Below are 121896 nucleotides of genomic sequence, written 5' to 3' on the forward strand. Positions count from 1 at the left end.
GGCGTTGTAATTATATCTGCGACCAAATCGATCTCTTCTCCTCCTTCAGCCATTGTGGGTTGAAAAAAAACAGCTTGTAGAAATCTACACAAATTAGCTCATTGCCTCATTCAAGTTCAGTTTGCTAGCTCTACATAGCTCTGCCTCTCAATAGTGCGTATCCAATCAAAAGACGTGCACGTGCTGACGTCATCGCACGCCTGCTAGCTGGCCCGTTGTCGCCAACTCAAAATCTGATTGGTTAACGCCACAGTTTTGTTTCCGTTCACTTTAAGCTACAGGCGCCCGCTCTGTTGATTCTGAAGGCCTGAGGGCAGATCTCTTGGACCCTGGCAACACATTATGGCTGAAGTATGATTGGATAAAAGCTCTAACATAAAGGCCAGCCCTCCAAATCTTGTTCTGAGGCTGGAAGCAGCGCAACCAAGAGGAAAGCTATGAAATGAAAAGAATAGACTATGGGGAATAATTTAATACATATTTGTGGAAAAAATATATCAAAATTAAATGTATATTCTGATGATGTTTAGGCCAGCAGAGAAGGCCTTGCTGGCCCTGACGGCCCACCACTGTGTGTGTGTGTGTGTGTGTGTGTGTGTGTGTGTGTGTGTGTGTGTGTGTGTGTGTGTGTGTGTGTGTGTGTGTGTGTGTGTGTGTGTGTGTGTGTGTGTGTGTGTGTGTGGTTAAAACTAGGGCTGTCAAGTTAACGCGTTAATAACGCGTTAACGCAAAAAAAAATTAACGCCACTAATTATTTTAACGCGATTAACGCATGTGCATTTTTTTCCTCGGCCGCCCCGTAGTTTCAGAGCGCATCGAGTTTAAAATACCATCTACAAGCTGATGCTGCTGACAGCCCGCTCCTGCCGCCCGCTTGCAGCAGACCACACTTCCACGCTCACCGGCAGGCACCGACTGGCCATCGGGAGGGTGGGTGTGTGTGTGTGGGTGTGTGTGTGTGTGTGTGTGTGTGTGTGTGTGTGTGTGTGTGTGTGTGTGTGTGTGTGTGTGTGTGTGTGTGTGTGTGTGTGTGTGTGTGTGTGTGTGTGTGTGTGTGTGTGTGTGTGTGTGTGTGTGTGTGTGTGTGTGTGTGTGTGTGTGTGTGTGTGTGTGTGTGTGTGTGTGTGTGTGTGTGTGTGTGTGTGTGTGTGTGTGTGTGTGTGTGTGTGTGTGTGGCCCGAGCGAGCAAGAGAGAGACCTTACGTGCATTACCGTACCGCAGTGTGAACGCGGCTATTGTTGTTGTTAGCATCTGGTGCTAGCTAGCTGCGCTAACGGATATAAGGAACTGTTTAAATGAAAACAGAGGAGCGCTCTCTCCACACAACTGCGCCGAGCACTTGACTTTAAGCAGGAAGCCAGACAGCGGGACATTGTAGGAGGAGTCAGCACACTCATGATTGCAGCGTCCAGGCAGCTCCCGTTCGAGCATATGCCTTGAGTTGCACATAGCTCCAACGATCTCACACACACACACACACACACACACACACACACACACACACACACACACACACACACACACACACACACACACACACACACACACACACACACACACACACACACACACACACACACACACACACACACACACACACACACACACACACACACACACACACACACACACACACACACACACACACACACACACACACACACACACACACACACACACACACACACACACACACACACACACTGTATGAGAGACACACTTGAAAAATATTCCTCTAAGGTACATTTAGAACAGATAAAAAATGTGCGATTAATTTGCGATTAACTATGGACAATCATGCGATTAATCGCGATTAAATATTTTAATCGACTGACAGCCCTAGTTAAAACACATCAGCTACACCGCTCTTTACGGTACGTCCACACAGCAGCTTCAGAAGAATCTTCCACCGCTTCCAACGCTTCTCTGCCCATTGACTTTGAATGGGGATGACGTCACTTTGCCTCGCTTTTCGCCGAACTGCATTGTGGGGGAGCGAAGCGAAGATTTCCAGGATTTCCAGGATTCCAAAGTTGAGCAATGTTCAACTTTTGAAGCTGAGCTGGAAGCGCCAGCCAATCAAACACGTTTATGCAAATCTGACAGTAGAAGCGCTAGCCAATCAAACCGCCTGTAAGCAGGGAGACCCAGACCGCAGTTCATTTCCTCATATTCCAAACGAGAAATTACGGTAGCAAATCACCCGGTTCTTTACGACCAGAACTATTAACGGGATACAAACCGGAGGAACCAGGCATGGAGGGAGGTGGCAGAGACAGTGGGTGAAACTGGTAGGTTTTCGCCTGTTTGGGGAGTTTATATATATATATTGCTCGCATAAAATGTTTTGCTTTGTATGTCGGGGGCGGGAGATTCATGTGATTGGTTGTTGGTCGCATTGCTCGCAAAAAATCCCCAAGCTGTCCGACACGCTCAGCTCCAAGATTTTCAAAAAGCTGCTGTGTGGACATACCGTTAGCCTTTCTAATGATTCTGAAGGTAAACACAGTGAAGGCGGTGCGTGAAAGGCGGTGCGTGAAAGGCGGTGCGTGAAAGGCACTGCGCGCTCCTCTTCTCAGAGGCTGAGTTAACCCTCCCGCTGCCTCCTGGTGCTGCAGAGATTTCATGAAGTGAAGGAGGTTTTCCTTCTATAAAACAGCTGCGGGCAGCAGATACTGTGAGAGTCACAGACATGAATACATAGATCAAGGCAAACTGGTGCACACACACTCCTGTTTTGCCAATCCGGTGCTTAAACAAATATAGCTCTACACCCCTGGCCGAAATGTCTTTAAAATGAAGTCCGAGTTCGACATTTTAATTAATGTCCTGCCAACACTGGCAGGACGGAAGGCGACACGCCCTTTCTAAGCCATGTCCTCACATCCCAAGCTGCATCCCCAAAAAGTGTATTATGTTGTTACAACAGGGTTCAGGGGGAGTGGCTGTACGGCTGTACCCGTAGGATAGAAAAGGGGGAAGTGATGTCTGACTCAGAGGTCCCGCGGCTGTGGAGAAGAACGTGTTGCCCACATTCTGTTACTGAGTATAGGCTAGTTAGCTAGCAGGTTTATTGTTTTGGGTGCAGTCACTTTTGCCTCCACTTGCTCTCCAAGTAGAAGTCCACACTCCAAATAGGTCTGGTCGGGGACTTGAACCGGCGACCCTACGGCTCACAGTCCAAGCCCCTACTGACTGCCATAGATTTAGTCCCTAATTTTGCTCTCAAAGTGCACCAGATTGATGCATTTAACTTCAACATTTAAAAAAAGTTCTTCCCGGGGGAGCTTGCCCCCAGACCCCCCTAGAGGAGGTGAGGTCCACCACCTGCCCACACCCCCTGTTAAATTGTCTCACCCACATTGAGGATGCTTCCTACGCCCATGTTTTATTCCATGCGTCAAGTCAGGCAAATTGGGTCAAAATGTTATTGCATCAATGATCTGTTAACATTAAAATCACTAAATATATGCCGTAACTATTTTGCACTAGGCAACTCAAGGGCTCAATGTGATTACTATATGAATAATTGTCCAAAATAACATAAAATGCATAGGGTTTTTTGTTAAGTAACATACTTTCGTTGCCGGCCGGCCGATACATGCCGCGCATTAAGTGGGCCTGTCTGTCAATTAATCCCCGGGCCACTTTTTCTCCCCAGTCCGCCCCTGGTTGCATCCAAAGAACACCATACCTACTGTGAAACATGGGGGTGGAAACATCATGCTTTGGGGCTGTTTTTCTGCAAAGGGACCAGGACGACTGATCCGTGTAAAGGAAATAATGAATGGGGCCATGTATCGTGAGATTTTGAGTGACAACCTCCATCCATCAGCAAGGGCATTGAAGATGAAACGTGGCTGGGTCTTTCAGCATGACAATGATCCCAAACACACCGCCCGGGCAACAAAGGAGTGGCTTCGTAAGAAGCATTTCAAGGTCCTGGTCAAGTGGTCAAGTGGCCTAGCCAGTCTCCAGATCTCAACCCCATAGAAAATCTTTGGAGGGAGTTGAAAGTCCGTGTTGCCCAGCGACAGCCCCAAAACATCACTGCTCTAGAGGAGATCTGCATGGAGGAATGGGTCAAAATACCAGCAACAGTGTGTGAAAACCTTGTGAAGACTTACAGAAAACGTTTGACCTCTGTCATTGCCAACAAAGGGTATATAACAAAGTATTGAGATGAACTTTTGTTATTGACCAAATACTTATTTTCCACCATAATTTGCAAATAAATTCTTTAAAAATCAGACAATGTGATTTTCTGGATTTTTTTTTTTCTCATTTTGATGAAAATTACAGGCCTCATCTTTTTAAGTGGGAGAACTTTCACAATTGGTGGCTGACTAAATACTTTTTTGCCCCACTGTACTTTGTGGCCTCACCCAGTTGCATCGCGACACTTATTGTGTAGGTGCCTTTTAATAAGCAGGTAGTCATATCATTAGCTAGAAATAGCTAGATCTGATCGATATGGACATAAACGCGAGTGAAGTCTAATCTGACGGGAGAGAGAGATCAGCTGCTGCTGATGAGTCGACACGCAGCTCTGCATGAACACATGCAGCGGTGAGCGGACAAAACACACACTTCAGGTTAGAATATCACACGTAGCTATTTTAATTACCTCTCAAACTACCTAAACTAGTTATAGATATGTTTAGTTTTACTGTCGGGTCACTCATACTGGATCCGCGAGCTGCATGATACTGGCATAATAGATTGCCCGATCGGGCAACCAGCAGGTGAGGCTTCATTGCCCGAGCTAAATACTAGATGGCCCCGGGCCATCGGGCAGTCGTTAATGTCGAGCCCCGTGCAGGAACTCTGTACAATAAAAAGTCCTGCATTCAAAATGTTACAAGTAAAAGTACAAAAGTATTAGCATCAAAATATAGTTAAAGTACCACCTGCAGAGGGATCTAGATTCAGGTGTTCTTTTCCCCATAGAGACTGCCTCGCTGCACATTATCTCTTGCATAAAGATAGATTGTGGGTCCCTCATAACATGTTGTACACAGTGGAAATAAACATTCTGGTCACCTTAACATCATGGATCTTATCCATTAAACTCCTTCTGAATCAAACCGTCACAGTAGCCTTACCTTACTGATCCCTCTTAAATTAGAAAAAAACACGTTACTTTACAAGCAGAGAGAAAATGGATTATTAAATTATTAATGTGACTAATAAAGAGCAGTTTGATTATTAAGTATTATTCTTTTGATCGATGTCATTACATTTGGTGAAAAGCACATAATGACTTGTTTAAGACTCGTTTTGTCAAAGTTTAGGACTTGGACTTGACTTGAACTTGCCCATCCTGACTTGAGACTTGACTCGGACTTGAGCGCAAAGACTTGAGACTTGACTCGGACTTGCAAAACAATGACTTGGTCCCACCTCTGCTCTTTCTCATTGAAAATTAAGGATCTTTTCCAAACAAAGATTGTGTCTTAAGTTTGCATAATACGATTTGTAGGCTTTGACATTTCTGCATGACCACAATACTTAATTCAGAATGCTATTTTGACACATATTTTACAAATATGGATTTGGATATTGCACTAGTCCATATAGTGATGTCTATAAAATTGCTATGAATTGTTCAGCCCTAAAATGTGGGCTTCAACTACCCCTTTTATGAAAATAAATTAATAATCACATAGTCATCCCAGGTGTAGTAGTTGACATTTCCCATTTCCTTTAACTCTTACATTTTCTCCAGCCCCACATTTTTACCCATAAGATAACCTCTGAACTATTGAGCCTGTTCTGTCATCTTCATCCACACAAACTGTTTGTAACAAAGGCTTGATATAGGACAGGGTCAATTCAACTTGAGCAAAAACAAAAGTTGCTTCAAAGATAGAAAGGTTCAGACATCTTAGATGCTACTATTTGACCACCTCAGTGATACTGAAGCCCCAGACACTGACACAGCACAAACAGCTCGATACACAGCGAGTTGTCTTGGCTGGAAATGTGTCACAGGACAAAAAATGAAAACGAGACAGCGATCGATAGGAATCGGTGAAATTAGACATTCATACTGGGTTCATACAGACAATGTACAAATGAATAGCTGAAGACTACTTTAATGCGTTTAATACTTTCTTGTGACAAACTGCTACCCTTTTTAAATGTTAAGCGTGTGGGAGACATTGTTGTTACAATATAATAATTTGGTTCTTGTAAATGACTACTATCAAAATAAATATTGTTGGCAGTACTACAAGTGGAATAGATGGTAAATGGACTGTACTTATATAGCGCTTTATCAGGTCTTTTCAACCCCTCAAAGCGCTTACTACAAGTAATTCACCCTTTCACACCTCATTCAAGCAGTACCACTTGCTCTAGGGAAGCTAACATTCACACACACTGTTGGCCATGCCATCAGGAGCAACTCAGGGTTAAGTATATTTCCAGAGGATCGGCATGTTAACTGCAAGGGCTGGGATCAAACCCACAACCTTCTTGTTGAAAGAAGAACGCACACCCTCGCAGCCACATTCACTCTTAGATAGGTGCAGTATACATTCATAAAAAGTTAGATCTAAATTTGAATTGAGCTTATTTACCAAACTAGCTAATTGTTGATGCTTCTGACAGGCATTATTTTGACCACAGTATGTTGGCCATCTTTTAGTAACTTAACTCTAGATAGCTGGGCAGTTCGAACAGCTCATTATGCATTTCCACACCCGGCGATATGGCAAAATACTACGAAAGTGAAAGAGATAAGCTCTTCAAAACTTACACATTTCAATAACTTGCATAAGTGCTCCAGTTGCTGCGTAGTGCTGCTCCATGGCAGTTTATACTGTTTAGTTTGCAGGTATGTGTAGCTTAGGATGAATGTAATGTACATTGGGGTGTTGCAGAGAAACATGCATCCTCAGCCATTCCTCCTTGTACAAATATAGACTTTGAAAACATAAATGGAGACTTTGAGAAAGAGCAGCGGCATGTGCCAAGACACACAGATTCAAACCCGAAAGAGCCAAAGTTTAGGTTGTGTTGCAACACGTTTCAAATAAAGAGGCAAAAAGGAAGGAGAAGATTAAAAAAAGATTGGATACAAAGGAGAACAAACCTTTCTCTTTAAAAAAGCCTTTTATTAAACTTGTGTTTTTAAGTAAGCATTGTATGCCCATTGTAGCACTTTGGGATTGCTTTTAACAAGGAAAGGTGCTTTACAAATCAAATGTATTATTATCGTTATTATTTATTCATCTGAGACTCACCTACGACCCGGTCGCCAGTCTGGATCCCCATCTTCCTCATGGCTGCAGCAAACAACGCCACATCGCGCCTCATCTCCCCATACGTCACCTTCACAATCTCATCATTTGCCTCCGCTGGTAGAAACAAGGAGGAAGTGAGACAAATGCACAGGAACAGATACAAACATATACATTTCTAAAAATGATTGTGGAAGCCGAGGAGACTTTTATATATATTCTGATTGGTTTAGATGTATTAGGATCTGTGTAACATTTTATTTAAATTCTAATAATACAGTTAAAACTCAAATCCAAAACACTGACAAATAAAAACAGGTAGACCGAGATGGAGACAGTAATAGAGATTGATAGTGTGCCAGGACAGAGACAGGCGCAGTCCTCCTTGTCTCTCTAAGTAATAGTTTCCTGACATTCACCGAGGCTCCACAGCACTGATACAAATGAGCCATCCCATAATTACATTACGGCTCCTGCAGAAGGTTATGTGCATGTGTATATATACACACAGATAGGGCAATAAAGAAGAGCCTGTCCATTATAATATGTGACAGCCCTGAGCGATAGAGGGAGCAGTGGTTCATATATTGACAAAGTGACATATGCAGCCTTGTGCCATTTAGATTCTGTGCTCAAATGCTCAATATGTTCTTGACTTCTTAATGTTGATTTTATTTGCAAATACTAATTGTAAAGATGACAAAGTAGAAACCTCATCTCTCCCTGTATGATTTGAATGTGTGAATGTGTTTTTGCAGGAATATAACAAAAAATGAGCACTGTGTTGTGTGAAAAAAAATGTTTATGCATGGAATTAACACTGATCAATAAAGTCAGCATGCAGCACTGTGTAAGATTCATTTGAATCTGCATCAATTTCTTTCAATACTTACTTGCAGCATAGAGAGCTACTTTGTCCTGGTCTGCATGTTTGAGCAAGTTCTCAGCGTAGTTGAGCCGAGCTCCTTTAAACCACTCTGGCACATCTGAGACCCGTTTGGATACATCCACCACCTTGTACACACAAACAAACAAACACACACACACACACACACACACACACACACAGGAGAGAATCAGCACTGTAGTCAATCAAGGCCATGTATGTTAAGCGTTGGTGACCTTGCTATCACAGAATTTGAGTAAACAAATGGGATTGTGAGATAAAAGCACTCAAATCAGAAAGTCACTACTCTACACAAGTATCAAGTCATTGCAACAGCTGATCTTTTTACTGGACAAAATCAGTAAGCGATATGACAATTCATCATGGAATTGAATAGCCCCGCCCACTGTGCATTCATGTTAAAAACAAGCAGATAACTTATCTGCTGGGACAGCAAACCTAACAAAGAGTTAAGTGGCTGACAAAATGAATGCTTGAAAAAAAAGAATATGTGACGTGGAATTATCCATGTGTGCAAATGAGGTGTCAACCTTTATTACATAACACGCCCACCAGAGTGGCTTTATCCTGTTTCTAAACAGCATAAGGAGGCTAGACAGTAAATTAAATAATTTAAAGATAATATTTGATAAAGATAAGGTCATTTAAAAACAGTCAGTGAAACCTACTTTACCAAACAGACTTTTCATGTGGCCTTGATAAGGTAGGTGCAATGCTAATGGGAACAAATGCCATTATATTTCTATATATTTATTTTTCTAGCAGCCCTTGATTCAAAAATATATATTTTTTGAAAACTACTGGAAATTATGATAATTTATTTTAATTGTATTTTTAGATTTGAGTTCTTCATGTAATACTGAAAGTGGCTGTTGGATGTATGGCTGAGACCCCTCTCTCATCCAATGCTCCAGCAGAGGTTGGACTCACCTCTTCATAAGGTTTGGAGCTCACTACTCCACAGAAGCGCCACACTTCTGACCAGAAATCTGGGTAGCTGTCCACCGACCACTGGTACAGGTCATTGTAGTTGGCTAATGGACAGAGAAACAGCAATTACTACAGATTCATAACACAAATATATTAATACACAGGTATGACCATCCTCTCAAACGTGAAGTTTGTACAGTTTTCAAATCAGATATAAGAACAAGTTAGTATAAGGCCAAAAAGGCAGAGTACCAGATTGTAATTCACTGATTTAAAGGAAAAGTAGTTCCCTCTATCAGCTTCTATCGGCTTTGATTACTAACCCAAATACAAACTCTACTAATAGCGTTGATGCCTGGTAAAAAGAGAATCTCCAATAAGGAATACACACACACATCTGCCACAGCTGTCCACTGCTCCCATCTTTCCCTCATGACATCTCTCTCTCTCTTTCTTGTTCAGTACCCAGCAGAGCCCGGCTCTTCTGCATTCCTTCAAAATGTCCACCTATTTGACATGTACACGTTTCAAAGATGCAAATTAATTATGCCAATCTCTTTCATCAGGAACTGAGAGTGAGCGGCTGTGTGTATTGTAACAGCTATTTCATGAATAAGGGAGGGCTGACTCACATGCTATACATATTAATAATAGCATTAGTGTTTCCGCCTGCAGTTTACTATCTCTTGTTTCTGTTTCTTAAAGCTGTTTTACAAAATGTAGAGAGGTTTTTATCAAGCAGGTTTTTATTCTGGGTTTAAAATACACAAAAACACAAGTGACAGCTTTGTTTTAGGGCAGGCCAAGATGGTGGAAGAAAGTGTTGACTTTGAACCTGTCACTGTCAATATTAACATGATGAAGTTCAGATTGATGGTTGATTTTTATTTTTTTATAAAAGTACTGGAGATCTAGACACATTCCAGCAGGTCTGGGGTTTCGAGGAAGTGCTCTGCTCTGTATCAGAGAACAACACTAATAATGGGAAAGGTTCTTACGTAATTAATTTGGGGGAAGTGCTTTTGTATGTGACGTATTGTGTTTTTGTACACTGTGCAAAGACAGAGTGGCAAATAAGGTTGACTTCAAAACATTTATCTAAATATGTCTCTTCCTCTATATCCCTCTCTTTTCAGTACCCAGCAGAGCAGGTTATTTATAATTCCTTCAGAATTCCACCAAAATTAACACGCTTCAAAGATGCAAATAAAAAATGCTGATCTCTTTCATCAGGAACTTGGAGTGAGCAGCTGTGCGTATTTTAACAGCTGGTTTGATCAAAAAGGGAATGCTGAGTCACATAATTATTAATAATACCATTACACCTGCAGAGAGTGTGTATTCCGGTGCAATATCTCTACAACTGAGCAGCCCCTTTACATGGTTGCAAACCAAAGCTAGCTTGAAAAAGCACTGTAAATCCGCTTTAGACAGTGGCAATTTAGAGGTATTGTAAGCCAATTGTAGGTAAGGTTATTAGATAGCAGGAGGAGGACACTGTTTCTAATTTTATATTTGACTCAGATATCCAGCTTCAGACGCTCAATACTAGCCGACATGTATAACACACTGTGTCTCTCTGTCTGTCTGTCTGGGTCGTTGTCTGCCTCCTCCCCTCCTCTCTACTCACCCAGATTAAGCCCGTAGTCCTTGTTGACCTGTATCCTAAATGTGTCCATCCGTGTGTTCTTCTTGGAGTCCGGGTACCACAGCACCTTGCTCTCCATGTTCATAATCTCCTCGCTCTTCCCTTCCGTGTCTTTTGACATCTTTTACTTTGTCACGTCCCTTTGTCAGATGAGAACCACCGGTAAGTGCGAGCTCCTTGCTGAAGCTAAACTGTCACTGAGGAGAGCGCTCGTGTTAAATAAAATCACCGGCTAGCTGCTTAGTTTGAAATACTGGGGAATTACCGTGCGCGACAGCTAGCAGGGCTCTCTGTCAAAGGCAAGCGTGAGGTGGCCGAGGAAAACCGACAGACCACGCCCCGGCGTCATGACGTAGCAGAACGAGCTGCGTTCAAGAAAGCAGTGTTCAAAACGTTCATTATGTATATATGGGAAAAACAAATGTCTGGACAACAGTGTTCTGAAAAGCTCAGATTCTGAAACAGGGAAAAAAGTATTGTTTAATGGAGCTTTAAGAGGGTTCCGAGCACATTAATGTAAGTATGTTCCAGAAAGATATCCACCTTTACTATTAACCATTTTTAAATTCAAAACTGAAAAGATGAGTTTGGTCAATTAAAAGCTTGCGAAAACCAATTCATTATCATAATTTCCTTATATATTATATATATTTTTTATTTATATTTCAACATGTCGACTATTTCAAGAAGCCTATAAGATACCCAACATATGAACATAAATTACAGATATTACAGATAAAGTGTCACTTGAAAGCTAACTATACTATATATATATATGTATCCAGATGTTTAATGTAAAAAAATGTGTATCCAACCAAAGTATACTAATAAGTTGTTGAACTGTACGGCTTCACATTTCCACAGTATCAATCAAAATATGAAAAGATTTAGGGGGGCAATGTAGGTATTGTGAATTATTACAATTATGTGTGCCTACATTTCAGGGCAATTGTTATTTTTCTTCTAATTTGCTTAACTTTATTGTATGTGTATACATCTAAGACGGACGCTCTATCCAGTAGAAGTCTTGAACATATCCCACACGTGAACAAGCATTCAAGTTGAATAGACTTGTCTGTTGTGCACGCGGGAAGCTTGCCTGTCGAAACCAAGGTCTTTGATTGGTTCTCAGGACTCTGGTTCCACATCAGCCGACTGATCGGTCTATGCAGGAGGCGTACCAAAGCCGTTCGACTGGCGTGTTGTCTGATCAATGGCAAGCTGGCATTGGGTCTTCATGAGCCAATCAGAGAGTAGGAGGTATGGACGTTTTAGAGGTGTGCCCAATCAGTGAGCGTAAAGAACCACCGTCCTCACTATTTGATGTCACCATCTCAGCTTGGATGTAGGCCTCGATGTTCTTTTAAACCAGAGCCCATTGCCAATCACATTGCCCTTGAACTTTTAACAGTCATCAAGTACACATTGAAATCAACATTACAGATTTCCTTAAAACCACCTGCAAAAGTGTGGGGTTTCACAGAGAACAACTTAAAGAGAAAGTTATTACAGATTTCCTTAAAACCACCTGCAAAAGTGTGGGGTTTCACAGAGAACAACTTAAAGAGAAGGTTGCCAATACATCAGATTCCCTCCAAAATGAACTGCATTGGATGGGCATTTATTCGCTGTGAACAAAGCTTTGTCTTTAGTCTTAGGGCAGTGCTGACTTTGTGATGGCTCACAGGGAAGAGAATGACTAAGCTAACCTGAATGCTGTAACTTGTGTACAAAATGTTGTAATGTGGTATCTGTGTCCTTAAAAGTTTCCAATGACCTAGAGTTCAAATTGCCAATATGGAGGTCTTGTATCTCCCACCCAATGTCTACCCTAAATTCCAAGCATGAGGGTCATACAGCTACGTTCTGTGAAATCACAGTGTCAGCTCTGTCAAATTATTTCACAGTATGTCAGCAGCTTAACCACACATGGTTTGACTAGACTATGCCTTTCTCAAAGAGGCTGTGGTTGGACCTTGATAAAAGCATTAGTCTAAACATAAAGGGTGTAAGATATGATGATACCACAAATAAGTGTTTCCAATTATGTTGTTGCTTATCAAAGAGATGAATTTGAGAATCCGCAAAGATCTTCAGGAACACCAAACAAACTATCAGTGCAGACAAGGCAAGGCAAGTTTATTTATATAGCACTTTTCTGTACGCGACAGTGCTTTAGTGCTTTACAAAACAAATTAACAAATTAAAATGCTTTTTAGGAATAAATACATTAAAAACACATTATACAATTTTACAACAGACATTACAAAGCAAATATAATAAAATAATAAAAATAAACACCACAGGTAAACAATACATGTTTAAAAGGCATACTGTAGTTCGAATATGAGCATCTCAATTAAAAGCAGCAGCAAAGAGATATGTTTTTAGTCTCAATTTAAAAATAGTAAGCGTTTCTGCGGACGTGCATGATTTGGGTTTATTCCAGAGTGTCGGGGCATAACAGCTAAATGCTGCCTCTCCATGTTTTGTTTTTACTCTCGGAGCCGATAGCAGACCCGTCCCAGAAGACCTGAGGCACCTTGATGGCTCGTAATTATGCAGGAGTTCAACAATATACATTGGTCCTAAACCATGTAATGATTTAAAAACTAGCAATAGTACTTTAAAATCAATTATTTTGCCGACTGGAAGCCAATGTAGAGATTTCAGAACCGGACTGATATGATCCACTCTTTTAGTGTTAGTGAGGACACGTGCAGCAGCGTTCTGGATCAGCTGCAGTTTTCTGATGGATTTTTTTGTCAGCCCTGTGAATACACTATTGCAGTAGTCGAGTCTACTGAAAATAAAATCATGGACAAGCTTTTCTAAGTCCTGTTGTGATATTAGTTTTTTAATCCTCGATATATTCTTCAGGTGATAATAAGCAGACCTAATGACTGTTGTAATGTGGCTGTTGAAATTCAGGTCTGAGTCCATCACTACACCTAGATTTCTGGCTTTATTAGTGGTTTTGTAGTCTGCTGACTGAAGCTCTGCGATTACTTTTAATCGGTCCTTCTTTGCTCCAAAAACAATGATCTCAGTTTTTTGTTTGTTCAGTTGGAGAAAGTTCTGAGTCATCCAGTCAGTGATGTGCTCAATGCACTTGCTCAGTGTCCTAATCGGAGAACAGTCTCCTGGTGCGATTTTAAAATAAATCTGGGTGTCGTCTGCATAGATGTGATAACTTAGATCGCTCTTTTTAATAATTTTAGCCAGAGGTAGCATATAAATATTAAAAAGCAAAGGTCCTAAGATGGAGCCTTGAGGAACCCCGCATGACATATTTGTCAAAGTTGATGTGTAGTTGCCTATTGAGACAAAGTTTTTTATGTCCTTTAAGTAGGTACTAAACCAATTTAGAGCTGTTCCTGAAACTCCCACCCAGTTTTCTAGACGGTCTAGCAATATGTTGTGGTCCACAGTGTCAAAGGCAGCGCTGAGATCTAATAATACTAAAACTGATATTCTGCCACTGTCTGTGTTTAAATGAATGTCATTTCAGTGCTGTGGTTAGGTCTAAAGCCTGACTGAAACACATCAAAACCGTCATTTAAAAACATGAAACTCAACTGTTGAAAAACAACTTTTTCAATCAATTTGCTTAAAAAAGGAAGGTTTGATATTGGCCTGTAATTATTCATTACGGTTGTGTCCAAGTTATGCTTTTTTAGGAGTGGTTTAATTACTGCAGTTTTCAGGGCCTGTGAAAATACACCTGATTGAAGAGAGTTGTTTACTATGTGTAGTATATCTGAGGCCATACAGGGTGTTACGGATGCTGTTTGTCTGCTCATTAATCTGCCTGTGAGTGTTTTCAGCTGTGTGTGTGTTCATGTAAATGAGCTGTGTGGTTGCGCCAACATCATTGGCTGCCCATCTCCTGGTCCGCCTCTGAAGATGGGAATTGGATTGACGTCGTCCAATCGCAGCGCACAGCCGGCGCACACCTGCTGGGGAGGAGTACAAAGGCTGCGGACAATCATCACTCTGGAGGCTCTGCTGCGATCAGACGCCTCATACCTTTTGCTCTTGTGTCATGGACACTACAGACTGTGTTTGGTGCAACATATGTGTTTAGTGACGAGTGTCAACATATGTGTTCAGTATCGAGTGACAACTTATGTGCTTAATGTTGAGTGTCTAGAGTAGCTTAGTTAGAGGGTAGAGTAGTTTAGTTAGTGTTTAGAGTAGATTAGGATTTTGTGACTGTTGCCTTTTAGTTTAGCTGTGTGTTTTGTCTAGACTCCCTTTTGTTAGTTGTACCACTCTTGAAGTGAGGTTTTGTTTTGTTCTCTATTTAGTATATTGGTACGTATTTTCCCTGTATGCCTTTTGAGTCCTCCCTTAGTTTGGTTATCTGTCAACCTGTGCCCTTTTGACCCCTTTTGTTTGTTTCAGACGGCCTGCCTGCCATTTTGTTACACCTTGCTTTATAAATAAATCACCTATAATTATACTAATCTGGTCGTGTCGTTTCCCTTCCTTACCCCTAGCAAAGAGGGAACGTAACACAGGGAAAAACTGTTTTGAAAAATCCTGTCGGAATAATATCGAGGCAGGAGGAGGATTTCAGATGTTGAATAATGTCTTCGAGGTCTTTAGCATTTATCAGACGGAACAGACCACACTCAATTTTTATCCACTCCTTCAAAAAAAAAAAAAACCTAGGAAAATGGGGGAAGTTATTCTGTTAAACTGATAATGCTAAATATATTAAAGAAACTAGAAGTAAATTCATTCAGTATAAAATTCTCTACACCGGTACTAGAGCCTACTGGACACCATCTAGGCTTTTCAAAATAGGACTAATAAATACCAACACATGCTGGAAATGCAAGAAAGAGATCAAGGTTCAAGGTTCTTTATTTGGCATTCGATTATGTCGATGAAAATCTTAGGTCACAGGCTTCTCCAACAGTGCAACACAATAATACAGAAAAACAGAAAAATATAGTGCAAGTAAATACAAAAAGAAAAATAGTTTAAAAAAAAAGTGAAATAGTGCAATAAGAGTCTATATGCAAGCTATTGGAATGATATATTAGATAAATAGATAAATAATTACTAAGTAGCAGATGAATGTTATGGATGTTGTTACAACAGTTCAGGTGTTTAACAGTCTTATTGCCTGTGGGATGAAACTGTCTCTGAATCTGGTGGTTTTTGTCCGGATGCTGCGGTAGCGCCTGCCAGACGGCATCAGACTGAACAGTTTGTGGCTGGGGTGATGGGGGTCTTTTATAATCCGGAGGGATTTCTTCCTGAGCCGCTGGGAGTATAGGTCATCCATGGATGGCAGCTCCATCCTGGTGATGTTCTGTGTAGTTTTCACCACCCTCTGTAAAGCTTGAGGGCGGTGCAGCTGCCGTACCAGGCCGTGATGCAGCCAGTCAGGATCCTCTCTATGGTGCACCTGTAGAAGTTGCAGAGTATCCTGGAGTCCATGTTGAACATCCTCAACCTGCAGAGGAAGAAGAGCCGCTGTCAATCTTTTTTGGTGATGGTTGTGGTGTGAAAAGTCCATGTCTGGTCCTCAGTGATGTGGGCCCGGAGGAATCTGAGGCTGCTGACTCTCTCCACCGTAGTCCCATTGATGGCGATGGGGGTGTGTCCCTCTCCCTGCTGCTTCCTGTAATCCACAATCAGCTCCTTTGTTTTGCTGATGTTGAGATGGAGGTTGTTATCCTGGCACCAAGATGTCAGGTTTTCGACCTCCTCTCTGTACGCCGTCTCGTCGCCGTCTGTGATCTGGCTGATGACGGTTGTGTCGTCAGCAAACTTCACGATGGTGTTGGAGCTGTGTATGGCCACGCAGTCATGAGTGAACAGGGAGTAGAGGAGGGGGCTGAGCACGCAGCCTTGAGGGGCTCCGGTGTTGAGGATCAGGGTGGAGGATGTGATGTTTCCCACCCGCACTGCCTGGGGTCTGCCGTAAGGAAGTTCAGGATCCAGTCACAGAGGGTGCTGTTGAGCCCGAGGTCTCTGAGCTTGATGACCAGCTTGGAGGGCACAATGGTATTGAATGCTGAACTGTAATCAATGAACAGCATTCTCACATAGTGTTCCTCTGGTCCAGGTGTGAGAGGGCAGTGTGGATGGTGAGGGCTATGGCGTCGTCTGTGAACCTGTTTGCTCTGTAGGCAAACTGCAGGGGGTCCAGAGAGTCAGGGAGGGAGGAGGTGATGAATGATTTGACTAACCGCTCAAAGCACTTCATTATGATGGAGGTGAGTGCTACTGGGCGGTAGTCATTGAGGCTGGCGATTTTTGTCTTTTTGGGGACAGGAACGATGGTGGAGTGTTTAAAACATGTGGGGACTACAGACTGCAGCAGGGACCTGTTGAAGATGTCTTTGAACACCTTTGGCAGCTGAACTGCACACACCCTGAGAACATGGATGCCATCAGGTCCAGGAGCCTTGTGTGGGTTAACCCTTTATTTAGATGGGCACATTTGTACATCTCATAAGGGAATGTTCTATGGTCAACCCGTTTTGGCAAAGAGTGTTGGAATTCTTAGAGGCATGGGTAGGAATATCCTTGCCATTATCCCCGTTATGCCTATAGGGGGCGATAAAACTAAAATTCCAAAACTGACAAAAAGTGCTCATTCAGTTTTACTGGTTGGGATAACCTCAGCTGCCAGAAGTATATTGAGACACTGGAAAGCACCCACAATCCCAACCCGAACGAATGGAAGGCTCTGATGAGTGAAACAGCATCATATGAGGTTATGTTGGCAAGAATGAGGGGTAGAGGACCTGTGGTTCTAGGAAGTTGGGATCGCTTTGTGGAATACCTGACCTCTAACTATAGCCTGACAGTAGGACTCTCACAAAAGGGCCTTGGTACAATTATTCTAATCAAGCATCATTTGTTGTTATTATTTTTATTTTATGATCGCTGTAGTGTCTGATTGGTAATCTTACACCTTTGCATTTTTCTGTTTTTTTTTTAACCAGGAACACTTAACTAACATGTTTTGTAGCCTGACCTTCCTCTTTCTGTATGCTACACCATATGAGCTATGTACCATGTATGTTCATAAATAAAAACTTTAATAACAAAAAAACATAAAAAAGAGGTGAATCTGACATGGCTGAGGCACTTAAATTATTGTTCAAAAACTGAAGGAAATATTGCTGATGGGTTCCCTGCTTGCCACAAACGCTGGCTCAGCCACTAGTATTTTTTTCTTTTTGGACTTACTAAAAAAGGTTTATGCATGATGTTTATTTAAACAACCCTACCGCAGCTTTTTTACTTTATCTCTGTACATTGAGGTGATGGGTGTATTTAAAAGTGGCTGTACATGTTTGATTCAATGAGCTCAACGGTACATAGACATGATAGTTTTCAAAAAGCAAACATTGCTTTGGATGTTATCTTTTCATAAAATAAATTGATTGTAAATGTATGTGACTAGGGCTTTTAGATAACATATAGTTTATAATGACTGTATCCTCTATGACCCAGTCTCACTGATCCAATCCTTTTTGTATTTGAATGATTCTGAGATGAAATGGACCCTAAGTAGACCCTGGCTGATCTCCAAAATAAGTTTCTGTTTTATCTTTTTGGCTCCATCTCCACATTAGGCCATATTTCAAAAGGTCCAGCCAAATTTAAAATGTTGTAACATGCTATCAGTGATTTTGTTCATTTCCCAATGCTGCTCTTGTTCTGTGATGTAAAAGTGTAACTGACACATGTCTTTCCTGCATTAAAGTCATGAAGCATGATTTAGTATATTACAGCCGTACAACTACGTATGTCAATTGAACACTTTGTATTCTTTGGATTTGATTAGGTTGGGAACACTTTATAAATCATTAGTGAGCCCACATTTATCTGTACTGCTAAGCCTTATATTGGCTACTTAGCTTACTTCATCTTCTTCATCAGCCAGCATCCTTGGTATCTGTTGTTCACTGAGTTGATTCTCCCCCTTCCATCTTGATGTTTCTTGGCATCTCTTATGACCATTTATGAATGAGTTACTAACATTTATAACTGCCAAAAGGGAGCCTTATTGTAAAGTGTGAAACACATCACCATCTATTGATGATTCACTAACATGTATAACTACTGAAAGGGTGCGTTGTTTTTAATTTTAATACATATGTCCATTTATGAATGAGTTATAACATACACGCTGACCTAATACACATTTTTCACATGAAATGCAAAGTAAAAGGCAAAAGAACCAAGCAAAACATTTTATTCCCACATGAAGAAAATTAGGACTCAAAATAATGACTGTTTAGTATGACTGATACACATATTTAAACATAAAAGCTTTTCTCAGACATAAATGAAAGACTTGGTAAGACATACTCAGACTGGAAAGGCTTTGTGTATATCCTTGAACAAGCATCCAAGCAGTCCATCAGGGTGAGCAGAGCCAAGCCAAGATGTCCATTCAAGAACCTTGAGGTGTTCCTCCAACAAACTCTCTGTACGGTTTCCTCTCATACAGACATGTCCTTTGACGGTCGACCTAGCTCTTTCTATATGTTGGGTATGACTGCCAGTCTGGGGGTTCACAAACCACCTGATGTGGTTTATGGTGTAGTGGTTGTACCCCATGTTACTCAGCACTCTCCTCCTGTATGCCCTCCACGCATCACTAATAATGTTACTTCCTGACTTAACATGCCGTCTAATCAGAGGGACAAGGTGGCATCTTGATCGTTTCTCCACTAGTTTCAACACTAGTCTCCGCCTTTTGTCTTTAACTTGCATCATTCCGAACTAAGACCCATTTATTACTTCTCCAGGTATGTCCAAAGTGTCCACGTGCATACTAACAACAAATAAATCATAACATCATCTAAGTTAACAACAAAATGCACACAAATTACAGTAAAAATTGTTGTACATCATGTTTCAAAATGCCATACTTGTTTATTAGGTGCATTGTATAACATAATATAAGGATAATTATACAGTAATGATCCATATTGATTTAAAAAAATTATATGTATTCTCTTCGTTCAGATATGACTGTGACATTAACGTGTAAGCTCAATAATGAACCCCAGCTCAACCAACCATATTGTAATATCTAAGTAATCATCTTGAAATATGACATTAATATTTGTAATATACACACATCTTATTGTGAGGTTAATTTCACATAGGCCGCTCAACACTACTTTGACGTTAGCTTGTCTACATAATCGATCATAGCAAATTTAAATTAACCTTATCAATGCATAAAGTTACCTAATAAAATATCACTCTAACTTACAAGGATGACCTTATGACCCTAAGAAGCCGTTTGTTCTACAGTATTATCCCACTTAAAGGTGGGGTAGGTAAGTTTGAGAAACCGGCTCGAGATACACTTTTTGTTATATTCCATGGAATGCTCTTAACATCCCGATAGCAATGAATATCTTAAGTGCTTTGACAAAAAATCCATAAAAAAATGTCATCTGTAATACTGTAAAAAGTACAGCCGGGCTGGCTAAACGGATTGGATGGCCTACCTGCCTGTCAGCCTTCCATCGGGGCACAAACTTATCTCGTGCCCGCATTGGTCATGTGCGCGTTCGTGTGTGTTGGAGGAGGGGCTCTATAAGGAAGTGGCAGATTTTCTCCGGTTGTGTATTTTCAAATTCTAGCGATCTCGAGCCGGTTTCTCAAACTTACCTACCCCACCTTTAAGTGCTTTGACATAAAATCCATGAAAAAATGTCATCTGTGGAAGCCGTAGTACTGTAAAAAGTACGACCAATCATTTTAGCCGGCCCGGCTAAAATAACTGGATGGCCTACCTGCCTGTCAGCCTTCCATCTGTGCACAAACTTATCTCTTGCCCATGTGCGCGTTCGTGTGTGTTGGAGGAGGGGCTCTGTAAGGAAGTTGTAGATTTTTTCCTGCTGTGTATTTTCAAATTATAGCGCACTCGAGCTGGTTTCTCCAAAATTACATACCTACCCCACCTTTAATGCTTAACATTTCTCTATAACGTTTTAACTTGGAGGCTACGATTAGCATCGTTAGCACAGATGTAGCTACCACTTGCTTACATGCTAACCCAAGCCTTAACATTAATTAACGTTAGCTGACTAAAGACATAAGCAACACATAAATGAAGTACTCGAATTTCACTTAGGCCTACCGTAAAACTTCGTTCATGCACCGTCTGTTTTTAAACGCGGAGCGAGTCACAATAGTCTGATATAAGCATGAATAATTGTCCACAAGGCACCAGCACAACAAACATGGCCGAGTTCAAGTTATGTTCCCCAGATGAGCTGAACAGGCAGAGCCCCTGTAGCATCACGGAGCTGCTAGCAGAGCAGAAAGCTAACAGCAGCAGTCACTGGACAGACCTGTCACGCCCTAATTTATGCATAACTTTAAGGCTTAATATAACTTAAACTAATTAAAAATTCATAGTAACTCATTAATAAATGGTGATTTGTTTAACACTTTACAATAACAATTAGTACCAATTATAAATGCTTGTAATTCATTAATAAATGGGAATGTGTTTTACACTTTACAAGGCTCCCTTTTGGCAGTTACAAATGTTAGTAACTCATAAATAAATGGTCATAAAGAGATGCCAAAAAACATCAAGATGAATGAGGGTGGAATCAACTCAGTGAACAACAGATGCCAAGGATGTTGGCTGATGAAGAAGACGAAGTAAACTAAGTAGCCAACATAAGGCTTAGTCATCTTGCCAAATAGTGAGCCTGTGTTGATGTATGAAAACTATGTTAGAACTGGTTTATAAATGGTTCTTAATGATTAATAAAGTGTTTACAACCTAATTATAAACCATTTATGAATCCTTTATAAGGGTAGTCTTATTGTAAAGTGGTACCAAAAACTCTCTTTTTCAGTGGGGACATGATCTAAATAAGCCGAGAAGGCCTTGTATATAGTTATTATACGATCATGACAAATAATTAACTTAATTGAAAGATCAACAGTTCCATGAGAGCATAGTATTATACCCTAACTGTTACCACCGATTTAAACTGAACATGTCAGATCAAGGAAAGGTAGCCTACTTGTGAGAAATTACCAGGAGAAATCCAACAGAAAACAAGTTGTGTGATAACTTAATAATTACCATGATCTCAAGATAATGACATTACAAAAACATTATAATGGCATGCAAGGAAGTTATTCACTCCTGTATTAAAACTACATGTATGCTTTTTTACGTTGATATTTTTTACAAAATGGAAGGGAGTTTGATAAAACACATTGGATCAAGAAAGCTCCAATGCTTCATGATACACATTCTAACATGGTAATCCATTGAATTAAACTTGTTTGCACTGATGGACTACTTGAAAGTGTTTAGGACCCTAATACAAAACCCTACATACAGTTGACAGATGATGTCCAGTAGATGGCGTACACATACACGGTACACAACAAACGTGGGTATGGTATGGACCAGGGCCCTTTCTCATTTCATCAAATCCCCCTCCTCGACTCCTCGGTCCTCCGGCAGTGACCCGGAAATGAATTTCAGCGCGCCATGTTGAAGGACATCTCATTTCTCTAAATGCACTTCGAGGACCGAGGATCGAGCGTCGAGGAGGCTCTCTGGAGGAGCTATAACCGAGGATACACTGATGGGTCCTCCACAGTCCTCCACGGCTGCTTCGTGGATGCATTTCCGGCAACAGAGATGTTTCAAAGACTCGTGACGCACGGCCGGACTTATCTCAGCCAATGACAGCTCTGCATGCATCCCCTGGATATTATTTTATTAACTGCTTTCATCGCGACGCGATGTTTACAGTGAGAACAGCTGTGAGGTCCGTGCAGAAAGCAGAGCAGTGTGTATAATATATATCACTCAGTAGAACAGGCCTACTCTTTTTGCTTTAGTTTAGTAGATATCTACAAACAAAGAGTCGATATTTTTCTAAAACCATTTAGTGCTTCACAATAAAATACACCACGGCTGTAGCCTGTTTTAGGAGCTGTATATGCGTGTGTGTGGTGTAGGTGTGTGTGGTACAGTGTGTGGTCGATGCAGCAGACAGACAGGTGTCAGTTGGTTTGGTGTCCTCTGCTTACTTTTAATACTTGTAAATAAAACTTTTGTCCCGTAATTTATTTTCCACATTGTAGCGACCAGAGAGGGGGGGGGGATATATCCAGTCTCTGATAGTGTTACGTTATTATGAGAGTGCTCTGCTTGATTCTGAAATTGTATATATTTATATAAATATATACATATATATATGTGTGTGTGTGTCCGCATCTGTAGCCATTATTGTCTCATTATACCGCACTGTGAATGAATCAAAGTAAATATATAAGTCGTCATGAACACATCTGTGGGCGGGACTAAGTATCGAGGATAGGAGTCGAGGAGGGGAGTTCGAGAAATGAGAAAGGGCCCAGGCGTCAATTAGACGCCTGCAGTGCAGCTCGTGCAGAACGCAGCTGCGCGTCTTCTCACTGGCCATAAAAAGCGTGACCACATCACCCCAATTCTGGCCTCATTGTACTGGCTTCCAATTCGGTTCCGAATGGATTCTAAACTCCTTTCATGCATGAATTATGAAAGCCTCAGTCAGGATTTTTTTACCAAGTGTTATTATTGCTCTTGGTGCATGGAAAACAAGATTTGAACTTTTTTTTTTTAATCTAGTTTTTTCAAAGAGATTTGTATATGTCCACTCAGGTGGACAGTATGCATTCAGGGTTTGAACTGAAGAGATGTACATTTTGAAAAAATGATAAATAAAGATGTGCAAACTTAAAATTACATTATAATAACATAAGTATATTGATTTAGTGCTAGTGGAGCCTCGCAGCGGCGAAACCGTGCCGCGCCACCCTAATTGCGCCTCAGAAGAGGCCCTCCTCCGCAATGTGTGTCCCCCTCCACAAGGTGAGGCCCCACATAGTCTGCATGATCTGCCTGTAGGGAGGGACGGCCCTGGGAACAACAGCAGCAGTACCATTATGAATTGTAGTTGAAATATAGCCAGTGATGCATGACGTCCACTGTAGTGGACAGGTGGTTAATCATGATTTCCTGCAAATATAACATCAATACTTTGATAATTTATGAATTATATGATTCCTTAGTTGTTACTTGATGTCACCACCTTTTTTATACCTGCAGGGGACGCTTTCCATAAAAGGATTGGCAGGATATAGATGGGTGACTTGGTCCATGTGGCTTTCTGTCGTCCATCTTGGTTTAGACACATGTATCATGCACTTATACTGACATGGCACTGAGTGGCAGTGTATGGGATGATGCAATAGGGTCCTATGTAGTGGCTGATGGTGCAACTATGCAAAAAAAACAATGCATATACAAGAAAACACCTTTTGAATAGCTGTCCACTGTAGTGACTTCTATGCATGAAAGGGTTACAGCACTAAATGGGCTGGCTCCGCCCGGCTTATAGCTGAACTCCTCCATCGTTACACCCCAGCCAGAGCTGACCAACTGCTGAGCACTGATAGTGCCCAAGACCAGGCTCAAAACCCAGCAGCTGGCCCATACGCTCTAGAACACCCTAGTTTTTTTTTAATCTGCACTAAAGAAGACTCACTTCTTCTCCCTGGCCTTCTAGTCAGAGCGGAGTACGACTCCTGACATTTCCCTGTGTTTGATTTTTACATTTGCTGTTTAATTTATTGTCTTCTGTTTGCTATCGCAGTGAAGTGTTTTTATTGCATGTAGGCTACATCACTTTGGCTCGACTCAAAATCGTTTTTGTACGATATAAAACTTGATTTGATTTGAGTCTGTGGATAAGACTTGAAATTAAAACTTTTCTTCTGTGTTTAGAGGAATATTGTAAGTTTGACACCATAAGAAATACAAATAATAAAAACAATAGCCAATACAAAACAATATTGTCTAACAATGCAGACCTGCACAGGTGATACCATACCCACCTGCAACACCTAACACAACAAAACATTCTGCTAAAACATTTTTATAAATTGTTTACATTCGAGACTCCCCAAAATGTCTTTCAAACTTTTTGTATTGGACGTTTTTCTCTATGGTACATCCATGGGTACATCACATGATTTAATCGTGTCCTGACGTCATCATCCTTCACGGAAGTCAGCGCTTGCGACGGTGGCGGCCTCTTCAGCCTAGCAGCAGGAAGAGGATGTTCGCTTCCAGTGAAAGAATAATATCACCTGATTATAAGCCTTAATAACAGAACAAACAGCCGTGGAGTTTTCTGCTGAGTCTGCCGGGATCTACACAGCTGATTTCCCCCCCCCCCTTGAGCCGGCCTCTGTGAGTCTGAAGCAGGGCGCTGGATAAAATGTCCCTGTTCCAGTCAGCACTGGATTTCCTAGCCGGGCCCGGAGCGTCCGGACTGGCAGGCCGGGACCACAATGACTTCGTGGGACAGGTCGTTGAGCTCGGTGACATGAAGCTGAGGATCAAGAGGGTGATCGCTGAAGGTGAGACGGTGTGAGACAACGAGAAATATTGATAACGTCGGTCGCTGCTAGGCATGCTAAGTAGCTGAACGAGCTAACAGGCTAGCAGTGACATTATTTCTACTGGTAGTCAATGACAATAGCGTTTGCATCTGCAGAGCTATGAGTCACCATGTAAACACCAGTTGATAATGTGGCTTCGATCGTTCTAAAAGTATTACTACATTTCAAGATTGTGATACATAGAAAACCTGAAGTTTCAGGTTGCTTGGTGCGTAAACGTAGCTGTATCTCCGCTGGGCTTCAAATCATGATCTGCAGCAACAGCATAGCTGCATTTTACTTGTCCACCAACTCCCAACCCACAGATTGCTACAGAGCCCAAACCGTATCATCTTCCTTGGCTAAAATACATTTTAACCCACAAGAAAGAACATAGTATAGGAGAAAGATATGAGGTAAAAATAGAAATGATGGCAATGTTATTACCAAATCTCTTGAAACAGTGCAAAGACTTCTGCAGAGCTCTGCTGGATTCCTCTAAGGGAGATAATGGCTGAGTGCATGTACTTTTTAATAAAATGTGTTCTTTAACCGTGTCCCATCATCCTATTCTGCACAATTATATGGGTCCACTATTACTGCGACATTAGATCACAATTAGGTGTCTGAGTTTGAATCTTTAGAATCAACCTGTATTTGTTTGTCTGCAACAACTCTGGTTACAAGGCACGTGTAACCCAGAGATCAGGTTCCTTACCTTCTGGCAGGGAACAGGGATTATTGCTCTCATTGTGAAGTTGCACGACATTCTTACTACACTATCTTGAGTTCCTTGCATAGAGGTAGAGCCGACTGTCATTGTGGAATGTTGACCTCTATGTTGGGTGTCTCGATGTAAAAACAAACTTGTTTAATCATGTCAATGCAAACTGTAAATGATCTATCCAGGAATGCATTTCACAGAAAATCTGTTTAACATGCAGTGAGATGAGTTGGTTCCATAAATAAGTAAGTCATTGTCCAGTGTCAACAGTTTTCAGCATGGTCAAACCATTTGGTCAGAGTTGAAGCAATCCATGTTGTTAAGTGTATTAATTATTATGTAATTCAACACAAACCTGCCAAAAAACATAACCCAAATTAGCCATCTCTAATTTAAATGTGCCTTTAACAACTCTTAAAAAGTCTAAATGATTCCCTTATACTAACTGTTGACTAGTCGCACTCGCATCATGTAGTCGGTGGAAGAACTGCAACAACAACGTTTCCATAGAAAATAACGGCAAGTCTCTTTGTTGTGTCATTTGAAAAAGTGCAAGCTCTGTTCACTTTAACTGCTGACTAATTCTGACAGATTGCTTCAGGACTCTAAGTGTAAGGAAACCAGTGTTTCTCCGGCAGACAAAGTACACACTTCCATGTCCTCTTTGTGCAACCCTCTGACTCACTCATAGGTATTCAGTCCCTACAGCATTTTAAATAGACATACTGTATGTAGAAAACAATGTTTTCTTTAATATATAGTTATGCATATGCTAATAAAAACATAAAGATATATCTGGAGAAAAATAAAACTAACTGGGCTGCAAAAACAAAAACAATCAAGTTGATTTTTAAAAGTCTTTAAATTGTCAGTAACTTGTGTGAATTGCCGATCCCTAAACTCAACTTACAAGGATATTAAACTGAAATATATTCACAATTAAGAAGCCACAATTAATGCTTTCCATTTTTGCTTGATAAAATAATGACTTAAAATGGTTGCCTGTTTCAGCATTATTTGATCAAAAGTATATTCAAGGTGTTGTGATCAGCCATGACAGTTGAACAGAGGTTAGACGATTCACATCTGCCTGGCTCTGCCCTTTTCAAACTCCCTTTCTGCTCTTTGAAAGGTGTCTCAGTTGCGTTTCCTCAACCAGATCTTTGGGGAGAGAATACAATGGATGCCTATAACAAGCTCATCCTATTTTCTTAGTGCCGTCACTAGTTTGTCTGTCAATTGATGTGTTGCTTGTTGCAAAAAGTCATCACACAAGTGGTGGTTGTCATCTTGTTTGAGCTCATTTTGAATTCTCTCAATGAATATATCCACCTGAATGAACAGTGTGTTTGGGAGCAGTGGCCCTTAGCCTTCCATTTGGCCTTCATGCCCTCATCTGAGCAGGTGGAACTGTAGACACGTCTCTTTATTAAGAACCAGAGTGAAAATACTCTGCTTCATTCCTTACTATCTATTCCTCTAATAATTTTCCCACACCACAAAGGTATTGTCATAGCAAGATTTAATCAATTCTGGTGTGATGGAGTAGGATTTTTACCCTCATTCGTAATTAGAGCAAAGAAAATGGTGCATTTCAGATGTCAGCCCTTTTGGCAGAGAAAGACAGAGGAAGCCATGTGATCCCCAAAAGGGGCGTCTGTGAATCCTCACTGCAAAGCATGGCACATTAATGTTGCAGTAATGGACAGTAAATTGTGTTTTTTGATAGCCAATTGTTGCTTTGTGTACAAAGGTAAAGTGTGTGTTTTAAGCGTAGGGCATGGACTCAAAAATGCAATAACTCCAGTGTTTTCCTTTCATGCTTAAGTCATACGTGTCAGTGACCATAGGGTGGCTGGTCTGAATCCCTGGTGAGGTTAAAACAATTAGGACTACTTCTCCCGAGCAGAAAATGTTTAAAGATTAGGATCCTGAGTGTGATCATTCAAGATTTTACGGAGCAAAGCAAGGCTGGTTGTTGATTTACTCATCACTATGGTAACCTACCCCTTGCGGCAGTGGCTCAGTCTGTAGGGACTTGGTCTTGGAACCGAAGGGTCGCCGGTTCACGTCCCAATCGGACCAAAAACAAAGATGGAGTGAGCTGGCAGCTGGAGAGGTGCCAGTTCACCTCCAAGGCCACTGCCAAGGCACCTAACCTCGAAACTGCTCCCTTGGCGCCGGGTACCTGGCAGCCTCTCTGCTCTGCCACCTCTCCTATCTGCATGTGGTTGTGTGTGTGACAGTATATCCTCTGTGTTTGTGCATGTTTATCCTCCCCTGTGTGTGTAATATGTGTAAACACAACAGAGTGGGGAAATACATTTCCCTGTAAGGGATTAATAAAGTATGTCTTCTTCTTCTTTGTTTGGACTGCTTAATACAAGGACATATAAAGATGGACCCACTTGAAGTTAGGAAACGAAAGGTTCTTGTCCGCTTGCCACAGTGGCTTTTAAATTAATATAACATTTTGAGTTATCACGAAAAATAAATTGAAACTACACTGGCAATGGCCCATTTTAATTAACTTGGCTTTCAGAGGAACTGATTGTTCATCAATTATGTTGTAATTAGAGCAATGTGCTGCTGTTCTATTAAAAACTCGGTCTCTTACCTCCCATATACTGTTGCAAGAAAAAGTATGTGAACCCTTTTGATTCTCCACACATAGCGTTGTGTGTTCCTTCCAAACAACTCAACTTTGGTGTCATCTGTCCACAGAATGTGTTGCCAGTAGTGCTGTGGAACATCCAGGTGCTCTGTTGCAAACTTCAAACGTGAAGCAATGTTTTTTCTTGACAGCAGTGGCTTCCTCCGTGGTGTCCTCCCATGAACTCCATTCTTGTTCAGTGTTTTACGTATCGTAGATTCGTCAACAGAGATGTTAGCATGTGCCAGAGATTTATAATATATAAGTCTCTCGCTGACACTCTAGGATTCTTCTTCACCTCATTGAGCATTCTGCGCTGTGCTCTTGCAGTCATCTTTACAGGACAGCCACTCCTAGGGAGAGTAGCAACAGTGCTGAACTTTCTCCATGTATAGACAACTTGTCTTACCGTGGACTGATGAACATCAAGGCTTTCAGAGATACTTTTGTAACCCTTTCCAGCTTTATGCAAGTCAACTATTCCTAATGGTAGGTCTTCTGAGAGCTCTTCTGAGCGAGGCATGGTTCACATCTGGCAATGCTTCTTAAGAATAGCAAATTCAAAACTGGTGTGTATTTTTTATAGGGCAGGGCAGCTTTAACCAACACCTCCAATCTCGTCTCATTGATTGGACTCCAGGTTGGCTGACTCCTGACTCCAATGAGCTCTTGAAGAAGTCTTTAGCCTAGGGGTTCACATACTTGTTCCACCCCGCACTGTGAATGTTTACATGGTGTGTTCAATACAAACATGAAAACATATAATTGTTTGTGTGGTATTAGTTTAAGCAGACTGTGTTTGTCTGTTGTTGTGACTTAGATGAAGATCAGAACACATTTTATGACCAACTTATGCAGAAATCCAGGTCATTCCAAAGGGTTCACATACTTTTTCTTGCAACGGTATTTTATTATTACTGCAGTGTTTCCCACAATGACACCAGTTCAGGTGTTTCAGCTACGCCCTCAGTTAATGGGCGTATATTCAGCAAGAGATTAGCAGTGGCACAACGCTTTGAGGAGTGAGATTGTGTGTCCTATTGCAGCTCTTCCTGCGCTGAACAATTGACGATTATGCATAATTTCGGAGCTCAAGAGTGCATGTGCTATTCACATAAATGTAATTACAATTAAACAAAATAACAACCTGGGTGCTCTCTGTTTTCTCTCAGGTGGATTTGCCTTTGTGTATGAAGCCCAGGACATGAGCAGTGGGAAAGACTATGCCCTCAAGGTAAGACACAAGTGGACTCACTGAGGACATTCTACCTGCTGCTTGATACATGTGGAGCCACTCTCCGTTTGTGCGTGTTCTTTCTTTCATTCATTCGCCCACTTGTACAAGGCATGGCATGGCAAATAATGATATATTGGACTCTGTCCACATAAACATTCTTATTCTCAAATACATTGTATGCAGTGAATTGTACCTACTTGTAGTAAATATCAATCAGTGCTAAGACTGCTTATGTGTATGTTCTGTGTTACCTTTATGACTGGACTTAAACATCCAACTGGACATTACCCTTTACAGTAAAACAGTACAAATACATTAAGACACTATGATATGCTAACTATACATTAAGATACTACTTCTCTATGTATGTTGTTGATAATATTGCTCAATAGACATACCCTTAACTAAGTTGTCCTAGTCCTGTGACGGAACGAACAAAAGAAAGAAAGAATGAATGAATTATGGAACAGTTTGGATTTTGTTGGGACCATCTGCTTCATGTTTTAATATTCTGTCCATGTTGATTGTGTACTCGTGCATTTATCAACTGCGTATACTCTCTTCTGTGTAGTGCTGCTGAAAGGTCAAGATGCTGTTTGTTTTGTGTTTACGTTCAGCAATTGCCTGTCAACATTTTTAATGCAGGACCAGAAAATGATAACTACATGATTGAGGAAAGCAATGTGATGCTTGCTGACTTCCTTTTTAGGTTTCTTTCTACTGGGTCTAAACCCAGACTGAATTGTGTAAGTGGCCATTGAACTCCACACTCCACATAATCAGCAGGGGCAGTCGATCGGTTATCCTGTTTGACTTGGCAAACACCAGTCTTCTCTCATGTTCAAAGCAAATACTTTATAGGCGGTTTATTGATTGTATATGTAGGGACAGTCATGTTTGCCGTCTCTCTTTAAAAGATTATGTCTCAAAACAAACAACAATAACAACAAACCACTGTTCTCTGTTTGTGTGCTTTTGTTACAGAGGCTGCTGTCCAACGAGGAAGAGAAGAACAAGGAAATCATACAGGAAGTCTGCTTCATGGTATCCTTAATCATTTCCACACCATGATGAAAATACTTGTTCTTTTCTTCTAATCAGTGTTCTGTAAAGTGCGTGACGAAGGCAACTCTAACCCATTCATTCAGAAGATTGTGGAATGTTTGTCCAGCGTAGTAAACTGTCATTATTGGATTATTTGTAGTTTACAGGCAACACCACACATTGTCAGAATGCTCAATGCTAGCACTAATACATATTTAAAGTGTTTAGTTTCATAATAGCATTGTGGTTTGACAAAGAAGACTGTTAAGTTACTTTTGTGAATCCTTCCTGAAGCACTCCAGTCTGTTTCTTGTGTTGGATGGTGTGACGAGCAGGACGGAAACTAAATACATTTGAAGGCTTTTATTTACAAATGTGGTTGTCGAGATCATTTAAAGATACGTTTCTGCATCTAAATGTCAAATCACTGAAGCATCCACGGTATTGTAATGTTTCAGGAGAAGTTTTATTTCGTAGAGGTTTTCTTTTTTTAAATGACATAACTGTAACTGTTTTGTCGAGCAGCTAAAAATGCTCGGACATCACTTTTACTGCGGTGTGGTTTCAAGATGTATAGCACATTGGGGATTGGGTTCCTCTTACCATTATCACATTGTGTATTCAGATCCTGACTATTTGCATAATGTTTAATGCCTCATGCTGATGAGGCAGAATAAGAGTCTGAAGCCAACAGTACATTCTTCCTATCACCCAACCATAATCTCTTCCTGCCGTCACTGTGTTAACAGCCAGCTACAGAACTGTTGTACTGTCTGCTTGGCTCTCTATCCGTGGGTGGCAGACTTGGAATAATTAAGTTAGTGATCACAATAATGATTCATCTCACCAAGTCACTTTTATCATATTAAAAACACCCTCCAAAGTATTTGTTGGATTCAACAAGCCACAGGTGAACGCTGCTCCCATCTTCAGAAGATGTTTTGCGTTTGAGAATCCAAAGTAATGTTTAAACTGTACGCTCCTTGACCTGCTGGCTCTGTAGAAAAAGCTGTCGGGTCATCCCAACATGGTTCAGTTCTGCTCCGCTGCCTCCATCAGTAAGGAGGAGTCGGACACCGGACAGGCGGAGTTCTTGATCCTCACTGAGCTGTGTAAAGGTAACTGCACACGTTATCTCACTGTTTTCTACTTCTATCTTTGTTTACTTCTTTACAACTGCAACAGTACGTATTCATTCATCAAACCAAATGAGATATCCCGATCGCTCAGCTATTTCAAGAAAAATACAACTGAGAATACAGATAAGATAAGATAAGTTAGCTAAAGGAAATACATTTGGAAGCGGAATGTAAACTGAAATTGTAACTAGACAAGAAATTTGCAACCAGTGCATCTCCACTGATTAGTCAGAAGTCGCTCTAACCGAAAGGCAGTCGTGATGAAACAATTTCCTGTCAGCGATATTTCAACTTCCTGCTCTACTCTGTGAGCAGAGGGGCCTGTTAAGAGTCCGAGGGAGATTAAAGGGCTAACCCCAGCCTCAGCCTGTCCCCCTACTGCCATCTGGCACGGGATACAGAAGATATGCTGAAGTACGTCCAGACTACAGAGCAGCTCTTTCCCTCAGGCTGTGAGCCTTCTTAACTCATCCTCCACTGGAACACAAACACTTATTTTTTAACTGTTTTTATTATGTAGCAGAATGGAACTAACTGCATTTTGTTACCAGCATGGTGTTGTCCAATAGGATACTGTACTTGTACTTCCTTTGTGTTTACCCTGGCTCTTCAGATTTAGTTTTCATTCAGTAATTTATTCTCCAGCTTTGTAAGAAACCTCCCTTACTTTTCAAACATTTGTTTGAACACTTTTGCGTCATTAATCATTGCATTTGGTGCATTTCTTCATTATTTGATCATATTTTATAACATAATTCAATACTTTTATCTGTGTCATATTTCCCAAATTATTTAAAACATTTAAAATCCACAGAGATAAAGAGGCATCTGTGGAGTGACGGGTCTTACTGTATGGCTCTTCATTCATGTATCTGTGTTATATCTCCCCCCTCAGGTCAGCTGGTGGACTTTATCAAGCGGGTGGAGCAGAGGGCTCCCATGTCATGTGACACTGTGCTGAAGATCTTCTACCAGTCGTGCCGCGCCGTGCAGCACATGCACAAACAGAAGCCTCCCATCACACACAGAGACCTCAAGGTTTGTACTGAGTGAATGATGATGTTTCCATAACATGCAGCAGCAGCAGCAGCAGCAGCAGCAGCAGCAGCAGCAGCAGCAGCAGCAGGATTGAGTGAAATTAATGGAACACTGCATTTTGTCATATGACTGAGATTGAACCATATCCCACTGCAATCTAAAGCACAACAAATACTTGTACTATAAATAAGTGGCTACTAGGGATGGTATCGTTTGAAATTTATCGATTCCGGTTCTTATCGATTCCCCGTTTCGATTCCAAAATTGTAAAAGAAAGAGGTCAAATGTTTAGATAACAAAAATATCTTTATTCTTTTAAGCTTTAACTGAAATTTTTAAAAATTAAAAAAAGACATGCAATACAAATGTATTGTACAATAGCTATGCTTTATTTGAACTGAGCTATGCCTGTGGCAAGCTATTAACAGGCATTACACTGTGCCTTGTCTTTTTTAGTGTAGTGGAGCCTCACTTTAGAGCGTTTACCGTGACCCATCTTTGGTGTTATGAAGTGACTGAGCTCGTGAACTGTCTACGGGGGGGCGGGGGGAGCCTCGCTGCGGGCAATTGTAGACCTCTGTCGCCGTAACTTACATGATGCCGTTTAAAAAAATGAAGGGCGGTGCCGGCCGCAGCGTACCGAGCCGGCCGTCAACGTCAGGCTGACGACCGGCCGTTCTGTGATTCTCCAGAACACACAGATGGCCAGTCCGTCGCTGAACTCCACCAGGTCCGTCTGCGCCGCGGGGGCCCGGTGGAATTCAGCAGGGTCTACCACGTTTAGGAACCGTTAAGCAGAACCGAAATTGTGTATTTTGTATGGGTACCCGGCATTTTCTTATCGGTTCTCATCTGGAACAGAGTTTTGGTTCCCAACCCTAGTGGCTACCACATTACTAATTGTTTATTACATGTGTACTAATGGACATTCCAACCCTCTGCTGATTTGATTTGTTGCAGATTGAGAACCTCTTGATTAGTAACCAGGGCACCATCAAGCTGTGTGACTTTGGCAGCGCCACCACAGTGTCTCATTACCCCGACTACAGCTGGTCGGCCCAGAAGAGGTCCATGGTGGAGGACGAGGTACATACACACACAAGCACACACACTCTCTCAATAATCTATATAATACAGTGTTTACATACAGTACATCCTCTCACATAATAGGTCATTTCATATCTCTTTAAACATATCGCAAGACATAGCAGAAGTTGTTGTCACAAAGGTCAGGATTTGTTGCTGTATCAATTTGCTCAAACTCTGATACTTCTAGTATATTTGTTTTTAATAAAAAAAGAAAATGTGATCAATTTAAAATAAAATGTGTTTTGTAATTCATGTTTCCAGAATGAAGTCTCACACTACATAAGCAGTCTATTTGAGGCACTAGTTTTAATTTGTAATTTTTTTAAGACAAAAGGAACTGCCAGTTTTCTTAGACTGCATAATAAATACTCTAAATTTCCCTAAAAAGAGTTATTTCAATCAATCAATGTTTATTTATATAGCCCAATATCACAAATGTTACATTTGTCTCATTGGACTTCACAGTGTGTACAGAATATCAGTATGACAATACGACACCCTCTGTCCTTAGACCCTCACATCGTACAAGGAAAAACTTCCAAAGAAAACCCAGTTTAAAGGGAAAAATGGGAGAAACCTCAGGGAGAGCAACAGAGGAGGGATCCCTCTCCCAGGACGGACAGACGTGCAATAGATGCCGTGTGTAAATCGAAGAGATAATACATTTACAACATAGGTAGACCAAATGTTTGGCAATGCATGTGTGTATAATAGGAAGATGAATCCACGAGGATGTCAGCAATCCTGTGGGAGCCATCAGCCATTCAATTATTTCTTTAACTGAATGGGGAAAAACACATACAGACGTTTCAAGATTCAAGGCTTTATTGTCATATGCTACAGTAGCTACAGTGTAGATATGGCAATGAAAAGCTGAATTCCCAGGCGCCTCCAACAATGCAACATGAATATATAAAGGACATAACACAGATAAAACCAATACAAATAGTGCAAAAAAGGATCAGTGACAATACTGACGTCATGGTGTCGAACTAAAACCAGAAACGTTTGATTTAATTAACAGCTCGAGGTCCAGGAAGCACAGATCAACCATGATTATATTTATACCGTAATCACACGACACACGGGAGCTTTGACACAGATGACCTCAGTATGCAGGACCCCAGGGATCCTGGTTTCTAAATGTAATAAGCTGCACGTCAATCTGGCACCAGTTTTCAGGCTCCATTTTAGGATGGACTATCTGAGGCATGTGTTTATTTGAGTTCAAATAATGTCCTTCTCAAAAGCATGCCCAGCGTGTGGGAACAAATAACTGTCGTTTTAATTTTTCAAAAAAGAATAAGAATTAAGTCCCAAGGTTCTCTAAAAAAGTTGCATACATGAACATCATTTAAAGATTCACCAAACAAGCCTGATACTTGGATCTATTACAAGACCCATGGTTGTGGAAAAGATGTTTGTTTATTTTATTTTTCTATTTGTTTGTAGATCACAAGGAACACCACTCCAGCGTACCGAACGCCAGAGATGATCGATCTCTACTCCAACTTCCCCATCAATGACAAGCAGGACATCTGGGTCAGAGCTTTTTCCTTTTCTTTCCCCCGATGTCACAGCTAATCCAAGACCATTTGTAGTTAATGTTACCCTTGCTACAGCAGAGCTTTAGAGGAGAGATTTTGCGTGAAGGCAAGATGAGCTAAGATCAGAACATCACATTTTCTAATTGGTAGTTATTAGGTGAAAGTGTAAAAAAAAGAAAAACCTTGCTATTTTAGTCACACAACAGAAAGAGTTCTACAGAGCCTGTTGAATCTTTTTATGTAAGGTCAACAGACATCCTTCCTACTAAAGTGAATTAGTCTTCTGACATTGATTTGTGTAAATGACTTTCTCGTGACAGTTTTATGACTTTGTTTTTTCTGTGCAATAAAAACGTTGGCTTGAGAGTTTATTGTTGTTTTCTCATTCCCACTCTCCTCTACAGGCCCTAGGGTGCATCCTCTACCTGTTGTGTTTTAAGCAGCACCCGTTCGAGGAGGGGGCCAAGCTGCAAATCGTCAACGGGAAATACTCCATCCCTCAGAACGACGTCAAGTACACTGTGTATCACAACCTCATACGTATGTACTTCTTTGTGTTTGCTAGTTTCTGCCTGTCAGTTATTCTTCCATCCAGCTATTTCCCTCTACACTATTTGCCTTCAAATCAAAGTTGCCGCATGTCAAAATGACTGTCACCTTTTACCAAAGAAATGCGTTTAGAATAGCACCTTTTTAAACAACGTTCATTTGACTCGGCATAAAGAGATATGCCATGACATGTAAAATAATGGCAGTATCATTAGCTAATCTAATCAAGTTAAACAGCGCCACCTGCTGGGAAATGTAAACCTGCACATAGTGGCACAAACAAATGCACAACATATAACCTCTATATTTAAATAGTACATTTTTATCATTTTGATTATTCATGTTGATTGCTGTGCATATGATACATGTTTTTTTAATTAATCATACAATTAAAATTGTCATTTGGGCTGTTACAATATCAGACTTTCATCACACAATCATAATAATAATAATAATAATAATAATAACAGTATTTTTTAAGAAATAAAAAAATAAGTCTATCAGTCAAATTACATTTTGTTGAATTTATTTCTTTACACAAAAAAATAAGTGAAGTCTGTGACCATTTACTAGTATCTGGATTATTTACACAATTATTAAATCTGTTATATTGACTGGATGTCAGTATTACATGTTTTCATCAACAATGTAAAGGATATAACTGTTCAGGGCCTTGCTTTCTTTATGCCTCTGTATCTTTTTGTCATCCTCATTGTGGGATCTCTTCAGATATTTAACTGAAATGTATGTTTCACTCTTCCGCTCAGAGGTTGCGCTAGACTTTTTCGCTGCCCGTCGTTTTGACGGACAAAACTTCCGTCAAAATCCAGAATTACCCGTCGGCCTTTACACAACTCTGACGGGGGAGGGGGGAGCATGCTCGTGAACTGTCAACGGGGGGGGAGGGACAGTTCACATGCGCCGTGTTATGCATGGCTGCTGCACCTCACGGGAGCGTGCACAGCGTAAAGCCAAAACTCACAGACATTTCAATGATTTGTACGGCACAGTTGGGTTTGGAAACGGTATAATTTCCTTTTTGGAGGGCATGCATAACACGGCATAACACCGGAGCCTCGCTGCAGGAAACTTAGGCGCTGTTCCGAGTTTGTTCTAATCTGTCAAAATAACGGACTGCTTTCAGATTTGTCCGTCATTGTTAAAAAAAATCCGTCATAGGCGGAAAATATTCGGTTAACTCGACCTCTGCTCCCGCTCCCCCCCTTCTCCCCCTCTCCTCCTCCTCCAGGTTCCATGTTGAAGGTGAACCCAGAGGAGCGCCTGTCCATCACAGAGCTGGTCAACCAGCTCCAGGAGATAGCTGCAGCACGAAACGTCAACCCCAAGTCCCCCATTACAGAGGTAGGGGTGCGCATGGTTGTGTTCTGTGCCGTTTTAATAATACAAAAATAATACTGCAGCACTCGGCTCCATAAGTGATGCAACAGCAAAACTCTGTCTCTCGTAGTCAGGTTATCTCTAGTTTATACTCTGTCACTGTTGGTGGTACTTTTCCAACGCCTTCTTTGATGTTATGGTCTTTAGGTCTAACATTTACAATTCATTTCAAGTATCCAGGCAGTTTCCAATGATGCCTAAAATGCATTTGTTTTCCTTGTCTCAGACTGTCTACAGTGACTTCTGCTTCAGTTTTCAGTAGGTGACAACCAAGTGCATTTTAGAGTAAACAAGTTTATTGGCCGAGAAATGGGGGCATATCCTCTCTGTCCGCCAGCCTGAGAAGAGGCTATTGATGGGCCAACCCAACGCACGATTGTCAGCGTTCAAGTTGGTGTTGTAGTTACACTTACTCAGTCTCACATGCAACCAATACACACACACACACACACACACACACACACACACACACACACACACACACACACACACACACACACACACACACACACACCCCGCACACGCACAACACACAGGCAGGCTCAAAGGAGTCTGTATTCTCTTTCCCAGGCTCCTCTCTTCCCAGCTGGCATGGCCCAAAGAGACAGAGAGGTGGAAAATGGGTCAAACTGAAATAAAAACATTCCAACACTTTAGTAGTAAAGCACATTTCAAGTTGGAAGCTTAACTGTTCAGGCAGAAATCTGTTTTTATATTTTATTGTATCTATCACCCAAACTAGCTGATTCATTATCATCAGATTTAAAATTTTAATCAAGGCTTGGGAACAGCAAAACATTTTACTTTGCATAGTCGCTGGTCATCAGAAACTAAGAAGCCTCTAATGCTTCTTAACAAATCCTGGTACTTATCACCAAATCTGCATCCACGGCGATTTAAGTGTATGACAAGCTCATTTCAATGTCAAATGTCATAAGGTTTACAGGAATTCCTCTTTATTCCTACAACCTCCTAATGTGCACTTGACCGATTCTACAGCTGAGCCAGTGAATGTATCCTATGATAAGTATAAATAAAAAAACAAATGTTCCTGTCTTTCTTTAAATTATTTTGTATTGCAACCAATTTCATACCAAACTGAATCCTAATATGTCTGAATATATATATCCTATATGAATGTGGCAGAGTGAAGGCAGATCTTGTGTTTGCTGATCTGATCAGGGTTTAAAGGGGGTTTCCCTGTTGGAGATAAGAAGATTATAATCCTCCACCTTCTCCTCCTCCTCCTCCTCCTCCTCCTCCTCCTCCTCCTCCTCCTCCTCCTCCTCCTCCTCCTCCTCCTCTTCTTCTTCCTCTCTCTGCTGCTTCTCGGCACACACATAAAAAGAGGCAGACTGAGATGGAGCAGAGAGGAAGGAGAGCAGAACACTTTTGACGGAAGCAGCACAGATGGAAGTGAAATAGTGAGAGGGAAAGACAGAGAGACGCAGAGGCTGTCTGACTGTCTCAACGCAGTCTTAAACCCTCCAGTTCTCATCCAAAAAATATTTCACTTTGCACGTCTGATACAAACTATGTGTTTAGGATTGTGTTGTGATTCTTTTGAAACCGGGATTTTTTTTATTTAGCTGTTGCTTTACACTGTATTGAGTCTCTTTTTCTGTTCCTCTATTTGAGGTCACCTGACTCTGTTTTTCTATCAAGGACTATTTTTACCTTTGCTAAAATGTATTTTTGCCATTTGGTGTTGTATCCATTTTTAAGGATGACATGTTTTTGCATCAGTTTGGAACATCTTATGCAAAATTGTAGGTTGCCAGTTTTTTGCACCTCATTTTGTTTGACTAACTTGTGACAATGATGAGTGCGTACTATTGTTGGCGTCCGGTGTTTGACGGCTATGAATGTCTGCAGCTGCTGGAGCAGAACGGAGGCTTTGGAAACAACGGAGCCCAGCCGCCCATGCAGATCCAGAACGTCCACAACAATGCAGGTGAGGGTTTGTTTTGATGACTATAATATACTGTACTCAGGGTTATGTTTGTTTAAAGTTGTAACAGTTGAAGTAATGAGGGCGAATTTGAAAACTATCTGAAAACAAAGCGATAGTGTTACGGTCATGTTTCTAAAAAGCATAATGTAACAACTCATCCAAACATATGATATGATGCACTTTAACAATCTGGCAAAAATAACAACTTTTTCAATTCAAATAATCATTCATAGAGCTGTCCTTTTTTTTATGCCTCTCAGGTAAATTAACTAAACCTCTTGTTTATAATTAGCCAGGTACACTATTCTTACAAACACAGATAACAAACCTATATCGCTAAGAGTTATACAAGGTTATAAGTAATGTTGTAGTTCTCATTCATAACACTCCGTTCGATGTCTCACTATGGGATGCGCCTCAACGCGTATGCAAACAGAAGCATCAATCTCATTACGCCAATCCTGATTGGCTGGTGATCTTGGCGTCAGGGAATCCACCCACCCTTTAAGTAGCTTGCGCTACGACGCAGCGTCATTCAAACACCTCTTCTCGCTTCAGAGCACATCTCGATTTATCATTAACCGGGCTAGCTTAACGGTCCACAGACTGAACCCAAAGCTAACATTCGGTCGACGGGCGCTTGCCGGTTACTTTTTTGCTTTGCAAGAAGACTGAGCAATATTAACACACCAGTTAATATTGTAATCTGACTCGCCGTTTCTTTCTGTCGAAATAACGGTACGGTTTGATTTTTTTCTTCAAGCTAGTAACATACCTGTTGCTAGTTTGTTCTTCCCTCCACACCGACACCACGGTAAAGAGGACGTTCTCTTTTCTCTCTCACACCAGAGGAGACAGAGATAAAAAAAGTATTAACACACCAGTTAATATTCTTCAAAGAATAAAATCTACACCGTCGCCTTTTTTCCTTTCGGACTAACGGCAAGGTTGGATTTTTTCTCAGTAACGTACCTGTTACTAGCGTGTCCACTCCACGCCGACACCCCGGCGATCGAAGATGGACCCTTCTCTCCCTCACACCAGAGGAGTCAGGGACTCAGAGGCTCGGCTATGCGGCTGCGGGTTTAAGATTTCAGGCACAGACTCACACCAGGTCTGCTTGTCCTGCCTCGGGCTGGAACACGCCCGGGAGGCTATCGATAACCCCGGCTCGTGCGGGCATTGTACCCGCTTCACCATTAAGAGCCTCCGCCGACGGTTAGCACGCCAAGCTAGCTTGTCGGGACAGGACCCCCTCATGTCCGCTGATTCGCCGGCCGGCAATCAAGACATGGTGGCGTCCGCCGCAGAGATTGAGCCCCGCGCTGTGTCAGACTGGGGCTCAACAACAGCGACAGCCGCTGAACCGGAGCCCCACGCCGTTTCAGGCTGGGACCCGGTGGCGGCAAGAGCGGAGCCCCGTGCTGTGTCAAGCTGGGGCTCCCAATTGGACCTCACCATGGTTCCACCCAGGGAGGATGTCCTGGAGTTGGACTACATGGAGGACGAAGAGGATACCTCTGAGTTCCTCCTGTCTGACTTGGATGAGGATGACATCTTCGTTTCATCGGCTCAGGCTGCAAAGCCGGGAGCGATGTCCGCTCCCCCGGGCGAGAGCACACCAGCTTCGCCCGTCCTAAGCATGGACTTGCAGGCCGTGTGTCAACGCGCTGCGTCCAGGCTGGACATCCCATGGCCTGAAGTGGCCAAGGAGACCTCCAGATCTCGCTACGAGGGGAAGAACTTGCCCCAAGCAGCGAGGACGAAGAGGCAGCTCCTTCCAGCCTTTCCGGAGATGCTGGACGAGGTGTCGGTCTCGTGGAGAGACCGTCCCTTTAGCAACAAGGCCCCAATCCAGGGTGCCTCCTCCCTGGATTGTGACGGTATGGAGAGACTCGGCCTGCTCCGCATGCCGCCCATGGAACCGCTGGTGACAGCCCACCTCCAACCGAGGCTGGCTTCGACACCGAGCAGGAACCCCATGCTGCCGGCAAAGGCAGACCGGTTCCAGTCAGCGATGACCGAACGGGCCTATAAAGCCGCAGCTTTGTCCGCCAGGGCACTCAACGTCTCCTCGCTTCTGACCGCCTACCAGGCGGAGCTCTGCGAAGACATTTCGAGCAGACCTGAGCCTGCCGTGTGGGACGAGATCGCAGCGATCACGGACATTGCCTCTGTGTGCAGCGCTGTGCAGTCCAAGCCACGGGCAAGGCACTGGGAATGATGGTGGTACAGGAGAGAGCCAGTTGGCTCAACCTGACCAACCTTCCAGACCGGGAAAAAGAGGATGTTCTGGACATGCCTATTGTTCCCGAGGGCATATTTGGCTCCGCTCTAGCTTCAATGCAGCTGAGGTGCGAGTCAAAAAGGAAGGGAGACGAGGCTCTCCAGCTCTGTCTCCCCCGAAGGGTCCAGCCGCCACCTTCAATGGTCCCGCGGCAGGCCTTCACCCAAGCTGTCTCACGTCCTGCCCGGTTCAAAATACCGAAGCAGCAGAGACCGCAGCCCGTCCCGGGTCCCCAGCCCAGGCACGAGGCAAGAGGGAGCTGGCCAAGAAAATCTCCGGTTCCGGCAGCTGCCGCTCAGGTGCAGCCGACCCAGGTTTTCAGAGCGGGTCTTGAAAATCAGACCCGTGCAGGACTCTGCCACGCACATGCGCAGTGTCGGCCGGGGTTGTCAACCTGGGGTACCACCGTGTTCAGACACTAGAGGGCCCCATACCACAACAAATAGACACTGAGGGCAGACGACAGAGCTGTGACATCTCCGCTCGCTTTGAGAAGCGAAAAGTGGAGGATGCTCACAGATTCTGCTTGGGTTTTCAAGACGGTAATACGGGGCTACAGGCTCCAATTCGCTGTCACCCCCCCTCACTTCTCGGGCATTCTGTATTCACAGGCCCGGGGAGAGTCAGCCCATATTCTAGAGCAAGATATTTTCTCGCTACTAGAAAAGAAGGCTATATCGATAATGCCCGCCGAACAGAGTCAGAGCGGCTTTTATTCCAAGTATTTCCTCGTTCCCAAACGGGGAGGGAACGGAATTCGGCCTATACTAGATTTGAGAGCTCTGAACAAATATCTCAGAAGATACAAATTCAGAATGCTCACTCACACATCTCTGTTGTGTCTCGTGCGCCAAAACGACTGGTTCACATCAGTCGACCTGAAAGATGGGTATTTCCACATCCCAGTATATTACCCACACAGGAAATATGAGGTTCGCCTTTCAGGGTGTCTGTTACGAGTACAGAGTACTTCCCTTCGGTCTGTCTCTCAGCAGGTGAGTGTTTGTACGGTGTACGGATGCCGCGATAGCCCCGTTAAGACAACAGGGTATTCGCCTGGCAACTTATCTGGACGATTGTCTCCTTCTCGCACAGTCGGAGCAAGAGGCTATTACACAGGTGAATGTCCTCGTAAAACACCTGCTCGACCTGGGTTTTGTAATAAACACAGAAAAGAGCATGTTGTCCCCAGCCCAGACTGTACTCTTCCTGGGCCTACGCCTGAATTCGGTGCCCTTTACAGCCCGCTTGTCAGCAGAGAGAGTGAAAGCCTTCAGGGCTTGCCTCGCTCATTTCCAGCCACGCAAATATGTTCTCTTCAGGTCATGTCTGCGGTTGCTGGGGCTCATGGCGTCAGCCATTCTGGTGGTACGACTGGGACGCTTACACATGAGGGAGTTTCAGCGCTGGGTAGCTGCCCTCAGACTGGACCCTGTGCGTCATGGCGCGCGGAGAGTGATGGTCACTATGAAATGCGTAATGGCTCTGCGCCACTGGCTACACCCGACTTTTCTAGTACGGGGCGTACCTATGGGTGCTGTCCTATCGTGGAAGGTGGTCACCACAGACTCATGTCTGACGGGCTGGGGGGGTATATATACACGAAGGTCGACCTGTGAGGGGTCTCTGGAGCAGAGACCTCCAACGGTCACACATAAATTATCTGGAGCTTTTAGCGGTGTTCCTCACCCTGAAACGCTTTCTGCCTTTTCTCAGAGGACATCATGTACTCGTGGACTGGCTACATCCTGGGCTTTGTTCAAGGGTGTTTCCATCCAAGACATTTGTGCAGCAGCGAGCTGGTCCTCGCCGCTCACTTTTTTGTCCGCTTTTACAGGCTAGATGTCTCTGCTCCAAGTGTGGCCAGTGCTGGGTCCCGTGTTGAGACAGAGTTCTACCTGTTAAGTTCTGGTTGTTTTTGGTGATTTTCGAGATGAGCATGTCTAGCAATACGGGAGTTTCAATATCCCATAGTGAGACATCGAACGGAGTGTTATGAATGAGAACTATAGGTTACTTACGTAACCCCAGTACTCGGAGTAACATGAAGTGAGATGTCTCACCAGACGGCCCTTCATGCTAAGGCGAAGCGAGAAGAGGTGCTTATTTTGAATGACGCTGCGTCGTAGCGCAAGCTACTTAAAGGGTAGGTGGATTCCCTGACGTAGTCGTCAAGATCACCAGCCAATCGGGATTGTCGTAATGAGATTGATGCTTCTGTTTGCATACGCGTTGAGGCGCATCCCATAGTGAGACATCTCACTTCGTGTTACTCTGAGCACTGTGGTTACGTAAGTAACCTATAGTTCCCCTATGACCAGCCAACAATAACAATATCCTCCTCCTTTGGTTAATTTATTTATAGAATCATTTTTGCCTTATGACTGCGATTTCACATCTTACAGTATGTCCGAAGAAAAAAGCTGAAAGTATGCACGCGCTAGGAATGGAACACTCTTATTTTATGGCTATTTGAAATCAGGATCATCAAACAAAAGTACTTAACCAGAACGTGATATTTCTGTTATTTATCTGTATATTTTCTATAAATGAGCATAATGGGTGTTTCCAAACACTCAGCCTCACCTGTGCAGGCTGCTATTAAGAGGATTTCTGCACGCAGAGTCACCCATCTTGTCAATATGTTGCTCTTCCTCCTGAGGTGCGGCTTCAGTCCTCCTGTACTTCATACTGTCAGACCTGGGCTATAGATGACTCAATCTGAGTCATTTGCCTGTTGTTGTACATCAGGGGTGCCCACACCTTTTCAGCTTGGGAGCTACTTTTAAAATGACCAAGCCCACATTTTTTCTTTTGCAACGCCATGCAATCTACCTTTGCGATCGACTGGTCAATCGTGATCGACGTATTGGGCACCCCTGTTGTACATCAACATCCCACAGCTTCACCCCAGCTGACGGCAACCGATTTCATCCAATGCATTTGCAAGTAAAACAAACAATCCTTTTGACCCTCTTCTAAAAAAGACGTGTATCATGAGCGTGGGAATTGATACATTGTACCCACATATAAATTTATAGAATATGTATTTTACGTTATTTATAGCTTGGCTTTGCTAAAATATTTAAGTCCATTTAAAGATTTTAAACTTCCAATTATACACAATGTTTTTGTCATTGTTGGTTAAACTGCGACCTCGATGAACCCACTGTCAATGCTTTGACACATCTGCAAATCTATTGTATTCAGAATTCTCTGTTTCCCCCCCCATGATGCCTTTAGGCATATACGATCCTGACCAGGCGGGGAGCGGCCTCTTTGACATCTTAAAGGGAGGAACCGAGCGCTTCCTGACCAACATCAAGGACACCTCCTCTAAGGTCATCCAGTCAGTAGCAAGGTAAGGTGCACCCACCTGTATACCCTTTTCTAAAAATCAATGTTTTATTTATTCATATTTCATTTTCAGTTGTACGCTTTTAACCAAATCTTTACAAAAGATTAAAAGTGGGAGTAATGCAGCAAATATTGAGAATAAGCAAAGTGTTCCTTTTAATAGCCTCTCTCTCTCCATATCCATCAAAGTTTGAGGTTTCATTTGGTTATTCCACCATCGGTTTGTTCCATTTGTTTGGTCGTTTTGTTTATTTTTTTGTTGTTTCTTTTCTCTGTCCCAATCCCTCATGGTCCCACTATGTGTCCATCACCTAGCAACCCAAGGTAAATATGGGTCGGTGACGTGCGTCAACTCATGCGTTGCTCTGTGTGCTCCCGTAGTGTGTGTTTTGATTTAGAGGAAAGAATAAATCCTTACTAAGCCATTTTGCTGTGCCGTGTCCGCCATCGCAGCTTGCTGATCCTAACATAACACATTCAATAATAGATAATTGAATGAATGCAACGCCTGATGTGAATGGACAGGTGAGAATCATTTGGAGTGAATGGAATGATCATATGATTAGAAAATGATATCAGCGAATGAGAAAACAAGCAAACCATATTCCCTGTGCATGGTACAGGGAAAGAATGGGCCAGTCAATCACAAGAAACTAATCAAAGAGCTGGTGCTGTAGCGAGGGAGGCATCATGACCTAAAATAAGCAGCCTTGGTATACTAATCATAGCCTAGCCCTTTTAGCTACATTTAAGTAACATTCCCTGAATCCTCCATTTATTTCAAATAAACTATTACATTAGTCAACTATGGGCACCAGTTATCTTTCATTTTAGTTAACACTTTTCAATTGTTTTCCATTAGCTTGATCTCTCTATTCAAACCATTAATCAGTTACTTTGGCTAACTTGGCTAACTCTAGCTTACTTTTGAACCATTACTTCCCATTTCATCAATAATCTATTACTTCAAAAACTGTTGCTACGGTGTATTGATTACTTTGAGCTTTATATCTTAACCATTTTGAAATGACTGTCAGCTGAAATGTGTATCCATAAATGTACACTATTTTAAACATGTATTTATTACTTTTAAGCTACCTGCTTGTATGTCTCTGATCAATTGCTACCTTTTCATGCACTCGCCACACATGGCTTTTGAGTGCTTGAGTCGACTGTGAAAATGTGGATCGTTTTTTGTTTTGTATTTAGTTGATCTATGTGCTCGAAAGCACCTTAGGATGTTTAAATATTTGCGTATATGAATGGTTGTTTGAAAGAACGAGAGTATGGTAGTTTAGATGTTTTAATATAACTCACTGCTTACTAAATCACCATGTTTCAGCTATAGGTGTGTCCTAACCAGCGTCTCATGTCTGTCCTGATACCATATCATTGAGTGTCATCAGCTCATATCGATTAATTTATTTTGCTTATGCTCAATTTTAATATTTGGTGGGAATCATGTTGCATTTTGTTTTTGCTTTTGTCGTACAATATGATTTAATTTGCTGTAAAACCAACTGTAGCCTAATTTATTCGTCAATGAACTACTAATAATACTAAAATAAAAGGAGCTATTGGCAGTATTGGTCCTCTTCAGCATATTCACATGCAACTGCCAGATGCGTATAATCTACATAAAGGACAGATAAACTGGGTTATTTTTAATTTATTTATTGTGTGGATGCTCTTTAAGGCATCATATAGGACCATCTCAACCCTGCAACATTCTGGCTTTTGTTATTTATCAATTGTATATAAGTGTATTTTAATACAGCACTTCCTTTCTGCAGTGTGGTGGATATTAGTCCACTTTATTTCTTATAGATAGTTTTCCTCCCGACCATGTGTACATGTACTCTTTTCATTAGTGCACTTGTAATTTCTCTTCCAGCTATGCCAAAGGGGACCTTGATATTTCCTACATCACCTCCAGAATAGCAGGTATGCATTTGACCCTCTATAAAACCTACGTGTACCTTCTTTAATCCCCTGTTATGTCATCTAGACATTATTCTATATTACATGATGTACATGATTTTAGAGGTTTCATTCAGACATGGCTTGAATAAAAGCCATGTCAGGTAATATCTTAGCTTCTCTTTTACATTTTGATGAAGGGGGTAAACCTTTGATGTATTGGTTACACATATTTCTCTTTGTAGTCATGTCCTTCCCAGCAGAGGGGGTAGAGTCGGCGATAAAGAACAACATCGAGGACGTCCGTCTGTTCCTGGATTCCCGTCATGCTGGCCACTATGCTGTCTACAACCTCTCCAAACGATCATACCGGCCTTCTCGGTTCCACAACAGGGTACGTTTGTGTATGCATGCCAATAGATGCTTACTAGCGGTGGGAATCAGGCTCGATACGATAGTATTGCGATTCTACGATATACTAAGTATTGCGATACGATATATTGCGTATATTTATATCTTTGTTTTGACTAACTTCCTGCCAATCCCACTGACTTCACCCATGGCCATGACCACACAAGAAAAGGCTCAGCACCAGCTAGTGGATTGAAAAAGCAATTGTTGCCAAAAACTTTCATTTTGATTTGCAATGTGAATAGTTTATATAATAAAATATCGATACTTGGCGTCCGTGTATTGATACAATATCGCCAGGCAAAGTATCGCAATACTATGCTATATTGATTATTTCCCCCACCCCTAATGCTTACTTGTTTGTTTACTCTTAACAGTCACAGTGTCAGCAGTGGTGTTGTCTTTTTGGCACTCTAATATAGAGGTTTTTATTAGCAGTATTTGCCCTTGTTTACGTTTTGTGCAGCTTTACAATATCCCTGTTGTATTCAGGTGTGTGTCTTTATCTGTGTGTGTAGGTTTCAGAGTGTAACTGGCAGGTGCGCCGTGCCCCCAACCTGCGCAGTCTCTACAGTGTGTGTAAGAACATGCATCTATGGCTCAAACAAGACCAGAGGAACATCTGTATAGTACACTGCCTGGTAAGTTGAGATGAGTTAAGATGTCCAACATGCATGCTCAGATGTAAATACATGGTAAGGGCAGCTTGAATACATTTAAATGTCATCCCCCGTCTTTGTTTCTGTAGGACGGCAGGGCAGCATCAGCAGTGGCAGTCTGCTCCTTCCTGTGTTTCTGTCGCCTTTTCACCACAGCTGAGGCGGCCGTCTACATGTTCTCGATGAAGCGCTGCCCCCCCGGCATAGCACCCTCACACAAGAGGTAGAGTCATGGCAGATATCCCCACCAGAACCCAAGTTAATCCTTTTTAAGCTTAAAGCACAGGATCCTGATTTTGCCTTTGATCGTTGCAGGTATATTGAGTATATGTGTGACATGATGGCAGAGGAGCCCATTGTCCCTCACAGCAAGCCCATAACCATTCACTCCATCGTCATGACACCAATGCCGCTGTTCAACAAGCAGCGAAACGGCTGCAGGCCCTTCTGCGAAGTCTATGTTGGAGACGAGAGAGTCCTCACCACATCGCAGGAGTACGACAAGATGAAGTAAGTCCATTCACTAACAGAATAATACTTTCTTAGAGGAGTAAATCATTTCCATTATTTATGACATCTGTGATATTTTTGCTCTTTCCAGGGATTTCAGGATGGAGGATGGGAAAGCGGAGATTCCCCTCAATGTGACAGTCCAAGGAGACGTACTGGTGGTGATCTACCATGCTAGATCTACGCTAGGAGGACGTCTACAGGCCAAGGTAGACGCACAATGACAAGCGTAAATGCACATGGAGTATGATTTGTAAGTTGCACTTTGTAAACACAACTTTCAAAGTTGCCCCTTCCTCCCTGGGAGGATGAACAGGGTGCTCACCAGCAGGTCATCTAGTAACAACTTTGGTCCACTTGTCATTTCCTCTTGCTAAATGTGTATTTGTCAGCGCCCACTGTGTCCAGCATTTGCCTAGCTTCCACCTGGATGCGTACTTAGGTTCTGGCACCCTGCCACATTATATACAGTATGTTGATGCCTATAAACTTCCCTAACCCAGGGTGAAGAGGGATTATACTTTGGTTTTTAGAAAAATCATTTTGCCTTTTTTAAAATGCATCACTGTACATTCTTCACAAAAAACTAAGTTTATTCTCTAATGTTTGTGTTTCAGTTGGCATCCATGAAGATGTTTCAGATCCAGTTCCACACAGGCTTTGTCCCCAGAAACGCAACCACTGTCAAATTTAACAAGTATGTACAACAGTTTGAGAGATGCAATACTTTTTGACTAAACACGATCCTTGTAGTTCAAGCTTCACATGTCTTGTTTCTTGAACAATAATATCAAGTCTTTCATTTTTTATTTACCTCTTGACATGTTCTTTTTCTAATAACTTCCTGTTTCCAAACTACCTTTTCACCTGGCAGGTATGACCTGGATGCCTGTGATATCCAGGAAAAGTACCCAGACTTGTTCCAGGTCAATTTGGACGTCGAGGTGGAACCCAGAGACAGACCCAGCGCCAAGACCCCTCCCTGGGAGGACTTTCAGACCAAGGGTCTGAACCCCAAAATCCTGTTTTCCTCTCGAGATGAGCAGCAGGAGATCCTCAGCAAATTTGGTAAGTGGCATTGCTTTACAAGAAAAGGGCTTTTGGATTAGGATTGTTAGTTTTTTTTTTACATTTCTTTTATCCATCGGCTTCTCAGTTCACTTTGATATCAGACATCCTTCTGTTTTTCTCCAAAGTATGTTCTTTTTGTAATTCACATGTAACCTAACCATTACATTGTAATCCTCACAGGTAAGCCTGAGCTGCCTCGTCAGCCCGGCTCTTCTGCTTTTTATGACTCTGAGTCGCCACAGCCGGCTCAGACTCCAGAAGGCATAAACCCAACAGAAGTAGAATCTCCTGCCAGCACCGATAGCAATGCCAACAACTTCTTCCAGACACTGGATTGGGAAGGTCATGTGCTTTTGTTCTCGTCATAACTGCATATATATATATTATTTTGTGAACTTTGACAAAATGACCTACATTTTCCCCTTTTGCCCTGGTGTAACTATTATCATCTATTCTGAATAAGGAGACAGTGCTATTTTTTGTGTCCTGCCTTAATTTTCTCATACTGGACTTAAAATATAAAACATTCCCTGACCTTTTAACCTCTCAATGACTGTCACACCTAATATTTGACACTCTTCTTGTATTTGTAGATGTGGGTGGCCATCAAGATGCCTCAGACATTCAGGGGGGGGGGGTACATGAATGAGGAGGAGGACCTGAGTGATCAATCAGAAGGAGAGTCCTACTCTTACTCTGCCCCTGGGGTGGAGCCTCTGTCACGGGACCCCAGTGAACCTCTGTTTGATGCTGACTTCCAGGTACAGTGTGACTGCTATGAAGTACAGCCCAAATGTGTAATTTCTACAAACATCTCATTCATTTCTGTCTTTGTGTCCTTTCCTCCCCCCAGAGCTCCCCTCCTGCAGCCCAAGAATCTACCATTGATGACACAGCTGACCTCTTGGGTTTGAACTCTGGCCCCTCCATGTCCTCCACCTCCTCCACCTCCTCCTCTGCTCCTCCTCCAGGAGTCCAGGGGGGAATGAAAGCAGCATCCAGTAACAGTGACCTCCTCAACGACCTGTTTGCGCCCCCTGCTGGTCAGACAGCAGCAGTGCAGGAAGACTTGTTCTTCAGCGGGCCAGCCAGTGGGAACACATCAGACTCTAAATGTAAGGGTGGAGGTGTTAGAAAAATACTTGTCACCGGCTTGAGCTTCAATATCAGGATACATGTATTTATTACCCCTGCAAGAATGGAAGTAGTCATCACATACAGAGCATATGATACAACTAGTTCCCAGAACAGTGTCCTTCACATGCTTATATACAAGAGAGGGTGTTTCACTGTCACAAGATGCAGAATACCGGTTCAAAGCCGTATTCAATGTTTAGTTTAGATTAGCTAAGGCCCACGTAAGCAATAAACATGACAGTCATATGCCTATCTCCCTAGGGGCTGAATCATCATGTTTAATCATTGGAACATAGCTATCGTATTTTCAACACTAGGGATAAGTACCGAGCCCCGGTATTAAACGAGCCCCGGGCCTGAATTATTAAAGACCGTGGTACCGTTAAGCTCCGACGTTAGCGGTCTTTTGCATCGGTACTGGAGACATCTAAAAAATATGTCATATGTATTATTGCTACACAAACAGTATATTGCAGTTTTTGTGTCGCCAACTAATATGCAATAACACTACAAAATGCGTCTATGATTATTTTTAGTATTTTCGATCTTTCCAATCCAGATGAGAGATCTCTCCCCCGCCTGCTTGCGAGGGGGCGGGGCAGTTTACACACACACACACGCAGCTGCTACATGCAGCAACACACACACACACGGAGGAGATGGCGGAGAGAACGGGCTCCGCGGTGTGGTTAAACTTTACCCGTCTCGATGCTCGTTACCAAAAGTGCAATAAGAGTTTAGCATGTAAGGGCAATTTGTCTAAACATTTAGCAAAAGTGCTCCACATTCAGACGGAGGAATGCACCGGGTTCCACTGTCTTTCTAGTAGCTCTGTAGCTCCATCCACGAGTAACGTTTCCATGGCAGGTGTTATGTATGCTAGCAGCATCACACAGTTAACTAAATTATACAAACATGGGTTACTCATTAGAGGTAACAGAGTTATTTATTTTGTTAAAGTTTCAGCTATTCTGTTCACAATTCTGTCATCAGATTATTTAATACGATATGTTAAAACATTGTTGTTTCTTTTGATGTGAAATATTATGTATTTAATTTAAATTAAAAGCAATGTTAGTTTTGCTCACAATTTGTTTAGTTGGTTTACCTTATTTCTTTCTCCAAAAGAACCGATAAAAGTACCGTTAAAAGACCGGACCAATAAGTGGTATCGATAAAAGTAGTAGTAGTACCGTTAAAACCTTAACGATACCCATCCCTATTCAACACAGTGTCTCATGAGCTTCTTCTATGTAATCATACATCTGGTTACGTACACAGCTACAGTTGGGCCTTTTATATCATGTGCTACTCGGATATTGAAGGAGTACATTCAGTATTTTCCCAACAGGAGGCTTTATATTTTCTTGCTGCATTGTTTAAAAAAACTTCACGGCCATCTTTAATGCATCATTATTTCCTCCTACCTCGCTGCAGCATTGGGCGACCTGTTTGATCCGTTTGGGATGGGCTCTGGCTCTGGGGTGGGCCCCACTGTGGGCTCCTCTCGGCAGGCCTCTGGGCCGGACCTGTTTGGAGACCTGTTGGGCTCTGATGGTTCAGCTCACAGTAACCCCACTCCTGCTTCTAACACAAGCCTCTTCAACCTCAGTGAGTACTACTGGGACATCACTCAGTGTTATGTCTGCTTGGAGGAGATATGATTTACACACACTTTGCACACAGGCTAATATGCCTATATGAGTGGCTTGTGTGCAGTGGCTTGTTATTTTCAGATGATGTCACAGACATGGAATTAAGTAAATATTTATTTTCTACTCAACCCTTAATGTTTCTGTTTCAAAGCAAAAGCTCTATCTGTGGACGGAGCTGCATAGCTCCAAATACTTAAAGGGAAAAAACAAACTAGTTTCGATTATTATTTGCAAATGAACATATGCTTCTCTTTCCTAAATATAAATGGCATTACTTTTTAAATTCTCCAGGAACAAACCTATGGTTTTTTTTCTTAGTTTTCCTGGACAAAAATGTCCCTAGTTTCCACAACATCTAATGTTGCCGTCTCATTGTTCCTCATTTGGCAACAGGAAATAGAAACATGCAACAGAATCTCAATTGGTGATACTTTTGATCTTTTTATTTACAGATAAGCTAGTGAAGGATGTCCCTAAGATGACATCATCGGCCAGTCAACCAGACCTGCTGGGTGGGTGGGACAGCTGGGCGGCGGGCTCCACCGCTAACATGAGCGCCACCGCTAGCAAACCCAGCTACACCAACAATGGTGTGTGGAGGAGCCTTTTGAAGGGACTCAACATTAACTGAGCACTTTGAGTTTGGTGTATTCTGTGTAGACCATATGGAACATTTTAAAACAAAACAATTATTAGTAATTGAAAACCTTTATTGACACTATAGAAAAAGGCAGTGTGCATTTTCATAATGCACCCCGCCCCCCCCCCCTTAGAACATACAAATACAATGTTTATTGAGACGAGGCTGTTCAAATTTAAAGATTTAATTGATCCACAGACTTCTTTACTTATGCATAAAGCAAAAAAAAGAATACTGCCAGAAAACATACAAAAATAAATTGTTTTAACTTCAGTGGATGAGCATCAGTTTAAAGCAGATGTGTATCTCTGTAGCTGGTGTTAAATTGTGGAATTCATTACCAAACTATTTAAATGGCTGTAAGAACATCTTTAGGTTTAAGAAAAATGTATAAAGAAATACAAACATGAAAGTATGAAGATGTCAGGCAACCGTTGTTGCTGAAGGTACACAAGATTGTTGTGTTGACATTTGATAGTGTTTTTGGTAATGAAACTATTAGTCTTTGACAACAGCTGTGACTGACATACCATTGATTTACATTTAATTAGATTTTTTGAACAAGGGGCAGGTAAAATAAGCTAATAAATAATACCTCCCATGTTGTTGTGTCTGTAGCTTCTGGTGGGCTACCCATGTCGAAGGCCAAGTCCCAGACCTTTGATCCTTTTGCTGACCTAGGAAACCTTGGCACCAGTTTACCAGGTGAGAGACTCGGTCAGATATCTAATCGCCTGTAATGATGATACCGCTCAGTATTGCTAACAGTGGAAAACATGACCTTGTTTACCTTTTTTAATCATTTACTATCATCCTTCTGTGTTACTTGCAGGTTCATTCAGCAGTAATATTCCGGGGCCTTCATTTAACTCAAAGGCTCCTCCCCCCTCTGCTAAATCTCAAGCCCAGCCCTGGCAGGCTGGCAGACCCCCCACAGCCCAGAGCAAATCCTGGATGGCTGGATCTGGACCTGGTTCTGCCCCCTCTGCCTCTCAGCCCGTAGGACCACAGTCCACCAAACCCAACTACAACCTCAACTTCTCCAGTGTCATTGGTGGGAGGGAGGACAGAGGAGTTCGTGGGCTTGGATTTGGTAAGAAAGGCTATTGATAATTTGAATTGAGTTCTTTCTACAATTATCACGGAAATATTGTTTTTCTCAGCAAACTGAAATAAATAAATGTGATTAGTTGTGAGCACTGGAATTCACTATCTACTGAAAAAGGAAGTGAATTCAAGAGATAAGAAGATAAGATAAGAAGTACTTTATTGATCCCAATTTGGGTTATGTTTGTGTTGCAGCAGCATAAAAAGACACAGCATTGTACATTTGAGAAATTAAAAGACTAGAAATAAACAATCCAAAATGTAAACATCTCAAATAGCAATACAAATTAAAATGTGGAGAATATACATGTGGAAATACAAATGTACAGTAACAAAATATAAAGCAGGATATACATTAATTGGGCAAGGAATGGATTATTAAACATTAACTTGAATATAAATGTTAAATGTACAGTGCAAGTTTAAATCCAGTTATCCAAGAGAAGCTATGGAGTAGAGAGGAACCTGTCATTTGTAATTATTTAGGTCAAATATTGCATTAATTCTATGGTCTGAATTGTTTTTGGGAATTGAGATAACATTCTCAAAAAAAATGTAAAACCTATGTTCTGTGTTTTAACGCAGGCGCCAAGCCCAAGGTAAAGGAGGACGATTTTGAAGACCTGCTGTCCACTCAGGGTTTTGCCTCTAGGCCTGATAGGAAGGGACCAAGGACAATCGCTGAAATGAGAAGGCAGGAGCTCACTAAAGACATCGATCCACTCAAATTACAGGTGACAATTTAAACACACATGTGAAAGACATACAAACTCCTGAAAACACACATTATTCCAACTAAATTCTAAAATATTTGTGTTTTCCTGGTAAAGTGGTAACGGTTTGTTTTTGTTGTCGTGCTGCAGATCTTGGACTGGATCGAGGGGAAGGAGCGGAACATCCGTGCGCTGCTGTCCACTCTTCACACGGTGCTGTGGGAGGGGGAGACCCGCTGGAAGCCGGTGGGCATGGCTGACCTGGTGACCCCTGACCAGGTGAAGAAGTTCTACAGGAAGGCTGTGCTGATTGTCCATCCAGATAAGGTACAGTAAAGAAATGCTGCTTATGCATGTATTGGCATTTAAACTAACCCCCTTCCAATCAATCAATCAATCAATGTTTATTTATATAGCCCAATATCACAAATGTTACATTTGTCTCAGTGGTCTTCACAGTGTGTACAGAATATCAGTATGACAATACGACACCCTCTGTCCTTAGACCCTCACATCGCACAAGGAAAAACTTCCAAAGAAAACCCAGTTTAAAGGGAAAAATGGGAGAAATCTCAGGGAGAGCAACAGAGGAGGGATCCCTCTCCCAGGACGGACAGACGTGCAATAGATGCCGTGTGTAAATTGAAAAGATAATACATTTGCAACATAGGTAGTCCAAATGTTTGGAAATGCATGTGTGTATAATAGGAAGATGAATCCACGAGGATATCCATCCAGGACCTATGATCCAGGACCACAGCCACGACTCAAGATCCAGCGCTCGCGATCCAGGACACAGGACCGCAGGATCATCCATGACTCCGGATCCCAGCGTATATAGACACCAAAAAGAAAGACATTTGGGGAAGCTGGGTTAATTCCAGACACTGACAAGGCAACATTGGATACTGTTTTTTATCATTGGGAAAATATTTCACAATAACTTTTACCCCCAGGGTAGGCCGTTTTTAGAAAATACCAAAAGGTTGTAAAAATATGAAAATACATCCTCATCCTGCACCACTCCTCTCCGTCTTAACCCCTTTTCAACATCTGTGGGTTTAGTGGCCGATTATGCATAATAGAATGTTCAAAGGCCACTTAGTCTACGAGGCGAATTCGAGTATTGACTCGCGTAAATTGAAGAAATCCAAATACCTTGCATCGTTCCAAGTGCTTTATACAAAAGTTCAATTGATCAGTAGGCGGCCCACTACCGACTTGCAACATTTGGCCGTTAAATAACGGGCGTGCGGATGTGTGTGGTCAAACACTTTTTCCGACCTGCTGTGTCACGCCGGCAGCGTAATTTAAACTCGAGAATGCGCACTAAGTTCTGCTTTCTATAAATAATAACAAAACATAAAACTAGAGCAGTCCATTAAAAAAAAAAAAACAGTATAATTATAATTCATAATTCATATTCAGCTAGTTAGAGTTAACTTAAAAGAATATACAATTAGCTCACCAAAACATAAATATTTACCATAAATAATGTGCCTAAATGGCTCTTACAGTGGGCTTGTAAAGCCCCTTGAGATGAGATACTGTGATTGGCTCTGGCTGTCTACAATGTCAGCAAAGTGTTTAAATTCATAGATGAGAAAATAAAAAAAGTTGCAGAGTGAGTTATAGAGAGCTACCTCGAGCCTTTGGCTACTGGCAGCAGAAGGCTAAAATATCCTCTCTTAAATCTTGGAAATTTTAAGTAAGTCAGTCTTCCTTTTTGGGATGCTTTGCAATGTATTCAGTTGTTGCCAATTCTGGATTTGCATATTTTCCTGCAAGATATTCCTCCGTTGACATGCACACTGCATTTGTACAAGAGTGTATTCTTTCTCTGAAATTGGCTAAAGTCTCCCTTCATGTGCTGAAATGATTAAAACCAGAAAAGAGACCCAAGAGGAGTTACAGAAGTGTAGTTTTCTCTCACACCACGTCTTACCGTATGCCAAAAGTTAATAAAATAATATTAAAGTGCCTAGCCCAGCTTTAACTGTTCTTTATTGATTGGCGAATGTATTCTCTCTCTCTGCAGGCGACAGACAAGCCTTACGAACATTACGCTAAGATGATCTTCATGGAATTGAACGACGCCTGGTCAGAGTTTGAGAACCAGGGATTCAAGTCACTCTTCTAAAACCCTGGTCTGGTTTCCAGCTAGACCAGATCAGACTGGCTGGATTTTGCCTAACCAGACGGGTTGGACTGGGCCACATTGGACAGGACTGAGCCCACATTGGGCCTTAGGGGGCCGGAGCCTCTGAGAGGTGTCCTCTCTACCATTCCCTTCACTCCCTTCTTCCTTCCTTACTTTCTTCTGTTTCTACAGTCAAGGAAAAAGACCGTTGGCCTCATGTCCGGCTGTAGAAAAGAAATGTCCTCACTGGTTCATAAAGAGCCAGTAAAATAAACATTGTGATACAGTAGTACTTAAACTCACTGCCTACCTGTACGACTGCCTGAGTGGTGCTGCACACATCTGGAGTGGAAGAACGAGTGTCAATCACACGAAGAAGACAACATCTAAAAAATATATCAGATAATACAAATACTTAAAAAAAGACCCAGCTGGTTATCCTGTCATAGGTTTAAATACAAAGATTTAATGACCCCCCACACTTGTAAAAATGCTGGTCTAATCATCTGCAGCTGGCAGGTTTGTCATTAGTGCCTGACACTTTAGCAAACAACCGGTCATTTCACTGACTGGTAAAAAAAAAAAAAAATGAACATGGCTGTACAGTGTTTTTAAGCTTTGTTGCCTCAAAAAATATTGAATGTTGCTGATGAATCTTGGTAACAACCAAACACAGCATCCAACGGACAACGAAAATATATCCTGCCTCGGATGAAGAAGCAGGATTAAAAATATCTGGAGGATTTTCAAACAAAAATACATCTAATGATAATATTAAAACTAGAAGTGCTACCTTTTGGGCTCAACAGTTAGTTGGGTTTGATGTTGAGCAATTTCTTCTCCAGAAGTACTTTGCCTGCTGAACACTACTCGTGCTGCTTCTACCATTACAGTGACTGCTACACACACTCCTCAGATTGATGTTAAAATCTGCATCCCAAACTTCTGACAGGAGCTGAACTTGTTTTGGAGCCCCATATAAACCTAAGTGGGCAGTCTGTTGTTTTTTGAAGTGTTCTTTTAATTCCTACCCACTCAGGCTATACTATGTAGCTAACTGCATGCTCTCACACACCAAACCTCTCATCAACAGGGGGTCGGTGTGTTTGATTTCAAACCAGGGTAGTCCGAACGGACGGGGGCTCTTTTATTGAAGTGCTCTTTTTCTTGTAGCAGATTCAGAGAAGAGTGTACCTGCCTGATACAGTTGTGTGACTTCATGCCTTTTCCAGCATCACTGTCATTATTAACCCCTCTCTGTATCCCCCCCCCACCACCATCTTCAGCGCTCAGTTCATTGGACAATTATTTTTCAGTGCATAGAAGGAGATAAAAAAGTGAAGGAATATAAAGAGAATTTAGTGATTTATTCTGGTTGCTAAAGTTTTCTGTGTAGGTTTGTTTTGCCCTTTTTGTCAATTAATCACCAATTCAATGTAAATATGAAAATAATATCATCCATCAAGTGGCTTTATTAAGATTCCAACCTGGGGAGCTGATTTATTATAGAGCTTTACTGTGTGAATGGTTGAGTGAGTATGTGTGAAAGTCAGTGTGTGTGAGTGTTTCTTTTTGGCAAAAGATAATGAAACCTTATTGGACATCATGCTTTCTTGTCTGCAATCACAATCTTTTTTTTCTTAATTTAATTTCTTCCAGCCTCACACACTTCAAACAAGTATTTCGAACTTTTTTCCCCCCCTTTTTCTATTTTTTTAATTTTACATTTTACCTCATGGACCAATCAAATCACCTGTTTTTCATATTTATTATATTTTTTGGGAAGGTTGTGGGTTATAATGACATGTATTCTTGCATATTGATGGCACAAGTGAAATTGTTCAGATAATATATAAGTGGAATATGCTGAAAGTGGGACAGTCGGTGGTTGATCAGTGAGCCTCTTTGTTGCTGTTTCCATTCCAAAGCATCTAATACGAATGTGCTTTTATGAAATATATATATTTATCCTCTCTGTTGTTAAACTGTATATGTTTATCATTTGTCTGTTCCGTTTTATGTTGTTACCTTTTTTTTTCTTTACTCTTGCTTGTTTCGCATTTCGAACTTCCAACATGAGGGGCCAGTAAACCTAAGTTAGAAAAAAATGAATAAGCTGATGCTTGAATTCAGTTCTTTGAAAGTATCACAGCACAAAGAGGGAGGTTTGCAAACCACACATCTGCAGTGTTAACTGTACCAAATTACATCATACTAATATGAATGTAGATTTCAATGCAAAAACAAATAAAAACCTTTTGATTTGATTTCATGGTTTGTTTTGAAGTTTCTTGCTTGCTACGCATCACATAAATCAGACAGATGAGAATGTATTTAACATCGTAAGAAATAGCCGATTGATATGCCGCATAGCATACACTGGTAGAAACCTGGCCATCAGCGTGCTAAAGGTACTGACCATTGCACTTCAGAATCCTCACTAATCCTCATGTGACTATATGCTTGATCCATACAATTAACTTTGAAACTGGGCCTGCTAAATGGATGCCATCAATGTGAGGTGTAACCAAGTTTATCAATGGTGCATACACTTCAAAATTATAAAAAAAAAATAATGGCTTGTGAGTTTTGTAATTCTAAGGCCCAATCCCAAACCACGCCCTAGACCTCCGTTTGCGCATTCGCGCGGAGGGTCCGCCACATTAATATGGGCTCAGAACAGTCTCATAATATACACACATGCACACAGAAGGATTCACACTTGTATTTCATGATCCGCAAAAGGATTCTCACTTGTATTTCCGAATCCACACTTGTGTTTGTCAATGCACACACAAATGTGTTCCGTTTCATATACATGTAAATAAAATCCAAATACAGAAAAAAGTTTTACATAGGCCTATGTATTTTTGATCCTCACATATTTGTTTTCCGTTTAAAACCTCTGCACCTGCAAACACAAATCGCTTTCTCTGCACGGATCACTGTGCATTCGTGTGTGGGTTTTTTGAGACTCCCCTGACGGTCAGCCGATTCGTACTTGTAATTTGTTCTATCTATAGCCAATCAGATGTCTCCTAATTTCTAAGCCAATCACATGAGTGCGCCCCCAAGAGGGTAGATTTATTGCGTTCATGACGTACTGACGCACTCAGCCTTACCTGGGTGGTAAGGCTGAGTGCGTCTCGGTGGACCGGGTGAAGGCTGCCCACTTGGATTTGGACCAGCCGGTGGTGCTAGCACGGCCTCCTGCGACGGGGCCGCCCCCTGGCCTTGATCCCTGTCACCGATTTGGGACCCATTGTTCAAGTTCGGCCTCTTCCGGCGACCGCCCCTGCGGGGGTTGCTTTCCCGGCTTCCATGCTCAGGAGTCGTGGTGCCCGGCCAATCGTTCTTCCTCACCGCACAGACTTTGTTTATGGGTGAATTCTGGGGGGGCTTGTGTGGGGCAGGCCCGGTTCCAGAACAAAATGACTAACGTAACAACGGCAGGAACGGCTTCTATAGTGTTTTTGAGGAGCTTTTTGATTACAGATTTGAAAACATCGTTGCTTGATTAAAAAGTAGCACAATTCATTATGTCAAACCTTGAAAGATATCCCTGCCCTAATGCCAAAAGTAACTGGCAACTGAATATATGTCGCCGTAGCGATGATGTCTATGTCTGGACCGCTGAGTTGATCTCAAAGCACGCTCCCCTCTCCTGCAGGGAGAAAAACTATATTTATATACTTTATATAGGTTGATACAGTAGCCCCTTTTTTTAAATAGTTTTTATAGGTGTTGCCATCTGTTTTGTGTAGCGTGGTTCTACAAGCAAGTCAATGCATTAATTGGGTGGTATCAGAGAGTTACACGGGTCTGTAAATGCAATGAAAACAATTGGCCACAGAAAATAATTTATATTAAACATATAATTTTTACTTTTGAATACTTTAGTACAAAGGATGTCTTGAATAATTTAAGTGATATATGTGTACACATATAAATCATTAGTCAAAACAGCGCTACATTTGATTTAATTAAAAGGTATAATATGTGGTAAACTGAAGAGCCCTTTGGGAGCCGGAAGAGCCGGCTCTTCTTGGTGAGCCAAATGATCCGGCTCAGCAAGAAGAGCCGGAATTCCCATCACTAGAACAATGACTTCTTCTGCAAGGATTTATAAAAGCAGCTGGATAAAAAAAGTTAGGAAACGCCCCTATAGGAAACGCCCCTATAGGAAACGCCTCCTTGCTGCGGTCTGCAGACAGACCCATCTCGTAATGTCCCCATGATCTGAACTGTTATTACCTGCAGTAGATGCAGTGTTACTGCTGGCGATAAGGGCTGGTTGTTTTAACCATTTTCTGATGTCCATCATTGACTGCTGTGTAAGCACCTTGCAGATGATGAATGTGCAGCGGCACAGGTCACGCACACCTGACATAATAACGTTACTTACCGTTTAAATTGACCAAATAAATGCAGCAGACAATGTTATTCAACCACAATTACAATTTATTTTATTTCAACTATATTCTTCTTCTTATTATTATTATTATTATTATTATTATTATTATTATTATTACTACTATTGTTAGTAATAGTAGGCAAAATGTAATATTTTTCACTTTTCATTTTTTTTACTTTTCATTTTTCAAATGAGGGTGCATAACGACTCAACTGAGGGTGCAATGCACCCTTATGCACCCCCGTAGAACCGGGCCTGGTGTGGGGGCACATTATGGGACATAATTCACCGTGGTATTATTGTGTGTTGCAACACGGACCAGTTAGGGAAGGTACCGTGTTATGTAGTAACTTGACATGTAGTAGCAAGCAGATACTTACCTTGTCTTCATGCTAATGGGAATAAAGTGTGGAGTTCCATACTGAACACACCGCCTCTGACTCCCTTTCATCGGCTCTACACGATCATAAATCTATCGATTAGATTTATGATTCGAAAATGATAAAAGTAGGGTAGACATGTGGATATTATCCGGCTGAACCAAAACGTGTATTTATCTAACAGGTTCGTTCCACAGACCTTATTTCGAGCTATTTTCCAAAATCCTATGGAGAAATTCCATGGCTTTTTTGTCGAGGGAACCCGAGCGCAGCTTACTTCCGGGTTTTAGGACGCGTCACTGTACGTATAAACCTCACAGCGGGCTGAACTTGTCATAAAGTCCGCGAAAATAAAGCCCACCCAGAGCCCTAGAGAGATTTTTTTCTTTTGTTGTACTTCAAGTTAGTAGCTATTAAAGGCATAACAAGACAGAAATGTATAATTCTTTTTTTAATAGAAATGTTTCTTCTGCGCGTAAAGTGTCCAAACCGGGCTTTTCTGGATAAGCGCATTTTTAAAACATAGTCATTGTCCATGCCGGTTTCAGTTGGATTATTTGTCACAGTTGCTCCGACCAGATCGGTCTCCTCCATTTTGTAGATTATTTACGACTTTTGAATCCACATAAACACATCGGCAAAATCCGGCTTCGGTTTATGGGATGCTACAATGCATGATCTGTTCGGTATTTCCAGCCAAACACTTTACATTACATGTTACTTGTTAGACGCTTTTATCCAAAGCGACTTACATACTCAATACTGTGGACAATCCCCACAGGAGCAATTTGGGGTGAAGTGTCTTGCCCAGGGACACAACGACATGCTGACTGCAATGGGGTTTGAACCTGTGCTCCCTTGATCCGAACACCAACGCACTATCCACTGCACCACACGCTTCTCCTTCAGAGACATGTTTTGAATATAACTGAGACCTATAATATATTGATTAACAACAGAGGGACCTTTAATGTTAGTCGAGTTTATAAAGCTGCATTTCTCATTAACAATAATTCAAATGGCCACATCACAAGGCAAATTGAAATTCTATGACAGGATATTTAAAACAGACTTTCTAAAGTAGCCGACTACCGGAGGGGGATGTCGAGAAATTAAATGAGTCCCTACAATATTAAGCAAAGACTTGTATCACCCAAGTAAATTGTTACCGATTAAAAATGACAATTTTTATCTCCAAAGAAAAAACAGCCACACTATTCTTTAGGTGCATTTCTAAGAATTTGATATTGCCAGTACAGAATTGATAGAAAATTGAGAGAATATACTGTATTTCACATTTACTAGTCATGTCCCTTATGCAATTAAATACAAACCATTTCTCCTGATGTGTGATTGATAGTGTATAGAAAGAACAACAAGTATTCCTGCTTCACAATGAGTTACAGCTTTATTTCAAACGTGGACCAACATCATCCCATCAATCAAATAACCAGATCACATTACGTTTCCTTTCCAGAGCACAGACTTTGAACAAAACTGTAGCACATCATAGGGTCTATACAAAATGGATTTAAAAAAGTGAAGGAAAGGGGGAAAGGGCATGGCCTCTCAGCTCACCCCTGCCCCCCAAACTGTCTTTTTCCATTGGCCATGCAACCAAAAACTCCCACTCCAGGATAGCACTTAGTTTCGGCAGAGAGAACTGGAGGACAGAAATGAAGGCTGGGGAAAGTTTGATGGTAATAAAAAGACCTCTCGAAAATGTGAAGTTTTCCATTCCATATGAACAGGCCCCAGTACAACTATAGCCACATTCATCATCGTTACAGGTTTCACATGCATTGGTTATGCTGCATGGACGCAGACGTGCTGGAGAGAGGAACATGCCCAGATATCAGGCACTGCCAGTTATATCGATTTAGGAATCGTCATCTCTCAAGCACGCCTGCTTCCACTGCTAATGCAAATTCAGGGTGGTTGGGGAATACTACAGATAAGGAGTCACAATATGCTGGTTTCCATTTCTGCACATTTATGACAAGTCTGTTGTGCTGCCTTGAATGCAGCTGGTTTTGGCTCAGTGACATCTGGTTTGGTGTTTTGATAAAAACCAGGGCCGGAAAGGCACTTCAAAGTGTGGATGTCCCTTCAAATGCGTGGAGTAAATCCCTAAAAAAAATCGACACGTCAGCTGTAAAGCTTTGAGTACTCCGAATGGCCAAAGGGGAATCTGTAAAAGGCAAAGGATAGGAGTCAGTTTGTTGCTGCTGCTTGAAACAGTTATTCAAGTGAGATGTTCAATGTGTTAGATACTTACAAAGACAGAAAAGGTCTTCCAAGCTGTGTAATGTGGACCTAGCCCTCGATGGAGAGCTCTGGAACAATGTGTCCGTTCAACGTTGGCTCCACTGACATCTCCTGAAAATAAAACGAGACATTAGATCAGGCGAGTGCACAGTGAATCTCCAATATTATATATTTGGTAATTACTGTAGACATTTTTCATGCTTTGCTTCTTACCATTGAGTTGATCTGCACAGACTGCATCTGGCAGGGCATGTCGCAAATTTCAGTTTTGAGTTCTGACAGCACATCCACACAAGTCTGCTCAGGAACGGCTTCCTGGAAAGACAAGGGTGAGGCCGGTTAATAAAAACCAAACAGTCTGACATTCTTTTTATAATATTAGCAATAATGGTGCTGTTTTACATTATAGTCATACAAGTTTGTACAATTTCCAAGCTTTATATTAACTCACAATGATCATCTCCTCTGCGGGGGATGCAGCAGGCTCAGCGGGTGTTACCTCTGGTTCTGAGGGGGTGTCGATAATTTCCACAACTTTCTAAATAAAAGCAAATAGAGAGATGGTCGTTAAAGCAGAGCATACAAGTAGCACATGTGTTGTGCAAAAAACGCTTTTAACAGCAGGTTTGCATTGCTGGGAAGACAGTCTAATTTCAATGTCAAAGAACATTTTAGATGCTCTCACCGCATGGACAGCAGCAGACTCAGCGATGGCGACCTCCACGGCAGCGACAGATTCTGTGACAACAAAGTCATCGACCAGGCACTCAGCAAGGACCTGGATAAACATAAGGGAACAAGGTGAGAACATTTAAAAATATTCCACAGGCAAGGTCAAAGAATGTAAATGAGGAGAACTAATAAGCACACATCCCAGGAGAAAATGGCAACTGGCTATGAACTAGGTTTGTTTTAAATGTCTTGAAAGCAGAGTGCATTAGCATCAATAGAAATGTCCCAATACTGACATAAACCACATTTGTATTTCAGGGGGTTTTAAAGGTAGAATGCAGCAAATCCTAAATGATCACATGACCTTGAACCTTGACATGCAGTTCCCAATTGTTTAAAAGTTCAGGGTTTACCTCCTTGACTTCAGTTACAGGGGCTTCAGCCTCTTCTACTGGAGCCTCAGGGACGATTTCTGGCTCCTGGTGAAACAACAGATACTGCCATGTCAATATTCAGAACACCATAAGCATGTGTGGCCCAGATAAAATTGCTACTTTTGGAAATATTGCCAAAAGAAAACATTGATTAGGTCCAAAGGGAGAACACTCACCACTGGGATTTCCTCAGATGGGGCAGCAACATCCTGAAAGATAACAGGACACAGCAAATCAGTCTTTGCTGTTAAGTTGCATTATAAAAGTAAAAGGAACATGCCAGCAAACAAAGTTAGATGAAGTTCTACTTAATCAAGGTTTAGTATTTATGAAAGGAAAGTCTAGTGAAATAATGAAAATGATTGGATCTTCCACAAGAAGCACAACTGTTCAAACCACATGCAACATACAATCACAAATACAAACTACATAAAATTAAAGGACATTGTTTTTTGTTCTTGGAAGGGAAATAAGAAAAAGTTCAAGAAAAGGGAAAAAATATCGTTTTTTAATCGAACTGGCACCTCTGTGATAGCAACAGACTCGGCAGAGACTTCAGGTGATTCTTCAGCCAACACTTCGATTTCAGCTTCATCCTCCTGTTCTGGTACCTCTGCGGCAACCTTTTCAACCACTGCTTCTGCGACAACCTCCACCACAGTTTCCGCAACGGCCTCCTCTACAGCGGGTTCAGCAGCAACCGGCTCACTGACAAGTTCTACCAATGGTTCTTCAGAAGCTTCAGTAATGGCGACCGCTTCTTCCTCTGCCTTCACTTCAGTCACTGTCTCACAGACATCAAGTGTCTGGACATGCAAAGTCAACACGGCACACATTATGAAACACCATGCAACATGCACACAGATTAACTAATGGTAACACTTAGTTCATATGAGTCACTGACAATCTATCGGGGCAATGATATGTGATGGAATGAACAAGACTACGGAGTTGGTAATGATGTAACTATAGTGACAAGACTTGCTGTCAAAGTGCTTACCAGTTCAGTTGCTGTGGTTACAGTTGTAGCCTCCTCTGTCAGAATCTGGAGAACAATAAATAAAAACACTTTAATAAGACAAGGGCCGGTTATCTGCTAAACAGACTTGATAGAAAATATTTCACAATTATCTTCACTACAAACTAAAATAAAACTGTTTGAGCAACCTGCCCACCAATTGCAGCACAATAAATGCCCATTACCTACATCAAAAGTAGTATGAGGTGTTGAGGATAAAATAAAAGTGTAATCCTTTCTTTCTGAACAAAAAAAGTACAAGAGAATGTGACCTGAGGCAAGTGTGGGGGCCTTTTGTAAGTTGTGAAGTTAGAAATACTGTGTTACTGTGGTGTAACAACAACAACAAAACTTGGATTAAGGCAGGTGCCCTTTCTGAACGGCATTATGCTTTTTATAGGGTCTGCATGCCTAACCTGATTGACCCATTAGTTTTACCTTATAACATGACTCAATGTGGCATTTTCAGATGTCGTAAAAAACACCAACTCATCAAAAACTAAAGCAGGTCTTACTTGAAATTAGTCATGTTGAGCTATGATCAACATACTCGTTCACACCGGCAAATACCAACATTTTGCAAATGCAAATTTGTTCTTACCTCGGTCTCAACAGGGGCTGCTACTGGAGCCTCAGCTGGGTGTACAACCTACGAAAGAAAAAGGAGAATGTTTACTTACAAGTCAGCTACACCATCATAAAGATATGCATTGTTATCCAATGAAAACATGTTGAGGGGCAGAAGTGTAAATAAATACAAAATAAAATCACATCAACCAGAATTAAGAGGTAATTAAATACATTTGCCTGTTAAACTGCTTCCATTACTCCTTTTCCCCCCACAACAGTTAAGGGCACACTGAGAGAGGCATACGAGTTCTAAAAATGTGCCTCAAGCAAAAGGATTCACAAAACTGTTTGTAAGCCAAACTGTAGCTGTATTCGCCGCGAGGATTAACAGTAAACCCAATGACATTCTTAGAAGGTTCACAGTTTACAAAAAGTTGTACAGTTTACTGAAATAAGATACAATGCGCACTTTAACAAATAAAATGCTGTGTGTTGGCTGTATGTCAGGAGAGGAACACTAAACATAGGTTTTAAAAATTACATAATGGTGAGCTAGTAAACCCATTTGCCAACCCCTTTTTGTAACCCAGCCCAGATTCATAAAATGTAAGTCTTCAAACTTAAAAAAGGGCATTTCAAGCATATGCTCTGATTTGGTCATGGAGCAAGACATTGGATCTGTATCACAAAAAAGCAGCAATGCTCTGTAGTCTGCACCACGTTTTAACATTCTTGCATTAAAATGTAATCGATTGTATTAGCATTACTCAATTAAATATGTTCTAGATACATATGCCACATGCCAAGTCATTTTACTTTGCAGGGGCAACCCGACACATTTACAGAAAACAGTTGACAGTAACCTAAATGGCCACTGGTGGCCCCCACTGTGTAGCCAATAGGGAGAGCTATAGTGGCAGTAAAAGTGAGCAGCACATAAATAATGTAAAACTTCGTAGTCAACAGTAAATTATTTAAAAGTCTTGTATCAGCCACTCTACAATGTGGGGCAAGTCTGGTGCATGCAGTCTGGTGCTAGGCAAAATAAGACCAATCATGCAAATGCATCTAAAGTTTATGCTACAGTGCAAACGGAGTGAAAAGTCACAGGAGACTTAAAATGCTTGTGGTTACGGTGAGTTAGTTAACCATCTCCACCTCTTTGCATTGTGCTACTGAAAGGTGATTAATCCTGTTTGCCAAGATTTACACAACCTACTGAACAAAAGCCAAGTGGACAGAAATGCATGTATGGTTTAGGGTAAATATATACTCCAGCTAAAGCCTCTGAGGGATGGTATAGGGGAGAGAAAGGAGGAGGGAAGGGCAAGAGGGAGGGGGGTGGACTATAGGCCTTCCTTTGCTTAACAGGAAAACAGGCGTACACCCCCTCCAGACTGTCCAAGCACAAGAACACTTTGTACAAACTGGTCTGAACGCAGATCCTGCCTCACCAGTCCTACTGAAAAGCAATTCCAGCCAACAACAAAGCTTATCTAGAAACTGACCATTTTTATACGGATGGTAAACTTTATCTGGAATGCAATGAGCTAAATGCAATAAGAAAACCGTTTGGCCTTTTCAGGAATCAAGAGTTTAGGGAAACAATTTTACAAAGCTCAACATAAAGCAAGCACAATTTAAAATAAAAACAGGGACGCATTTGGATTTCTGCATTAAACGAAGACCTATCGAGCCCCCAAAAACACTCCTAAAAAGTTGCCAGGTAATGTGGGCCAGGCCCAATGTGTGCTGTGTAAGGAAAGAGGGTGGACACTAGGTGGAGGGGGGACAGCGGCCCATGTGCGTTGCCACAAGGGGATATTTTTTCCAACCAAGTCTGAGAACACCACAAACATCACGTCACCAACCTTTATAAATATGCTCATCGTTTTAAAGCATGCCCCTTATAGGATGTTATGAGCAAATGTACCCCAAATCACCATCATCGACGTTTGTTACATAAATCTTATAACAATAAATAAAGTTGACAGCCGTCTTGCAAGACTACACACATCTCAACAGGTATCGCTCGCCGCTCGCCCCCCACCCCCGACAAAAACCCAATGATAAGAGGGGGACACATGGCAGAACAAGCACATGTGCTAAGAAGATAAGCTAGTAAATGCCCATCGGCCCCATAGGGGTTGGCCGAAGACAGGAGTGAAAGGGGGAGGCCAGAGTAGGGTGAAAGGAGAGACAGAGAAACAAGTGGTGGGAGGGAAGAAGAGTGATGAGGGAGAATGAATATACAAGGGAGGGAAATGGGTGAGTGACTGAAGGGGGGAGGGGTCGAGGTCTGCAGGAGCACCGAGGGAGAGCAAACGGGTACAAAATGTTCAGTCTCAACATGAGCCGCACCCGCTGCCTCAGGACACGGAAAATTGTATACAATGTAACACTAAGCAGGACTTTATATTGGGTGGGGGGGACTCACCTGAGTCTCTGTGGTGACAACCAGAAGTGGTGGAGACTCCTCTCTCTTGTCCCAAAGCCAGCTGAATACAAGCCCCATTTTTGCCTGCTCTGATTCTATTGTCTATTGACCCAAGTGGAGTGCAACTCTAGTCGAACAGTGTCAGAGTAACCACTCGTGTCAAGATTATTGATTAAAGTTCATAAAACACTATACACCATATAAAGGACTACTGTATGAGTTGCATTTAAAGCCAGCACTGAATAAATGCCAACTTTGCCAAAGTGCAATAGAGCCTGTACGTGTATATGTGAGCGTCTAAATTGTATCTGGCACATCTACAGGCAGTGAAGGAGCAGAGAAGCAGCAAGGCAAGAGGGGAGCTAAGGAGTGATGGATGATGTGGTGGGAGGGAGAGAAGGAGGGATGTAGGAACAAAGAAGGAGGAGGTGGGCCAAACAGCTATACAATGACGGGGAGCAAGAAACATCCATTGGTCCTGTATAGCTCAGAGGGTAGGGCATAACACGCAAGCTTGAGTGACATTCTATAGCAAAGTAAACGCTGTACTATGTAAAGGTACGATATGGCCCAAGAGAACAGTGCAGCCTTTATTCTATAGCAAAGTAAACACTGTACCCTAGGTAAACTAACTAATTTCTAGCAAAAGGCTACGTCACTGACGTACACCTCCTGTCTAACTGGTCGTTCAAGCCAACACATGTCAGCACATGCATCTGCTCCATATGTGGACATGGCTCAGTTACCAAGAGAAAAGTGCACAAATTCTGTGCGTGTGTGCCTACATGCGCAACTGTGTGTGGGTAGACACATGCATGTGCAGTATGGCGCCTGTGTGTGCCACGACACATAGCCTGCAGTGTACTGGCTGAAACAGAACATTATGTTCCCAAAATGTGCACATGTTAGTCATGTGAAGAAACAAAGGTAATGTGTTGAAATTGCAACGCAAACATTAATGTAAAGAGTTGGAGGGTAAAAAAAATAAATGTTGGGAAACATGTTTAGTTATAAGCTACAACTGTGCAAGCTAGCCAAACAGCAATTATTTGAATACAGTAGAAAGCAAGCTTCAGTTCTTCTACCAACTTTTACTTTAAAACTCAACCAACTCTCTTGATCGCCTATATTCAAAAAAAGCCATCTCGTTGATTCCAGCAAATTAACATTTCAAACACTTCTCGCAGCAAAATTAAATAATCCAATATTTTAGAGAACAAACTCCATTAAAGTCCTCCCAGCCTATTCAAAAAGCAATTGCATTTTAATCAAAGCCATGTGCTTCATGACACAGGCATGTTTTAATGTAGGAGATACTGTATAATGACTGCTGAAATGGCTCTGCCCACTCTCCAGTGATGTAGCCTACAATCCCTCCCATACTTCCCACCTCTTTGCTAAATGGAACATGTTGTTCCCTTTGCCTCTAAACCCCCCCCCCCCCCCCACCAGCCCCACCCCCTTCTCCTATAAGAGCTACAGCATATACACCGTTTAACGGTCTTCCACAAAACCAAAATAGCAGACTTTAAGATCCACAATGTGTGGAAATTACGTGAAGACCATGCGACATTCAGAGTTTGTAGCCATGTATACATTGGTTGGACAAAGTACATTTCTAGAGAAGCACATGGATTTCATCACAACATAAGTGTCAGAAGTTACTATGGTTACAGCTTGCTGGCGGTTTTTGTTGATAGCCAAAAAGTATGGCACTACACAGAAAGCCTATCAAAAGATAACCAAGGCTGCCATTAAAATGTACAGGATGTATTATAAGGCCTTTGAAGAGTCGCCACATCTCTACTTAATCTATTACCATATTACAAGTGCCTCAGGTACTCATTTGTCAACTATGGAGGATTAACCACTATAAAAATCCACTGGTACACCCCTTATCAAATGATACAGTCAAGTGTCTGCATATGAACCAAAGCAGTTATTACCTCTGTTATTGCTTCTGTTTCAGGAATGATAGGTTCAGCTTCTTGTTCTATCGCAGCCTCAACTTCAGCAGGTTGCTCTGCTGGGGTCTCAACAACTGGAGCTTCTTCAACGACCGGGGCAGGGGCTTCAACCTCAAATTCTGCTGGAGCTTCTTCCACCACAGGCTCTGGTTCTGGCACGGCCTCAGGCTCAGCTACATCAATGGGCTCTGGCTCAGGCTCCACCACTGCAACGGGCTCTGGTTCAGGCTCCACCACTGCAACGGGCTCTGGTTCAGGCTCCACCACTGCAACGGGCTCTGGTTCAGGCTCCACCACTGCAACAGGCTCTGGTTCAGGCTCTTTCACAACTGGTTCTACTATGGGGACTTCCACAATAGGGACTGCAATTGGAACAACCTTTGGGATCTTCACTGGAGCTCTAGCCAGTTCTCTAACTGGTGCTTTAGCCCCCTTCTTTGGGACGGCTGTAGGGGGAGCACCAACTGCAATCCCAGGAGTCCCTTTGGCTGGTGGGTTGGCCGCATGCTGCTCTTCAAGGATTATCCTCTGGGCCTGCTGTAAGAGGGAAAGCACAAAAATGTGGGATTAATGATTGTTGTCTTTTCAATACAGTGGAAACCACCATATAATTGTCATACATTAAAGTAGCATTTTACAAGGTAGTTAATATAAATAAAGTACTTCAAGGTAACGTAATTCAATTACGCAATATCTATCTCAAACAACTCAAGTTTAAATTCTTACATCTTCTTTAAAAAAAAAAAAAAGGTGAATTGAGGCAAATGGGATGGAATTCTTTGAGGCTCTTGCTGCATTTAAATACTGTTGTTGTCGTTTTGCAAAGCATTTCAGCACATTTTGGACTGCAGGAATACCAGGAATCCAACATGTTTTTTCAGCTTGGGACAAAACCCCCCCCAGGGTTTAAAGAAGATTTTAGGAGCCCAACCACTAGAGGGAGGGGCTGGATTTCAGGGAGAGGGACCATCAAAGCTACTTGGATAATGGGAGTTCATTAGTTGAATCAAAGCCATCCTGACAGGTCTGGTGAAGCGGGAACAGAAACAGTGAGAGTCAGCAGCACTGATGTGTGCCCCGCACGCCAGACAGTGGGCCTAATCACTTCATAATAAGGTTATAATCAGGTTACAATCACTCCCTGAAAAGGCTTTTGTTAGATAGACAGCCAGCCAGTCAGTTCATACGTCTATACCCGTCAAGCTATGCACCATCAAAACAACCCCTCTCTTACCTCCAACAAATGGCTGGCAACATTTTCACTACTACATCACCACATTACGTTATTGAAAATGCTTAGGAATGTGTGAGACAAATGTAGCTTTACATCTTCAAGCAACACTTTTTAGCTTTCAAGAGGGAATTGCTTATAACATCCAGCTGTAATGGGCTTTAGGGGCCCGTTGTTATCCTAGTGTCACTCGGAGAACTAGAGATTGTGCAGGCGCTGGCAAAACAAATGCAAGACATTCCTCCAGTCAACACACTACCAAATACAGTTGTGTGGGGCCTAGAGTCAGCAAGAGAGTTTGAGGGGGAGGCGCTGAGAAACTCCATACCTACAACCCTTTAGTGGTGAAGCAAGTTATGATTTTAAAGTTGTAAATTAGGTTAAAGAGCACAGGTTAAAACAATTAATCATTGTGATTGGGAAAAAGATGACAGTGTTCAGTGACTGAGTAACCTTTGCCCTCTGAGAATTGTAAGCATCTGTTACTTTCTTGCTAGTTATCCAACACTCCCACAGACCCCTTTGCCACACCCACTCCTCTTTGGGCACTGAATGTTCAGAAGTAAAATGTCTGGCAGTTACGAAAGAGTGGGGAGGGGGTTAGGAGTCCGATTTTTAAATAAGCATACTATTGGCCAACTGCTTCGTAATAATGCATTGTGATGATGATTCATACATTATGCATAGTTTGATGTACGAAGACAGTGAGTGATGCATGTACCTGTTTGTGCATTAGGGGGGGGGGGGGGGGGGGGGGGCTACTTTATGCTTTGCTGGCGGATAGAAACAAATATATTTTTCTATATTTGTAATAATGTGGGCTTATACAGCTTTGATAACCATAAAGGTGTAAAGATGGGAAATATAAATCCCAGCACTTTATAAATTGTGTCCATAGAGCGCGCTGATACCGCACGTGGCGCTCGGGAATCCACATGAACCATTTTCTTTGACTCTTGCACAAATGCCAGATGTAATTAATCTAACTAAAAATCAATTACGTTTTGAAAGTATTACATTTGAGTGCATTTGTGGAAAAGTTTTCGATCTAAGCGGAATTGAACGCACTAAGCCTAATTGGAGTTACTCAAGAAAAAAACAAAATAAAGTCAAAAAGAAAAACATAGTGTCCATTTTTGTCACTTAAATTGAGATTTTGATTTGTTTCAAATCATAAGGCTCATTTAAAAGGTTTTGCATTGGTAGTGGACACGTGCATTTTTTCTTCACTTTTTTAAATCAGGTTTTGCATTTTAGGGTAAAGACGCACATCGTTTCACCCATCACTCCAATCACACACTGAACACAAGTACAGTGATTGCAGCAGCAGTGCACGTGCGCGCGTCAAATATGTTTTCACGTAGAGAAGGGCCACACTAATAGAAGTTCTAAATAAACAAAATGTAATTGGTCGTGATGAGAACAACATTGATGTGGAAATAAAGGTCGTCTAGCATCACTTACTGTCCGCCTCATGCGACGCTTATTCTTCTTCCTCTTGCTGGGCATTTTGGCGATGAGTGGTGATGGAAACAAGAAAGACCGGAGAAATAAAACAGGAGCAGAGAGATCCAAGGAACAAAGCGGGTCTTTATAGAGCCCCCGTCTATCGGGTACCTTTGCATGTAACCTATGGGATAACTGGGATGAAAGATCGGGGGCGTGTAGAGACACACCCCCCACCTAAAACACACGCACGTGCACGGCTGCTCAGAGATGATTGAATCAGAGTGGAGCTAGGCTGGCTGGATGTTATGAAACCACTCCATCAGCGCGAGGGACAGAAGGAGCAAGAGAGTGGTCCGTGCAGTTTTCTGAGTGCCACACCCCCTTCTCTTTATCGGTTTCTTACTCGAGCACATGGCAACAGCCCCACATGCTCCAAAATGTCTGTTACCCTCCTTTCTCTACTTTTAGAGTCAGTTTGGTAACATACAAACCATAAACCCAGCCAGCAGCCAATTGCAATTGCCTTTTTAAGATAAACCAAACCAAATGAAAAAAAAACTGCCACTCTTCCATCCTTCAACTTTCCTGAATTCATTAAAATCATGAAGCTAGAGAATAGTTTTCATTGTATGTCTCCCCCAGGGGAAAAGGAGAAAGAGAGCCTGTACATGTGTCAACGCCCCCCCCCCCCCTCCCTGCCAGCCTGCACTGCATGAGTTGTGAGCACACATTGTGTCGAACTCTTGGGTAAGCCATATGCATAATCAGAAGAACACATATGCTTTGTTGTGTCATGTGTTCTTTTATACATGTAGGAAACACAAATGACAATAACATGCTTCTGAACTTCATTTTGCTTGTTCAGTTGAGTGAAAGGTGTGTTTTTTGGCAGGTTTTATTGTAAATGCTTTTGTACACAAATTGAGTTTGAGTTGAGTTCGCTTGAAGGCCTGCAACGTGATTTACTGTATGAGTGCAGATGGATTACATATCCACATAGAGTGCTTCTACATGTCACCAACACTTCCATGTTGAGCTGCTGAACTTTCCATTATAGTCACGGTAGCTCCCGAAAACTTTAGTTGAGCATACAGCTGCTGCAGGAACTGTATCAGTGTGACATTTGACCTGCTGTAGTTACTGTCAATTAGGGCTGTGCAATTAATCGTATTTAATCGCGATTACGATTATGGCTTGCGACGATTATGAAAACAGCATAATTGACAAAATACGATTATTTTGCTGGGTGCGCTTTCGCCCCTCCCTAAAAGCCCACTCGGCCACGTGGGAGTGACATGTGTTGTGAGTGTTCAGCGCGAGCGAAGATGTCAGAACAAGAGCAGCAACTCGTTAAAAAGAAGGGTAAAACTATGTCCACTAATTGCCATTACATTTCACATCGCTAAAGATATGTGCCCAGTTAGCACTGTTAGCAACCAGGGCTTTAAGCAACTTGTCAACACGTTGGACAAGCGTTACGCGATGCCGTCTCTGTATTATTTCAGCAGGTCTGCGCTGCCTGCACTATATGACAAATGCCGTGGGGAAGTTGAGAGAGATGTGGCTTCAGCTGACTACTTTGCTACCACAACAGACCTATACCACAACAGACCTATGGTCTAGGCTAGACCATAGGTCTGTTGTGGTAGCAAAGTAGTAGTCTAGCCCAGGGGTGCCCAACCAGTCGATCGCGAGATGTGTCTAAAAATAGAACAACAATATTCTGTTTTATCGTTAATGTCCTGTAACATAATCTTCCTGTGCCAGAATAATGCACTTGAACGCATCAAAGCTTTGTGATTGGCCGGCGTCACCCCACGTGTCGGGGCGTGGCTGAGGGTCTTCAGTCCAGGTGGCAATATTGTCACCTGCCTGCGCTCATCTCTGAAACCAGACCGTGTAAACAGGCTGGTGTTTCTTGCAAAACATCTTTAAAAGATGACATGAGCAGCCCTACCAGCATTTGTCATGGTGGCCTAAACATTTTTATTTGGTCTTAAATTGTAGTTCAACATTTATTTCCTGTTACTTCTGGACCATGACGGTTGGCCAGCCTTCAACGTTTAACTGAGTGGAATATGTTGAATATGTTTTACCAACATGTTGGCTATATGTTAAGGAGTTTTCAGTAGGTTGTGACAGTGCACTGCAACATATTTGATTTAATTTATTTTGGTCTAATTTATTTTTATTTATTAATAATATATGTTTAGTATGGTTTTGGAAGTGCGCTCCAACATATTTTTTGATCTTGTTTATTGGTAAAATATTATTTGTTTTAAAGTTCAATAAATGGTCAATGAATAATCGTCAAAATAATCGTGATATCAATTATTGACCCAAATAATCGTGATTATGATTTTTGCCATAATCGCACAGCCCTACTGTCAATACCCCACCATACAACAACTCTTCAAATATAGTTGAATTAATACAGTAAGTGTTGCTATGGGTGACTACAGTCAGACCCATAAAGATGTCAATTGTGATTTATGGAAGTCTTATGGCGCGTTTCCACTGCAGCGGGTATCTCGCTTTAAGCGTGCCGAGCCGTGCGGGGCCCGTTTTTGGTTGCGTTTCCACTTAGCCTAGTTTTGGCCCGGGCTACTTTTTCACCTTTTTTCTGGCCCGACTAAATCGTGGTTCTAGGGCCAGGAACAACCAGGCTGTGTCGGGCTGAGTATGCTAAACTAGAGAGAGAATCGCTGGCAAGGGAGCTACAACTACAACAAGATGAACATATTTGACCGTGATTTAATTGTAATACACGTTTCAAAATGATGCCGAAGTAACAACATACTGATACCGGTTAGTAAAAACCATGAATTAATGCTTTGACAAGTCTGCAGACAGACGGCAGGCGGAAAACCCTTTTAAAATACGTGTTTTCTAAATGGAGCTTGGCTAAGCTAACGTTATATATGCTCCGACCGTCCACACTCACAACAACGGCCTACAGACATAAATAAACCAGCGACTGTATTCGCCATGACACAGGCAGTCTGTGGTTTGTACTTGAGAGCTGTGAGCTCTAAGTGCTAAGAGCTAACGGCTGTGTTGTTTTTCTGGGGCTCTCATTGAAGAACGTCACGGCTCCGCCTACACTGCGTTACTATAGTAACTACCCCAGTTCCTAAACTGTAATGGAAGCGCAGCATTAAAGTGAGCCGGGCCTAATAAGGCCTAATAACGCGAGCGAGGCCGAGCGTGGAAACGCGCCATTAGACCCCGTCCACACGGAGAAGAAACGGGTTGTATCCGCTACAGTTCGTATAGACGGTTCGTCCACACGAGGCCGACACGGAAACAAGGATAACGATAACGATAACGGCTCCCAAGGTGTGTAGATTTGCGGACGAAACGCTCTCGGGGGCCAAACGGCTCCGTATGTACGGCGCCCTATACGATCATTTCCTGATAACGATGAAGCCATAGCCCCGCCTCTCCCCACCTCTGCTGCTCACTCCCGCGTCACCCGCGTCATTACTGATGTGTTTCGCCAACAACAACAATGGCGGATCACAGGATTGCTTTCGTGCTCCAGACACTACTGACCATGCTACAGATGTTAGTGCACAATCTACAGCTCCTCTACCACAACCATCAGCAACAAGTGGAAATGGAGAACTACATGAACTACATATTTCTAAATCCACCGCGGATAATAAACAGAAGGGCAACCATGGCAAACATGCTTGGTCTTATTCACTGCTTTTCGTGTATTTTGTGGTGAAAGACAGCGCCACTTACAGGCCCGGCATATGTACAACAACGTTTCCAGCAGATCGAGCGGTCTCGTGTGGACGGACACGTTTCTTGAGCCGATTCCGTGTGGACAGAATACTTTATTTGTATCGACATCGGTTCGTTTTAATTTCCGTTTCCGTGTGGATGGGGCCTTACTGTGGTAGTTTGAGGGACTTCACAGTTTTTGGGATCCATCTTTTTATCACAGTTGTTGATGGCAAGATTTATAGTCTTCGGCAGAATTGAAAATCAGAGACAAAATGGGCAAAGAAACAAAATGTGGCCTAATGAGTTTTGTTCTCACTAACATGTTTGGGGTTTATAGGTTGGGTCTCTTAGGCCATGGTTCATACATTCATCAGCCTTGCACTACTTTGTGAAGTCAATGCTAACAATATATTTTCACATGCTATTTTCATCATGCTAATAGGAAATCAGTCATCATATTAATGTAAGTGTTGGACAACTGGGACATTGTGGCCTCTGTTTGACTGGGCTGCATATGCAGCACAAACAGTAACGTGTTTTTATGCATTTATTCTGTGTTTTAATTTTGCTTTTATCAGGACATGTTAAACCACCATGCTGCAATTAATTGTTTTGGTCCTGAGAGAAAATGATCAAAACATTTAAGACAATTGGAAATATTCTTTGCTTGATGAAAACTCAAATTATTAACTTAAGCCTGTAATTGAATCATTAGAATTCATTATTAGCTTGTGTCCATGTATGTTAGTCCCTAATCCATGTAAAGACATTTAACCAAAGCAAGGGACAGAAGTCAGTTTTTCTGTGTAAGTGTTAATGTGTGTGCCCAGTCTAGTTAGGGCAGGCTTCACTTACAGAATAACAGTCAGTCTGTATCACTGATACACACAGTCAGATGCCACATATTCTAAATGTCCCAGCCTTTTTAATTTACATTCTGAATGTTGCAGTCCCATGCAGATTTACAACATGCTGGACAAACTGCTGCTGAGCAAAAGGGAGGTTTTTTTTTTAATGCAAAACACTGATCTTGTTCACTTTTGTTATATTAATTTGCCCCGGTGTAAACTATCAAGAGGGCATTGTGTCTTCTTTGGAATATCCTTCATTGAAATGACATGCTTTGGTCTTTATCTACATTCAAATGTTAATTGTAATCTCATCAGGTTAACCCAATCAATCAAAAACACACAATGCAGTTATTTAGCCACTTTGAGAGGTTATCATTCTAACATCCTCATCACACGTTTTTTTCTTATCAGTGAACACAATGTCTAAAAACTAGCATTTCAAGAGTTTTTCCAACCTGTGTGAACTGTGAACTTGTGTCACGTAACAATTTGCTGCTGCTGGGTGGAGTCAGTTAAGCAGGTTTGTCAGGTACAGCCAAGGTTAACTGCTGCTTTTCCAAACACATATAGCTAAAGAATAGTTTACTGAACTTTGGGGCACGCTGAGGGTTTAAGTGTTAATGCACAAGTGAGGGTTAACCACATCACAATAGTCTGTGACCCTGACTACAAAGCAGTGTTGTAACTGAGGGGTGAAGTGAAACTAACCTAATTCTGTTTAGAAACATACTCAACTGGTGCAGGAATGAAATACTTAACAATTTGATCTTATCTTTCGAGCAATGGTGGAATCCTCCCACCCTCTTCAGTTTCTTGGTTTGAATACAACAAGGCAGACCCAGCACATGCATTTCTTCCATCAAGGGTGGGGTAAGTAATTTTGGAGAAACCAGCTCGAGTGCGCTAGAATTTGAAAATACACAGCCGGAAAAAATCTGCCACTTCCTTACAGAGCCCCTCCTCCAACACACACGAACGCGCACATGACCAATGAGGGCACGAGATAAATGTGTGCACAGAGGAAGGCTGACAGGCAGGTAGGCCATCCAGTTACTTTAGCTTAAATGATTGGTCGTGCTTTTTACAGTACTACGGCTTCCACAATGACGTTTTTTAATGGATTTTTTGTCAAAGCACATAAGATATTCATTGCTATCGGGATGTTAAGAGTTAAGTGTATGTCGAGCCGGTTTCTCAAACCTTTAATTCAATATTTATTTACTATTTCTCAGGAAAACCTTGAATTTCAATTGAAATTTCATTTCAATAATAAGATAAGATGAGATGTACTTTAATGATCTCAATTTGGGAAATGGTTTGCATTGCAGCAGCATAAAAAGACAAGGCATTGTACATTAGAGAAATTAAAAGACTAGAAATAAACAATTCAAAATGTAAACAGCTCAAATAGAAATAAAATAGCATTAAAAAAGTAGAAATATATACATGTTGAAATATCAATTTACAGTAAACAAAATATAAAGCAGGATATTATATATACATTAAGGAAAATAATAATAATAATAATAATAATAATATTAAAAATAATAATAATATAATAATATTAAATTGAATATATTTGTAAAATGTAAAGTGTGAATGTAAGTGATGGATAAGGCAACAAAGAAAAACAAAAATATTTATATATATGTTAACAATGCCTCTCACAAGTCTGATCTGATCTTTTCTTTTTAACACAATGAATGGTGTTGAAAGTCAGGTCCTGGGGAATGTATTAGACTAGAGGAACAAATGGGATTTGCATGTCTCCCTAAAGATAATAAGGAGGTAGCTGGTTGATGTGAACTTTTGCTCAACATGCATGCTGCTCACTTGTAAGTGTGAAAAATGCTCTCAATGAACAATTAAAACAATAAAACAACAGCTGATTTGAAAAATATATATTTTTTAATAAACAACAGGGAATCTTTATAACATTGCAGGAAAAGAAGAAGCCTATTTTTAACATAATGTCCCCTATTTTGTGTATGCAGGCAGAATAATAGTCTCTGAGTTTCTCCTGAAAACTGCAGGCAACACAGCCAGTGCTCAAGAATGTTGTCTATCAGCTGTTCAGGGTAGAACCATCCTCCTTAAATAGATGCATGGTGTTTACCTGTGCTGAGCTTATCACACACACACATCATGCGCACACTGGAATGTTGTTCGTCAACAAACACCCCTCCTCTGTCGGCTCCATGGCTACCAACCCTGTCCCGTCAGAGCAAACACTCACACTCACAAAAAGGCTTTCAGTAAGAGTTACACAAATAGGAAGACAATACATCGATACAGGAATACTAACACATAAGATACTCGGCTGTGATGCAGATACTCACTTTTATTGTTATATTATAATATAAAATGTGTTGTTTTATTGCTTAAACTTGTAATTTTCTCAATCTTAAACAGTGTATTTCTAAAAAGTTATTTTTGGATGATGCCAGAAAGCATTACATATTGTAAGAAAATAACACTCCAGCAAACAACAACAAACTAAATTGTAAAAACTCAAACTTACTTCAGCAAAGAAGAGACATTACCTCAGTTCTTCAAGTTTGCGCTATTTGCAAAATGTCAATAGGTGACGCCAAACATGTGTATTCTGTAAGCTGGGGGCTATATAAGGAAAACCCTTTGTAAGCAATGGAATGAAATCCTTTAATCAGGGGTCTATTTTTGAAGCAACGTTTCTGGACTATAAAGTTGGTTTCACTTGATAAAGTTATCCATCAACCACAATAATAGTGCAGGAGGAAAGCCCCTGCCCCTGTGTAAGATGATATCTGTTTACCTCCACCATGTCCTCCTCTCTGGTCACCACTCCTGTTTTCTATTGACCTTTGACATTCCTGAATGCCCTCCCCAGCAGCCCCCCCCCCCCCAGAAAAGCTTACAACTTTTGTGATCCCATTACAAATGGAGATGGCAATATATTCATCATCATGTCAAAACATGGCGTGATCGGATAGGTTCCACTCTTTTCACATGAAGGAAAACAACATCAGATCATATCATCATGATAGTAAAAAAGTGAAAGCCTTTCCCTGCCGCAGGTTTAATAATGAGCTTTTAAATTGCTTTGTTGTTGTATTCTAAACACTTTTATCCCTTAATTCACCATACAAATCTAATTCTTTAGACACCTCTAGGAATCCCACAGCAATGATTTTGCCTTGTGTGTTGCTCTTTAAGGTTGTAGTTTTGAAGATATTGCCTGAGACATGCAGTGTTGCCAAACAGATGCAGACAAAGGCAGTTAAGAGTCTTCGAATGAAGAGTCAAGGCCCCAGTGGTGATGAAGGCCAGACAAAGATTGGAGCACAGGGACAGCCTGTAATGCTAGGGGCTCTGCAGTGTGTATTCATATCCCAGAGCTGTGGGGGAGGGAGGATAGAGAGAATGGGAGGAAGGAGAGGAGAGGGATGGGTCATCCTGGTAATAAAAGCAACTGTGCTCAGCCATCATTCAGCAGAGCGGCCTAAAGTACACAAACACATACCTTCAGCAGCGTTCCCGCTCGGACAATGGTTTCTTTGGCCGACATGCTCACATGCACAGAGACAAATACATCCCATCCATTCCTTTTCATATTATCTGTGCCTCTCTCTGCTTCTGCAGCCCTCGGGGGGTTTTCTTCCTCTAAATCTATTCCAGGATCCCACATGTCTCCTCCAGAGCAGCAGTTTAAAACTCAAACTTAGCAGAACTCACTCAGGAAACCTTTTCTCAAAACAGTCACAACCGAAATTAACTTTTGATAATGTATTTTTTCATCAATGATGGCCAGATTTCTTTGTTGGTTTCTTTCTTTCTTTCTGAAACTGCCCACATGTGAAGCTGCCCGAATATGGGTTATAAATACAAATGCACATAGAAAGTTCATGTATTATTAAAACCCACAAAACAATGTTTTAAATTGTAATCCGGGTCACAAAGACCATATCAAATCTTGCCAATGGACAGAGAATCATCAAATAAATGTTGAATAGAACTTGAACTTTTCCCCTTTGATTTAAGCGTACATGTATGAATGGTAATTTAACAACAAAAAAAGATATAGAGTAGAGAAATTAATGCATGAGATGAGATTATATACAAAAAAACTCACAGATATGTACAAAAACACAAGTACATAAACACAAACAATATACTGTATGCACACACACATGGAGAATAGGATTTTAAATTAGTGTAAGATATTTGTATCACTTAAAGCTATACAGAGTATATCATCTCACCCAATAGTTCAGAGCCAGGTAAGCTAAGTGAAATACTATTGCAGGGAGGAAATGCTTTGTGTTGCTTCAGTCTCAGGGGCCCCCATCAAGGGGGCCGGGGGGGAGAGAGGAAGGATGAGAGGGGTAAGACTGGTTACAACTGGAAAAAGCCATAACATGTGTAACACATAACAGTAAACTACAAGAGTTTTAACATTCAAGAATTTACCAATAGAAGCTTTACACATTTTTGTTGTAAAATAAATGCATGCTTATTGGAATATTGTTTGTTTTTTAACACATAAAACAGCATTTCACACAAATTATTAGCAGACGTGAATCCTACACATGGCTTCTCTTGAGCAAGGCACTTACATACCAGCCACAGTGTGGTTTAGCTGTAGGCTGAATACATGTAAGAATGACCTACAGTGAAAAAACTGAAACGTTCACTTTAGTTAAGTGTATTATGTCAACACATTTCACACAACTGTATTAGGTTAGTTGAGAGCAATAATATATAGTTTAACCAAATATAATTTATTTAAACTTAATATTATTGCTTCAAACTAACATGATGCAGCTATGTGAAATCTGTTGACATAATACATTAAAGTCAACGTTTCAGTTTTTACAGTTTAGACATAATGAAAAGAAGAATTTACTGTAAACAGAGCATGAGTCGCCACACCTGCACTGCCCTCTAGTGTATAATGTGCACTTTTTCTACAATCATAGAAGCCTTTCCTCGTCACAAACACAACTATGTGTGTTGATCTATGTGTAAGTGTGAACATCACACTCTGAATCCAAAACGAGTTCAGGAAGAAAAATATTCTGGGATTCAAGCCAATGCGTATGCGTACACACACACACACACACACACACACACACACACACACACACACACACACACACACACACACACACACACACACACACACACACACACACACACACACACACACACACACACACACACACACACACACACACACACACACACACACACACACACACACACACACACACACACACACACACACACACACACACACACACACACACACACACACACACACACACACACCCCCTGCACAGTGTAAGTGATGCGTAGTAAAGATATGTGTAAGAGCATTTTCCCTTATAGAGGCTGAAAGACGACACCACATCCAGTTGCTGTTAAACAGAGAAAGGGATATTCAAGTCCACCCCCGTACTACTGTATATAGGATTACAGATCAGGAGGGGCTGTCTAGGATACGTCGGACCATGTGTGGCTGTATGTCAGCCTGACCACCAGTGGCGTAGCCAGGAATTATTGTGTGGGTGGGCCTGGAGAAATGTAGGTGGGCCAGGGGGAGACATATTAAGCGTGGGGTCTGAACTGAAACTTCATTAATGATTTTTTAATGCACTAATAGAACATAAGCATAAATTAGCAGTGAAAAGAAAAAACATAGGCACGGCGGCCTCAGAATGTGTGTAAAACTGACATCCACATAGGGATGGGTATCGTTAAGGCTTTAACGGTACTACTACTTTTATGGATAGCGCTTATGCTTATGCTCCAGTACCAACCACATCATAAAGTACGCGGACGATACAACAGTGATGGGACTCATCAGGGACAACAACGAACAGGCCTACAGGGAGGAGGTGAAACATCTGACAGACATGGTGTAACACCAACAACCTGATCCTGAATGTCGATAAAACAAAAGAGATTATTGTCGACTTCAGGAACAAAAAGCACTGTCACCCACCACTCCACATCAACGGCACAGCAGTGAAGACTACAGACAGCACCAAGTTCCTGGGGTGCATATCACAAGCAGTCTGACCTGGTCCATTCACACGACATCACTATTTAAGAAGGCACAGCAGCGTCTACACTTCCTGCACAGCTCCCCCCTCCCATCCTCACCACGTTCTACAGAGGAACCATAGAGAGCGTGCTAACCAGCGGCATCTCCATCTGGTCGAGAGACTGCAACGCCAAAGACTGGAAGTCTCTGCAGAGAGTGGTCAGGAAAGCAGAGAAGATCATCGGAGTTTCTCTCCCTCCCATCAGAGACACCGCGCAGAAACGCTGCCTGACAATAGCCCAGAACATTTTTAAAGACCCCACTCATCCTCACATGCTCTGTTCTCCCTGCTGCACTCCGGCAAGAGGTTCCGCAGCATTAAGAGCAAAACAGCCAGATTCTGCAATAGCTTTTTCCCCATGCCATCAGACTGCTGAACAGCAAGTAGACCAGTAACATAAAGATTACATTACGCTGTGTAAAGGGCACATATTTGTTATATAGTATGTCTATTTTATTTATATGTATAAGTCTTTATATTTTAAATGCACACTTTATCTTTAATTTGATCAGCACCACGTCACTATTATTTATTTATATGTATAATTTTAGCAAGTTTTTATATTGTCCTGTTCCTGTAAGCTAGTACAACGAAATTTCGTTTTAATAGTACACTCTGTGTCTTGTTGAAATGACAATAAAGTATGTCTATGTCTATGTCTTATCGATCCGGTCCTTTAATATTACTTTTATCGGTTATTTTGGAGAAAAAGATAAGGTAAACTAACTAAACAAATTGTGAACAAAACTAACATTGCTTTTTATTTAAATTAAATACATAATATTTCACATCAAAAGAAACAACAATGTTTTAACAAATCGTATTAAATAATCTGATGACAGAACTGTAAACAGAATAGCTGAAACTTTAACAAAATAAATAACTCAGTTACCTCTAATCATTAACCCATGTTTGTATAATGTAGTTAACTCCGTGTGTTGCTGCTAGCATACAGAACACCTGACGTGGAAACGTTACTCGTGGATGGAGGTACAGAGCTGCTCGACAGTCCAACCCGGTGCATTCCTCCGTCTGGATGTGGAGCCCTTTTGATAAATGTTTAGACACATAGCTCGTGTTACCGCCCTTAAATGCTAAACTCTTATTCCACTTTTGGTAACGAGTATTGTCCCCATCGACACGGCTATAGTTTAACCACACCTCGGAGCGCGTTCTCTCCGCCATCTCCTCCGTGTGTGTGTGTTGCTGCATGTAGCAGCTGCGTGTGTGTAAACTGCCCCGCCCCCTCGCACACAGACATCTCTTAAACAGAGTTGGCGACACTTAAACTGCAATGTAATGTTTGTGTAGCAATAATACATACAACATTTATCGGGGCACAGGTTGTTTATCATTGACAGTCGCACAGTGGGCACACACTGAGTGTTTTCATATTCAGCAAATGTGTACACGCTAAACTGCAGACCTCAAGAAGAAATAATACTTTCATTCACTCACGGCAAAAGTTACTTTACTTACTATAAAAACTCACGGTAAAAAAATGCACTCCCTATTCCATTGTCATGAAGGTGGAATCTAACTATATCCAGAATACGTTTTATTGGAACCAGGCTAGAAACATGTTTATTTCTGCTGTAAAGTTGGGCATTTTAACATGGGGGTCTATGGGAATTGCTCCTTTTTGCATCCATCCCCTGTCGGCCACTAGATGAACTGCAGTTTGTGGCACTTCCTTCTGGGCTTCCCGGTTCTGCTCTATGAAGCGCTGATTGGCTGTGGGTGGGCCAGACGTGCATATGGGTGGGCACGCAAGTGACTTTCTAGACATCCTGCCATTCTATGAACTCTGGCTTTCACTTGGCTCTGTCAGAGAAATGTACATGAACATAAAGATTATGAAGGAATAACTAGAATAAGATGCAGAATAATTTGTAGCCATACCTTTTCAATTAAATGAAATTAAGAGGTGTGTTTGCAAGAAAGAAAATGTGTATTTTTGACTCTACCCCAATCATTCCTTGTAAGCTTTAGTAGTTTAAGGTCAGGGCATAATGAAGAAACAGTAAAAGAGGCACAGATGTTAAGATCTTATAAATAAACTTAAACGTATCTGAGGTCATAGTTTTGGTTAAAGAGTGGACTCTGGTGGATTGAAGACAAATGATAATAACAAGTCAAACTGGATGGCTCATGACTGGCAATCTGACCAGGATGTACACTGCCTCCAACCCAATCTCCTCGGTCATCCCTAAATGTTAAAGGGGCCCAAATATGATCCTTTTCAGGGCCATATGTATTTTGTGCCTCTACTGTGACATGTTTCCATGCTTTAATGTTCCAAAAGCTCTTTATTTTTCTCATACTGCCTGTGCTGCAGCTTCTCTTTTCACCCTCTGTCTGAAACCAGAGCCCAGTCTGCTCTGATTGATTAGCTGGACGGATCTGTTGTGATTCGTCAACCGCTAAGAAATGTTCCGCCCCTTAGCGGGTCACGTACATGTACAATGTGTTAGAGCGCCAGCCAATAGAAGCATGAGTGTTACATTGTGATGTCCTTATGTTATGGAAGTAAACAAAGGAGTCCAATGATATACAACATATTTAATTACAGTGCTGTGTTTATTGAAAAAATAATAATAATATGCACACATGAAGTCATAATGAATATCTTATATTTACACATGGTATAAAATTAAATATGTATACATAAATGTAGATTTCTATTTAGCCATATTCTCTTGATATCACAGACATATCTTTGGAGTGACACAATGCTTTGTCATTCAGGGTTCTGTTTGTAAACCAGCTTCTATATATATAACTCACATTTTGTCCTGAGATTTAAACAATTGATTCAGTCATTTTCATATTTCATTTACAGTATTGTCATTGTTTAATTAAAGCCTCTGATCAAAGTCTCTCGAGTTCTCACAAAAAAGCAGCTCTCTTGGTTTCAGAGCTGGTTGTTTAAACAATACTTCTCACATGATTGTTAAAGACTGTAGACATACAGAGGCAGAGGATTTGTGGATTTGTCCAAAAAGAACACAGAGAAAGAAAAGAACATGGTCCCATTTCAGCACATGACTCTTAACATACAAAGACAATACCAAATCATATTAAAATATACAGGAAACCTCAGCTCCACCAGGTCTATCTGAACATTGTTCCTTTTTTTAAATGCAACATAAATACATCATTCAGTCACTAAAAACAAATAGAGGACTTTCATACATGTGTCTCTCTTTTTGTCCCAAGGCTGCCCCTCAGATCCGTCTTACATAAATGATACATAAAACACAAAAAAGATACAAAGATCTTAACAGCATCTTTTTCCTATCTTCTTAACTTGTTTTTTGTATACAAAAAATGTGAATCAGCATCTGGATCATCATCTGCATTTCTGAACCCTATCTATAAATATTTGTTTTCTTACGAGGATAAATTGTGCACAATAAGAATCAAAGACTTGTGAGCATTGAGCTATGATCATTTCAATTAATTGTGTTGTTGTGCCACCTATCAGCAGAATGTGATTACATCTTTTAGGATTGCACAGAAGGAATATCAGTTTGCACAATACCTTTTAAGAGTTATACCACTTTTTGGAGGACACAACTACGAGACTCAGGCAATCAGGAATCAAATAGCCTATCCAAATATATGGAGAAAATGTTTGATCCAAATTCTCTGCATGCACTAATACATAGGGTAAAGGAGACATGAACAAAAACAAAGTGCTTTATAAATGGCCACATAGTGGCATAATTGGTTTCACATCCACATCTGAACTCACACGTATTAATTACATACCTGTAAAGTGGCTATTGAGACCCTGCTAATGCAACATAAGACAAACAGACAGGATCAAAAGCATAATTTCCATGGTGGAGAGAATAACAAGTGGGGGCATAGAATAAAATATTGGGTTAAAAATGGAATTGGCCTTGAGAGATTGCAGCATTCTCATGGCATTGTTGTCTGAAATCTGGTGCCATTTACAGTATACAGATGTTATCCCCTCTCTACCATCATTACATTAATTATAACAATAATAAAAAAGGTCACATCAATAATCTTTGAAACATTATCGACTCCAGAGCGATAAACACAGGCACAGGAGGGTGGTCCTGTCTTATTGTGGTGTTTGTGGTTGAACCATGTGATGTGGAGATGGGAGGGGATACACAGGAACGCTATAATCTGTGTAAGCAGGGGGAAGATCATCCGGCTTCAATTCCAGCTGAAATACACAAAAAGAAACAAAAAGTTCAAATCCAGATTGCACAGTAAATCTGGGGATTCAGGGACAGGAAATGCCACAGACAAACACTTTGCTTGTTTAAAATCACCTCATTATAGGAAGGTGGGGGCCCACAGAAGGCAGCGTTGTTGTATTGCGGGGGCAGGTAAAGCTCCTGGCTGTATCGGGGCATGCCTGGGACGTCTTCGCTGTCGTGCTGTGACAGGCTCCCATGGAAAGGGATGAAATATATCGGAGGGCGCAGCTCCTGGTTACTCCGTCTCGCCGCCTCCCGATCGATCTGCTCCTCCCTGAAGCGACTGCACACCCTGCAGAAGGTCGTGCAGAACATGATGGAGAGGCCGAAGCCCAGGATGCCCAGGAAGATCCTTGAAGAGGAGGAGAAAGGGGAGAGGGGGATGAGAAAGATGGAGATGGTTGCAAGACAGAGGAAGATGGAGAGAAAAGCCAATAAAGGTAGACATGAAAAGGAAAGAGCAACAAAAACCAAAATTATACTCACAGCTACTTCATTAGGAACACCTGTTCAGCTGCTCGTTAAAGCACAAATCTGATCAGCCTATCACGTTACAGCAATTAAACTCACCTACACATGACCTGAACATAAAACCAAGCAACAGAATGGTGAAGATAGGTGATTTACCTGATTTTGAAGGTGGCATGGTTGTTGCTTTGAGTAATTCAAAAACTATAATCTATAGGGTTAATTGCTTTTAAACGAAAGAAAGAACTCCTTTGCGTTAACCAAGGTGTCCATAATCGCATTTCTGAGTGCGCAACACATTAATGTAGATCGTCTACCGCAGCAGAACTCCGCACTAAGTGTCACTTCCCTCAGCAAAGGAAAGGAAACGGAGTCGACAATTGGCACAGGATCTCCAAAAGTGGACAATTGAGGATTTTCTGATGCATCTCAATATCTGCTCTGCATTCAGATGGAAGTGTTAGATTTGAAATAAACAACATGAATGCTTTGGATACATCCTGGATTGTATTACTGGTTCGGCTGCTGGTAGTGGTGTAAAGTCTGCGGGAAAGTCTCTTGTCACACTTAAGGCCCCATTGAGTATGGTTGCTAATCGTGTTAACTCTCTTTATGATCACAGGGTACTCACCCTCAAAGGCTACTTCCATCAGTATAACACGCCATGTCATAACGCTTTTATCATCTCTGTTTTTGTCTACCCATTGGTCTACACAGCCGGATTTCAATCCAAGAAAGCACCTTTAGTTTGGGAGTAACGGGGTATTAAAGATTGCAGCAACTGCGTGATGCTATCATCAATATGGCACAAAAAACTCACAAATAATGAAGGCAGTTCTGAGCGCTGTCTTAAATGGCACTAGCAAGGTGTTCCTAATAGGATGGCCGGCGAGGATTTATAAACATATAAGACTTTTTTCTTTCAACAAAAAATTATGTTAAATCTGAAACACATAGACCAACATAAAACATCAGGTGGTAATTAGAAGAGTTAGCACTGCGGTATTTCTCTTTTTTGAGGTTGAATGAAGAGAAAAAAAACATTTGAAATATTTTTACTTTTAATAGTTATCAATCAAAGTAAGGAAGCAAACAGAGAAGAAAATGGCTGAATTAATCAACAAATATATGAAGAGATCGGTGCCTTACTCTAGAATGGGAATATTCATCCTCGGTGCTCTGTGGATAAACTACCAATGGTCCAAAGTGGAAGTCAAGTCAGAAACAGAACAAACCTGAAGGGGACACAGGAAAAAAACATCGCACACTGACTTTGCCATTCATTACTTGCTTAATTAGAAAACATTTTACACAATTACAGTGCTTGCCTAGTATCCCTCTTCCTGGATCAACAGAAAATAAACTTTGAACCTAAAACCCATGAATGTTTTCAAGACCTCAGGATCAAATTATTGCCTGTCTCTACTAGGCAGAGAGATAATAGATCCACAAAAGTACATTGGAAACATTGGAAAACAGTTTGTCCTGCAGTAACCTCGTACAGTTTACGGTCATTCAGTCTCCCTGCACTGATTGGCATGATTTCGCAAAGATTGTATGATTACATTTGTTCCACTGTGCTTGGGAACCTGTCGGGTGATCAACAGGTATATTGAGGTAAAGGAGGGCCAGAAGCATCGATATCAAAGTACAGTAAAGCATTTGGTCTAAATTTCATTCACTTTTTCAGGATTTTCACGTACAACACCGCAGTATGCATGCTTTTATTTATTTTTTTGTCAGGGTTGAGCTCTTAAGCTACCAGGACCATTTCCAAACTCATTAGATCACATGGAAAATGCATTGTCACAATCTGAAAAAAGGGCTGTTCTTGAAAATAGATTGTTTTCAAAGGCCACAAACAAAAAATGATACTGATCAGTTTGGCAATCACTGGCCCTCACCCTCGTACAGATACAAGGTCAATAGATAACTGGAAACACTGCTTGAATAACAAGTAACCTACACCATAACCAGGTCACTGTTAACAAATTGTAACTGCTGGTACGTGGTCCATTCATTTCATGTCCTCTGAAGTGGATATATCTCAAAGTTATAGTATCATCTGCCAACCGTAGTTGTACAAAAAAGGAGACACATTTTGATCAGAGTTAACTGAACTTTTTCCTCATTTCACCTGAACTCTTTTGTGGATTATGTCCCTAAAGGGATGTTGAATATCCTCATAGGAGAACAAAAACTCTATTTACATTTCAAAGATGGTCTAACATTACCATGTTTATAAACTGAATAGATTACTGGCCACACAAATCACATGAGCGGTAGGAGAGGTCAAAATTCACAACACATGATCAGTTGGCATATTGGAACAGGGGCCCAGTCTGTTAATACGGACTAAACAAATAAACGGCTACTATTTGTTTAATTTGAGGTCCTTTCACAAAATGTGTTTGGTTTTCAGGAATTGATGTAATTTACAAGACATTTCAAAACCAGGAAGCAGAAAGAAAAATGTCGACCTCTTACCTCCTGTCCAGAGAAGGCTCTCCTCAGGTGTATGACTGGGTGGAGAAAACTCACCGGAGCAGAGAGCAGTTTCTATTGTGGGTGTGCTGATGAGGGGACAGTGTGTGCATGTGTGTGTGTGTGTGTGTGTGTGTGTGTGCGTGTGTGTGTGTGTGAACATGTGCTGGACTAAGTGCAAAGCCCAGCTTGTCTGTCAGCCCCTGATACACCCTCAGAAATTGAAGCAGTCTTTGTTATATCAACAGCGTCAGTGTTTATGTAATACAGAAGTGGTATGTGCATGAATAAATGCTCACATTTATGAATGTATACATGTTTTATTAGTTCGTGCTAAAGGTCCTAAAGAAGAATTTATGGCAACAGTAGAAGATTTAAAGAAACAGCTACCTTTCTCCACAAGGCCTCGTGGGAGAGGTAAGCCACAGAATCAAGAGCAGCAGAGGAAGAGCGGTCAACTTTTCTATAGAGATTCATTGAGTGACAAGTGATGTATTTTATCTCAGACAGCTGCCACAGCACTTTGTCCTTCTTTGTAACATTGTATAGAAACGGTAGGCAGAGATTGAGCCACATGTCACCAGGTTAAAGTGATAAGGGTGAAAACAGGAAATCCTGGAATGTGTATTGTCTCAATTAACTCATTGGTTTTGGACCCGAGTAAAATGGTTACCCTCACCTTTACATAGTTGGGACACTTGCAAAAGAGACAGTGACACAAACGGATTGTCAGAAATCAGTTTTAGGCCTCAGTATGCATACTTGTACTGTGATGAAACTCAACCCATATGTTAAACAAACGTTCCGTTAAAGATTTCCAGTCGTCAAACCCCAGTCTAGATAACCCCTTATGAAATCAGAGGTTATTTTTTGACTGAGCATATCTGCAGAGCAACTAGGTACATTTTGTAAGATAAGTGATGTTCGCACATAAAAATGGGTGCTTTCATTCACAAATACTCACACTACTTTGTTAAGCCCCCTGTTAGAGTTTATGCTGTGCCAGTGTGTTTGTCTGTGTGAGTGAATAGAAAGGCAGGTGTCATCTTCACTGCTCGCTCATCAGAGGAGTGAAAAGTACAAAGGTTCATCAATACATCTCTGTGAGCATAACAAGCAAGGATTACCAGTACTATAAAGATGCAAATAATACAATAACTGGAATACAAATTGAATTAGGTCAAATTATCTTTATTTTTCCAATATTTAATTTAACAAACACATGTTGTCCTTACAAAATAACACATTCACTGTTGTGAACAAACACTTTCTGTAACAACACATTCCTTATAGTGCAATTTATTTTGTCATCTTTCAATATTGTTGAAAATGCTACCAAGGAGGAACAGTGGTGTCAGAATTCACGTTTGACAGTGATTCGATAGTGAAAACTCAAGCTAACAGCGCACGACTGTATCAGATCTGATCTTACAGCAGTGTTGATCTTGAAATAGGAATCCAACAATAGAATTAGGAGAAGTACGTTTTATAAAATCATTCAGAAGAAGCAGTTGGAAGCTTTCCGCCTCTTTTAGGCCTCTTCCTCTTTTTTGTGTAATGTAAGAAATGGTGTGGTACCAACATATTTGAGAGAAAAATAAATATCTAATTAGCAATTAATTTATTTTGTGCAACATTAACTATTTGTACCACACTGTACACTATTTATGATGTTTCTGCAGAGATAACGCAGCATGAATGAGAAACTTCAAAAGAGACCTTACAAAGGAAACAACACTCACACCAATAACAACAACAACAACAACAACAAATGTTTAGGTGTCATGACTGTTGCAGAGCTCATTCATTTCAGTTTTTCAAAAGGCCTGTTACCCCCTCAAACCATATGGGGCTTAACATCTACAATCACACACATGTCTTTCAACCTGAGAAACACACTGAACAACACTTATACCCCGGCCACACGAGGACGAAAACGGTCGTTTGCGTTACCGTTTAGTGTCATATAGACCGTTCGGCCACACGAGGACGACCGAATACGGCACTAAACGACTGAGGAAACGATAACTGGTCCCAAGGTGGATAGAACGGCATACGCAACGCTCTGGGGGGTCCAACGGCTCCGTGTGTACGCCCTATACGATCATTTTCTGATAATGATGAGGCAATAGCTCCGCCTCTCCCCACCTCTGCTGCTCACCCCCACGTCAAAGTAAACTGCACACTGAATTCAGATTATTTATCTTTCTCTCGATATGGACCTAAACGCGAGTGAAGTCTAATCTGACAGGACGGAGACACGCAGCTCTGCTCACCTGCAGCTCCTCCCGCTGCAGCAAAACACACACTTCAAGTCAGATCATCACCCTAAGCTATTTTAATTACCTCTCAAACTCCCTAAACTAGTTATAAATATGTTTATTTTTGCTGTCGGTCGGGTCACTCATTACTGGATCAGCTGCTGCATGAGACAGACACTGACGCTGTCCGAAGAGAGGGAGGAAAAAGAGAGGCTCCGTGTATTTTATTATTATATTATATAGATTCGTTATTCATTTGTTTTAAAGCTCAATAAAAAACAAAGAAGACCTTTGACCGGCACTTTTATAATTTTGTCCGGAAGATTTAAACTTTAATACACGTTGACTGGTGAAAAACTCTGTCCGGTTCCCTCGACCCCCACCGCGGAGAATAAACAGAAGGGCAACCATGACAACCATGCTTCTTCGCTGCTTTTGTGGAGGAAGTTACAGCGCCACGTACAGGCTCCTGCATATGTACTGCAGCTTCTCCAGTGGTTGGAGCTAAACGGAGCTGTCTCGTGTGGACATACTATCCGGATGACTATTGCGTGTGGACGGAAGCTTGTTTGCGATTGCGTTTGCGTTAATCCTATGCGTTTAGCCGTTTTCGTCCTCGTGTGGCCGGGGCATTAGTGACAAAGCTCTAGGCTTCAGTTTGGAGAGGTGGCAGAAAGTAAGTCCTAAGTGCTGACACCTCATCAGATCAGGGAAATTAATTATATGTATTGAGATCACCTTTTTTTTTTATCTTTATGTTTACGGAGTGCTAGCCAGCAATCAGTGGCGTTAATATTAAAGTGTAATTACAAGCTGCTTGGATTTGTGTTCAAATACAAAAGGGATCTTCTTTGGGATTCGGATCTGACTGAAGAAATGCTGAGTTAGTTTCTGCCTTTAGCAAACTGATTTTCCAATCCAGACTTGTTTTGTTTCCTCTGAAGCTACAGATCCTCATGCAGAGCTTTGGGTCTGCGTTTGTCCAGCCAGGCCTGCAGCGGAGGAAGGTTTCTGTCCGTCCAGCGGATGTTATCCTCGATGGTCTCGTAGGCCTGCCGGATACATCTCATCTCTGAGCCTGAATCCTCATCCAGAGAGCCGAAGAAGCTTCTCACCTGAGAGCAGAGCAAGTGGACTTAGAATATATATTTGGCTTGACTTTAAAAAATCCACATTTATCTCAATATAAGATTTTAAGACCTAGAGCAGCACATAGGCCCAAAGGGGAGATTAATGTATGCTTTTTTTTTTTACATGAATAAATAATAAAATGCATTTAAAATAAAAAAGGTTTTTGAGGCAACAATCCACACTTTATATAGACACACAATTCGACCAAAAGTATGGACACAGCCTTCCTTACCTCCTCTAACATCTCCCTGGTAGAATACTGGCTAGTCACCCCAGTCACCATGAATGAAACAGTGCTGGATCCCAATTCAAATCTAGAATATTGGAGCAAACAGAGACAAAGTTCAGCGTTCAGAATACACACATTTCATTGAACAAACAAGTATGCTCAGGCTCTATGGTTTTGAGCTACAGTTCTACTTAAATTCTCACCTGTCAAGCACAATATTGAACAAACTTAGATTCCACGCAAATTTGCAAAACTTAGACATAAAAGTAAATGATGAGTGAAAATGCATGAGGGGCTGACTGACTTCTTGATCAGGATGTGCCAGTTTGCTCGGAGGAAGTCCCAGGCCATGTTGTAGCCGCGGGGGTTCCTGCTGACGGAGACCATCACGTCCGGGAGGTCCTGAGTCTTCATCACCACATTGGAGAGGCTGTGCTCCATCATCCTGAGGAAAAACAAATAAGGGTAAGAAGAAACGTAATGCTGGCAGGAGTGTGATGTTTATATATTATGTACCCACCACTTGAGCTTTTCCTGAAGAGGACTGGTGGACATTGCAGATTTCATGCGGCTCTTTACAGACATTTGCAGGGAACTGCGGTACTTCTCCAACAGGAAGTCCCACCCCTCTGGTGTTCGAGCTCCAATCAGAAACACCGCCATGGTGATGTCGACAGGGAGGCTAAAAACAGACAAGGATCAATAACAATTATATGACAAAGTTTAAATGGGAAATATTTAATATTAAAGCCTCAGCTCTGGCAGCATTTTTTAAGAAGAATCCTTAACAAATATCTGACCTCATGGTGCCGTCAGACTCCTTCCACTTGGTAAAGAGCTCGGTGGCTTTTGACACGCAGGGAGCGTAGTTCCTGAAGCAGCCAAAAAGCAGCAGGTAGCTTCTCAGCACTCGCTGAGACACTGATCCAGAGTCAGTCCACTCCTGCCGGCCAATCAGCCCCCGGAACAAATCCACTATGTAGTCCTGAGAGACACACGCAGTTTAAAACAGTCCGTTTTAATAAGAACTATGAATCAAAGATATAACCCCAGCTTTGTAAATTACATTTGGTTTGGTTCCGTTTGGTTGACTGGTTTGGAAAAAACAAGCAATAGGAAGATGTCAATCAGTCAAAGAAATGTTGAAAATAATTGTTAGTTATAACCCTAACATCATTGGGTATTTTTTTTTATTAGAAAGTAAACTATGATAATACAAAACAATAACTATTTTTTTCAACTGTATGATTCCCAAACTTGTGTTGTATTCTGGTTCAATGCCTGAGAGGAACTTCTATCAGTCACAAGCAGCACTTAACTGTACAACATGTAATGGGCACAGTACAGGCTTTTATAGAGCTTATGCAAGAACCATGACTCAGTGTGTAAACTTCTCCTGCTACACAGAAGCGCTAGCAGTTAATATGTTCCTTGTGGAATGTTTGACCTCCTGCAGCTATATAGAGTCGTACTGTTGTCTTATGTCACCATTATGGCATCTGTGTCTGGGCGGAACAATGGCATCTGAATACACTACAGCGAATGGCTAACTAGCACATATCAGTGTATACCAGAAGGTGGTTGGAGTGAGTAGCAGGGGCGGCGGGTACTGTAGGCTAAGGAAGGCTAAGCCTTCCCAAATATTTTTGTCACTGCATCCTGGTAAAATTAAAATATTATGTATAATGTTTGTGTCTTTGACATTAGCTTAGTTATTAGTTATCTTAACTAATCCTAAACGAGATCTCGCTATGCGGCCCTACGACGCTGGTTATCAACTCAGTAAATCAACCCAGGGTAATCTCTCCAGCTGAGAGCGCGTTCAAGGGGCGGGGCTAGCAACATTTGACCAATCACAAACATGGACAAGCGTACTCACAGCGTAGCGTCATACTTCATTCATGAAAATGAAACTATAATATTAGACAAATATAAAGAAATTAAACTTTAAACATCCATGACTTAAACACTTTATCCAGGATAAAAGCAACATAGTTGCACATGCAAGGTGAATACAGAACAGCTGGTTCAAAAATAAATAAACTACTGAGTGTTTGAATCATAGACTGTATAAATAAAGGTTTGAATGCGTAGGCCTATTAACAGGTGTATGATATCACTGCCTCATCTAAGACACGAGTGATCTGACTTAATAATTAAATAATTAACATAATTATATTTGAGTTGAGTGTTTCGTCAACTTAATATGTTGCTTAAAATAATACTTCTGCATACAGTAGGCTATGTGACAATGTAAGTGTTGCACGGCCAGATACGGCTCGAGAAGCTGACTCAGATAAGGAAATATATGATATATTATGATATTATATGATCGATGATGTGATCGATGATGTGGTATGAATGATAAGTGCGACACGTCGGCGTCTTCCCGGCATACGGCAGTTGTTCTGTATTTCCTTTATCCTGTAATATGACAGCAGCACAGAAACCGATGGACTGTCCACTCCAAGTAGGGAATGAGTCCTTACCCCAAGTGAAGGAGTTCAAGTATCTCGGGGTCTTGTTCTCGAGTGAGGGATCAATGGAGCGTGAGATGGGCCGGAGAATCGGAGCGGTATTGCAGTCGCTTTACCGCACCGTTGTGACGAAAAGGGGGCTGAGCCAGAAGGCAAAGCTCTCTGTCTACCGGGCCATTTTCGTTCCTACCCTCACCTCTGGTCATGAAGGATGGGTCATGACCGAAAGAACGAGATCGCGGATACAAGCGGCCGAGATGGGTTTTCTCCGCAGGGTGGCTGGTGTCTCCCTTAGAGATAAGGTGAGAAGTTCGGTCATCAGGGAGGGACTCGGAGTTGAGCCGCTCCTCCTTCGCGTCGAAAGAAGCCAGTTGAGGTGGTTCGGGCACCTAGTTAGGATGCCACCTGGGCGCCTCCCTAGGGAGGTGTTCCAGGCACGTCCAGCTGGGAAGAGACCAAGGGGTAGACCTAGGACCAGGTGGAGGGATTATATCTCTTCGCTGGCCTGGGAGCGCCTTGGGATCCCCCAGTCAGAGCTGGTTGATGTCGCCAGGGAAAAGAAAGTTTGGGGCTCTCTGCTGGAACTGCTACCCCCGCGACCCGACCACGGATAAGCGGGAGAAGATGGATGGATGGATGTAATATGACTTGATAGATTTAAACTCCGCACACTGAGCTCTGATTGGTCAGCAGGCGGTGCTTTCACTGAGAGTTGATCTCGGTTGATAGACGCCGGAGGCGGGCAGCATCAGGTAAAACAAGTTATTTAGCCTTCCCAAACCTGAGCCTCACGCGCCGCCTATGGTGAGTAGTTGTCATTCAAAAAGGGGAATGACTGGATATACAAGCCACTGTTATAATCAGGGGTGCACATCACTTTCTCAGCTGGAGTCAGTGTTTGGTACTCCAACTTCTGGCTCCACTCAAAGTTAGTACTTCAGGAAAGTCGACGGGGACGGGGGCTAGTGGAGTACTTTGTGACCACAGAGCTTGAACGTTGTGATCAGCTGTTTTCGCGCAGTTCTCCAGTGATGGGGGGGGGGGTCTCCCTCCGCAGCCTGTTGGCTTTGTGACACAAGTGACGGTACGCATTTCAGATTGTTGCAGCGCATGCGTACCTGCGTACCAGTTATGTGCACCCCTGGTTATAATACATTCATGATGACAAGCAGAGCAGTGTTTTCCATCCATTTTCACTTTCTTTCACCACTTAGCTTCATTTCAGATGGCAATGGGTTGTGAAAATATCAGAGAATAATCAGATGATTTCAATTGATGAGAAATGAATCCTTATGTGTCCTCTTTATTGTAGTTGTTTGGTTGCTTCCCTGACATCCGTTTATCTATTATTTAACCAATCAGAGTGGTTTTCTCTCACACACTTGATAAAGTCAATAAGGGCCGACTAATGCCAACATCCAGCATGCTAGGATCTTTAGCCTTTCACTCGTATTACTACTTTGCTCTAAGTGGGTGTTAACATTGAAATGTGGGATTATTACATTCATAGACAAGTTTGAATGTCACAAAAACATTTCAAGCAGTGTGACATCCTGAACCTCCATTAAGAGTAGTTTTAACTTTAAGACTCTCTTCTCTTTGTAATGTTATATCGTCTGTTTTGTGCCTCGAATGCTGCCTTCACTTACCTTCATCTGATTCTCCAGAGCAGCCATGTCTCTCTTCTCCATCAGTTTGTACAGAGGCACAAGCTCTCCAAAGCCCTGAGTCACAGCCATGATCTCGGTCTCTTTGGACAGGTACAGAGACAGATCCAGAGCCGTGTCCAGCCTCACCTTCTCCGTGCTGTAGCACACATGGAAGGCTTCAAATCAACACCATGCGGCAGGTTAGTCCATATTAGCAAACATTACATTTCAGGTTACAGTTTACAAGCCATCATCAGCAATAAAGACAACCTCTGTTAGCACAAACAAATATTTGTATGGGAATTGTGATGCAGGATAAACAGCATGTTCAAATATTTATCCGATCTCTTAAAGGTCCGCTATTATACTCTTTTCATCAATATATTATAGTTCTCAATACAAAATTTGTCTCTGAAGCGTTGGTTTTAAAATACCAAACAGATGTAGCATCCCATAATACCCTCTGTTTCAGCCCCATTTCAAAAGTGCTGATTCTCTGTCTGTTTCTTTAAGGCTCGGACACACCAATCTGACAACAAAGAACTGAGGACCCCGACTGTCGCGTCGCCTCTCTGCCTTTTGGCCATGTGTCGCACTGGAACACACCGCAAAGACTTCAGCCGACGGCCAAGAAGCACGTACGAACTGCGCATGCGTGAGTGGCAATAACTCTCCTTACCAGCAGGCGGCGGTAGTGTGTATTCGTCATTCACAAGAAGCAACAACCGGAAGACAGACTGCGTGATAACCGAGAGAAGAAGAACAGACTGCGTGATATAAACAAACAACAAATAGCGTGTGCGTTCCATTTCCACTCTACAGTGAGAAGCTCATGGGGCTTTCCCGAACCTGTGTCGAGAGCTGGAGTTAAATTAAATCTCAGATGTGCCTTCTTAATAGTTTGTTTGTGTTCCTCACTTCCGTTTAGCTTCTCATGCAGTGATTCGCTAGCTGAACAGCCAATCAGAGTGATTTCTTTGGCCAACTGCCTTTGGCCGACTGTCGAAAACTGTTTTCGGCCGAAAAGGCGTCGGCCCGGCTGAAAAGACCCGACGGTGCGGGACACACCAATCTGAGTAGGGCGTGTCGACGCTCATCGTCGGCCTGTCGCCCACCGACGCCGATAATCGGCCTGGTGTGTCCGTGCCTTTAGATGAAAATCAGGAGCCACTCCCCACGCCCCTCTGAGAGATATTTGGTTAAAAAGAACACAATGGTGCTCAAGGAGGAGATTCAGTTGATAAGGTGGTGGGGGGGGGGGGGGGGAGGGGTGTTACCTTGGTTGGTTATTGGCTAATGGTTACACAAGCCAAATGATGATATCACAAAGTGGCCAAAATCTGATCAGCTAATTTTCAGACAGGTTTTTATATAAATGGATCAGGACAAAAAGAGAATCTTTTTTTCTGAAACTTTCAGAATCTCTATAACATTTTTAAAAAAGACAATGAAAAAGGGGATTTTGCATAATAGGTGACCTTTAACAGACCTGACCAGCTGGAAGACGTTGTGGATGAGACTGGCGCGGTCGTTGCTGCTCAGGGCCGTGTGGTTGTGGTGCAGCAGTTTGATGATGGAGTTCCACCCCTCGCCTGCGTAGTGCACCATGTAGTAGCCGCTCATGTCCACGTTGAACTTCACCCAGTCCGCCTCCTCCGGCAGGTACAGGACATCTGCATGGAGGAAGAGTAGAGATGAGCAATGAGGACTTGTAGATGTAATATTGTTTTAAAATCAGCCTCTTCACACTGGGCAATGCACTCACCGGTCTTTGTCTTGAGCAGGAAGCGGTGCACGGTGCTAGAGGTGCTGGTCATGTAGGTCAGAGGGATCTGCCAAAGAAATCTGACACCAACCCACGATATGAATCAAATTAACAATTACATATCAAACTACTGTACTTGGGAAGATACACCCAAACAAATAATAGCTTGTAACAATTACTGTAACTTAATGTCTGGCTAGTCAAAATATTCACTGTTACATGCTTCAATTACTGCTACACTATTACATAATCATCAGAAATGACACCTATCAATTCATTATTGGATTTTTACGAGCTATAACGGTTTGCAGCGTGCTGTATTTCATTGTTTTTCCTTTGTCACAATCTGATGGTAGTGTAGAGTATGAGACTGTGGCTTTAAAATGTATTTTAAATGCAGGAAAAGGGACTTTTGAAATGATGTATATTCAACACTTTTGATATGTGCCATAATCTTGAATAATGTGGATTATTTTGACTTGTTACCCTTCAGTGAGAGAGTAGTCGTCTGTCTTCAGGTAACGTTCCTGACTGAGCCTGACCTCCCGACCTCTGACCTCCACAGTGACCAATGGGAAGCCCTCCTGCAGCGTCCAGGTGTCCATGATGGCCCGGACATCTAGCTCATCACCAGAGTACCATTTCTGCGTATGCACAAACACAAACACAAATTTAGATCCACAATAAATGATTTAACATCATTATAAGTGACGGATTTGTGATACAGCTACATGAGATAATTATATAACGCTAGTATGTGATATGGAATTTGTGTAGCAGGGTAAAATTGTAAAAAAAATTAATTCTGTTTGCAGATGTTATTGTTGTATTATAATTAGTGCTGTCAAAATTATCGCGTTAACGGCGGTAATTAATTTTTTGAATTAATTGCGTTAAAATATTTAACGCATTTAACGCATGTGCAGAATGGCCCGCCCCATACGTGCCACCAGTGGCAACGCCAGGGTATGGCTGGGGTAGGCTACACCCATACCAATAAATGGCTTAGCCCCACCATGAAAAATGATGTTAAAGTAAGCAAAATAAAGTCTGCCAACTCGCGCGGAGTAAATTGCACAGACAGCAGTTAGTAAGACTGATTTCAGTAGCCACGGTTTTGAAAACTTTTGTCACGTAGTGATCGTCTTCTCAATAGAACATCTTTGATAACGGCGTGGTGTTGTTGCAGGAAGTCCCGACGCAGAATACTCTTGCTGTAGTACAGGGCAGAGCCATATAATAGTAATAAATAATATGGCTCTGGTACAGGGGTGCACATAACTGGTACGCAGGTTATGTGCGTAATCTGAAATGCGTACCGTCACTTGTGTCACAAAGCGCATTTGCGTACCGAGTACTTGTGAAGCTTTTCCAGAAGGCGGTTAGATCACCGGACGACAGAGTCGGTCTCCGTGTGCACAGACAGGGCTGCTGTTAACGTCGGTCTGTACAACGGAACTGTGCCAAAACTACGCCAACCGGCTGCGGAGGGAGACTCCCCTCTTCACTGGAGAACTGCGCTAAAACAGCTGATCACAACGTTCACACTCTGTGGTCACGAAGTACTCTCTCCCCTCTCCCCCCCCCCCCTCTGTCGACTTTCCTGAAGTACTCCCCCGTTGATAGAAATCAACACGTAATGAATTAAGACCCCACGGTTTGATGATTGATAGGTGTGTGGGTTGTCTTTCATTTTGACACGCAGAAAAATGTTATAATAAACATAGATACTGTATGTTAAATGGATATATCCGCCTGCTTTCATTTATCTTTCCATTCCCACAACAATATACATAAATAAATGGCATATTTTGGACATAGTTCGAATGGTGATTAATCATGATTAATTAATTTTTAAACTGTGATTAATCTGATTACAATTTTTAATCGTTTGACAGCCCTAATTATAATTCTTAGGGACTGTTTGCTCAGACAGAGTATTTGTTAAAAATTGATTAAAATAATTCAAACTTACAGTGGCTCCAGACTGGACGTCACGCTTAGAGCAGAATTCTTTGTGCTTAATCCGGCCTTCGTCCAGATCATCTGAGTTGCAGACCTGATGGAGGGCAAACACAACTTTTACAAACAACAACAACACTTTCAATCCCAAACACAGCCATTGTCAAGTGTCACACTGACATCTATAATACTTGAGGGCTAAAGATTAAATGTCAAGCTGAAAAACAGGCAGCAACACTCGTTTTAGGCTCGAATGCATGGCTCACATTGGTCAGGCTCTCCCACAGGTGGCTGTTGACGGTGTTTTGGTAGCTGTAGCGCTTCAGGTATCGGATGATGCCAATCTCAAAAGCCTCAGGAGTCAGGAAGTCTCGCAGCATATTCAGAATACATGCCCCCTAAAATCAGATGAAAACACAGGCATGTAGGAAATTAACAATCTGATGTTTTTTTTTTACTTTTGTTTTTTGGGTAAGGCTTTCTGAAAAATGCAATTATTATACTGTTTATCAGTAAATGGTTGGTTCTTTGATAGAATGAAGCTGACCTTGTCGTATGAAACGTCGTCGAACATCTCCTGGATCTGCGTGGGGTTTTCCACGGGAGTGGAGACTGGGTGGGAGGAGCTGAGAGAGTCTACCTCCATGGCCTCAAAACATTTCGCCAAGAAAAAGTCATCCTGGAAAAGGAGAGAGGCGGGAGAGGAATGAGAACGGAAGGAGGAGATGAGGTAAGCGAGTAAGAGCAGTTCAGGATAGACTTTACAACATTTTTAAATGTTTTACAGGCACCCTTAACCACTTCAAAATAATCAAAAACGCTCTCATCGCCTGCTTGTTTCACCTAACGAGGTGATAACACAAGAGTTATTCAGCCAATGTATAGTACTATAGTACATTTAACATCTTCTTTTTTATGCAAGTCATTTTGAATTTCACTTGAAAAGACAGAAATAGAGAATGAATAAACAAAATGACACTGTACTGTATGGCATATTACAGGATGAGACCTGCTATGCTGTGATCCCTTGCTTACATGTTTCAGGTAAAGTAAAAGTACGTGCTTGTCTCTCACCACTTGCAGCTCTGGGTAGGTGATTCTGAGAGAAATAAACTCCATGAACTTCGCAAAACCCTCATTGAGCCACAGGTCGTTCCACCACTCCATCGTCACCAGGTTCCCAAACCACTGCACACGAAGAAGAATGTTCAAGACCAGCATTTAACATACATATGCATCTCTAAGTTTAGAACTGTAACCACTGTGCAATTCTTGTTCTTAGCTCGACAGCAGCTTCCAACTTTAATCACATGTTCATAACTAAGGCAACTTTGTACAGCGTGATTAAGTATGACACCAATGTTTTTCTTTTTACCTGGTGTGCGAGCTCATGGGCGATGACCTTGGTGATACCCAGTTTGTCTGAAGCTGAGGACTTGTCAGGGTCAAAGAGGAGACCCGTCTCTCTGTAGGTGGTCAGCCCCCAGTTCTCCATCGCACCCGACTGGAAGTCAGGGATAGCAGCCAGGTCTGTCGAGTACAACATCAAACACATCAATACAAATGCATAATGGTACATTCATGTCACCGGCTAATCCAACCATTTTAAAACAAATGTTCCTTTTTTTATACTAAAAAATGAATTGCGAAAATATCAGCAAATTAGTTGATCGTGAAAATAAACTTTAGTTGTAGCCCTATTAATAACATGGTAATAAAATGAATGAATTTCCACTGACCCTGTTTGGGTAATGGGTAAGGAATATCAAAATAGTCATCGTAGAAGTCCAACAGCTTGACAGCAGCATCCAGCGCAAAGGCTGTCTGGTCAATCTTCTCCGGGACAGCGTAGACTGAAATCTGATGGTCAGAACAGAAAAGAACAAACTCATAAGTATAAATGTAACAGAAATATTACAAACATCTGAATATGAAACAAACAAATGTATCTTGTATAAACTGTTGAAATGTGTCTTTGAAGGAAATGACAAACTATTCTAAATACACAGTTTCTGAGTCCTCCTCACCTTGACACCATGCTGGGTGGTCTTGCTCACAGACAGGAAGTCAGACACAATGTAGGCCACCAGGTAAGTGCTCATTTTTACAGTGGTGTCGAAGTGATCCTTAAGCAAACCGCCTGGCAGCTCATCAGTTTTTACCTAAGAAACACAGGTGCGTTGTGATAGAGATAAAGAAAACAAAGCAGAGGTCAAATACAGACAGTATGGTGAATAAGTAGTTTTTGGTAGCCCTAAAAATAAAACATCTCTACAGGGTAGTATGTTTCATTATTACATTTGACAGAAATGTGAAGGCAAAGATTTGTCAACCCTTCAGGTGTACCATGGGCATGTTGGATATGGCTATGTGGCGTGGCTCTCGTGTAATCCGTATGGTGAAGTTGGCTTTGAAGGCGGGCTCATCAAAACAGGGGAAGGCTAATCGAGCAAAGGTGGCTTCAAACTGCGTGGAGGCCATGACCCTAGTAGTGAAAATAGATGGTTGTAAAATGGCATGCTGTACACATATAAACAAGATAATTAAAGATTCTATATTTCGCATTTTCCAAACCAATATATCACTGCCAAATTTGATTTTGTCAGGTAAAACTACAATACACAATGGACATCATTAAAATTATTGATAGCTTTTGTCTCACACCTGTTACAGTCAAAATTTCCCATCAACCCTTGTGTTTCAAGTTTGTATGAAAAAACAGCATCATCAGCAGAGTTTAATATTGTATTAATAAAGGCTATGAATGACCAATCTCATGGTCACTTATAGTCTTACTTTAAAGCATTAACATGTATATGTATTACTGATACAGTGATGTTAAAATGCTACATACGGCAACATCAAAAGAAACTCAGAAAAATACGTTAAGCCTGCTCTCACCGGACTTCCCCACTGCTGGTGCGGTAGCTGCTCTTGTAGAAACCATGGTAGCTCTCGGAAAAGTTGGCAGCGAACTCCAGCTGAACTTCATACCTTCTCCCTTTGGCCAGCACCGAGTCTGACTCCAGGGCGAGCTGATTGAAACGAGGATGCTCCGACACCTTGAGAGGCTTCACACCTTCAGTTGCAAAGAGCAACACATTAGATATATGCAGATGCTTGGAGTGGAGAATGATGGCGTTGGTGTCTTCGTGCACGTCCAGCTGGATACGAACAACGCCACTGAAGTCCAGGGTGGTCAGATTGGGGTGGATGGTCAAGTCATAGTGGATGGGGGAGATGGTTTTAGGGAGCCTCATGCTGCCCCAGGGGAAAGGGGGTGCTTTGAGGTCAACCTGAACTCGATCTGGTAGCTGTGCTCCTGATGAGGGAGGAAAAGGGAGGAACAGCAGCAACAGGAGAGGTGCTGCTAACATGGTGACAATGACAGCAGGAAATCCCCTCACCTGTAACAAAATATCACACAAATGCGTTCAGAGATATTGTATCTTTATTTTGCATTTTCGAATTTAAATAACACATCAGATCTGTGGACACAGTTCTCACTGAACAAAAACGTGACTTTATTACACATTGAGAGATTTTGCATCACACAGGTTTCACTTTGACATATCTCATTAAAAAAAAGACTAATGAAAGCAACATAGTTAATCATACTTCTGCTACGCAAACACATAAGATCATACGCACCAACGTGACAGGATGGATGGAAGTGCAACAGCTTCGATTTCACACAAATGTCTATTTATTTCAAGAATCCCTAAAGTAAGTAAGTCATACTCCATCATAACTGAGGCGTTACATTAATATAGTCCGTTATCTTACATGCCTCACATGAATCATATATGTAATGTGTTGATTTCGTCAACTCACCGTGTAGTTTCTTTGCACGCAGTATTAGCACTCGGGCTATAATTCAAGAGGGAAAGTGAAAGTGTTGAAGGAAGAGTTGCATGCTGGGACGGTACAGGAAACGTAGGTAAAACAGTTGATGTCATTGACCTGCAGCTGGGGTGAAGATGAGATATAAGATGTTTTATTTATTGTTTTCATGTCTGCAGCTTCATGCGCTCCAGGAAGTGTGAATATAAAGACTTCCGGCCGGGTTTTCAGAAAATAGACTACCAGCATATTTTATAGATTAACATAGCAGTTTCAACAAGGTCATAAAAGGATATCAAAACAAGAGCGAGCAGATATTACAGTTAGAAATAAGAAGGAACGATTTACTGTGAACAGGAAGTTCCGTGTTGTTATGGCCTGCAATAACATAGCTCACCACTAGAGTGTGCCATTGCTTTGACTGAGGGTAATTCCTGGTTGTTCCTCTTAAAAAATAAATATATTTATAAATATAATTTATGAATTAATTAACTGAACGATACATTATTTTGTTTCCTTCTCCATTTATTCTTATCTTTTATTTCCTGTTCTACGCTTTTGAATAAATCATCACAATTTCCCCTGGGCCCTGTGTTTAAAAGAGCCCTTTTTCTCTTCAAACTCTGAAGCTAAGTCAGAGGATGTGGGTGTTGAAGATACAAGTGGTTCATTTGAGAATTATATTGGACATTTAGGATTTTAGGAAATATATTTTAATAAGTGTGCAGTTCAACATAAAAAAAAGAATGTGAGATAAAAAAACAAGATCAAATGTAGATGTTTTTACATCACAGCATGATCAACTTTTACATAATAACATTGTCAACTAAAATGCAGGCATATGATATAAGTCAAGTGAATATAAACACATGCTATTCTCAAAATAAAGAATACAAATGTTTTTCTTTTCCGACTAAAGTGTCAACAAGTTTTCTAAATCAGTCCAAAATAACCTGGAATAGGTAAACTGAAATCATTTGATTCTTTGAAGTTCTTATTTTACAGTAGTATCAAAACACATTGAGCTATAAAGTGGAAGTCATATGTCGACAAAACAAAGATTGTGTTCATTTGGCATAGGCATACAGGAAGAAAGAAATGTACTATTAGATCCGTAGACTCACAAGATCTATGAACAATGTTATCATAGATCATAGATGTGCCAAGAGCAAGGACTGTCTCAGGTAAGACAGCTTTTATGTGCGCAGCTCCACTTGCTTGGAACAATCTTCAGCAAGAATTGAAACTGAGCAATCTCATTCCTCTGCATGTTTTTAAAGCTAGGCTAAATGAAATGCTTGCCGATACAATGGGCACTTGTAAATGTCTATAACTATGTATCCTGTAAATATAATGTATAATGTCCTTTATTGTTTTATGTTTCATGTGGAACCTATATGCTGCAGGTCTCCCTTGAAAAAGAGATCTATGATCTCAATGGGACCAATCTGGTTAAATAAAGGTTTGAAATGAAATGAAATGAAATCAGCTCAGATGATCTTAGTTGATTATGTATAGGCACTGACAAGACAAGACTCACTTTTGTTGCTATTTGCCTGAACAAATTAAACAAGACAAATGTTTTGAAGTATTTTTATTTATGTGCTGACAGAGTTGTATTGTGTGTGAAATATAGTTTGAATGTTTGTATTTATTTTTATATATTTGTCTAGTTACACTATTTCATTTGTTATGTTAAAAAATCACAAAATGGAAATACAAATGAAGTGAAGTCTTCATCATGTTCAACTTGCGGAGCAGTGTGAAGCTAAGAAGGGGGTATCTTGAATTAGATATATTCAGACTTATCCATTTATTTTTGTTAAAACATGTCAAGGCGTCAAACCTGTATTTAAACGTTTGTTATTCCTCTCTTTAGAATTTATAAAAAGTCCAGAAATCACTTATTAAATCATAATCTAACTTCATGGTGGAAATTCCACACTTAATCACCTTCTGGTAAGAAAAGAACAAATATACAAGCTTACACCAAAGTGGGGGGGTGGGGGGAGCTCCCCTGAAGGCCGACTTTGAGATAAATAGGGGGAGCCTAAACGAATTGTGCATATTTGTGTCACACAGATTAGAAATGTTGAGTTTCTCTAAATAAAAGTTCTTGAAATAAATAATAGTCATTGTTCATTGCAGTTTTTGAATATATTTTGCCACTGCTGTGTTCACTTGCTACTACTGCAAGTCATGTTCATGTTCCTGCTGTTGTGTTTCATGTTGCTGCTGCTTGCCTGCCCCACCACCACCCCAGCTTCCACCTGTAGGCTCGGGGGTTAGTTATCTAATCATCACTCAATGTTCTATGTACATCGGTGGAGTGATGAGGCCCGAGCCTAGACGCCAAACTCAAACTATATGCTGCTTCTAATAAACATATTAAGAAACACGTGAGTTGTCTGACTGAACTGTGAAAATGGTCAGGTATCAGTCTATGGCAGACCCAGTGTGGGTGCGAGAGCTGTTTAAGTCAGTAAAGCTCTGTCAGCAGTCCAGGTCAACGTCATGTGCACTAAGATTCTCCCATTAATAATGGAATAGAAGGAGAGACTCAATAGCTTTAATATGTTAGGAGAGAGGGATTTGTCCCTCAGCTGTGATCACATATCCTAAATAGGTAACTAGTATTAGTCTGAGCCTACTGTAATTTGGATAGATTTGCTTTGTTTATTTAAAAGGGGCCTCAGATGGACTGCAAATACGTAACATCTTCAAAATACTGTGTTAATGTTGAACCTGAAGATTCATGAGGCTGCCGCAGAGCGCGCTGTGGAAAACCACAGAATATAACTAGTTCTGATGTTGAATAATTAGTGAGGTTGATGTCATAACTGCTTGTCAGACTATACAAACAGCACAGCCCCATAGTAGACCTCCCCCCCTACACACACCACAACACAGACTATATCACCCCTTGCTGCTAAATACCAACCAACTATGTGCAATATGTGCAACATATATATATATATATATATGCTGATAATAACTGTGTAATATATACCTGGCTGCTAAATCCTAAGAACTGTTACAGGATGTGTATTTTGAAAATGATGTAACTTTTTTCATTAATTTTTTTATTATATCATAACTTAGTACTTTTTTGTATGCATGTAACATTAAGCTGTCTGTGGGTCTTTTTCCTGCTGTAACTATGCAAATGTCCCTGTGGGACTAATAAAGGTATTCTGATTCTGATGCGCAGCGCTTTTGGGATCCCACCCACAGGCAGGAAATCAGTCAACTGCATCTGATGATAAACCAACATCCTCCAATATCCTTTCCCATGTAATTTCATAGACAAATGTGGACAAAAAACTCCATCAAACCCTTCTGTCTGAGAACATTTTGTATCCAGGAAACCTACATACATATTGATATCACTGTAAATTCCCATCATAATATACTGGTGACGATTGAACCTTTCAAACTAAATAAATGATGCAAATAAAATCCCCCACACACACACACACACACACACACACACACACACACACACACACACACACACACACACACACACACACACACACACACACACACACACACACACACACACACACACACACACACACACACACACACACACACACACACACACACACACACACACACACACACACACACACACACACACACACACACACACACACACACACACACACACACACCATGTATACATCACTTCAGGGGACATTACATTGACTTACATGCATTTCCTGGAGACTTATCCTAACCTTAACCATAACCAACACATGCCTAACCCTAATCCTAACCAAGTCTTCACCCTAAAAGTAATGATTCCCCTCATGGGGACCTCCAATTTGTCCCCATAAGGGAGGCGAGTCCCCACACGTGACTGTGTAAACAGATTTAGGTCCCCACAAGTATAGTAATGCTAGGCCACACACGCAAGCATGCACGCGCACACACACACACACACACACACACACACACACACACACACACACACACACACACACACACACACACACACACACACACACACACACACACACACACACACACACACACACACACACACACACACACACACACACACACACACACACACACACACACACACACAAAGTCCATCCCATCTTCAAACATTAATGAGTAAACTTTACAATGAGCCTGTCTCTTCTTATTGGAGCTGCACTGGTGTTGCAGCGATGATTTGAAAGTGTGGTGTGAGGGTTTTCTCTTCCACAAGCCTGGATTTCCAAAGCAACGCAACAACACTCCTGACATTTGGAGAGAGCTCCTTCTCTGGTAAAGGATTCAGGTCCAAAGACAAGCAGAACTTTTCCTTTGAAGACTTCATTCCACAGAGAGGATGATAAAGCAGCTGTTGATTGGGATTGTGTGTAGTGCTGCCGTACTGACCTTCGGGATCCTAATTGGCCACTTTGGTATCAATAAGAGCAGCAACTCGGCACCGTCCTGGGTGAAGGATGTGACCAAGGATGTGGACGAGAGCTTCATTGAGAAGTTCTTGTCTGAGGTGGACAACATCCAGATTCAAGAAAACCTTAGGTGAGTTTAATATTGTCTATTGATGTTGTTCATTCCACTGATTACAAGATGAGAACAGGGAATACAAAAGAAGCAATTGTTGTCATTCACATCGAAAAGACTAATACACATTAGTATGAAGCCATGGAATTCATTTAGCATTGTTCCCTATAGTGTATTAAAGTTTCTCATAGAACAACAGATCACTTGATCCCTTTGTGGTTTACTGAAAAGACCCTCTAAATACCTCATAGCCCTTTCATATTTTAGGCATTTGAATATCCAAAACATCTTCTTTAACGCCTTCTTCTTCCACAGGGAGCTGACCAAAGTGCCCCATATGGCCACCACAGCCGGAGACGAGCAGACGGTGCAGTTCATGCTAAAGAGATGGCAGGACCCCGAAACCGGTGTGGACCAGGCCTGGAGAGAGGAGTACATGGTCTACCTGTCCTTCCCCGACCCCAATAACCCAAACAAGGTCACTGTAGGTGAGTCAACAGGCTGTAAAATATGTTTAAACTAAAGAGGGGACAGACACACTACAGCCCTCCATTCAGGGTTAAAGATGCATTATCAGGTAGCTGTTCTATAACTCTGAATAAACAGAAACTGTTCAAATGGCAAGTTAATATATGAGATGCAGTGAATCACTCGGCTTTACAGTTGTGCCATATGATTCAATGCAGTTAAATCTGCCGTAAAACCAGATTTAAAAAAAATTATAATATATAAACTGTGTATCTGCAGAATTACCCTAGGGAAGAACATTTATGAAAAAGCCAGCTGAAAATTATTCAATTACTCCTTATTAATTTATTTGTCCTATCATGCTTTGAAACACGTATTTGTTTGTATTTGACTACATTCCATACTTAAAAGAAAACGGGAACCAATCTAAAAAGGTCAACATTAAACTACATTACAAATACATTTGTGTGATGTCTTTGCCCTGCTGACTTGAACTAACTGTACTAGCAGACCATTCACAATGAGCTGTTTATTTCAGTGAGCCCGTCGGAGACTGTGCTGTACGCTGCCAGAGAAAAGGAGAAGAGTTATACTCCTGACCAAGATGACCCTGAGGTGGTTCAGCCATATGCTGCGTACTCCCCTGCTGGACACCCGAAGGTAAAAGACTCAGATCTCTTAAATCTCCTTTATAGTCTTTTACATTATAAACGTTGCTTTGGTTTGCACCAGGAGCATCTGAGCAAGGCCCTGCATGGAGGCCTCTAATGTAACATACAGTTTCACTTACAAACACTCTAAACGATTCAAAAAGTTGTAGATGTATTGTTTTTATGCCCGAACAGAAACCTCCTAAAATGAATGTATTGATGGGCTGAGGCAAACAGTCCCCAATATGTTCCCCATGTTGCCTTAGGATGTGGTGTAAAGTAATTTTTGTTTAACAGATGGGCTATTCACATCACTGTGTTTTTTAATGGCTTTTTTAAAATGGTTCTGATGTTTTCAGGGTAAACTGGTGTACGCCAACCAGGGGAAACCCAGTGACTACCACCTGTTGAACACTACGGTTGACCTTCGAGGAACCATCGCGATCACCAGATATGGCGGAGCAGGAAGAGCTGACAAAGTGAGTGACCTGTTATACTGTTTGTGTTTGTTTCCATTATCTTTCATGAGATAAGCGGAGACAATCTGTCCACGGGAGACAAACCCTGTGTTGGGAAAAGTGATAGTTACAAGCTATAAGCGTTCAGTCACATTTATATTGTACTTTTTAATGTCTTAAGTGTACTGCAATTTACAACTTAGGAGGAGCCTGGGATCTAACAATTGAATTGCCAAGATGTAAGTCGTAATTGCTGTGCATCTGAAATGTTATTCTTCATATGAATCAATATAGTCAGCATTTGTTATCTTTTAATGACACTTTTTATCATTATAGTAGAGGTTGTGGACATTTACAGTCCAACCAATTTAATTAAAATAGCTTTCCTCATTGGAAAAGTGCAGAGTTTATTACAACAATGTCACTGTCAGAACTAATCAACTAAAACATAGATTTTGAAAAAAGCTTTAAAAAATCATGTCATCAAGATTCAGCATTATTTCTGTATAACTCAACATGAAATATCAACAGATTCTTTGTTTAAAATCATGAAAGTATAAAATGTAAGATCTTTCGCCCAGGTTTTAACTAATGTTCTCCTCAACAGCCACAGTTTCTTATTTTAGCGAGGGAAAAAGTATCATAAAGTAAGTGTATTTTATTTGTAAACTAACTGAGACTCATGCACTCTCTAATAGTTATACTACTGTTTTGATACTTTAATGTACTACATTGCCTTTATACAGTTGTAAACGCCTGTTAAAATAATTTGTTTAAAGTATAAATCCGTTTTTTATGTAATTAAAATATCATTTGTGCCTCATCCAGGCCATTAATGGAGCACCCTACGGAGTGATCGGGGTTCTTGTGTACACAGACCCTTTGGACATCAATGATGGTGTCATGTCAGACCTCAATGAAACGTATCCTCACTCCTGGTACCTGCCGCCGTCCGGTGTGGAGAGAGGCTCCTTTAACACCCACTATGGAGACCTGCTCACTCCCTACCTGGCTGCCAAAGGTAACCTGTGACTTGTTTTTTTATTGTGTGTTTACTACTGTGCACTTTGGCTTCAACACAATCTGAGGAAGGACTTTTGCAACACACAGCTGATATAAAGATAAAACCAGGGCATTTAAATCCTTTTCATTTGAATGTTTAACTTGTTTTAACTTATTCTTTAGATGAAACCTACAGAATCCCTGTCAAGGACATCACAGGGATCCCTCCCATTCCTATTCAACCAATCGGATTTGAGGATGCCTACAAGCTAATCTGGTTTGCAATGGCTTTTTATATGTATGCAGTCTATGGATGAAAAACGTAAAATAATACATTACATTTGTTTTTCTGGTTATTTCAGTGAGCTGGGCGGAGAAGCAGCTCCAGCTCTATGGCAGGGATCATTCAACTGTATCTACAACTTTGGCGGTCCAGGGTTCAAACTGACATCTGCTTTCAACAACAGGTATTAACTGTAATACAAATTAACTTAAAAAAGTGCCTTTAACAAAGTAGGACAAAAACAAGGTGAATAAACAAAAAATGAGGCCAAAGGACATGTGCCAGAGGGAGTCAAGACAAACAAAATCATGAGATCATCTAAATAGATTAGGAATAAAACAGTATAAATACAAAAAGCGTATCAAACATTTCAAAAAGCACTCACCAACAGTTTAATACTGGGACATCTATTTGTCCTTGTTGCTCCATACTTCTGACTTTGACCCTCTTCTCCAGTGATGTGAAACTGGACATCTTCAACCATGAAAAGTTGAAGAACTCCTCCAATGTGATGGGGGTCATCAGAGGGAGTGTGGAGCCAGGTGAGACTGGTGACCCCAGTCAATAATCAACATTCACTACCATCTGAATTCAGCTTGATTCACTCTGCTCTGTTTGTGTGTGTGTGTGTCCACATACAGGTATGTGATCTATGGGAACCACAGGGACAGCTGGGTCCACGGTGCCATCGACCCCAGCAGCGGGACGTCCGTCATGCTGGAATTAACCAGGGTGCTGGGCAAGATGGTCAAGCAGGGTGAGGACAGTGGAAGCTGGATGAGTTATTTTTGTTTAATGTGCCTGATAAAGAGTTCATCTCTGTTTTTCTCTGTTAAAGGCGAATGGAGGCCTCGCAGGTCCATTATTTTTGGAAGCTGGGGAGCGGAGGAGTTTGGCCTTATTGGGTCTGCAGAATACACAGAGGTAGGTAATGCAATTATTCCTCCACTCTTCATGTATTCATAAGCAATCACACACTCTGTTGCTTAATTCAATACATTTAGGAGTTTTGCTGATACTGACCATTAGCTTATTGTTGCAAATGTTGGTCATTTCCTGAGTAGATTACAACATTACTTGTCATCAAATTGATTTGTTTGTTTGTTTGTTTGTAAACTGACTAACAGTAACAAATATGACCTTGGTCTTGTTTTTTTCCCAGCAATACTTCACCAAGCTCAGTGAAAGAACCGTTGCGTACATCAACGTGGATATAGCTGTTTTTGGTAAGAAGCTTTTGCTGCATTACCTGTCAAAACCAGAGTAATCTCACTTGGTCAACCTGGACAGCCGAAATTATTGGAAATGAAAGATGTTGCTAGGATGATTATTGATTTTTCCGCCTTTAGATGTTTTTTTGAATGTTCTAGAAACAATCCAGTTGACAGACATGAATTATTTGGTGGTACATAATGTTAAATGCATAAAAAACATCTCTTACTGTAAATGGTGTTGTGGGTTGTTGATGCGTATACTAGTGATACTGATCTAAAGCACTCATCTTCCATTCCTTAGCAAACGCCACTCTGAGGGCTTCTGGGATGCCATCACTACAGAACGTCATCTTTAAAGCTTCAAAACAGGTACGCTTTCTCTCCAGCATTTTACCTTTGGCTAAACCCTCGTCAATAATCCAACAGGAATGTGACACCTGAAAGCCTGTCTGCTCTCTAGGTGGATGCCCCTGGGCTGGACTCCACGTCTGTGTACGACAACTGGATTCAATATGCCAACAGGACAAGCCCGACCCACGGACTCATTCCCAAGTAATGAGAGTTTCTTTACTTTTCCCGGATTTTGCATTGTATTCTGGGAGAAGACTTGTCTACATGCAAGGTTTTTTATCCATTGTTGTTAGACATGAAGCTTCATCCATAATCTGTGGTGGATGGGTTTTTGTTCAAATTGAAACAATGGGATTGGCTAGGAAACGATTTAAATCCTGAATCAAAGTGATCGATAAATGTGAACATACCTTGAGAAGACCCTTAAAAAAACAGTTAATTGAAAATGAATATTTTATTATCTGTGCATTGAGTTGATTTGCATCATATACGTGTTGAAATTAAATGATACTATGTGTTTTCACAGAAAGCTCAAGTCTTGCATGCACTCCCTTCCTTAAACAGGGTGGGATACCTATCAGGAGCAGGGAGTGATTACGCTGCCTTTGTCCACTACCTGGGAATCACTTCCATGGACATATCATACACATATGACAGGGTATGAAAGAATTTCTGCATATGTCTTACTGTAATATGGCTGTCTTCCCTTCTTCCTACTAACTCAATCTTAAATGTATTGGACATTGCTTTCTTGCTGCACTTTTTTTAAGAAAATAAATAATTTTGGTGTACAAATGTTTTAGAAGAAGTCAGAATTAGACTGAACTCAAGTAATGTAATTTATATCATGTTGATATTTTTCTTTGTACAGAGTAAAACAAGTGCTCGGATTTACCCTGCGTATCACACAGCATACGACACTTTTGACTACGCTTCAAAGTTCATTGATCCTGGTGAGGAATGAGATTCACATTTTTCTATAATGGTCCTGCAGATTATACTTTATTCTGTGGTAGATGTTTAAAAAATATATATACGTTTAACAAAAAAGTCTTACATTTCCCATCTTCTGTTATTAAATGTGACAACTTCAAAGGATGTCCAAACAATTTCTTGTGTAAATCCTCTCATCCCTCTCAGGGTTCGTCAGTCACCAGGCTATTGCCAGGACAGCAGGAAACGTCCTGATCCGATTGGCTGACAGCCTGGTGTTGCCATTAAACTGCAGTGACTACGCTGAGACTCTGGAAGACTACCTGAACACAGCCGTGACTCTTTATGAGCAGCAACTGCAAAACAGGCATATCTCCATGGGTGAGCACAGATTTCAGTGATGCTGGGGAATATTGCCGTAACAGGGGCTACAATAAATATTGTATGGGTAAAATACATTTCATTTGGGATTCATATCTCACCATGACAAGTTTGTGTCAAATGTGGATGTTTTTATAGTTTGGCAGCTGCAATAATCACTTGAATTACAACTGCAAGACCTGAGACTCTATTCACAGAAGAGTATGAAGGGTGAAAGCTTCGCACGGCGCACGGAGGCTTCATAGCTGATTTGTGTTTTGTTTCAGAACCAATTAAACGTGCAGTGGCCAGTTTCCGCAATGCAGCTACTCATTTGGACCAGGTGATTCGCTCTTCAGACCTGGCAAATGAAACGTAAGAACACAAACATACGTCATAATTGTCACATCGTCATATTATTATCTCCTCTGCTAAATGAGCCCCCTCTCTCTGTCTCTCTGCTTCAGACCACTGAAGGTCAGAAGGATCAACGACCAGCTCATGCTGCTGGACCGAGCTTTCTTGGACCCTCTGGCCTTCCCAGAGAAATATGCATTCAGGTGAGATGATGATGTGTCACCCAGGGAAATAAAGCTAGCAGCGTGGCTTGAGGGCAGTCCTATTCTGAAATATCCAAACTCTAATAGGGATTGACATGAAATTGCCTACAGGCCTTTTCTTGAGCCTTTCTCTTTTCCTCTAGCACCACCATGAGGTTTGCATTGGTGGTTTTGAGTCAAATGTCTCAACAATTAGATCTGTTAAATTAATAAGCTAAATATAATGTACGTCATTATTGTAAGCATTCTGAAATGACCTGCCTTGAGTCATTTTTTACACATACTGCATTTTCAAGGGTTCCCAGAGCTCAGTTTCTTAGCTTTTAAAATATATGTTGACCTTGTTCCTCTCTGTGACTTCCCCTTACACTCATATCCGGACGCCATGTTAAGGATAACATCAGTGATATCCTGCTTCTTTGTAATTTTGCTATATCATTTTATGATTGTGGTATTTTATAACACTCTTTATAACCCTGTATGTCATGCAGGCATGTTATCTGGGCCTCTAGTAGTGCCGGAAAGCCAACCTTCCCCGGTCTTGCCGATGCCTACGCAAAAGCTGAGTCATTGGTGGAGTCCAGCGCCTGGGACAAAGTGCACTACCACTTGTCCGTCCTGAGTCAGGCCATCGAGGGCGCTGCTCACACACTGGAAGACGTCATATAGAAGGAGAGCAGAGAGGAGGGAGGAATTGCACACTCAGGGATTCTTTTCTTTTAAAGACAGTGACCTGCAGCCAATGAACACTGATCAGCTCGGCCACGATGAGACTATTTATAGATGATATAAGTCTGCTCTACCAACAATGACATGAATGATGTCTTATTTCCATATTCTATTCTTACAATATTTCAATATCATTTTTTTTTTAAACCACTTAATTGAAGATGAACCACTTTTAATACGCTTGTATTTTTTTTTTTTGTACACCAACTATTAAAATGAACATGCACTTACATAAGGGGTACTTCAAGTCTCTGCATTATGAAAACAACAATAAGAAGAACAATAATGAAGAAAAGATGAATTCAATTTAGACTCACTATGACATTAGACACAAATAACCTCCTCAGTAAGTCATTTCCAAATTAATGCTGGCATTCCATCTACATTTCTAAAATGGTGGTATATAATATAAACAGCTACGTAATAGAAGAATATTTTCAGAAAGGTTTTTTGTTTTGCAAACATAATATCTTTTTCATAATTATCATTTTATTGTCTTGTCAAATAAATATCGTTTGTATTTTTTTAATCTCAAAGATCCAACAGAGCACATTTCTGCTTGAGCAAGAATGAGTCACACACAGTGAGGGATGATGACTTGCTTATTCTTCAGACATTTACGTCATTTATGTGTGACAAAAATAATGAATCTGACAGGAGCATCAAACAGCCAAGCTCTGCGTCACCGGACTGTCTGGGAAAAGGGGAAGAGACAGACACTGCAGAGCCATTATTAACTTTAAAAGGACTGGGTTAATGATCCAGATGATGGAAAGTTTAAAAAAGAACAATCCCAAATCAATGTTGCAAAAAACCATATAATTGTATACCTTAGGAGGATCAGTCTAAACATTTTTTACAAACTGCGCCTCATAGAAAATTGGCAGCTACTGAATGGGCCACAATTGCAGCCTTCTTCCCTTCTGCAGGCCTGTATGGGGAGCTGCAATAGTGTCTACTGCCACAAGGGGTCAGACAATGATGTAAATTAAAACCATTCAATGGACATAGTCAGCATTGGGGATATACAGTAAGTATCATTGTCACATAACCGTAGTGACTATTATGTCTACAAATTATTCCAAATCAAACATCTAGAAAAGAAAATTAATCGCTCAGATAATGCTGCTAAAAATGCTGTAGTATGGATAACAGTTAATGAAGAAGTGTAAGGAAAGGGGGCAAATCTACGGAGGGACATAGGAAAGAAAGATAGCATGAAAACTGTTCACCGATTTAAAGGATTCTTCTCTACTTTTTTCCTGTTCAGGCTCTCCTGTAAACACAGGACTCAGGGACTGCTGGTTTTATTCAGCCTCCTCCCATCTGGTTAAACTTTGCGCTGTTGTTAGTCACACCCATCGGAGTCCTTTGAGCCACTGCGGAAACACAACTTGGACGTAGCACTGGTGTGCAATAAATGATGATGTGTGTCTGTGTAGGTTGGTGGATGAGGGAGGAGAGTGGGTTCATGCATTTTCAACCTTTATTCTCCTGATAAGATTGGCCTCTTTGGATCTACGTTATTCTTAAAGTTAAAACAGTGTTAGGACCAAATGCATTTAGCTGCAATTAACCAGCATTGTTGGCTTTAAAATATCACAGCCACAAAAGAAACAGAACTCAGCTCTAGAGACAAGCTGCAGGTGCAGCAGTCACAAAGCACCATGTTTTTTGCCATGTCAAACAAAAAGCAGCAAAATATATCAGTTAAAAGTAAATCGCAAATATATGAAGAACATATGCAGTAAATATTTGTTGACAGATAGATAGCAGCCTGATAGAAATGGTGTAAAGCAGTATTTGAAGGTATTTTCTACTAGTTTGTGTTTAAATGATATTGTCTACCACTGTTTCTTAAAAAAAATTGTTGGATATTAAAAAACCTACGCAATTACCACATAAGTGTACTCTTTGTCAAACTTCAGGATCAGACCGTAATACAAAAATGTGAATCTTGCATTAGGCAAACTCATGGCGAATCGTACGTAGCAGTAATGACTGGCAGTTTTGTTGTCGAGATATATATAGAAGTTCCTCTGTTTTTTTACCATGGGTAATATTGACAGAGGATGGTTTCTATTTTCAGAAATGCCATCCTTGACATTCACAGTTTGACAGTAATATTTTGCAGAACAACCAGAACAACCAGAGTCTGTTCATATCCACTGAGCAGTTTCAGTGGTGCAGCAGAAGCCGGGGGAGGAAGCACTGTATGGTGTAGAGGTTCCTCTCATGCTGGTTTGTAAACAATCTGCATGAATGGAAATGTAGTTATCGCTGTTTGCATCTGCTTCCATTCTTCGGTGTTATATTCCATGTGGTATCAGAGTCCTGGGTATATTTTTAGTGATACACATTTGTATCAGTCAGATATGTTTCACCTTTGCCTCAAGTTTGGGTAGAAATACAATCGCCAAGTATTTTTTACTTGAATATTCTTTTGAAAAGGATGCTAACTCTGGTTTTTTTTAAGTGTTATTCCATACATTTTACATGTGAAGTTTAGTTAAAGGGATAGTGGAAATCCGCGAATTTTGGGTTTAACTTATGTATTTTAATTAAAAATAAGCATAATAAACAATTTTTTTATATTTCATGCGCCTAGTTTCATTTTATTTTCAATTTTACTGCTCCCGACCACGCCCTCTCAATGAAACGAAATACTTCGGGAATCTTCGGGTGATGACGAAAACAAAGGAAGACGGGCACAAACATTGGACGAGGCACGAGTATTTTATTATGTTTTCTGGCTGATTTAATGCATCGTTAGCCTGTACCATTGTGTACAACGCCATTTATTGCCTGTCGATTAGGCGACCGGAGGCCTCGTCATCCGATAATCCGGTACACAGTGTCGAATGTGTACACTACAGTCATCATATAGACATGATAGACTAACAGTACTGTGAGTACAGCCTACACTTGACAGGCAGCCTGGCTAGCCTAGGATTAGGACCATACTACGTCAAAAGACCGATTGGCTCTAGCTGTATATCATGCTAGTATACAATTCATTTACATTTATTCATGTAATTAATGCCCATAAGGCTGTTACATATACAATAATAAATGTGACAAGATAATTTATGTGAACCTGACCCTGGTATGTTATGAAATGTACCCTACATGCAGTCATCCTCGCGCATAGCCATAGG

At 41.4% G+C, this 121896-nt stretch overlaps 6 protein-coding genes across 8 annotated transcripts in view; 2 read left to right on the forward strand and 4 right to left on the reverse strand.

Annotated features, from left to right (window-relative positions):
* Positions 1-11050, reverse strand: part of aacs (acetoacetyl-CoA synthetase) — a 74721-nt gene extending 63671 nt beyond the window's left edge. The window contains exons 1-4 of one of the 2 annotated variants that reach the window (XM_034091598.2): positions 10716-11050; positions 9086-9189; positions 8142-8262; positions 7252-7365 (exon numbers count right to left, since the gene is read on the reverse strand). In XM_034091598.2, the coding sequence (XP_033947489.1) occupies positions 7252-7365; positions 8142-8262; positions 9086-9189; positions 10716-10854 (478 nt within the window). In that variant the 5' untranslated portion in view covers positions 10855-11050. The remainder of the gene's footprint in view (positions 1-7251; positions 7366-8141; positions 8263-9085; positions 9190-10715) is intronic. The other variant, XM_034091597.2, reaches the window with a different exon arrangement.
* Positions 11051-24805: 13755 nt separating this feature from the next.
* gak (cyclin G associated kinase) lies at positions 24806-59445 on the forward strand. The gene is given in 30 exon segments (XM_071204349.1): positions 24806-25178; positions 29749-29810; positions 30798-30857; positions 31861-31975; positions 32892-33034; positions 33995-34120; positions 35576-35665; positions 36075-36210; positions 37469-37581; positions 39493-39571; positions 45102-45219; positions 47110-47159; positions 47381-47529; positions 48065-48187; positions 48295-48428; positions 48521-48715; positions 48807-48924; positions 49333-49412; positions 49590-49783; positions 49967-50128; positions 50380-50414; positions 50416-50547; positions 50640-50901; positions 52361-52534; positions 53031-53168; positions 53837-53923; positions 54051-54311; positions 54911-55059; positions 55189-55365; positions 57077-59445. Coding segments are annotated over 30 exon segments (3906 nt in total). The 5' UTR covers positions 24806-25036; the 3' UTR covers positions 57179-59445.
* A 3916-nt stretch (positions 59446-63361) lies between these two features.
* On the reverse strand, positions 63362-74183 carry LOC117452493 (calphotin-like). Of its 2 annotated transcripts, XM_034091168.2 has the most exons (12): positions 74034-74177; positions 71318-71875; positions 66966-67013; positions 66347-66391; positions 65871-66152; positions 65523-65555; positions 65326-65391; positions 64926-65018; positions 64692-64778; positions 64454-64555; positions 64251-64351; positions 63362-64163 (listed from the first exon to the last, which is right to left on the reverse strand). In XM_034091168.2, the coding sequence occupies exons 1-11, from the start codon at positions 74076-74078 to the stop codon at positions 64289-64291; spliced, it is 1422 nt and encodes a 473-aa protein (XP_033947059.1). In that variant the 5' UTR covers positions 74079-74177; the 3' UTR covers positions 63362-64163; positions 64251-64288. The 2 variants fall into 2 exon arrangements, with proteins under 2 accessions (XP_033947059.1, XP_033947060.1); XM_034091169.2 differs by lacking the exon at positions 65871-66152 and having other exon boundaries at positions 74034-74183.
* Positions 74184-87260: 13077 nt separating this feature from the next.
* LOC117452012 (uncharacterized) lies at positions 87261-91998 on the reverse strand. The gene is made up of 4 exons (XM_034090415.2): positions 91890-91998; positions 90552-90637; positions 89007-89286; positions 87261-88897 (listed from the first exon to the last, which is right to left on the reverse strand). The coding sequence occupies exons 2-4, from the start codon at positions 90569-90571 to the stop codon at positions 88790-88792; spliced, it is 408 nt and encodes a 135-aa protein (XP_033946306.1). The 5' UTR covers positions 90572-90637; positions 91890-91998; the 3' UTR covers positions 87261-88789.
* A 1063-nt stretch (positions 91999-93061) lies between these two features.
* Positions 93062-107403, reverse strand: erap1b (endoplasmic reticulum aminopeptidase 1b). The gene is made up of 19 exons (XM_034091181.2): positions 107195-107403; positions 106262-106767; positions 105707-105845; positions 105388-105522; positions 105100-105220; positions 104736-104890; positions 104435-104548; positions 103908-104039; positions 103627-103758; positions 103374-103457; positions 101885-102042; positions 101399-101478; positions 101123-101306; positions 99634-99790; positions 96308-96492; positions 96028-96189; positions 95812-95952; positions 95511-95592; positions 93062-95262 (listed from the first exon to the last, which is right to left on the reverse strand). The coding sequence occupies exons 2-19, from the start codon at positions 106735-106737 to the stop codon at positions 95092-95094; spliced, it is 2808 nt and encodes a 935-aa protein (XP_033947072.1). The 5' UTR covers positions 106738-106767; positions 107195-107403; the 3' UTR covers positions 93062-95091.
* Positions 107404-111548: 4145 nt separating this feature from the next.
* naaladl1 (N-acetylated alpha-linked acidic dipeptidase like 1) lies at positions 111549-118880 on the forward strand. Its single transcript, XM_034092007.2, has 19 exons — positions 111549-111748; positions 112046-112218; positions 112737-112858; positions 113208-113327; positions 114135-114327; positions 114492-114585; positions 114671-114775; positions 115048-115133; positions 115229-115348; positions 115430-115515; positions 115754-115817; positions 116107-116174; positions 116266-116357; positions 116721-116814; positions 117028-117109; positions 117297-117470; positions 117737-117824; positions 117917-118009; positions 118501-118880. The coding sequence occupies exons 1-19, from the start codon at positions 111549-111551 to the stop codon at positions 118676-118678; spliced, it is 2232 nt and encodes a 743-aa protein (XP_033947898.1). The 3' UTR covers positions 118679-118880.
* Positions 118881-121896: the final 3016 nt, after the last annotated feature.

Source organism: Pseudochaenichthys georgianus, chromosome 9 (genome assembly GCF_902827115.2).
Source record: "Pseudochaenichthys georgianus chromosome 9, fPseGeo1.2, whole genome shotgun sequence".
Classification (NCBI taxonomy): Eukaryota; Metazoa; Chordata; class Actinopteri; order Perciformes; family Channichthyidae; genus Pseudochaenichthys; species Pseudochaenichthys georgianus.

What these genes read in the sequence shown, in the direction of transcription:
- LOC117452493 (XM_034091168.2), bottom strand. Translation starts at nt 74,078, where the DNA reads ATGCCCAGCAAGAGGAAGAAGAATAAGCGTCGCATGAGGCGGACA. An exon ending in AAACAGAAGCAATAACAGAG is followed by an intron (nt 67,014 to 71,317) that starts GTAATAACTGCT and finishes TTTCTTTCGTAG; the next exon opens with GTTGTACACCCAGCTGAGGC. An exon ending in AGTCTGCTGCTGTCCATGCG is followed by an intron (nt 64,779 to 64,925) that starts GTGAGAGCATCT and finishes GCTTTTATTTAG; the next exon opens with AAAGTTGTGGAAATTATCGA.
- LOC117452012 (XM_034090415.2), bottom strand. Translation starts at nt 90,571, where the DNA reads ATGAATATTCCCATTCTAGA. An exon ending in ATGAATATTCCCATTCTAGA is followed by an intron (nt 89,287 to 90,551) that starts GTAAGGCACCGA and finishes CTCCTCTTCAAG; the next exon opens with GATCTTCCTGGGCATCCTGG. An exon ending in CCCCACCTTCCTATAATGAG is followed by an intron (nt 88,898 to 89,006) that starts GTGATTTTAAAC and finishes TGTGTATTTCAG; the next exon opens with CTGGAATTGAAGCCGGATGA.
- naaladl1 (XM_034092007.2), top strand. Translation starts at nt 111,549, where the DNA reads ATGATAAAGCAGCTGTTGATTGGGATTGTGTGTAGTGCTGCCGTACTG. An exon ending in ACATCTGCTTTCAACAACAG is followed by an intron (nt 114,776 to 115,047) that starts GTATTAACTGTA and finishes CCTCTTCTCCAG; the next exon opens with TGATGTGAAACTGGACATCT. An exon ending in CCAGAGAAATATGCATTCAG is followed by an intron (nt 118,010 to 118,500) that starts GTGAGATGATGA and finishes TATGTCATGCAG; the next exon opens with GCATGTTATCTGGGCCTCTA.
- erap1b (XM_034091181.2), bottom strand. Translation starts at nt 106,737, where the DNA reads ATGTTAGCAGCACCTCTCCTGTTGCTGCTGTTCCTCCCTTTTCCTCCC. An exon ending in ACGTCCAGTCTGGAGCCACT is followed by an intron (nt 102,043 to 103,373) that starts GTAAGTTTGAAT and finishes GTGCATACGCAG; the next exon opens with AAATGGTACTCTGGTGATGA. An exon ending in GACTACTCTCTCACTGAAGG is followed by an intron (nt 101,479 to 101,884) that starts GTAACAAGTCAA and finishes GGTTGGTGTCAG; the next exon opens with ATTTCTTTGGCAGATCCCTC.